The sequence below is a fragment of the Manacus candei genome, unplaced genomic scaffold (assembly GCF_025592945.1).
Source record: "Manacus candei isolate 608988 ecotype Guabito, Panama unplaced genomic scaffold, ASM2559294v1 h1tg000008l, whole genome shotgun sequence".
Taxonomy (NCBI): Eukaryota; Metazoa; Chordata; class Aves; order Passeriformes; family Pipridae; genus Manacus; species Manacus candei.
Genome location: NW_026138056.1, coordinates 20088017 through 20232195, shown reverse-complemented (window position 1 = coordinate 20232195; position 144179 = coordinate 20088017). Strand labels below are relative to the sequence as shown.

Below are 144179 nucleotides of genomic sequence, written 5' to 3'. Positions count from 1 at the left end.
ATCTATTTGAAGTAAACTGCAGGCAGCAGCAAGGTTTTCTGGCAATTTTGCAGAGATTATTGCAAATACTCTTAATGGCAGCCTGATTCTGGGGGATAAGCCTATGTGCTTCTGCCACAGCAAATGGGGAGACAGAGATCAGGGCTCCAACTTTCCTCTTGGACAGAAAACAGTGCACTGAAGTTAAGAAAAATCCCACCCAGCGAGCTGGGGTGTTTGGAAGGGGAGATGCCTGAAAATGCTGGTCCATCTGCTGAAACAGTGCAATGAATATTGGGGCAGGCTTGTGCTAGTGATTTCAGCTCTCTATCTGCATCTGCCTGTCTGGGTCTGACAGTGATTTAGTGAGGGTGACCACATGCTTAATGCTGTCCCATGGAAACCTGCAGATGTGAAATGCTTACCATCACAAGCCAGGACAAAGCTGAGACCTCTCTGCAGTTCTCACAGACGGGAAATTCAGAAAGCGTGCAACCTGAGGAAGGGGAGGGAAAAAATACAGCTGTCCTGGGAGGAGAAGAGAGGATTGTTTATCCTTTTCCAAAAGATAAATAAGCTGTTCCTGCCTGTGATCCTGCTTATCTGTAAAGCAGGACTCCTAGAAGCTTTCAGATCACCACAGATTCATGGAAGTGTAGATTAGAAGGCACCATCTGGTGCTCTCTAGTTCAAACTCCTGCTAAAAGTATGTTTTTCACCAACATTGCATGAATTCATGCCTTTGTCCAGTACTTTTAAATATCAAAAAGCTCAAAGGATGGAGATTCTACAACCTCACTGGACATCGTTCTTTGGTGCTGCACAGTCACCTCCATAAAGATGGCTTGTCTAACTTCTGTCCTGAACCACCCAAAACAGAGCTTGTGCTATTGCTCTCTGTCATATGGTCTGCCACTATGAAGAATTTTTATCAACTTTGCAACACTGGTTCTATTAAATAACCAGTGTTATTTAATATCTTCATTAATGACATTAAGGAATGTAGGGGATTGAGGGCGTCCTCAGAAAGTGTGCAGATGACACCAAGCTGAGTGGTGTGGTTGACACACCTAAAGGATGGGATGCCATCTAGAGGGACCTGGACAAGTTCAAGAAGTAGACCCATGGGAATCTCACAAGACCAAGTGCAAAGTGCAATGCCTGGGTCAGGGCAACCCCTGATATCAACACAGGCTGGGGAATGAACAGATTGAGAGCAGCCCTGCCAAGAAGGACTTGGGGGACCTGGTGGATGAGAGGTTGGACATGGACTGGGAATGTGCACTCAGTGCCCAGAAAGCCAGTGGTATCCTGGGCTGCATCACAAGCAGTGTGGCCAGCAGGTCAAGGGAGGTGATTCTGCCCCTCTACTCCACTCTGGTGAGACTCCATATAGAGTGCTGTATTCAGCTCTGGGGTCCCCCCAACACAAGAAGGACATTGACCTGCTGGAGTGAGTCCAGAGGAGGGCCACTAAGTTGGTTAGAGAGTTGGACACCCTCTCCTATGAGGAAGAGCTGAGAGAATTGGAATTGCTCAGCCTGGAAAAGAGAAGGCTTCAGGGTGACCTAATTGTGGCCTTCTAGTACCTGAAGGAAGCCTTGAAAAAAGATGGAGAGAGACTTTTTACATGAGCATCTAGTGACAGGACAAGGCAGAATGGATTTAAACTGAAAGAGAGTAGGTTTAGATTACATATTAGGAAGAAATTATTTACTGTGAGAGTAGTGAGAAACTGGACTAGGTTGCCCAGAGCAGCTGTAGATGCCCCATCCCTGGAAGCATTCAAGGCCATGTTGGATGGGGCTTTGAGCAACCTAGTCAAGTGGAAGGTGTCCCTGTCCATGGCAGGATGGTTGGAACTACATGATTTTTCCAACCCAAACCATTCCAAGTTTCTGTGATTCTGAGAAGCTGTAGGCTGCTATTGGATTCCCCCTACCCTTCTCTTCGTCAAACTAAAGAAGCCCAATGTTTTCTTACAGGATGCATCCTACTGGCCTCTGACACTCCTGTTAACCTTCCCCTGGATTGCATCCAGTTTCTCCATGAACAAACAACTTAGAAAACCTGAAAGTCCCACAAATGGAGTAAGTCCAGCATTTCTGCATGTCTTAGAATATGGAGCTGAAGCCCTTAGGGTACTCAGGTTTCCCATCACACAGCTAGAACCCTGTGCCATGACTCCACAGGACTGGGGGTTCAGGAGTCTACTTGGGATTCAGGAGTCTGTAGCAGGTAGCCAGATGTACCAACAGGCACTTAGGCAGCTGTACATAGGAGACAGCCTGGGTGCATTGAAACAGAACTCTTTTTTTTCACTGAGCATTTATGTTTTGATACCCTGATGTTCTTCTATTCCAGTAAAACTTCTGAAATCGTTTGGGTAATTTCAGGAGAAAGGTGTTGGCTGGTGGAAGGACTACTTTGAGGGGCTTAACCTGTGCATGCACTCTGAATTGCTCAATAACACTCCCTTGCAAAGCAGAAATGGAAAAAACCAGAGAACAGACTGACCTGAATTCAAAGAGCCTGACAACAAGCCCAGTTATTGAAAGACTGCAACACAGAAACCTCACAGTGGGATCTCTGAAGCAAGGAGACCTAGGATCTTGGGAAAGAAGTGTGGGCATACTGACTCATTGTCCTTAGCAATCTCCCAGGTATTGCTAGGTCCATTATATGTTGTTGAGACCTCAAACTGCCAAATGTAGGAAAAATATTTTCAGTTGTATTTAACAGTTTTTTAATGGCAAGAAAACTCTCTCACCCTTCTGAGTCTTAAGAGAGCTGTTGTGGGGAAACAGCTGAGCTGCTTTCTTTCAAAGTCTGTACTCTCCCTAGATTTATGAATTCAATGACCTTGGCAGATGTACAGAAGAAACCCTTTAACATAGCATGGGACTGTTTTTCATTTATTTCCAAATTAGGCACAAGCATAATTTCTCTCATCAGATATACAGATTTTGAAATTCCACTTTTTTCCTCCCTCCTCAAAATAATGATTTTTAAGTGCAGAGAAAAACCACGCACTCCAGCTGTATGATTTCTTTTGCACTCATACAGCATCCCAAGATAGTAGATAAAAAGGTGCTGTTTTGAATTCTCTTTTCTGAGTCCAGTATTTAAATTGCAAGTGAAATTACTATCTCCATTGGCAATTTTAGCTCTCTAGTGATTGAAACTAATTCTTATTAGCTAAGCATGTAAAGATGTAGCCTGTTTTCCTTCATCTCAGAAGATGCAGGAATGGTATTATGTTACAGAAGATGGGAATTTGGAGGATTCCCAAATTCAACAGAGGATTTGCTATGCTGGATCAAACAGGTTTCCTTTCCCACTCCTCTTCCCTCCAATCAGGACTTCTGCATTTGGTAATGACTGCGATTCATGTGAGAGAAATGACAAAATCTATCCATGACTGATGCTCCACACCAACAGCGCAATACTGTAGGTGGAGAGAAGGCAATTTCCTTTTGACCTTGGAAAAGAGCAGTTTAAGCAATGAAGTTGCTGTTATGCAGACCAACAAGTGCTGTAGTCAATTTTAAAAATCCAACCCTGTTTATGGAAAAAGAAGTTAATACTGGATGTTAAGGCTATAGTACAGTCAAGAAACACCAGACAGTACCATTATTGATAATCAACCATATTTTGTTTAATTAAATGTCTGGACATTTACATATTGTAGAAGCTTTTCTTATAAAATGCAAATCTTTTTCAAAGTTGCTTGACCATCATTCTAGCCCAAGGCCCCCACACATTTCTGACTAGAATTATTCCTTCCTGCTGGGAAGCTGCCTGCAGAATGTACTTTTACAAGCGTAACAAGAGCCATCTCTGGGTACAATGAGTTCTTTCTCTAGTAACTTCCACCCCAGAGTTACTCCAAAAATCTTTGCTGGATTAGCCTGCAGTTATCCAGAAAGATAGAGAACTGCACGTCTTTTCAAAGGAACAGTCATGTAGCTTGCTCTTATCATGATATTAGTGAAAGTGAACAGGTTACCAAATGTCTCCTAATCTTGCACAAGCTGTTATGGTGAATGGCCATATAAATGCATTTTAGGAAGCTGGATTCACTGAATCTGTTAGCCCCACCACTCTTCTTTTTAGTCAAGAATTACAGTTACAGTGTTAGTGATAAAAATACCCGATGAAGCCCTTAGATTAGAAATTAGGTGGCTTTGCTAAGTTGTCTGGTCTGTATTCATCGCCCTGAAAATGACTTAATTCCTTTTGGATAATCCTGAAAGTATGATTACCACACTCTATTGTATGAACAAATACTGTAATGTATGAGTAAAACAAAATATATATGTTACTCCTGACTTGCATGTATGGCTCTTTATAGACAATGGCATCAGCAGTCACTCTGAAAAGGTTGCTCACAGAAACACACGACTGACACCAAATATTTGCCCACTTCCAAAAGATTTCCTTATTTACCTTTTTTTTAAATACCGTTAATGTGATTTTCATTAGCCCCTCTTGAAGGGCTAATCAGCACAATTTACCTGTGCACACATCACTCTGAGAGACTTCTCAGTAGATTAGTGACAGAAAAGTACCAGAGCTACCATTACAACAACACGTATTTACAGAGAAGATGTGGTGTAATACACAAACAGGTCAAAGCCTTTTGAATTATTGTATAGCTTTTCTGGCCCCTGGCTCACCGGCTTTTCCTCAGAAGGGGTTGCTCTTCCTTGCAAATAGTGTAGCAATATGGTGTCAAAATGGAAACAGGTATATTTCCCACAGAGATAAACATCAGTGATCTCCAGCTGTTCAGTGGTGCAGTAGGTCACATGAGTATAGCCCACTGTTTTTCTTCCAGGTCTGGCTCCCCCTTTTACTGTGTCCTGGCTATTGCCACATGTGGGAGAAGGAAAGCAGCCTGTGCTGCCAGCGGCTTCCCCCACCATCCTGTCCTGGACAGGTTCCAGGGGCTTCACATACACCACCACGCCAGCTGGGCTGGCCAGGGTCCAGTCATGGCTGTTTCTCTACCTTTTTTCGTATCTGGTGTCTTCTTGCAAGAATTTCTGGCAGGCAACATGCACTGAGGGTCTAAATTCATCACAGAAATTGTGTTGTATAGGAAGATGCAAATTGCCAGGTTGCTCTCTGCATCTTCCTAAGCAACACAATTGCTGACAAGAAATGCAGACATCCGAGGCAGACCTGGCTTTAGCCTTCTCCCTTTTTCTTGTCTAGTCTTGCATTTTCATTACAAAAATGCTGTCCACCCTCCCACATGGTGAGGAAGAGAGCCATATCAGTGAGTGCAGTGCAAGGATGTGGGCAGAGGTGACACAGCTGGGGAGAGACATCCAGGCTCACCCAGGCATGCTGCTCCCTGAGGCTGTCAGCAGAGCAGAGGGCTGAAGGCAATGGGTCTTGGACATATCTACAGAAAGAGGGAAGACTGTAATTTATAAAGATTGCTACTCTTAATAAGGGGAGTGGGACATTTGGCTTCCACCGACTTTCCCTGGGAAAGTAGTTCACAGGTATATTTATAATATAGAGGAGTATTTGTTTTTAGCTCTCCTGACTGGGCCATGAAATAGAATAAACATAAGATCGACAGAGAGGCAGAGAAACAGGTAGATATTTTGTATGGCAGGCTTTCACTTTACAAGCCATATAGTGGGCTAAGGCAGCTGCTATTCAATTTCAACTCAAAATTCAACTGTAACCCTGTGGTAAGAATCAACCTTTTTAAATTTTGTCTTCTGCAGAGGTATTTTTTTCAGAGGAAAAATATTCTGTAATGCCTTTAAGCCATCCACAGGCAGACAAGAAAGCAAGAGGAAAGATTTCCTCCTGAACTGACTGGAAGCTCTGCTTAGACCTTGAAGTGTGAATGAGATTTGTTCTTCTGAGTTTGCAGAGACACACCATAGTCCACCTCCATTCAAAACCCCCACACAATGTCTATCCAGTATCTCTTAGACAGATACAGATGGTAGTCTGCTAAATCTTCTAAGCACTGGTGCAGTTCTGTCATCCTATGAACACCTCAGCAAATTAATACTACCTCAGCCTCTTACAAGTGAAACATTGTTCTTCTCATTTCAGATGCACAAAGCACAGAGACAATAAATGGCTTTACATCCACAAAATAATGTCTGCAAACTGGGTGCTGTGCCATTAGGTACAGTACATCTCTCACAGGGATGGCAAGGATTGCTGCAAGTGAACACACTGCTTTACTGGGGCTCAGAACAACTGGACTAATGCCTATTATTTGCTACACTAGAGTTGTTCAAGAGTAAGGGACCCAGAGGCTAAATCCATTAAAAACTTGGAAAAAGGACAACAAAGACCAAGGAAGAGCAATTTACATTCATACTAAATATCATCAAGGAATCTTATATTCTTGGGTTACACATGATGAAGAAACTTTGAAGATCTTGCTCCCCTCTCCTCAGCAGAAGCCCAATTTAAAAATGTAATTGAGAGATAAAAGAGACCTCACCTTGAATGTTTTCATATATCTGTGCTAGGGGCTGACTAACTTAAGCTGTCTCTTAACAAATATCCTGTTTCCTCCAGCTGAGCAGAGGCTCTCTGTGAGCACATTGGGCTGGCAGAGCAGTGCTATTTCTTTAGAATGGAAACTTTTCACAGCATGGTGCTGGCTTCTTTGTGAAGTCTTTCAAGCAAATTCACAGCTTTGCCAAGGCATTTCTGTTCTGAGATGTTTATGGTAGATAGCCTGGCCTTGTTTTACAGCAACCTGGTAGGTTCAGTGCCTGTGCTCAAGGCTGACCTCTCTGGGTTTAAGCTGGAACCCACTCCGGCTTCAGCAGCATTGATGGAGGGTCCATAGCCACTTGGATATTTTTCATTTGGGAACAAGGCACTGTGACTTCTTTTGGAAAATAAGAGCTCATCTGCCCTCAGCTTTGGTATCTTAAGTCCTTCATCGACTCCATCCTACTTTCTTCAAAATCACTGGTGTAGATTAAAAGGTGCTTGAAGGAGCATTAGTTCAGCTTCTCTGCTTTCCAGTCTTAGGGAGTCCTGCTTTTATTCTCTAGGACTTAACTATTCATCAATCTATCAGCAAAAAGATGTGAGGATTAATTTAGATGTGTTCTCTTCTACATACCAAAAGCGAAGTTGTGGAGATTTTGTTATTTCACTGTTAGGTTCTGAGACAAAAGTATGATTAAAATGTTTTCGGTTTAATACAGTTATGATAATAATGTAGTCTATTTCTTTAAAAAAATAATTCTTTTAAACAAATATTTTTATGCTAGGACTGTAGTCCAAGAAGTGGTATTACTACTAATCTTATCCTTATTCTGATAAGCTTTGGTTAATTCAAACATCTTTGCTTTAGAAAAGGGGTTTCCTTTGATGAGTCACCATCCCTGGAGGTATTTAAAAGATGTGTAGTTATGGCACTTAGGGACAAGGTTTAATGGTGGACTTGGCAATGCTGGGTTAACGGTTGGACTCAATGATTTTAGAAGTCCTTTCCAATATAAATTATCACATGATTTTATGATTCTATGGTGCTGCTTCATTTCAGCTGCTGCATGGGGTGAGTTACAGTGACCTGAATGTACCTAATGCCCAGAGTTAGCAAGCAGGTTTTCTCAGTGTGTTTCCTTTCCAAGACAGCTTAAAAGTTTAGTTAGGAAGATGTTAGGAGTAAGAAGTGGGTTAAGGGACTGGAAGAGGATAGATCTGAGTTGGCATTGCCTTGTGGCAGAGCTCAGCAGGGGGAGCAAGGCAGAGCACTGCCCTCTTACCATCCATCTTCTACCTTACTGCCTTCACAGCAGTTTTGGGAAACTGCCCTGGAAGAGGTCAGAAAGTTTCTGCAGTAGCAAGAAATGAAAATATTTAGAAATTTTGCTTCAGTCAGATGTACTTTCTTCCTTTCCCTCTCCCTCTTTTTTATTAGTGGAATCTGTTGTCTAAACATTTCTGTGCTTTTGTCTCTAGTTCTATTCTGCTCTTACTTGAAGGTGGCAATTTTGCTCAAGAGATTCAAAGCAAGACAAAATAGAAGACAAAAGTCTCATTGATATTTCAGACAACAAAAGAAAAACTGAACAAGAAGGTAATTAAAGTAAAATCCTGAAAGCTCTTCATTCTACAAGGTAAAAAAGTGTCTCTAAATCCCAGTTTAATTTTTCTTGTCATGTTGACTATCCCACTCCAGTGAATAGACAAAATGTTCTAGTGTATCTCTCTTTGTGTACATATTTTTAATTCTTTTTCCTGCACTTACATTACAAAAGGTTGAGAAGATGGAAGTGGTTTTGTGCACAAAGGAAGAGTATTTGCTCTGCAGTCTGATGCTTATTAGGTTTTAAATCTGTTTGAAATAATGAATTGAAATTGACTGTAATTAAATATAGAACATTAGTTAACTGAGTGTTTTTAACAAAGCAAACTAAGAACAGTTTGTAAAGTTTGTATTTCCTTTTACAGAAATTTCCCTGCATACAAGAACCCTGTATGCTAACCCTTAAAGACTCCATGCCAATCACAAAATACATTTTTCATTTTCAGATGGGAGAATTGCATTTCTTTATTCAATGTAAAATTATATTATTTGAAGTTCAGAATTATTGTATGAAGTGCTTATGCAAGAATTCTACCAGTAAAACCCATATTTCTCTCATTGCAGATATTTTGCTACACATCAGTTGCAGCAGAAAGATGTATATGAGCAGTATCATTAAATTACTGGAATATACAGAATATAATCACTTGATAATTTGGCTCTGAAAACAACACCACAGAATATTATATTGAGCACTCTGGCACTACTAAGATTTTCTTTCTTACAGCAAAATTTTCATCCAGGAGCAAGTAGTTGAATTTATTAAATGTAGCTCAGTTTTTAATTCTTAAGAGTTAATTTTTTCTGTCCCACATGGTACTTTGAAGGGCATTTGATGAAATCACTTTGGGGCAGAAGGTACTTCTCTCTGGGAGACCTTAAAGAACCTAAAGGCTTCTTCATTTTGGAGGAGCACAACATTGCCCAGGATAGGTATGATGGCAGATGATTCCTGAAGCAAAACAACGTTTTTGGTCACGCAGTATTCCGCACCACCTATTTTCTTCTTTACTATCTCCCTGTTGCAAGGAACCTACTCACTCTAATGTATCACTGGGCAACACAATGTACCTTTCAGGATCCAGCACTCAAGGGTACAAACCCAGGTACAATTGCTCTTTCCTCTTTTACTCACACTGAAGGCAGCCAGTTTCCCAGCACCCCAAAGCAAATACAGTAATTCCTTAAAAGTCGGTAGCTGCTGGGCTTTTGAAAGTAAAACACTGAAGGAAGTGTGTTCCGCGAGGCTCTGAGGGGAGAGAGAAGTAAGAATGGCTCCAGTATACAATGAGTATTTGCCTTGAGCAGCATCCAAATGCCTGTATTTCACCAGAAGTGCAAATCCTTTCTGCATCTTGAGTCAAGCCAGACTTTAATTGTTAAAGTAGATATTTGTACTAGGACACATGAGAGCACACCCTGCAAAAGTATATAGGCACTGTGGCCTCCACCTTCCTCAGAGAGCAGCATCAGCAGTACTTTACTAAACTGTCTGCAGAATGATGTCATTCGCTCCCTCCTAAGGAGGGTTTTCACAGGATTTCCTTCCTATGTTAGTGTTAATTCTGTGACATAGATTAGGAGTAAAGCTGAAGCTCTGCAATCCCTTTAGCCCATTACCTCCCAGCTTCTCAAGACCCACTGTCAGTAAAGGATAGATAGGCTCAGGTTTATGTCTTTAGCTCCCTGTCCTCCTAAGTGCATTGGGAGTGTTTGCATGGGTTTTGTGTAGCTATCCTTAACCAAACCCAGTGTTCAACCTGGTTAATCCTCATGACTTCTCTGTGCACACATAATCCAAATAGCCATCTTTCCCAATATTTTACTTTCTTATTTTCTGTTTGTGTAACTCCTGTGAGGTTTGCAGGCTGCATCTAGTTCCCTCAGGGAGGTGGCAAAATCACAGCAAATCAGGCTCTTTGCTCTAAAATTTCCCAAAGATCAAAGTTTAGTTATCATTAGAATGTAAATGTCACAATATTATGAAACTCGTGCGTCAGGAAAGAACATATCTTCCTCTTTGAAAGACTTCATATGTGATCTGACATTTTGGTAACATTTGAGGGAGGACTTTTTTTCCTCTTTAATGGTCTTTCTCTGCTTCTTTTTTCGGCCAGTACAGGTATGCTGCTCCCACTTGCTAAAATAACATTTAAAACGAAGTATTTCACAAATCCGTTTCCTTTTCAAACTGACTCCAACATCCACCTTGCTGTTTTACTTAATCTGTTTCTCAAGGCAAGAAAAAAGGGATTGAGTTCATGAATATTAAGAAAGCATGGCTCCTAATATCTTAATAAATATACTTAAATTATCAATATACCACATCAAGAGATAGGTTGCAGAGTGTTTGGGAACAGGGATCCACATGAGAAAATATTGCTTTTGTGAGATGCTTGAATCCTGACTGGCCTAGAGCACCTCCAATGTGAGATGTAGCATGTTATCAGCTCATGTTTTCTGTTTCTTCTTCAGTAAGTCAATTAAACTAACAGGACAGAGATTCCCAGAGATGTATTACATAAAGCATTGACTGTAGGAAACCCATAGTGATTATATCAGGTAATGTTGGTACATTGGATGATTACTTAAACCCAGCAGCCTGAAAATACTCATCTTCACAGCAGCTAGGTTTAATAAATTATTAATGATGTTAGTCTGTTCAGCTGAAGTGAGTATCTATTCAGGGCCCTGGAGACACTGGGCAGCCAGTGCTGGGCTGCAGATGGGCATCCCACCTGCCAGTCCCTTCATGGTGTCCTGGCTGAGCCTCCAAAGCACAGCCAGCTACCTCTCATTTAACATGGCCTTCATTATGGAGCAAAAGGTGGGCGCAGCTCCTACTGCTTTCTAGTGTTCTCAGACAGACACAACTCTGTGATCTGTTAAACAGAACAGATATATGCTTAAGAGTGTATGTGTAGTTCCTGCAATTATACTTAACTGGAGCACCTCAGCCCTAGAGGACTGTAAAGGAACACATAACTCTGAAATTAAGTATTTTAAAAAGATAAATGATCCCTGCAATCAATTGATGCTCTTTGTTATCAGCCAGTAAAAGGGCAACATACAAAGTACACATCTTATGACAACTGGAAAAAAAAAAACAACAACCAAAAAACCAACCCAAGCAAAAATTCACCACAGCACTGAGTCACTAAATTCTTCCACAAACCTAAATATCTGTTTCCCAAGAAAGTAGGATCATGCTTGGGACTGAAAACTATTCCAAACACCTTTGAAATACATTAAATTTAAGTTCATCATTTTAAACTAGTGCATTCCTCAAGCCATAACAAATATGATGGAGAAGGTCAATGCAGTAAATTACTTGGGTGGCAGGAGTTGAAGGATGATGTTCTCTTTCTATAAGCATTAAAAGCCACCCGTACTTTAAATTATACCTTTTTGAAGATCAGACTTTGCAACTGTTCAATTTTGGCCTGGAAGTTTCAGCGGAGTTATCACTGAAAGATCCTGATTCAGGACAAAACTCCTGAGGAGAAACAGCAAATTTTTTTAACTGTACTGCTCAAAGACTCCTGCAACAGTCTGTACCTGCGAAAACAAAGGATCTGGAAGCTGATAAAAATTAGCAGAAGAATGTTAGTCTGGCTATATAGAAAGAGACCAGGTTTGTAGAGATAGGTAATAACTTTCCTCAGATCAACATCAACATTTTAGTATCTAGTCAAACATCATGTGGGGATAGTGCACCCTAAAGTTTTCTTTTCTCCAGTTGTACTTCCTTACCTAGCACCTATATGCTAGGGAGAAGATAAAAAACGTAAAAATGATGTGAAAGTGTTATAATGTTATAAAATAACATAAGAAGAGTTTTCCCTGCACCTCTGTTGACTATATTACTCCAAACAGACATATTTTTAAAATTAATGAAGATGTGAATGTGGACCACAAAGGGTAGAGTCTAATGACAAGTGAGAACCTAGGGCAGGGACACAAGTTACACAGCCTGGTATAAAAATCAACAATATTAGCAACAAAAAGTAAGGCACTGGCTGTAAAATCATTGAAAACTTAAAACTGACAGACATCCAAGCTCCACTGAAGTCAGTAACAGAACTTCCCTGACTTTAGAAGAACCAATATGTTTCTTGGGATGAGTGGAAGGCACCTCACAATCTGCATTACATTATATTTACTACCCCTTGGAAACAGGCACAGTATTGTTTTGTAGAATAAGCTCCCTATAGCAAATGCAACAGAGGGTGATTTAGAGAGTCACTGACATAAATTTTAAGGCATTGCAGGTTGGTAAATTCTACCCTGTTTTAACACAAAAATCTTTAATTGGAGGGTTAGTGACCATTAAAGAGAAATTTATTACAGAGTGGATCTTGTAACAAAGAAAACAAGTCCAGACTATATTTATTTGCACATATTGGCTTGGACATCTTAAGGAATATTTAGACTCTTAACTAGCTAAGGTGTCTGTTGTTTTTTGTTTTTTTTTTTTTGTTTTATAGTGCAGCCAGAATTATATCCTGTAACAACTGATAAGACTTGCAAAGGAAACCTATATTCAAATACAGTTTTAACTTGGCTTGCTTTATTTTGCCTTATTTTTAATAGAATTTTTTGATTATGCTCGTATGTCATGATTTTTTCCCCTCTGTAGATGGACATGCCAACTTACACCATCATGTCATTGTTACTGTGCAGCAGATTACTTCAGTAAATTCTGTTTTTCAGCCTCTGTTACTATAAACACATTTTTGTTTTAATATGACTAAATTGGTGTGGAAAGGTAAGAATATTGCCTTTTATTGCAATGCTGTAAATACACTGTATGGAAAGAAATACTTGTATGGAAAACCTAAGTGATAAAGAGCTTAATTAACTGTGATTTATATTGATCTGTATGATCATAAAATCACCAGAATTTGGAGCAACCTAATTTGTTTTTAATAAGTGTTGTCTGAAAGACTAGTAATTACAGTCATAAACCAATTACTGAATTAAAGTGTAGTAAATTTAAAAACAGAAGGAGTCACAAGATGTTTCATTAGGAAGCTCGCTAAGTTAAAGAAAGGCTAATTTATGTTTATATGATGCTGAAACTGCAGTAGCACCTGTGACAGGTGAATTTTCAAGTAATTTCCCACTCTAAACTCACATTTTTAAGGTTTCCAGAAATATTTATGTTTTGGTTTAACAGTTGTAAGACAGTCTCAACTGTCTTGTCAATTTAAGCGGACAACGGTAATATCATTTTTGTGCTGTGTGTGGTTAAGAAAGCCTGAGTAGACTCAGAATCTAGCAGGTTGGGGTGAGGTTACAGCAAAGAACTCTGGAGAGCAAGTCTGCAGGTTAAGAGAGCAAGAATCACTTTTGCAAAGCCAACAATTGTTGAGTGTTATACAGACTAGGCAGGTAAGAGACAAAAAAATTAATGTCACCCTTTCAAGTCGTATAGAGTTCAGCAGGAATCAGCTGACATGCAGAGGTCAGGCTGTCTGAGAGATGAATGAGAGCCCCATCCACAGTAACTGGACACTTATACAAATATAGCACTTTGTTTTGTCTCTCTTATGCTGAAAATAACTTTTTTTTTTTTTTTTTTTTTAGTTAAAATACTTCTGAGGAACCTCAGAGGAAGTTTAAAGTGTGATGGCAAAAGGATAATGCAGACACAACTGTGCTAACCTTTTCACCGTGGTGACACTTCATGGTGCCTGTTATAAGAATCAGTTTCTAGAGGGGACCTAAGCTCTTTTGAAAGCTTGTGCTCTGGACACCATGACACTGGGGCTCCATTTCTGAGTGAACTGAAGAGAAAAAGGAGTTATGAGAAAAAAGTAACTACTCCAGGTGGTGAATGGAGACTGATGAACACTGTAGCTGTCTTTAAGTGACCTCTGAAGACAATATTGAGGGTTACAGATGTGGCTGTTCCCACAAGTGTACCAGTAGGGTCCCTCACTAAAATTTGTCAAGGACTTACAAAAATAACTCACTGAAAGAGAAAATTATAAAACATTATTAGTAATAGATCATCAATCTTAAGAATTGCATATGCTTAAGAACTTAGAAGAACTATCGTTTTTTTGAACAGATAAAAGAATTAAGAACATCTGAAGACGGAGAGAAATTATTTTGGTGACACCACAGCAAGCAAAGAGCCTGACAAATGCTGCAGAAAGGTTCATGATCAGAAAGAGGTCTGTTGAGGTTAACTGTCAACTAGTACAAGGAATAGTGCACAGTTGGGTACTATGTTAAGTGTAAATATTCCAGAGAAAGGTGTTCCTAATAAGGACAGTTCAGTGGAAATGTGCTCACTTCACAGGTTTGGAGATAGCAAAGACAAGTTTTCTCTGAGCTCAAACACCATGTCCTAACTATAGGTGACCATGGTAGCTGCTCATGCCACCACTTCCCAACCCCGTTTCTGTCACCAGAATCTGGGTTAGCCTTAACACTTCAAACAATGAGCTGCTTTTTTTCCTGTTGTTTTGTGGGTTGTTTTTTTAACATGGATCATTGTGACTGAAGTGGGTTAGGGAGAAACGGCATCTGGTGTTGTGCTAAAAGATCTGGTGACTTTCTGCCTCGTGTACTGCAGGAAGGGGCAAGAAGGCTCTGGTCGGGCTGTCAGGGATAAGTTATTGCAGACACGGCCTGTGAAGCTCAACCATTGCTCCAATATGTGCAAAGACTGCACAAAGACAAGAGAATATCATCAGCACTACACTGATGGTGCACACAGGGATAACAGACCGTCTTATCTCGGCTATGCTGGTCACTTCTGCTAGGACACCTCGGAGCAGGGAGGATGAACTACTGTTCATCTGAGAGCTGTTTAGTTTGCCCAAGGAAAGGTTAAGGGCAGACACTCACAGCCTCTGCACTTGTGCAGGGCATAGCACAGCAAAACTGTTGTAGTGGGCTCTTCAGCCTGGCAAGAAAATGTACAGAAGAACCTCGAAGCTGCTGTTTGAAGCTGGACAAATTCAGACTGCAAAGGAGATTCCAATTTATCTAAGCAGGGTGTTATTAACCTCTGAAATGATTTAGTAAATGCTGTTGTGGGTCCTCTACCTCTGTTCAAATCAAAATAGGATTTCTCAACTGAAATACAGTGTAATTCGAAGGGGAATTAATTCATGCCTGGATATAATTGGTGCTACAGAGAAAGTCAGGCAAAACAATTACAGTGATCTCATCTGGCCTAAAAAATGATGAGTGTATTTAAAAGGAAAAAAACCCAAATCAAACATAACAAAACTCACTCAGGAGGAATTAATTTCTAGAGATTGCATTACACAGTGGTGTATCACTTTACACTAGCTCAAATCTGTACCTGGGGTGATAGTGATGCATTTCTCAAAAATGCTGTTTAAGGAGACCAGCTACTTTTTAAACGAAGTAGTAATTGTAATTCTTGGGTGAAATCAGCACCTCAGTAACAGAAAGGAGTTCCATTTCTACAGGAGGTCAAAATTTTATCTGTTTTTCCCTCCTTTCACAGCCATAAGTGTGTCTAATTCTGCACAATTTTATAGAAGGATACAGGGGATTTTCTGCTCTGCAAGTTGTGGTATTTCTTTTGGAAATGAAAACCCAGCATACACTGGCAGAGTGGTTGGCTTCAATCTGATGATGTCTTCAAGTAGAGGATTAGATGAACAGAGGAATGTCACTGATATTTTTCAGCTACAGAGGGTTGCAGTTACATCAGTGTGGCATTCTCAGCAATAGTTATTTGGTGTTTTTTATAGTTTATCACTAGGAAGGACTAAAAATCAGAGTGAAATTGCAGAGTACATGCAAAGAATCACTGCAACCAGCCCAGAAATTTAACTACTAATGAAAAGGTATATGATGCATTTTTAATACATTGAAAGAAAACAGATTAAGTGAAAGAGATAATGGATAAAGTTTCTAAAAGCAAAGGAAAGACAATAACCCTATTTATAGCAAGGTCACAGTATGCTTACTAAGCAGAAGAGGTCAGAAAAATGTTGAGTCCTCAGCATAAAGCCTGCTGCATTTTGATACACCAATATGTTATCTCTGTGCACATACTGAATTGTCAGGGACATTTCACTCAGTATCCAAGGATCCCAAAGAAGTTCAAATTCTGACCAGGGCTGACTGCCAAGCTGAAATGCAGCATTTTGATGCTCATGTTCACATTTTGAGGTGGCACTTTGTTTGAGAAGGCAGTCAATCCAATTCCACTCCTCAGTGGTTGCCAACATGCAGCTGCTTTGCACTCTGAAACCTAATCTGTATAAAGAAAAATCCGTGGCCTAGCATTTATTTAAAGTTTTCAGTGACAAATGTACATATTTTGCAATATTTGGTATGAGCATGGACCCTTTTTCTGTAGTATGAGCACTCTTGGACAGCCAAAGAAAAGGAGTTTCTATTCCGACATTTTGCTCCAGAGAACACATCTCTATGTTTTTCAGATTTTTCTTGAAATGAATTGAAAAAAGGAGGGGTTGTAGCTGCTATAAATGCCTGCTTCATCTTACAGACTAGCCAGAAACAACAGCTGGCAGCTGTGCTGACAAAAGCAACCCTATCTCAGGAAAAAGTCCTCTCCAAAAAAGCTTGAGATCTCAAAATTCAATTTCCAGAGAATTTTGAAAGCTCACAAAGAGTAGAAAACACCAATATTTGTGGTGCAGTCTTCAGGGCCTCAGAGTACAGCATTTCCCACCAAGGTGACTTGAGCATGGGACATGTTGATTTTGATGTCTGTGAATTCTCCAGGCTTCAAAGATCCACCCAGTTTATCCATGAGTCACTTCGTGCCAGATGCGAGCTGGTGCATCGGGGGATACCAGTTGCTTCACTGTCCATAACCAATTGTGATATCGTATTGTCAAAATACCTGCACAGTGTGCAAAGTGTATGCTCTTACAGGCCACATAAGTAATTCATGGTGGTGCAGGGGCTGCCTAGATGGAGCAAAACACACATATTCCTGAAGATAATGGGATGCAATCACACACTGCAACACCAGAGGAGACAACCACACGACGACTGCAGTTGCTCTGTTTTCTGAAGGAGACTTGTCTTTGGGAAGCAGGGCAAAGAGAATTTGGTAAAGCAGCAGCCATCTTAGAGCAACAACTTGCACAACAGACCTACTTAGGTTAAACAGGGAACTAGCTCTGCCTGTGAGCAGCTGCCTCTGAGCGGTGGGCTGGGACAGCAGTGGGGTGGGCTGCAGGCGGCGGCAGGGCCCTTCCACCCTGGGCCCCTTAAAGACCACAGATCCCTGGAAGCAGAGATTTACTGCTCTTTTATGACTTGTCAATCAAATTCTTTGCTAGAAATAATGCAGAACTGTTTCAACTGAATTATTTGATTTGAGGTTCCTCTAACTTGAAGCTGGCTTTTTTATTTCCCCTGTTCCACAGAAAATTTTCTCAATGTCAGTTCTATTATGAACTTTTGAAAAATAAGCAGGGCTCGAAATGAGTTATTTCTTATGGGAAAACAGTCTGTCGGGAACACATTACGCATTCCATTTACTAATCAGAGTCTTCTGATAATTTTTACTGTGCATTGCAAATGCAGGCAGCCTGCATTACATCTGTAGTGTTCAGATAGACTGGAACAGCTCCAAACTGCTTCTCAGAAGTTTATTTTTAAAATTTTCCATGCACTTACTGTTCCTTCATCCTGGTCACAAATGCATATTTATCCAATGGACTAACTACATGCATACAATAATTTAGCAGAGTTACATGTACCACAGTGTTAAAAAATATACTGTCTCTCAAAGTATATAGAAACAGTTGCCTAAAGAAATAAATGCTTCAACCCGAGGAAGCTGAAAGACTGAAAATATCAAGCAAGGAAGATAAATGACCTCAGCTTAAAGTAAAAAAAGCAACAGGAAAACTAAGATTTTAGTGATATGCTTCATAAAACAGTTTCATATGGCTGGTCTTAAATAAAGTGGAGACCCAGGTTGTTGTCAGAAAAATTTCAAGGATGAGCCAAACATCTGCAACTCTGGCTTCTGGTTTCACCACTCAACATCAGAATGATGAAATCAAGGAGAAAGGATATTCAGCTTCTGAGTAGCTGATGTGGAAACAGGGATCTGGGAAAGAAATAGCAGTGGTGAAATACAGGGGAGACACGGAGCAAGAAGCATTGCTCCACAGAAGTGTATCTTCCTGCAGCATGGTGGGAACAGACAGCAAGCTCCTGAATGTGCTATTTCCCTCCATACCTACTAAATCACTGTAGACATGCTGCTTATTTGCAGCAGCAAAAACCTTTGAGGTTGTGTGCAGGGCAGGACTGAAAGCAGTGGTAATTTGTTTCCAGCTCTGAGGGAGCCTGGGATTAGCATCTTGTTCAAAGACATGCGTAATTCCTTTCCAAAACCTTTAAAGGATGCAGTTCCCACCTCCACTACTGCACATCAGTAGTTTCTGAGGAAAATTTCCTGGACTCCTGGACCTTTCATATCACTCTCATCCCTGCTGTGTTTCAATGCTGAGAGTACAAAGACCTCCAGTATTCTTATCTTGGCATTCCCCACTTAGGGGAATGAGAGAAGCATTACAAATGAGTCTGTAGGGATGTATCGTGGGAGCAGTAATAAAAACTAAAAAGCCAGCACCAGCAGCCATGGTCAGTCAGGTGCTTCGGGAACACTGGGCGGTGAAACTGTTCCACATCCCTGCTCTGAAATGCTTGGCATATAAACATGGCAAAAAGCTCTGCTCCTGCAGACTGTTCCTGAGGAAGGCCTCATGGTCAGACTGTCAGAGGTAATGTTGTTTTTAGGTCACATTTCTGCTCCCCCTTCTATTCTCCCTGCTGTCCATGTGCTAAAACAGCCCTCTCTCCCCTCACTGTCCCCCGCCACAAACCAGGACATGATCAGGATACACTAACATCAAGGCTGCTCTAAAAATTCATGCTCTGTCTTCTGCTTTGTTGTTTAATGGTTTTAAAAACATCAAGTCTAAAAATATTTTTGGAGCCTAACAACTTACTCGTAGCTGTTGGGAAAGACACGTGTGCAATAGTCAGCATCAAAGCAGGAAAAGCTTCTGTATGTTTTATTTTTAATAATATTTTTCTGAATCTTCTCAGCTATGCACAACCTACTAACAACCTCATATTATTATCTACATGACCGGCTCTCATCTGGCAAGAGAAAAAAAGGTGCTGGGTGTCAGGTACTCATGTTGAACTACTTCTCTAAGTTAATACTGAAAAAATGAAAACAAATCACCACCATTCACAAACACATAAAGCCAATGGATTAGATTTACTGTGCATTATTATGAGGCTATGCATTATTCTTAAAATTATTGTATTAAAATATAATTAATTGCCTAAACCTAGCAAGTGGCATGGCTTTGCAGAGCTAATCCATCCTTCCAGTGCACCCAGCCCTCCCCACGCCTGGCATGTTGTGCTGCATCCCAGATCGGGCTAATGCAGCTGCAGGACTTCATTGCTCCTTCAGTCACATTGGCTCTGTCCTTCAGTAAGCCCATCAGACCGCTGACTTTTGCCCAGTATCTACTGAATCTGAGTGCTCTGCCATGATTTCTTCAACCATGTGAAATACCCTTTTTTGCTCAGTGAAACATGGTCAAGAAGGGTTTACCCTTCCACATGTTTTCAATGCATTCCACAATTTCATGGTGTTACATATCTGTTCACTCAGCAGCCTGCTGAAAACCCAGTGTGACCCTGAGCATCAGTTCTGTGTGGTACTCGTGTGGGAATGAGCCCATCAGAAAAATACTCAATCCCACACCACAGCTGCCTTTGGGTATTAAACCATACATGTTTCTGAGCCCTGACAGCAGAGGAATGTCCTGCACATGGTGGGGGAATTGCCAGAACAGGACCCTGAAAAGCTCCGCTTGCTCCCTCTTCCATAGCAGAGCTGGAAGTAGGACAGCCACAGGAGAAGTGCACACCTTTCAACAGTGACCTCCAAGGAGCAGGGTCTGTCCCAAACATTTCAGAAATTCTCTCTCAAATAAAAAACCTCCCATAAAGATATTTTGATATCAAGTTGGCGACTTCGCCGTTTATTACTTAAATGTGGTTTGAGGTAAGGCAAATTTGTTTTAAAATAGCACTGTTCATACACTGCTCCTGAAACACCTCATTGGTGGTTAGAGATGAGTGAAAGGGGCATACCTGACGCCTGATATAAATATTCCTGATGGTTCATTAGTTCCCAGGTTTTCCATAATCTGGTCATTAGGTGTTCAGTAAAAATTCAGAAAACAAATGATAATGTGTTAACTATGTATAGAGACACACCATGTACTAGGCAGGTAGGCTCTGAACTTCTCGCACCAGTACTAGTGGTTTGTTCTTCACCAAACCTCCTCTTTGCCTCATCTGTGCAAAGTTTCACTGCTCCTGTGGCTCCTACTTGCAGCATCTGGAGAGATTTTCCCCCTTGTACTGCTTGAGTAGACAGAATAATAGGTGAGGAAGTGGTAGAAAACTAGCGCATGATATTTACAACACAGAGAAAAAAGCCATTCCCAAAAACCCATAGGCCCAAACTATTAAGTTCTCACAGTGAGTGAAATGCTCCCTGTCCCACTAAAGATCAGTAGTTAAATTCCCATTGATGTCAATGGGCCCAGAATTTGGGTATCCAAAAATCTGGGCAGATTACTGGAGTTTTTTCATGGTCTTCCCAGATGAAAGCATCCAGGCACGTTTTAATATTTCCATACATCACTGTGGGGAAAACCTAGAATCATAATTGGTGTGGTTAGAAGAGGCCTTTAAAGGTCATCTAGTTCAATCCCCCTGCAACGAGCAGGGACATCTTCAACTCAGTGAGGTTGCTCAGAGCATCATCCAACCTGACCTTGGATGTTTCCAGGGATGGGGCCTCTACCACCTCTGGGCAATGTGCCAGTGCCTCACCATCCTCACTGTAAAACATTTCTTCCAAATATCTAATCTGACTCTACCTTCTTTTAGATTAAAAACATTATGCCTTGTCCTATTGCTACCGGCCCTATTCTATTTGTGTTTATATAGCCATATATGCACACATACACACATTTCATTAGCTTCTTTGGCTCTGTTTGACTGTACAGAATTTGGGATGAATAAAACCCCAAACCTGTAATTTCACTACCAAATTCTCCACATTTGAACACAAACCATGTTCCTGAGTGCCACATCTACGAATCTTTTAAACATCTCCAGGGATGGTGACTGCCAAATCCCTCAGCAGCCTGTTCCAATGCTTCACAACCTTTTTTGGTGAAGATTTTCCTACTATCCAGTCTAAACCTTTCCTGGCACAACTTGAGGCTGTTTCCCCTTGCCCTGTCACTTGCTACCTGGGAGAAGAGACTGACCCCCACCTTGCTACAACATCCTTTCAGGTGATTGTAGAGAATCATCAGGTACCACCTGAGCCTCCTTTTCTTGAGGCTAAGCAGTCCCAGCTCCCTCAGGTGCTCCTCATCAGACTTGTGCTCCTTTACCAGATTTGTTGCCAGATCCTTTACCAGATTCATTGCCCTTCTCTGGACATGCTCCAGCACCTCAATATCTTTCCTGTAGAAAATTCACCAGATGGACACAAAACCATAAGCTTGCAGAAGGCATTTTCAGATGGGATGAGTGAGTTCTGTGCCAGATACGTGTAAGCTGATATGCTCTGAGGTAAGCAAAACAGGGATGAAGAAAATCAAGCCTTTGCCAAAACCTAATACTACAGTTTTCATGCAGACACATTAACCTGTACTTCCCCGTCTTATTTGTAGGCCAAAATTAATAAATAAGACTATGTTAATTTTCTATTGCCCCTCACAATCAATTTAAAATACAGGAAAAAACACCATTGCACAAAATTTTAGTAAAATTAAGTTTATATTCAGCAAAACACCATCCTATCCTAGTATTTAAGTCACTCCAAATCACTGCCTGTACATTTCTAAATGCTGTGTGCTCAGAGTAGCAAAGCTTTTACAGTTCAAAATAGCAAGACAGACTTCATAAAAGATTAATATACTTGAAAAGCAGGTCATTTATTAAAAGATTTTTTGAAAGCTTCCTTTCTTAAAGAGCAAAACTATCTGCCCACCTCCGCATCTCATCTGAAAATATTTGCATACACAGCTGTTCTTCAAATTTCAACCCCGTTTTCTTTCCTTGTTTTCCTGTTTTAAGACACGAGTAGCAAGTATTTACCGAAACAGGAACATGCTTCAGCAAGTGCTGCCTTCTTCCATATAGTGATTTATCCTGTCTCCCAGATGCCTAGATACATGGATATCCTTTTCTCATACACAGGGTTGAACTGTTGGACCTTCAGCCCCAGGGCTGCATGAGATGGCAGTCTGGGGACTTCAGCTTCTAAACCTCCTCTTACCACAGCTGAATAGCAGCTGCTGTAAGCAGCACCTGCTTACAACAGCAGGTGAGGACAGGCTTTGCCTCTCCTGCATTTTCCACTGTACTCTTTTTTTATGAGTCTTTTTAGGCATTTGCTTTTTGACTGACTGCCTGGGAACTGTGCATGCAGTGCAAGTAGTCTGGATGTCACAGGTGCAAGACACACAGGTACCCTGTTAACAAACAGCAGAAGGGAAATCAATAAATATTTCTTGGATAGTGGGCCTGTACCATTCTGTTCAGTGGAAATTATATGACCTTTGCACGCTGAAGTCCTCAAGACAGTATTTTACATGGAGCCAAAAAAATAGCAAGAGATATGGTATAGCAAAAAATACAGACAATTTTGGACCAAGACACTGACATTTCAAGATATGCTTGACACCCTGTTCTTCACAAGTGTTTTCAGTTGCTACATCTGCCTGAAGAACAACATCTATCTCTTTCATCTTGCCTGCAAATAGCATGACACCCTGCAAACTTGAAAAATAAGCCATTAACAAGATTACTATCTATTCAGGACATGGTAGCTCAACTGCAGCCACAGACTTACTCTCTTGGTAACAGGCTGTCATGAATGTGCTGATTATAAAAGACAGAACAAGTTGGGGGAAAGTTGCTTTGGGAGGAGGTTAAGTGAGGAGAATATAACGACCTTGGTAATAAGCTTCAAAGAAAATATGATGAAAAAGCCAGACACCACAAGGGAAGGAACATGCAGAAAGGAAGAAGGAAGCTGGGAAAACTCAGAAAAGGCAAGACACCAAGAAGGTGGAGACGACTTGCTGTGCCAAAAGCAAGAAATAATAGCACAGATACCAGCACTCTAATACTCTTGTCATAAGATCATCATGAAAATTACTTTAAATTTAGAAGAATGACATTTAAGAGACTAGTTTTTTGTTCTATAAATGACTGGTTTTCTTTTTTTTTTTTTTTTTTTAAAGTCACTAATTATTACTCAGTTTTGATGGGCAGCCACAACCAAATTCTTATGTGATCAAATGTAAAATATACTTGAAGGCTGTTCATACCTACCAGGGCAAGACAGATGGTGCAGTGTAGGTGTCTCCACTTCAGATTGCACTGCAGCCCAGGGGAGAACATCTGAGTATTTAACAGTAATGCAATAAGTGTAACAAATGGTAGGCTGCAGCTATTGATCACCATTTGGGCTTCCAGGGAGAAAAATAAAAGGCATTTAGGGGTTAATACTTCTGACTGAAATGTGCTTATTTAGAGGTTCACTTAACAGATGCCATCATCAGGAGATAAAAGTCCTTACACTGAACAGACAATTTTAATGGCCTTTCCATTAAGCTATGGGTGACATATTTCAAAGGGCAGATTATTGGTGTCTTTCTGCTGACAGCAAGGAATGCCAGATGAATTCAGAATATCAGTGACTGTTTAAGCCTTGCTAACAAGGATTTTGATAGAGTTATATTATAATTCAGGACAAAACACCTTGACCAATTTATTCTTCTGTATAGCACATTTATATCTGCATTTATATTCATCGCCAAAATAGGCAATGGACCCTTACTGTTCATAGGAACAAAGCTCCAGATGCTCTTATATTCTAAGCCTAATGTGCTCAGCTACTAGTGTGACACCATTAATCACACAGAACGTGAGTTTTATAGCCTTGGAAAAATGGAACCTCCCAGATTTGTTAGACTACTCCGCTTAATAAAGTTTGTTATGAACAAGTGAGCTCTGAATACAACATACTAAATATTATCATCCCATAATCAAAAGATATCAGAAAGACTTTTTAAGGTTTAGTTCCCTTCCTATTCTCCTATAGACTGGAATTATTCAGCTCTGTACTGCAGAGCCCCATTAAGCACTTTGTTTTACATTGAATGACTGGAATCAAGTGCGTATGGCCTCCACGGATGGATAAGCTGCTGCAAAAAGAGGTAAGTCAGCAATACTGATTGGCTCTGTTGTCTGAGTGTGCCTTTTGATTTTTGAATTACTGCCAAAAGCATCATCATTTTGTGTTTACCCTTCAAAAGCCCTCGGTCACTCAGATGGTGCATACGCTCACAGCAGAACGCACTCCCTTGCAGAAACAGTATTCAGAAAAAAGAGACAATTTCAGTACTTGAATTTGTTGAATGTAAATTTGTGGCACAGATCCTCTATCTCTCATCTTTCATGACATTGTTACTATACAATATGAAGTGATTAAAAGACCAGTTTTACTTTGATGCCCATCTCTTTCACTCAGACAAATGGTTTATCTCTGTGCAAAGCTGTATGTAGCTTTCAAAGTGTACTTGGCCACATCATTTTACTCTCCCTTCCCCTCCCTGGCAAGTCAAAGTAAGAGAACCACCATAAACCTCTGTGGTGGTTTCTTTTGTGTGCGTGAGTGGGAATTCATATTAATCACTGAAGACATACTGCATTTTTCTTCACTGCTGTAGCCAGGACTGCCAGCACCAGGCTCAGTACTGGCTTTCACAGGACACCACAGACTTGAATCTCCCTCCAGAGCTGCAACAAGAGCTGTTGTGTAGCTGTGAACACCTGCTGTGCACTTTGTACCTGAGTAAATGCCTGCTGGACACAGCAGGAACATGACCAGAACAGATCCCTGATGAAGCATTTGAGTTGGTTACAACTCTCCATGAATACAACATTAGCACTTGGGAATCTCCTAAGGCAGATACAAATAACGGACTCTCTCGACACGACAGGATTACCTGTCTGCAAAGGCAAAATAGTTATTCCCATTTGAATACAAAAACAGATCAGACACACCAATGATTTGGGTTTTACACAAATGTACAGGCAATAGCGAGAACATAAATAAATAAATCCTGTCTGCATAAATGGTAACAAAGTGACAAATGAAGGCAATTTTTACCTCCTTGTTCAAAGCCTTGTGAACATTTTGCAATCCTATGATTTCTATTATTGCACTCTCACCGGACTTGCAAGTTCAGCTGACTGTGAAGGTCCTGTAAAGTCTGTAGGTTCTCCGAAGTCTTATTCGTGTGAACATTGTAAAAAGCAGCAATAGCAGAAGCAGAGCTTGTGCTGTTTCAAAGGTGCTGCCTAAGATCTCAGGTGAGGAAATGCTCTCTTACAGACAGCTCACAAGCCTAAACCCTTTGTGGATTAAAAGGAAATTAATTTGATTTCTCAAGAGCCTATGGCTTCCCAACAAACCTTGGGAAACCACTTCAGAATAGTAGGATATGCTCTAATCCATTTTCTAGTTATAAAGGCTTCTTTATTTCTGTTTTTGGCTGATAACACTTGAGATAGCATGTTTCTCATAATTCTTAAAACACTTGAGAGAGGACAATGTGAGTGCATTTTTTATTTTGGTTTTAACTTCTTTATTTCATTGCTGTACAGCTGCATTACACTTGGCTTTAATCCCTTAAGCATTATTTTCCTTGGCAAAATAGTCACTGAACTGAGTAGAACTTACTATTGGAAAAATATGCTTGAAAAACCAGTGTGATGTCAATGCCAACTGAAATCCATGGAGCTTGAAATGTCACAAATGTGCCTGTAGCTGAAATACAGAGCTCCTCATTTTTTTTGTCCAAGCTAGGAATGTTGTAAGTCTTAGGTTGTGAAGTCAACTGTAAAAATCATAGAATGGCCTCCTGAAACTGAATGTGTGCTTCCCCCCTTCATGAACAATCCTTTGGAGAACACTTATTTAAAACTGGATGCGGGATAATTCCATAGGCAACAAACGACTACCTGGCTCCACTTCCAGTCTTGCCTGCATTAACTGTAGCTGTAAGAAGTTGGGCTACAGGCTTCTTAGAGAAAAGATAGAACCCGACTTTGTAAAATATCTTTAATATTCAAATATATAAATAAGCACTACTGAAGAATAATTCAGAAGACTGCAGTGATTCATTATGAACAGATGCTATAAATGGGAACAGTAACATTGCTAGGTAAGGAAGAAGCAAGCTATTTTAGGAGTCTTGAAAACCTCTTCTAGTTCTTCAGACAGATCATGCTGCTATAGTTATTTTATAAAAAATTATATTCTGAAAAGCACTTTAGTAAAAGAAACCTTTTACTGGAACTATTATTTAACCAAGACCTTCTACAGCACTAAAAGACACTGCAATTGAGTTCCTGATATAGTTTTAAGAATGGAAGGGGTCAAAAAAAGAACAAAAAACCTACCATACCTGCACCAGGAGCTATTTATTAGCATAACACTCTTCCTTTTAAAGATTTCGTAACAACTAAAGTATATACAAAGTCTTACAGCATTTACACAATAAAAAAGTTTCCTATTAGCTGATGTAGTATAAGGTAGTGCTGCAATTTACTTCAAAGCATGTATACAATAATAATGAAGCAGACCACTGTACTTTCAACTTCTCGACTACCACACCACCACTGTCAGTTGAAATGACAGTTCATTAAACCACTGGGAAGACACAGATTGTCAAAAGATTTGTAACAGGTTGATCTGCAGCACTAACCATGTTAAAGAGGTAAAAAAAAAAAAAAAAAAAAGAAAAAAGCTACATACTGTCATGTTTCTACACTTTCCTAGAGCTGTAACAAACCCTCACAGCCTTAGATATAACATATGCAAGACAACATAATCACATTTTTTCAGATATAGTTCAGCTACTGAGTGTATTTACTTCTGAATAGGAGGCGTTATATTGATATGGCTGTGTGTTTCCATTTTTGTTCATTAACTGTTCAAATAGGTCTACAAAAAAAATTAAAAGACAGCATGGAGTTTGTAGTCATGATGTGTTTTGACTAATAAAGGCATTCAATATCAGCTATAGGATCTAATTATTCCTGTCAAAAGTTTAAGACCAGGAATCTTTGAGTAAAAATTAAGCCCACAAAATCCCACACCTGCGCCGTCTGTTCACTCTGACCTTCTTTAAGCTTTTCCAACAGGGATAATACAAAATCATTAAAAATGCTTTCACCAACCCAAATGCAAGACTCATTTAGTTTAGGAGAGGTCAAGAAGATTCACTAGACTATTTCTGCTGTAAAACGGAGGGAACTTACCTAGAAAAAAGAAACCTTTACAGAATAGAGCTTTACTACAAGTAGGGATATATAGTTTAACAATGATACATAATTTAAGAACATAGCATTCTTTGCCTTTTAGAAACAGCTTTCATGTGCCAATAATGCACTTTCTACAAGAGATAAGGCCGCTGTGCCTATCGTCATATGCCTAAACCTCTTTTTTCTGGCCAATTTTGCTTTTCTTCCCCCCCCAAAGGGATTCTGTTTCAACTTAGAAACTAGTAACATCAGTTGACAATATCCGTATTAAGACAGAAAGTGACATATATAAAATCCACAAGGAACCACATAAATACCAAAGAAGTCATATAACCTTTCCATGTAAACACTTTGATTATACTGAAGCCCTAATCAGATTCTTGTCTTAAACTTTTGGCAGTTAATGTGTATGCTCAGCCAGGCTTTGTAGTTAGTTATTGTTCAAGTGGAAGCCAGGTCAGCTCACATGTTGACAGGCATGCAACTTGGAAACATTGCACAACAAGCAACACAAAGAGATTTGAGAAGGGTACAAGACTTCAAGTAGACTTCACAACCCTTCACAAACTGAATATTCACAGACAAAGATACAGTCCTTGTTTTTTCTATGGTGGATTTCTCTCTCACACATGGGACACTTTCTGTGACTCTCTAGCTTGCTTGATGCTATATAACCACTTGATGATTCTGGCATTCCTTTCAATGGCTGAAATGCCGTATGGCACACGGTCATTGGCACTGTCATCATTTCTAAGGTCACTGTTGCTGTCCTGAGACTGTTCACAGTCTGAGCTAATCATGCTTGCACTGCGAAAGTTGAGGGATATAATATCAGAGTTAGCCCTTGCAAAGTTTTCCATCCCGAGGTTTTCAAGCTCTTCAGGATCCAGTCCACAGTAGTTAAAGAATCGTTCCACATCTGCGTCGACGCGAAAGTATCGGTCACTTAAGTCTGATTTTGATCGCTGTAGGGAGGGTCTTCTACTAACTCCGCATCCAGACTCGACTGCCTCAATCTCTGGGGATTTCAGGGTGGCAATGGCAGCGATTTTGGGCTTTGGAGGCAGAGGTGGGGCTGAACTACTGCAGGGTATTGCTTTTAAGGGCTTTGCGCTAGTTACTTTCCTAATATCTGAAGAGCTGTGAGAGACATGCAAGAAAGTCTCTGCCGATTGATCTAGGAGCCTTCTGCTGACGTTGGAGCTGCTCTCCTGTGGGCTGCTACGACCCTGCGTGGGGTAAACCTTCAAAGATTCGGCAAATGAGTGTCGGTTCAGCTCTGTTGAATCAGCTCTGTGGGGTGGCCAATTTCGGGGACCGTGCTTGTGCCCTGAACCTGAGCTGGAGCCTTCAGAGCTGTTGATGATGTTCTTCAAAATCTCAAGTTTCAGATTTTCCCTCTGGACGCCACTCTCAGTCTTTGCGTTGTTGCTGAAGACTTTCAAGGTGGGGCTTCCCAGTGCTCTCTTGGCCGCAGGGCAGACCGGTGGCTTCGCCAGCACCGCCGGCTTCACAGGCTCCTGCTTGGCATTGATGACCTCCTGGCTCTTGACATATTTTGCCTTGTCGGCTTCTAGCCTCTCCACTGCGCTCAGTCTTTTTGGATTAGGCTCCGCCTGCCTGCGAAAATAGTCAGGTCCTTTGTTCAGGATGCGGAGAGGAACGGCGGATGTGAAAGTCACGGCAGGGCTGACCGGCTTCACCATGCTACCTGTCGGTAATGTTTCTGTAGGCATGTTTGGTGGTCTTTCCCCCGCAGCCGTTTTGGATTCTTCTCTGGGATCTCCTAAATGCACGGTGCAGAAACATGTACATTAAGCACAATGAATAGCCGATGAATCCTGGGATCTGAGCGTTAGCAGCAGTGCCTCATCTCACAGCTCATTAAATAACACTGCGTTTCTCTTTTAAAGGCAGCCTTTGTAGGGCAAGGGCACCCGACACAAGTCCGTATTAGTCTGCTCCGCTGACTCCTTTCTTCTCGCTGAAAGATGTGGGAGTCTCGCCGTTCCCTCTGTGCTCCGCTACCGGCAGCAATCTGAAATGCAGAATAACCAACCACACGTTAGTGAGAGTGCCTGACATCAGAACGATAGCAACAGCCGCCTCCCGGCCCTCCTCTTCCACCGCTGGATGGGATGTGCTGCTGGCGCACAGCGGAGGCACAGTGCTCAGGGTGCCCATGTCCTGCTCCCCTGAGCATTTTGCAAGACATGTATTGCTTAATGTTTACACTCTGATTTAACAAAATTACATTGTAAAATAATAAAAAAAAAAAAAATAAAAATTAGACCCTACCACAATACAGCCATGCATTTCTAGAGGGAGAAAGGGAAGAAAAATGTGACAATTCGGAGACTTAGACCCATTTATCTCCTGATGATCTGTGAAAGAGCACTTTCAAACTAATATATTCGGCTTTGATAAGTTGGTTTGTGAGCCTATTTTATCTCTAAAACCCAAACATTTTTCTCCTTACAGACAACGTACCCTATAAATCTCAGAAATGAATTGTATTTTCCCTATTCATTAAATGCTTCAGAAAACTGTCTGGTCTAAAATGCAGAGAGCAAACAGAGACACGTAACGTTTTAAGTGCAATGCACACCTTTCATCATTAATCTAATATAAAATCAACAACTAAAAAACAGGACATGCTGCTACAGCCACCAATGCCAGTTCAAAGTCTGTTTGAACATCAGTCCCCATAGCACCAGTGCTCCAGCAATAAAATAAGGCTTTTCAAGTTCTCATGATCACCTTACAGGCTTAACAGAACAACACAAAACTGCTTTGTTTTTCGATGAAAGACTCTGGGAACATGCAAAAACACTCTGTCTGCATTCGAAAAAAAAGAACTTGTCTTCAACATTTAGATTTAATCATTCAAGTTTTCTACCAAGCAGTAAGTACAAATGAAGATTACCTTCATCTAAATTATTTTAAGATTCTATCACTTAGATTGTCACAACAGTCTAAAATCCAACACCATGGATGACATTACAAGTGCTGAAACAATTTTCCCTCCACAAGGCACTGAAGGGCACTTATCACAGAATCTACTTTTCAAGCAGTGATTTCGCTAATGGGTCTCATTTGTTTTATTATTGCCCCATTAATCTATGTTGCCCTTTTTAATATCCCATTTCTATTATCACTATGTTCTTCAGGGAGAGAAAGAAAAGCAGCTGCTACTTCTTTACTCTATCCTAAGGAATGCAGAGCAGCATCCTTACCTGGGATGACTTGCTTTCGTGTGCCCTGCCATCCTGTGTGTGCTCATCCATCAATACCCAACTTACTAATATAGCGTGTACATTGTTTTGACCAAAAGAAAAAAAAACACCAAAAAATTTAAATTCCAGCTAAAGCTACATTAACAGTTAAAAGAAAACAAGTACTGATGCCCAGAAATCTATGATATATACATTGAATATTCTCTCTGTATCATCCAAGGTCAAAGCAAGCAAATAGAATACACAAATGCTATAATGAGATTATAAGAAAAAGCTGAGCTTTCTCCTGAAGGCTCACTGTCACAAACATTCTTCAAATACAAACTAACACATTTAGGTGGGTGATAAACCAGACACGGATTCAGTGCAATTGAAAGGGTAGTGAAATGTTAATTAAGCTTCCCTTTCAATGTCGTTTTATAAATCCTAGTGCTAACTCCTCGGCAGTTTGACTTCCTGAATTTTAACTAAGTCTTTCTGAAAGAGAAAAAGCTTCCTTTCCTCATTTGAATCAACATATTTATTAGTACTGTTTTGAAATTAGGTATGAAATTTCCAAATCCGCTCAAGGCAATTCCAACATGCATCTGCACACACACATTTCTCTTCTGTACACACAAATCAAATCTTTCCATGTCACCAGCTCAGAGCTTGATGGCTAAGTGCCTATATAAATACTCTATTGGTGTGTATATTTAGTATTTCTACACTTGTGTGCAGAAATCAAACCTACATGAGAGCAGGGAGGAAGAAAACCCCATAAACAACCCAATTCTCTGTACTAAACACTGTCACTCAACTGAGTTAATACAACTTGAATAAGTGAGACCACTTTCCTGATGACTGTCATTAAGGGCCACCAAGGTCCTGCCCCAGAGGACAGCTGCCAACTCCATTATTCTCCTGGTGAGCAGCTCCACACACCACTACGGGTCGTAGCTGGGCGAAACCAAGGCACCGGGCCTGGAGCTGCTTTTAGAAGTCTTTTCCCAGCATTTAACAATTTCCTCGCTCTCGATAGCCCTGTTTAATTCCAGCAAGAATTGCTTAGAAGGCTAAGCATCCACGTTGGCTTCAACACCACACTTAAAAGGCAAAAAAAGAAGAAAAACAAACCCCACTGTGCATGCATGTTCATCCAAGAGAACAAGTGTGCTTGTTTGCAAGCACATATGGGGTCAAGTGCCCCGAAGTCAATGGAAATAGGCTGCAACTGGCAATGTGCTCCAGGAATGTCTAGAAAGAAAAGCAAAGACCTGGTGAGGAGCCGGGACAGAAATGTCCACCTGAGCCAGCACAGGGAGCCTGGGGTTACATGGCCAGACATGGAAGCTTTGTACCTGTGGGGTTGGTGGTATAAATGAAAGAACATGCAGCTATGAAAAGGGATTAACTTTTTGTGTATTGTTTAAATTGATCCATTTCACTGAAGTGCTGTATTTGAATGTCACCAGAAAGTTTATTCAGTACTCTAATCTCAGAGAGATAAAGATTATTAATCAGGTACAGTTAGAAAAGGAAGTGGGATGAAAGAGAGGTGGATGAATGCAAATTGCTAATTAAAAAACTTCTCCTGCCTGTGCTGGCTGCAGCATGATTCTGCTGCTAGCTAGGAAAGTCAGTTCAACTCCTACCAGCCTCTTTGCTGTCCATGGGTACCTGAAACACCACAGTGACATTAGAGAGGCTTGTTACTTATTAATTTCATTGGTAAAGATAAAGGCTGAGCAGCAGCAGTACAGTGTAGTCTCAGGAATACAAAACTGTGCCACTTAGTTTCCAGTTGTGAAAATCATCATTGGAGCAAGAGGGGTATAGAAATGGTTTTCTTCTGGCTGAAACACCAAAGAAGCTTATTGCTTAGGCATCTGAATTCCCTGTTGGGTACATCTCTGGTACCAGTATTGCCCTGCAGAAATTCAAAGGCAAATAGGTTTTCTTCACCCACTCCCACTGTGTGAAATATACCTAGGGACCCAAGAAATGTTCCTTTTACTCTGTTTACATCCAAATGTCTGCTCTGTAGCTGTCATCCTTCTATGGACTGAACTGTGTTTTTCAGGATTCACTCTGTATTTCCATTATTGCTCTTCCTTATAGTAACTACTTGACTTAAGAGATTATTTAAAGAAAAACGAAGACAAAAAACTTATGCGCACATTCAAACATAGTTCTTTTTAATACTATGCATACATTAATAAAATCTTTCTGACAGTTCTGAGTAACTGAGCTCCTCTAGCATCCATTGAAGACCTGCCGAGTAGAATAAAAAACAAAGTTTTAGGGTTTTAAAGCTGCATTTTCAGTCAGACAATTCAATTCAGGAATCATTTGCAACAGGGGCAGAGATTCAAAGCACTTAATTTTAGCACATTCTAGGTATTGTGCTCTAATCACTCTTAAGTCCATAATATTTTTGTCAGATATTCATATTTAAATAACCGATGCACTGTCTACATGATTTAGGGGAACATAACAGAGCCTAGAGCAGCAGTAGCTATACGACTAACATTAGCTACAAATAAATCCTCTATAAAATATTCTTTCCTTGATTTAAAGCCATGACAGCAGGAGGAGATAAACTATGCAGAAACTTTGGAATTACAAGTCCATATATTCTAAATATGCAGTTTCTTAAAATGTACAAGAAATTTATGAGCTGACCCCATTCTGGCAAATATTTATTTCTAGCAGTATTATGAATGCAATATTATTGTACAATAACGGAGTTTATTTTTTCTCCCATACCTAAAACTGCATTCTAAACACAGACTGAGTGATGTTAACCCGCTTCCCTCCCCTGTTCTGTGCCCTGTTGCTCCTACACATCGGTCAAGTTTCAGCCAGTCTTTCCCTAAAAGCATCCATAGAAGAGCACTACTGCTATTTCGACAGTATTAAAGTTGCAAAAACAGCAGCAAAAAGCAACATGAAAATGAAACTAGTGAAATTTCTGTCCTTGTCCTCGGTGAGGACATAGCTTCACCTGACAAAGTTACAATGAACCTCGTATTCTTAATTCATCTCTCTGGAACAGCAGATGAAAGAATTGTACAAGAGGTAGGGTGAAGCACACTGGATAAATATAATGAAGGCTGACAGCCTTTACTCTGCTTTCCTTGATATTTAAAGGCCTGTGTCAATTTTATTTTCCAGGTGATAAAATATAACTACCACTACCTCAAGATGCACCATAAACATCACATAAATTCCAGCATAAGCAATCAAGAAGTGATTGCAAAAGGACTCAAAGAGATCACGAAACAAAATTTGCTCAGGAACATGGGACACAGATGGAAAATGTCAGGCTCTCCTAACAACTAGGTGCACTTCAGAGGTGCAGGTCCCATTATGAAGATGCCAGTTTCTTAACAGTCACTGAAAAGCCTCTAAATGAGGGCATCACTGAGCTACTGGTCTAGGCACTAAGTTATACTAATGTATGCCTAAAATTGATACAAGTTCTTCTGTGGATAATTCTCATTGTAAACCTCACATATATATGTTGGTAAGCTTAAAAGTACAGGCAAAGCCCAAGTAAACTTGGCTGAAACTGCTATAAGGTTATCCATATCCAGAATGGCAGCAATATTTCATTTTTGAAGCCAATTTTAGATAAAGATGTGTATAGTGTGTAGACTTGGTCTCACATATTCACTGTCAAGATAAAGCATGAGGAGATGAAATAGCCTTTCAGATCTACAATGACTCAAAATACTAATGAAAGTGCCTATTTTCAACTCTGTTCCCCCCTAAAACATGAAACAGTGAACAGTAAGTGAAGAGCAATATCTATTTGTTCAAGCAGACATTTAGGCCTTCAAAAGGTCATAAATAATGTGAACTACAGTGACCTAAAACCAAGAGTGGCAGAATTATGCAGACAAGGGAAATTTTCACCAAGTGGGAAGGTTAACAACTTTGGCAAAGGTGGCTACTTTTCAGTGCTGATGTATTACTTCCAACCAAAAGACCCCAAACTACAACCAGCATTAACTTTGTATTAACGTGCATAGATGAATCTACAATGGGCTGATATATTTAAACTAATTCTGCTTTGCTCTTACATCACACTCAAAGACTTTTAACACAAAACTCTCCATAAATAAAACAGTGCCACCACTTAGCACTCATTTCTATTTCAATGTGCAGTGAAAATGATGAGGCTTAAAGCAGGATGTTGCCATAACCAGAAATGCTAACACTGTTCAGTTTTACAGAAATAGCTTCTGTAAAATCCATAGAGATACAAACATCTGGAAAGCAGGAAAGCAACCTAGCAGCTATACTTACATACTAGCTCTGTAATGTATGCCACTGGGAGCTGGACAGAGACACTTCTTTGAAAGAAAAACCTTTAGAAAATATTTTGTTTCTTTTTAGTTCTGAAATCCATCACTGTTACATCTCCTACCCAGTAGCAATAATCAGCTCTCAGTGATACTTGCTTCTGGGTTAAATACTGCCCTGTAGATACCTGACACACATGAAAACCGGTTTCCTTCAACAGACACAGACAGCTGCACAAATGCACAAGAAAGCTCAGAAATGAAATTTCCCTTTCTTCCAACTAGACGATAAAAACCAATATAACACATCCTACTATTTAGAGTGCTTATCACAGACTGTGTTTATAAAAGCTGTAGTGGGAATCAATTCTTTTTTCTTTGGACTCCTGTGTGGCTTACACCATATTGTACTCTTCGCAAAAATTTCAGTCACTCATTTAAACAAAAAAATCAGGAAAGGGCCTGAAAAAGTATAATAAGGAATGTAATTTTTTATTAGATTTGTAACTCTAGCCTTATGTGAATACTTTTATTTCAGTGTGCATTTTATGAGAGTGATGCTCCAAACACTTCTCAAAGCTTTAGAGGAAACATCCTTACTCTCTGTTCATCAGCCAGTGTCAATGGTCACAAGTCCAAACCATTTTTATCCTTTTAATTTTGCATCTCTCCATACCAACCATGTTTTAAGTTTATAGTCTCCTACAACAAGACCACAATTCCCAATTTATCCTGTCGTCTCCTGGGCCTACACAATTTTCCCAGGATCTCTTCTGCATTTTTAGAAATCAACACAACCCCCTTCTTCAATACAGGATCCCTGGACCTGGTGCTCTGTCACATTTCAGAGGTTCATCAAACCCTGGGGTTCCTACTGTACCATGTCACAGCTGCTTGGTCCCTCCTCTCTGGAAAAAGGGGGACTTTTACTTCTCTGCTACTTCTCTACCTTCTCTTCAAACTGCTTCCCCATTGCACCATCTCGATTTGTAAGATGCAGTAACTCCTGCTCTGGTCTAGTTGAAGCAGCAGTGCTATCTGCCCTACACTTTTCCTTTCTTCTCTACTGATAGGAAAAGCTAGCACCTCATCTCCTTGTTCCTGGCAGCTGTCCTTCACAGCCATGCTTGGATTTGGCATCGTGGTAAACCACCTTTGTTCCCACTGGTAATGTTTCCAATGTGTGGGGTAAAAAAAATTTAATTAGGGGTCACTGCTGCACACTGGGAGAAAACAGAGGGAGGCAGAACAACAAAATGATTTTAATTATGAAGCTCAGCAAAAGTATTTTAAATGGAACACTACTCATTTTAGTTCCTATCTCAAATCCATGGTAATTCTTAACAAGTCCATTTTAAGAGTGAGACATATTCTAAGCTAACCAAATCTTTGTGGCAATAGGTTCAGTAGAAATCATATGCACTTGTGAAGAAGGAAATAAAAATCTTCTATCTCAAAAATGCAGATACGCCTGCAAAGCACTCTCCTTCTAGTATTACCACAGATACGCTGTCTCATTAGCAGGATTTTCAGATTCCATACATCAGTCACCCACGTGCCCCCCGGAACACTGTGAAGTCTAGTCCTCAACAACAGGAGCATAAGTGTCATCAGTAACGAGGTAGCTGGGAAACAAATTCTGCAGCATCCTCACCAATATAATGATTACCATTAACTCACCTATAGAACATACATCTTGACAGCAACATTTTCAAAATGCCAATTCTGAGCCATTTGACACACTGAGATAAATTAAACACAGTACTAAATCCTTCAAATGAAAACTTGTATGAATGCTAGAGCACTCTACTGCAGCATACTTGTCACCACCGGTGCAGATACAGAATCAGACTTGATCCTACACTATGAAGTAAGCCCTAAAACATTAATCACCTTGGCTTAAAAGAACTTCTGCATGTAAACGTTGAAATATTAAGAAATCAAGCCAGATTTAAATGGATAAAGGGAAAGTATGGATTTTCAAAATGAATGTTTATATTAAATGGTCTGTCTACCAAGACAGACTTGTAGCCAAAGACTTGATGACCCAAAACCAGGAGACTTCTGTAGGTTCACCTCCATAGCTACTGCAGCAAGGCAACATGACCTCCCTTGGATATTTGGCATTTTGCTTCATGCAAACCTATGAAAGCACCCTCAAGCTGAGCACTAAAAACTAATCAGCACTGAAATATGCACACCTAAAATAGAAGAATCTTTGGGAAAACAAAGTCTCTCTGTTCACTATTTAAGTGACAGCAGTGTTCATAAAATCTTGAGTATCTGATATTTAAGCTTGGATCTCACCTTGAAGCATATGTTCCTCTGCCAGTATTTTTTGCTTCAACTAATAAATTGGGAAGCACTTCTGGGCTCTTCTGTCTGCATACAACTCCCCAGTTATGTATGTCCTGAACATCATAGCAAGTCAAAACCTGGACACCTTCCCCATGTCCCATATTTGACTTCTGTGGTTGCCCATCTCCCCTATTTATTTTCTATGGAAAGGAACAGTGAGAAATCTGGAATGAACTTAACCATGTAGGACAGAAGGGATGTTCGGGGAAGAGGCCCATGGCGATGCCCTGCACACCTCTGCCACCCAGCATAGGTGAAGTTCTTATTTCTACTAACAGACATGCACATAACTAAGACTGATAGTCACTCTCATGACGTAGAGGAACCAAGGATTTCCTTGCCCAGCTTACTCATTCACACTATCTTATCCAGCAGGTACCTGCCAGCCCTAAAAATGAAGTCAGTGTTGCTGAGGATAACAAAGGAAACACTCTTCCTCCACTTGATTTTAGAGTGCAGACTAGAACCAGCCCTCCAGGGCAGACACTTGAAGTACTAGGCTATACCTAGTATTATACAAATATCTCAAAGTTAGTGTCAAGAGGACGGTGTCAGACTCTTTTCAGTGGTGCCCAGCAACAGGATGAGGAGCAATGGCCATAATCTAAAACACAAGAAGTTCCACTCAATATGAGAAAGAAATTCTTTACATTGAGGGGGGCAGAGCACCAGAATAGGCTGCCGAGGAAGGTTGTGGAAATCTCCTTCTCTGGAGACATTCAAAATCCACCTGGACACGTTCCTGTGTAATCTGCTCTAGGTGACCTTTCCTTGGCAGAGGGGTTGGACTATATGATCTCCAGAGGTCCCTTCCAACTCTAGCAATTCTGTGATTCAGTATGTAGAGACAGTCCCTTCTCCAGCACGTCCTTTGAAAGGTTTCCACTTTGAAAGAAAAAGTATTTGCAAGCTTTCTTTAAATAAAGGAAAGAGTAAAAAAGACCACATAAGGTACTTGGCAAAGAAATTGGACTACTAACCCTGCTCCGGTGCAATTAAGTAATTTCTAGCAAGTAGGACATTTCAGCTGAAACAGGGAGACCAGTTTGGTTCTTCCTCAGGAGGTGGGAAACTTGCCCCAGCTTGGGGACTAAGTTTCTCATTTATCAGAAGAGTGCAGCAATCTCTAATTTTATGTACACAAATGCCGCTGCCAATTTCTTCTTGTGGGAAAGGAAAAAATTTACCAGACTGTCATAAGAGGCCAAAAGCCCTGAAATCTCAAGTTACCATGTTTAGACTTTTATTTATTGTCAAAACTTCTCTAAAACTGTTTACAATGAGGAATACATTAAAGGAACATAGTATCATAGCTAGGAACAGATTTTGTCTGAGAAATAACCATAAACCCACAAAGAAAACAGCAGTTAGACATTCACTTGCAGTTACTAACCCTGCAAAACTCCAGAAATGTTCAAATAAATGAAGACCCAAAGTAAACACACACAGTCCAGAAAAGAGAAACAATTCCAACAATTTATGCAGTGAAAAAACCAGCAACCATAAAGAGCTATTATAAATGGAAAAAAAAATCATACTTCAATTTTCCTTTCCTTTAGAAATTTAATTAGAAAGAGAATCTTTTGAAAATACTTATTTTCATAGTTTCAAAACAAAGCTTAATAGCACCTTTCTGAAGTTTCTTACATGTTCTGAAAACATATTTGAAAGGAATAGTGCCCAAGTATATGGAATTTTTCTTATATTACTTGCCAAAATTTTACAAGCAAGAAACCAGAAAGCCATCTAGATTATAGATATTTAAATATTTTCTCTCCTAACAGCTTATCTTGTTACACGGAAACTTCTTTTTAATAAACTCTATACAGCAGCAAAACTGTTTCATCTTTAGAAATAAATATTAAAATATAGCCAATTAATGTCTCTTACTGATATTAAGAACCTACAAGGCCACCTTTAATAGGTAGTACAGTAGACACAATTGAAAAATGAGTATGGTAAAACCAGTACCTTTAGAAAAATGATAATGTTCAGCCAGGGCAGTACAATAGAGTGGCCTAATTCTGACAACTGCGGACTTTGAGCTGCTTTTCTGATTAGCTGTGGGATCTTTTTTGCCAAAGCTCTTTGTATTAAAAAGCCTTTTTTGTAACATGAGCTATTACTGCAGTAAGGTCAGCACGGGTGTTTTAAAGTAATTTCTACAATCTAATTGCCCTGAGTTAACCATTTCTAAGCATTGAAACTTTACACATATGAAATATTGCACTTTTTTTTCTTAAATAAGTGTGCTATAAAAATTTTGCCTATGTAAAAACAAATCAAGTCTTTTAAAACTAATAATTGGGAAAAAATCCAACAAAAACAAACCACACATGACTTACAGCAGTGTTCCAGGGCACTGCAACCTTCAGGACAACTCCATGAACGCTCTCTTATTTTTGACTGGTACAGCTATATTTTTCTCTAGAGAAGATGACATTTTCCCATAGCACAGAATAGTTAATTCCCCTTTCCTCCAGCCTCAAGTCTAAAGATACATGGTGTTAGAAGTCAAGAAAGAAAACTGAGGGACTGCAAAGCACTACATCTCGAAGACACGTCTGTATATTTAATACTACTTCAAGCTGATGGTTAAAAATACCAATTTTGGCTCTGAAACACAATGCAATTTAGGTCTTCTATGTTATTATTATGTTGCAATCAATGATATAGCTGTATAACTCAGCGCAAGTGCTACACTGCATGGGCACAGCATGATCACACGCCTGCGTGTGTAACACCTCAGACTACGAGTATTTACTACAGTTGTTGAGGCAGAGATGTTAGAATACACTGACTATATTTCCTTCTTGATTTCCATATGGGAAATATGTGCCCACAGAGCCCACATGTAAAAACTACAGATCTTCACAAACTGTTTGCAACCTATTTAACTGAAGATGAACATTCAGTTAGCTACTTGTTAATGGGCATCCAAACTTCTGTTTAATATCCAAGTTTGACACTCTGAGTGTCTTTTTGTATTACTGTTTAAATTAACGACTCTTCACTAAAACAATGTTCTTAGAAAGTTGCATTTAAGAAATCAGACTCTTGAATAGTTTTTGCATATCTGAGGGGTCTGATGAAGTTACGATGGAATATCTTCCTGACCACAAATTTTAAGAAACCACAAAACCCTCATTATCTTAAAGAAAACAAAAGCTGTATCAAGTCATGACCAGTGTATTTAATTAAATGAAGAGAGGAAGGCAGTGAAAGGAGAGTTAAGGCATCCCAGTGCCAAGAAAACAAACAAACAAACAAACTAAAAACCCCTAAGACTGGAATTTAGAGTGTGTGGACAGACACAAGAAGACCAAGAAATGGCAAGACATGGAGAGGTAGAGGAGAAATGCAATCACCAGGGAAAGATCAGAGAGGAAAAGGTGTTGAGAATAGAGAAAGGAGCACCAAACAGTGGGTTGGCAAGAAGGAGTAGATTACAAGGACAGAGAGGGATTATAGGAAAGTGGAAGAGACACCTCAAGGGCTCTTCCTCCTCTCCTCTCTCACAGCTCATATCACCTGCAGGAGGAACAAAGCTGGCATGAAGATCCTCCTGAAGCAAAGCTCTTGCTAACCCAGACCACTTTAGGGTTGCAGCAAAGAGATACATCTCTCTGCTGCAGCCCCCATGCCTGGGGCAGGCTGTCCACTGAGCCTAGAAGGCTGGTGGCGAAGGAGCTGGTAGTGGGGTGGTTGGCAGGAGGAGATCACAGAAGGATACCCACCTCAGAGCCCTGTGCACTTTCAAGAAGAAAATGAATAGTGGAGTAAATCCAGCAAACTCGGTAAATCCAGTTCTTTTTGGCAATGCTTCAGCTCCCTTTATGTGCTGATTGCATGATGAGATACACAATTGGCTTGTCCCTGGGGAGTCCTGAACTAGAGATGCTCTTGACCGTGTTCTCACAAGTGCCATAGACTACTGCTTAAAAAAACTGTTTTAACTATTCCTCCATTCCTACCCTCCCTTCTAGTATCAGACTACTCCATCATTGCTATATATCCATTCTCCTCTAAGATTTGTGATACACAGCCACATTAACAGATCTCCCCTCTTTGTAAATGAAGATAAATCTCCAAACTGAAAATTAAACACACGACTGAGTAGGACTGCCCAAAGTAACAAAGGAAATTTATTCCAAACCTAGAAATTGGATAGAGATATCCCAAACTTATAGCTACTGCTTTAACTTCTTGAGAGATGAGTATCAGCAAACTTTTTAAGTAGTTAACTGAACTAGAGTATCTCATCTCAGGGTTAAGCTGCCTAAGCCATAAAAATAATATGATGCAGCAACCAAGGTGCCAAGCCTCAAGTGAGGACACCTGATCTCTCTTTTTTCATCTGCTCATGCCTGCTGCATAAAGGCAACCTCTCCTGTCCAGCTGCCCTGCCAGCACACTATCCCCATCACTGCTGGGGAGCCACGTCCCTCCATTGAAGATGTCCCTCACTCACTAGCACCAGCTCATCACTGATCTGGACTGGTTCCGAGACATTCTTTAAAAGCTAATAAAAAGGGCTGTGTCACTGCAGCCAGGACTGAATGCTGCTTTCGTCATAAATCACAAATCCAATCTTTTCTGTTGGCAAACTGAGCAATATATTTCCAACAAAACTACAGACCTCCTGCAGCATCTGTATGAATGCAAAACACTGAATCCCATTTCTAGGATGGCAGAAATAAATCCTATACAGAATGGCATCAGGAAGGTAAAAATATGAAATGTGACTATAAAATTAGTATAGGTTAACTTGTGATCACAAAACGTAACACAAATCGCTTACCAGGCTTTGAATGTTCCTCATGTCAGCCCTTGGCACAGCTAAAATGGTTTTGCTGCCTTTAATTTTGCACTACAACATATCTGGAATTTCAAGTTCCTAATTTTCTCAGCTGACAGAAATGGCTTCTGAGATGATTTCTACATTCTGGGTACAGATTTTTACCCTTAAATTAGCCATGTGTACTCTCAGACTTATTTTTGTCTTTAAATAAAACAGCAGTGATAATTATTAATTTAAGACCCCACACGATGCAAATTTATGTTCTCGAGCCAAATATGGTGATTGGAAACAGATGAACATGAAATGCTTTCTACTGAGTGGAATTAAAACTAAATATTAGTGAAGTGTGTTGGTGATTTGACACATGACACATAAGACATTGATTACTGATTTTTCTCTTTGCTACAGTGAAATATTAGAAGTGTCCTATTGGTCTTTCAAGAATTGTACAACCATTGGTACAATGTGCTACATGTACAGCTGGCATCACCTCCTGCCCTTCTGGGTTTCAGCTGGTTTCCTTGTATTTACCAAGGATGAAGCTACTCTTTCCACTGGATGAGATACTGGATTTCCCCCTTTTCTTTAGGAGCTTTAGCGATGAATAAGATTTTAAGCTGTAATGCTCATCTCCTGCTCAGACTTTGAGATCAAGCTCAGCATGTTCTGGATGGACTTCTACCTGAGGACCGGAAGAAAGCAATCCAGCCTTCAAAAAGGCCAGGAGAGAGGAAGCCAGTCAGCCTCACCTTCATCCCTGGAAAGGTGATGAAGTGCCTCATTCTGGAGGCCATCTCTATCCACATGGATGACAAGAAGGTCATCAGGACTAGTCAGCACAGATTCTCTAAAGGCCCATCGTGGTTCCTTCCAACCTTACCCATTCTGTGATTCTCTGGGATTCCATGTTTTGAATGTAGTAGCAATAACCAAATAAATAACAAAAAGTTCTGAAGCACTAAGGCTACAAGTGCTCGCTTGCAGTGAAGGTCTCCTATACAAAAAGCTAATGCAATCTACTGAATGAAAAATTGTAACCAAATTACAGGTTGGGAATATGGGATGAGAAAAAGCCTGGAACTACTGGAATACTTCCAAAAAGGATTCAGATAAATAACAAGAATAAATAACAGCTCTGGAGGACTAAGGCTAGAAGTGTTCAATTACACTGGAGGTTTCCATTGTAAAAACCTAACACAACCTACTGAATGGTATGGCTGTAACTAAAGTACAGGTTGGGAACAGAGGGTGAGAAAAAGCCTGGAACTACTGAAGTACTTCCAAAAAGGATTCTGCAACATTGACACATAAGTTGCCGTGTGACTGAGGCCAGCAAGAGCAAGCTTCAATCCTTCTGAAACAGTACTGAGCTATATATTTGCAGCTCCCCAGACAGCAGAAGAAGACATGGTAAAGTCCTTCTGGATTTGCCCTCCTTTTATCAACCCCTGGGAAAAAGTGCCCATTTTAATTCAAAAAGGTACCTGCAAAAGCGGAATGCCAAACTCTTGTCCAAGTTCTTAACAGGGGAATGTAATGTTCCAGGGGGTTCTGAAAAAAAGACAAGAAAACAAAATATGAAAAAAGGTCTTAAAAAAAACAGAACACAACATAACAGTAACACTGAAGCTGTGTACAGGTCTGTGTTGCTGTGATGTTGATGGTTATGGAAAACACACACTAAGGTTGGTCCATGTCAGCAGAAGTGAGGGTAAGAAGTGCAAGGCAGCCACAACAGCAATCAGGATTATTTCACGTGAAAGATGAGATAAGTGATGAAATCAACATGGTTGTGCACTGGAAAAAAAATCTATGAGCTGTGTAATAACAACAACTAATTAAAAAGTCATTTGGGAAATCTCAGAACACAAGCTCACATACGACAGCATCTGAGGTACAAGATAAATTGCATCCATGCTGTGGATCAATGTATAAATGTAAAAAGGGCCAAATGTCTAAATGCAATTTTTAATTCACTTATGAAGGACAACATGAAATTCTGCATTTTAAGTTCTTGCTACAGATAAACAATCATTTTGTTTTGTTTTTCACTATTTTCAAATGAAGAAGAGAGAAAATACTGTAAAGAAAAAAACCCACCACTATTTTTATGACACAGCTTTGGTAGGGCATGGAATCAGTGTCAGCTACTTTGCAAGTACTGGAGAGAAAACATTAACACGTAAATGTTAGTGTTATTTCAGGGTAGCTGCTAGTTGATTTTGACATCAAAATATGGAATCTACAGTGATGATCTGTTTTTCCATATTCAGAGTTAAGGTCAAAGAGCAAAATATTTGTGTGCTTAAAAAACCTTCCACACCTGCCTGCTGGGAGAGGCGACAGGATATATTCCAAACTAATGACGACTAATGACCTACTATTTAGTTTTTATAGGTCTACTAGGAATTGCTTATTCACTTTTCAGAGAATTACAGAATCAGCTGAGTTGGAAGGATCAATGAAGATCATGAAGTCCAACCCTTAGCCCTGCACGGGACCATCTATTTTAAGTGATCATTGTATTAATGGGAGAACCATAGTGTTCAACTGGTGGCACAAAACTACAGAAAAAGTATAAATTTTGCTTTCTTTTTTTCTTAGCCCTCTTCCCCTTTCCTAAAGCACTTATTTTAGACAATGCTTTTTTAAACTATAGCAGTATCGTACTCCTTGCCAGTCAATCAATATATCTTTCATTTCATATGCAATACCTTCTTTTTCTCTCCAAAATTATTAGCTCCTTTTTGAGGATTTAAACAAGATATTAAAATACACACAGAAAAAAAAAATCCAAACATTTGTATTTTGTGTCACCTGCTAAAAATAGTTGTAAAAATAAGTCAGTATATTCACTTGGGAGGAAAACAGCTCTGCTGCAGAATGCAGCCTTTCTACACATCTTTTTATGCGCAAAAAGGCAGTGATGGAGTGAGGGAAGAAGCAGTTTTCCCCTCTGCTGTGAGGCTGGTGACAGTCAGCAGAAGGGCAGAAATGCCAAGCTGAGGAAGACTCACCAGCACAATGGTTTTTAAGAGAACTCCAGAACACAGACAACACATAAGGGCACGCACCAGAAAGTTCACTACTTCCCATACCAACAAGTATGCAGTTTTATTTTTTTACTGATACAAGTATACAGACATAAAAACTCACATACATGTGGTTTACTCCAACACTAGTAATTCAAATAGACAGATTTATGATATGACTGTCAGCATATGACTAACAAATAGTTATTGTATAGTGAACACTATACAGTGTATACTATGCTAAAAATGTATAGCCTATTGCATCTTCTAAGTGTTAGAAAGAGGTCATAGTAACAAAAGTGAAAGTATTAATCCTGGAGTAGCTCTTGTACAGCGGGTTGCCACAATCCTCCGGTTCCACAGTAAACATACTGCTTCAGGTCTCAAAGATTTCCTGAGAGAGTATCCATTAAACTGTGAAATCACCAGGAAGGGACACACTACATGGACTTCACTGAACTTGTACCAGGACCCAGGACAGAAATGACTAAAGAAGATATACACACAAAACTCAAACAGATTAACGTTCTGCAGAGCTTTTCAGTGCATGACTGGTTTCAACATTCATGCTATGGAACAAAAAACCAACAATGCCATTTAGCACCTGCAAAAGGAGTGTGCACTGACAACACTGTTAATGGCTTATAGAGTAATGTGGGGTCAGATCAAGTACTACGAAAGTTCTTCAACATGTCAGCACAATATTCCTGGGATTATGCATCTTGTACATGGAACCATGAAGCACCACTGTGGACAACCCTCTGTGAGGACTCATGTCTCCACCAACAGGAGAGAAAATCCTTCCACAGGCAGCACTGGATTTTGTAGCTGCAGGATGAATAGCCCAAGGCAGAACCATATATTAATTGCACTGTTTCAATTGGATGAACTGTTCTGGTAATAAATCTCCAGCAGCACTTTATCAGTCCAAGATAGTGACCTTTAGCAACACATTTCAGAGAAACTTCCTAATCAACCCAACACTTAACACAGTTGAGAGGGACCAAATATATTACAGTGACTATTTTTAAACATAAACATGCAACTGCAAGAAAAAGTAGAGAAAACAAAGAATGTAGCAAAAATTTCAGTGGAAGAACTTATCAGCATAACTAAAGGCACCAAATCCTCCTTTCCCAATTTAATATACTGTTTAGTGTAAGAGGTGTCATATAAATATTTCTCAAGTTCTAATTACTCATGTGAGTATAATTCTAATGTCTTTAGAAAACCTTGTCCCTTTTGCAAGCACCATGCCAGACCCCTGACTCCCCCAGCTATCTACCTGTATGGCCCAGTCCTAACACAGAGCAACCCAGAAAGGCCACCACCAAGTTACACACGTTTGTTTTTCTCCAAGAAAAGACAAAGGAAGATGATAAATAAACAGGCTTTGCTTGTCCCACTCCTTATGTGGAATTTGCAGTACAATATGTGGCCAGCCATGCACTGGAGGAACCAACCTGGTTGGGATAAACCTCTACCAAATGCCTGGCCTCCAAGAAGGCAACAGACCTTATGTCTGACAACTAATATAGTTGAGTTTTTGGTGCTTTTTAATTCTTTCGTGGACTTCTTTCTGGGGGTCCAAGATTTCGTTTCTCCTGTAGATGTATGGTTCAGCTGAAAATACAGCAAGGAATGTTGCCATACAGTTTTATACTGTATGCAGAGTAGAGTTTGAAAATGTTTGCTAGCACATATGACCACTGAGAGCTGTGTTTCTTTTTGGTAATGGACAGACCTGCTTCCTGCAGGCAGGGTACAGTGAAGCACCCCTATCAGCATGGCTGCCATGGTGTGCACTGACAACTGTGCACAGTTACCATTCCACTTATTTCTCATTGCCACTCTTTCTTAGATCTTTTTTTCCATTTAAATAACTTAACAGGACCAGCACCAGCAGATTCATGTCATAGAAACATAGAACAGTTTGGGTTGCAAGGGACCCTTAAGTTCTCTAGTTCCAACCATTGTACCATGGACAGGGACACCTTCTACTAGACCAGGTTACTCAGAGCTCCATCCAACCTGCCTCACTTCTACAGGAAAGACTGGCCTCCACAGTACTTTCTTTTAGGAACAATAAGTGTTCCCACAGTGCTCCTCCTAAAAATCAACAAAAGATATGCTGATATAGTGCCAAAGACCTGGTAGATAAGATCTGTACAAAGAACTGATTGGTCACTGGCTCCTACTAGACAGGCTAGACAGGTGAATGGAATATAGTTGAATTCTGGCCTCAGAATGAATAATTAAAGCAACTGTCCTTACCTTTTCAACCATCTGAGATCTAAACCAGCACAAGGACAGTTGATGTCAGACTTCTCAAAATTACAAAAATTCATGACGCTGAGCAAGTTTACTACCTGAGCTTCAGCTAGAAGCTTTAATCTCCTCTGTAAGGGCAGAAAATACCTAGCACCAGAACAGGAAGTACCCAAACCAAGGTAAGAAACTCAGGACTAGACATATACTAAAAAAAAATATTAACTTCTTCAATATTTTTCAAATTAACCAATTATATGGGTGTGAACTACCACATTCTCCTCTGAACTGACATTTCTCTTTAGCTTTTTTTCTCTACAAAATCCCACACTCATTCAAATTTCTCTCCAAAAAAATCTTTCTGGAATGCCTAGAAAAACACTCCACAATGGCTGGGCAGATGGCATACTGCAGTGGCTCATTATCCTAATTTCAACAGTCTCTCTTTATCTGCTGGTGAAATCAAGGTCAAGTGAAAAACTTTAAAAACCACTATGAGATTTGAGGATCTTAAAATTAGGTTTGTAGCTAGATAAATTCTAAACATTTCTACCATTCTCAGATATGTATTTTTTTTTAAAATTTGGCAAGCAAAAGGATATGCAAATTGTTCAGGAAGGAGTGACGACTCCTTTTCAAGACTGACTGACTTGAGGATATCCACATGCAGACTGGGTGCTGTCAGGACAGTTCTCCTTCCATCTGTGATGCCAGAAGATTCTAGTAACATGACACATTTAGAAGACTCATTAAGTAATATGTTAATATCGGGGTTGAGACCTTTAGAACTAAGAGTCATTGAAATGCAAGTGGAACATGCATAGCTACAGACCAGTAGTCCCTTTAGCTGGTCCCTTGTCATCACAATATCCTTACAACAAAAAGCACCATGCTACAAGAAAACCAAACCTCTGAGTCTTGTGACTGACACTGCATATTCAAAATTTCAAAATCTGAGAGGAAGGTATGACCAATGTGTTTGCCCACGTAAGCAAGATTCCAGTGGGGATTTTAAAATGGAGAATGAGGCCAGTCTAACATCTGGACTTCTTTGAGATACATCTAATGAATGAAAGAGATATCTATCCCTCCTGGATACTATCAGCAGAGGGACATATCTCATAACAAATTCTCAAAGGCATTGTCAAAGACATATCTTCTTAAGCATCTCTTAACTCAGATGCACGGTGTGCCCTGTGCCTGGGGTAAGCACACAGGCACCATGGTGAGGATTTAGGGAGCATAGTTGATTCTTCCTTTTTTTACTTGCTGGAAAACAGGGAGTTTGCTTCCTGAGCCAGAACCTCACTTCTCTTTAGATATTCACAACCTGAGAATTGCCAAAGCTTATCTCAGTTTAAACTCAGAGATATGAATCTTAATGAAGAATAATTAAAGCGAAGACTCTTTCCCCTTGATAATGGAAACTGAAACAAAAGAAAAATGGAACAAAATTATTATAAAACAATTCTCAGGAAGACAACATCATGCCAACTAAAAGCATCTTGCAGTCTGTCCTCCATATGAAATGCTAAAATATTTATACCTAAATATACTTTCCACGGCTGGTCTGCTTTTTGCCTTCATGCATGTTCAGAGAAGTCTTGTCCTTGGAACATTAAAATCATAGAAATACTACAACAGGAAAAGTGACAACCACACATGAAACTTTATTTGAACTATCTGGATGACAACAAATCTTAATTAGGAGACCACACACTGACATGTGCAGACACACAGAGAGGAATGCCGTGTGCCCAAGCTGGCCAACCTCTAAATGAGAGGAGAAGCTCGAAGTTGCTGCTTGTGCTCTGCTGAGGAGTACACAGTGCATGTAATACAGCAGGAGGTTGGAACCACAAGTTGCACAACATAGAATAGGTTACTTACAACATGTTTGCCATAACTGAAAACAAAAATTATGTTAAGTACCTCCCAAGCATCTCTTTCTTCATAAAAATATGAATCTCACTGCTTTTTTGAAAACAAAACCAAAAACCCAATATAATAGATGAGAAAAACAATACAAAACAAAACCCAAGACAGTTACGCAGCCACAGAAGAGAAACAGAAAACGTTTAAGTTAATAAAATTCAATTCATCACTGACATTTGCCTGCATGAAACACAGGAAAATTTTGCTGGCTTTGGTACTGCCAGCATAAGGTGACTTAAAAGGTTTGATGCTTTATATGAAATACTCACATCTGGATGTGTCAGTGTCTTATCTCTCTCAAAATGTGTATCTGGTGTTTCCCACAATGGAATCCTCTACTTCTCCATTTGCATAGCTGTGCTTTTTTGTGGGTTTTTCTTTTTTTTTTTTGGTTTTTTTTGTTTGTTTGTTTGTTTTTTTGTTTGTTTTTTGTTGTTGTTGTGTGTTGGTTTTTGGGGTTTTTTTTTGAGTCTCGCAATTATTACGAGTCACAAAAATTTGCACGTAACCTCTCATTCTGAGAGTTACCATTGAACAGATGTTTGAACACATGTAATTGTATTTATCTTTGCCTAATATACCACAAAAGAAAAGCAATTTTTGAAATAAACAACTTAAGTTGGAGCAGTTAAACTGGAGCACATCTGATGCTTATTACCTTTCCCAACAGTTACCATATATGTTAATATATACAAAAACATTTTTATAAACAGATATACTTTTGCAAAATTTTTACCAAAAAAAGAAAGATGAATTTAGGTATTGAAAAAGTTAGGCTTCAATTTTTCATGGGAATGGTTAATTAAGCCTGAATTCAGAGATTCTGTGCATACTTTCGAGAGCTATTTAGCACCCAGAAGTCAAACTGAGATTTGGTGTCTGTGAAGACCAAATTTAGCAATTCAAACTGGAATGTACAAAGTTAAAGAGTGCCTTTTAAAAAATTAGACTTCATGCACCTTTGCTATATGAAGAAGGCACCATGCAAGATGAAGGAATGCAGTCCATTCCTCCTCATATCCCTGACCCATCACCCCTGGCAGTAGATCATACGTGCCTATTACTAACACCTCTCGGTGAAGAGGAGGAGATGAAAATAGGACTTAGCTACATACGCGCTTCTAGTACCAAAAGGGGATTCTTGCTTCCTTTCTACAAAAGAATCTTTGATTTTTATGCTGTTACCTAATTAAATTTCACTGTGCATACTAAGATTTCTGATGTCTTGCTATTTTATGTTCAGCCCCAAATCAAAAGAGCACACACTCATAAATAACCCTTTCATTAAAAGAAAGCAAACCAAAAATTAAGACAAGGTTTGTTGTATATAAAGATATCTCTCACTCTAGTTGTTTCCTCAGTTCAGCCAAGGAGAAGAGATCATGCACATAACTTCTAACTAGGTCACAAACTCCACCTTTCTAATATTTTATGCGTGCACCTTGTAAAGGGATGCACGTTATGTCAAGTTCCACAAGGAGCATCATGCTATGAGCAACAGCTTTTCAAGAGTGGTTCAATATTGTATTGGGATTACTTTACTTTATGGATGGAGAGACACATCCAATTTCTTCAGTCAGTGAGAAACAACAACATAAAACCAAGCAGTCAATCTCTTGACATACTACTTGCTTTAACTTACAGTCAATAGTTCCTTGATGAGTGTGTGGATTACCCCACAGGAATTCTCAAATATACCTGTACTGTCCAAAGTCTAAATCAGCCACACAAAATTCCTACATACATTAGACAATATTCAATGGTCAGCACATAAAAAAAGAGTTAAAAAACTACTGTTTCACACCCCATATTCTGAAAACCATAATGCTTTTAGAATATCTACACAGAAAAACTGTGTGTGAATTTTCAGCTGGGAGATAATGGATATCTTCAAAAATTACATGAGAATTCATCAAGTGCCATAGCTCTCTGCTCATTAACCTGGATGTTTACAGTATGCCTTATCCTGTTTCTTAGGATCTTTATAATCTGATGTCTTCTTTCAGGCCAGCACTTGTTACATCTGATTCACTAAAATTCAGAAATTCTATCCTGAGATTTTCTTTTTTCTCTCCTGCAAGAAAATGTGAAATATCTATACCACACTCAGCATTGCTGAGAAAGAGAAGGGCCTTTGCAGAGGTTAAAAGCAGGCTCTGGGCACTGAGCCAGTCTCCAACTGTGCTTTGCCCTGCTAAACTGTGTTTGGATTTGCTGTAAGAGCATACAATATCTGTATACAGGCTCTTGAAATACCAGGGGAAACTTATTATTAAAAAATAGGGAAGCAGCAGAAAAAAACTATTTAAAAAAAAGAGCCATTTTTCCACTTCAATTGCTAACAGAATATGATTTACACATAGAACCTTGACCTGGAGTAGCATTCACCTTTTTGGGTTGGATATTTGCATTTGACTGCAAAATATTTAATTTTACTCCAGACAACATATTTTAAGTTCTTCAAGAAAAAAGTCAGATCAAGACTTGCTACATGGGGACAGTTGTAAAAATGAACAGCACAAAAGATGAAAGTAACAAAGTTAAGAATTAACAGTTATTTGTTGTTTTTTTTTCCCATTACCATACATAGATTTTGGTGTGACATCATACTACATGCAAGTGTCGGAAAATGTTACTTTCTTGGAGATGTGGCACAAAAAGGTTGAAAAAGGGAGAGTTTAAGATCAGTTGACATGAAAAGAGGAACCAGTCTCAGGGGTCTATTGAGGATGCAGAACAGGAAAGAGTTATTCCTGCAGACACGCTGCCTGGAGCGCTACAGGCTGCCCAGTGCCAGACTCATGTTGACCCACCAGAACCAGCTGTAGGGCTGGAGCAGAGGAGGAGAGGGTGAGAACACTGTGTTTTTCAACCCTGAAAAGAGAAAGCAACAGGGAGACCTACCCACTGTCTGCTACTGCCTGACAGGAGGGAACATAGACTGTCTGCAAAGGTACACAGAGAGGGAGGGGAGCCATAGGCCAGAGTTGCAACATAGGATATTCAGGCTTATACAGAGAAAAGTCTTTTTATTGTCAGGGAGGTGAACAGTGAAACAGGAGCCCAGAGGGTCTGCTGGACCTTCATCCTTGGAGATCCTCAAACTGTCCTGCACGTGGCCCTGAATAACCCGATCACATGGGACCCAGTCCGGTCAGCAGGTCACCTCTGGAAGTCCCCTCCAACCTGTATGATTTTCTGATCTCATCTTGCTACCTCTGTTTCAATGGTGCCAAAAGACAGTGTCTCTTTGCCTCACACTATCTTCAGCAGCAGATGATCCAGACATGGAAGGCAGAGTAATAAATAAGTACATGTTTAAATTCATCACCATATATATTGACCTCTTTCTATCTCTCCTTTTTTTCCATTCTTGAAAGACTGAGATATTTGCTTCTCAGTATGTACCAGGCATTTCCTCTGCTTTTCTGCTTTTTGCATCTCTCAGTGATTTACTTGTCAACAGCACACAAAACAGGAGGACTTGAGGAAATCAAGAAAACACAAGGAGGAGAACAAGAACCGCCTAGACAAAGAAAAGCATGATCTCTCCTTTTTAGCAGCAGGCATCTCTAACATATTCATCAAGACAGTGAGTTAAGAGGCAGTGCTGTGCAGGACTCCTTTGTGTATACAGCATTACAGAATCAGTTCGAGAAAGGGATGAGAAGGTCAAAAAGCTGCTAATGCCAGCATTTAACTGTCAGTAGGGGCTAAACAAGGGCTGATGGGCTGTGCCATTCTATGCAAGCCTGGCTGGCATGCTGTAATACTGCACACGGGCCCCAAATACACTGTACTTGAGACACAGGTATGCAGGGGCACACAGAGGAGACAGAACCAAGTGATGGGAATAACAAATATTGCTATTTAGAAACAAAGGAGATGTTCTCATGCCACAAAACATATACTAGGGAGGGAAATTGCTGAGGGTACCCCATAAAGTTCTGTGGTGCATATCACATTGACTGAACTAGTCAGTTCAATAACAATGATGTGATCTGCTCCTTGCAGCTCATGGAAGATCACGCTGAGGTAGAACGGTGCAATGATTTCATCAAAAGAAAATAGAGGACATGTAAGCAATCTTGAGTTAGACTAACTGTTTGGCTCTCCCTAACGTTTCTACTGACAGCACAAGCAAGAACACACAAATATTTGCAGTGATACAATTCAGTAGCAGTATTCCCAGCAGACACTGAGCAACAGAGATCACTGAATTAATTTTTTTCTGTTTAGTGAAAACAAATAATAGCATTATTACAAACTGGCAGAGAACAAACAAACTAAAGCAACTCAGCAAACCCACACAGAAACTGGGCAATTAAACGCTTATTTTTCACAGCAAAGATGCCTGGAATCTCAGCACTGTAAAACATGCAACACTCTCCCCCCATTCAGTTTTCCTTAAATCAGATCTTTTTCTTCAGTATCCCAACCAAACACAAACTACATTTTAAAAACATCCATTTTCAGAGATGAGCACAACTCCAAAATGAAATCAGTGCACAACCACAACATGGTACTTTGCCACATGGCTCCTGCAAGTCACTAAAGAAGCAAGACCTCAGGGGCTTTGCATCTTAAAGATGTTCAGAGCAAGATCTCAGTCTGGATTCACAGCTATTTTACCTGCTAATTACCCATGCATAGAAGCAAACTTCGCAATGTTAATGTCAATGTGCTCATCATGGAATCTCCAAATGGCTTCATACTGCAGATGATGTCCACGCTGGAGGTAAGCCATGATACCACAAATGTGGTTTAAAGTTCGGGAGATTTCTAACCAGTGTCTCCACACTGCCAACAATCTCTTCTTTGGTTCATTTTCTCATCATGTTGTCCACACTGTCATTATTCAATGTGACTATTACAGCAGGATACCAGGAACCCGCTGAAAAGGAGTACTTAGGAGGGTGGAAATGTTTTATTTTTAATATTTCCTGTGAAAGAATAAACCAATATAGCTCCCACCATTGCACCTGTTCAGGATCCAAGCATTATTAACAACTGTTTTGATAAGGAACTTAGTATTGTTTTTAGACAGTAAGAGGTAGTGCTAAGGATTAATAACATACATGTAATGTTTATTAATTTCTTGGTGACAATTTATTTGCACTTATAAGCTATACCTCAGCTACAAAGACAGGCATAGCTGCCCTCCACTAGTCACCACAGCCACATTGCTTTCATCCTACAATCCCTCCATGAAAGCTCATGGTAAAGAAACACATGATCAATGTAAAACACTTCACTTCTGAATCGCTGTTTTATAAGTTATTGGAATGCTATGGAATCCACAATGTATTAACTACAAAAGACTACACCTATACTGCATTCTCCTTCAGCCAACTGCATACCTGGTGGGGCCAAACACTATAGCAGTGATAGGTGAGGGGCAGCCAGAAGCAGAACATGCCCTCCCAGCCGTTTTGGCTGGCCAGGATGCTGGTGGATGGCTCACCTGCTGGATGAAAGCAGCTTAGAGTAGGATCACTCTGGGAAGTGGCTGTGTGACAACAGCTCTCAGCACAGCCGACTGCTGGAGCGTTCGCTTTGCAAGGGTGCTCGCTGCTGTGACAAACTGTGGAGCAGGTCCCAGAAAGCAGGAGCAGAGAGGGGCAGGGCACCCCAGCACAGCCCAGCCCAGCCCAGCGGAAGCAGAGGGCACTGTTTGCACTGCAGGTCAGCTCCTGTTCCCCTGTCTGACAATGGCAAATATCTTTGTCACTTTGCAGTTCTGGGAACAGAATATTGTCTTGTGAAATTACAACGCTGTTTCAATACTGCCATTATCAGCATTGTCTTCAGACAATAAAATGTTCTGTTGCAGTCGCTGTAGGCTTGCAGCACTGAATACACACTGAGTCACCCCACTTTAATTTAAATGGCACAACTATGTGAACACATGCTCTTTAGTTAAATCCACACACCCCCAAAAGTAAAAATAAGCAGATCTCCAAGGAAGAATTCACTTTCTACACAATGCAAAAGCAATCCTTGCTGTGTGCTTCTACAACCTCAACAAACATGTGACAAAAGGCTTAGTAAGACTACTCCTGTTTTCTAATCTGGTAGTAGACAAGTACACAAAGCCATCTCAAAAGGGTCATGCCATTAAAAATGTATGTGCCTAAACACGGCTTTACTCAGTGGCCTTCACAACTCAAGCAGAGATGGTACCCACAAGCAGTCATTCTGCATCACAATGCCGACACAGAGAAGTTTCCACTCCCCTCCTTTCCCTTCAAATAAGAACAGCACCTTTCAAGAATAATCACTCAGATGCTTTCTCATCATATGTAATAACGTACCCCCCGAGTTACATTCAGACCCATTAACAGCAGAAGACATCCAGAAGATTTCAAGTTGAAACACGGGGAGAGTCTACTGCCCACACATTCACTCTTATCACAGGATTTGCTGTGCTGCCAAGTCACCATGCACTGCTGATACCAGTGAACATAAAACCAAAGCAAACAACTGATCTGTGTTCAAACTTGTCTGTGCTTCTGCCCCGTAACTAAACCCTCCTAGGAATAGAAACTGCATTAAGAGTTTGCTTACTTTGAAATGAAACTAAAGAGGGCACAGAGGGTTAAAATGAGCAAGCATTTTTTTTGTATTACACCTCTGAAACCATTCTCCACAGTCCTCCTCACACCAAAGCTGCACAGCTGCCTGCAGGCACATTATTTTACAATTCCTAAAACAAAACTTCCTATGTCTAATGTGTCTAACACACAATCAGATATACTCCAACCAGGTGCTATCATTATAAAAGGACTTTGTTGTCATGCATGCTCACAACATTGGCCTCTTGAAGAACTGTCCTGCCTGATAGAGCATGACTTCAGTACAATATGAATTCAAAGGATGCAAATTGAGGCAAATAAAGCATTCACACCACCAAACATACCTTAATGTCTTTCCTTTAGGAGGAGTCCTGATGTGCTCACCTGAAGTTCTTGTCCCTGTCTTCCTTCTTGGGGGAACCTCTCTTCCGGTCCAGTAATTCCTCATATACCAGAGCTAGGGAAAAGAAGTCCCCAGCTGCCCTAGCAGTTTTAAGCTCAAGTTAGAAAACACAAACAATGCAGCATACAAAAGTGCTGAAGTGAAGGTCTAGCTATATGAAGAACTATACTAATAAAAGAGCCTTTGTTTTTTTACCACAGAGGATATCTAAAGGGGACTTAGTTTCAGAAGTCCCCTTAGTTTTCAATTCCTCCCTCCCTACCTTGAAACAACAGCATTTAATGGAAAGAAAAGTCACTTTCTTGCCTAACTGTAAGGAAAGCTGTGGACTATAGCTTCTTAAATAGCCAGAATGAAGGCAATACCTAAAAATCTGAAAAGACACTTTTATGCTCATGTTTGAATCCTTACACAAGTTTCTGCAAGTGCGTATAAAGAACAACAAAAGACGTTAGATAAACAGCCAGCAGTCTTAAACTGTACTTAAGGTCATGTTGGAGGTGGATGGGAGGAGCTGACAGCTGGCCACCTCATCAGGGACAAAGGTCACAGGACATGCTATCCTTTGGAGCTGCTTTTATTCTATGCTGATTTTCCCTTCTTCTCCTGGCAGGTCTCTTGTGCACCTGCGCAATGCAAGCCTGATTGTCAGTCCAAATGAGCCCAGCCCAGCCCACAGGGTCCCTCCCAGTGGCTGAACTAGAGACAAAACAACAGTGTGCCCTTGTCCAAAATGCGCATTGTCTGCCAGGGTTTGTGACTGCTGGGGCTCCCGTGGGTCTGCACGGCATAGTTTATGTGGTGGGCAGAGTCAACCTGTGCATGGAAACGGCACAGAACAGCAATGCTTAGGACACAACCTGGTGAAGGAGGATAGCATGCTACTGCCACCAAGCCCTGACCCTCTGAAAGCTTATTATACTTCACTCAGTAAACTAACGTGATCAAGCCCACAGATTCAGGGGAAGGAGAACAGCTGAGAGAAATTTGCAGGTCTTTGCTCCAGAGTCCCTCCTGCCCTTATGTTTATTGCTCTTGAATGGATTTCCTTTCTGCTGACAAGGCCATTGAAAGCCTTGCAGGTCACAGGTGGGCTGGTGTCACCCTTGTATGTGATATTCCACTCTTTCCAGATTAGACAAGGTAGCCAGAAACAACTACTTGAGTACTGAACACAACTAGCATAAATTACAAAGTAGCATGGGGATTGAGGGAAATGTTAATACAGTATTCCTGAGCCTAAGTTTTCACTGTTCTCACATCACTACCACAAAGAGAAGGGAGCAAGGTTTCTGGGAACGTTATGGCAGCCCTGCACTGCCTTGAACCATGATCACCTACATGGCAAAGTGCAGCACGCTGATTGAGGGCTAAATTCTCCTGTAACTCATCACTGCTTACACAGAATCAAGATGTATTATTTTAGATCACGCTTCCAAATTGTTTGCATTTTCATAGTATGTTGCCAAGCAGGTGAATCCTTCAAACAACACTATGCAAAAACTACGTGAAACCTCAAAATTTCAGGTCAGACAATTTCCTCTCCTGCTTAAACCCAGGCATTTCAAACAAGGAGAGATGTGCAGTGCACAGGGGCAGTCTTCCAGAAAAGCCAACTTTCTGGGGCTTACAGCTTATCCTCTGTAGCTCATGGAAGGCTTATACTTTAACCATGTGAAAACGTTATCACTTATTATTACACTATATTTCATGCTCAATATTTATGCCCTTTTCTCCAGTGCCAAAAGCTCATGTTGATACCTTAAACTTTACTGTGTAGACACAAGACTTCTATATCTGGGATGCCTTATTCTTTTTTTCCTTTTCTTTCTTCCCCCTGTCCCCTCAGACATGAAGGTAAGCTTTAAGATTTATTACAAAATTCAAGAGCAATGCAATTTTGGTGAAAAAAAATCTAAGATGACAAAATACCCTGAGCATTAAAATATATTAAAACCACCAAATTTTTTATTTCATACATTCAAGCCTAGAGTGATTTTTATTAGCCTAAAGAACATTAGAGCCTTGTAAAGTCAGATTTACAACAGAACTTGAAACAGCCCCATCTATAGCCTATGAAGTGCTGTTATAACACAAACTTTAAAAGTGTCAAACTTCAGTGAATTATGAAACTGAGCACTTCGCCTCTTTTTAGCTGTAATCTTACATGAAAAGGGGCTATCGCAAAAACTGCCTGCCCTTGTGCTGTAAATATTTTATTATTTATTTATCTTACAGCTGTTATAAAAGTGACAAACCATACACTAAATTGCTGATTTTGTGAACCTTTTTGAAAGCTTGAATTTCGCTACAAGTTCTGGGTTAAAATATATGGATAAAAGCAAAAGGATAAGACAAAACAGGAATAAGTAGGTACATCAAAAGATCAGGTTTTTAAGCCTCATATTTTAAAATGTACAGGAGGTAACAGCTCACAAGAAAAATCTGTCAGAATCACCAATTTGGGGAGTATTTAAAATAAACAACTGCATATGCTTTTTTATTTTCCTCCTTCCTAGGTTCTCTTAGTTTTCTGTAACTGCTCCAAGACTTCAGCAAACACATAGAGTATTCTGAATTTTGGGCATGGTGTTTGGGTAAATCTTTTGGTTTTCTTCTAGGCAGATAAAAATAAAATTTAACAAGTATGAATATATACCTGTTTTCCACAGAGCACAAAGTTAAACAACTACTGCTATTTCTCAAAAAATTCATGTCAGTAAATGTGCAAGACCTAAATACCTACGTGCATTTCTCTTTAAGTACATAGAAGCACAATAACTTGGGGTAACATCCCCCTAAATTGCTAAATAAATCTCTAAGTGCTACATTTTCACATCACATCAATGTCGCAGACTGCACCTTTCTCACGTGATGTCATGCATGCTTTGGAAGATAAATATATGCCATGCTGCCAGTGAAAACTTCTTTAAAAGTTCACTCATGATCTTTTTTTACTTTACCTTATTAATCCTTATAAAATAGTTTTTTCTCCCTGCTTGAATTCATTTACCTTCTTTCATTCACCATCAGTAGCTATAGTAGAAAATGAGTAACTGAAATGTCAAAATGTTGCCATTAATTTCAGTGTTGTAGGAGAAAGCTTAGAAGTTGAAAAGAGATAATTAGAATCACAGAATCATTAAGGTTAAAAAAAGACCTCTAAGATCATCGAGTCCAACCATTAATGCAGCACCACCATGTTCATCATACTAAGCTGTATCCCCAAGTGCCACATTCAAATGCCACACTTCAGGGATGGCGATTCCATCACTTCTCTGGGCAGCCTGTTCCAATGCTTGACCACCCTTTCAGTGAAGAGATTTTCCTGATACCCAATCTAAACCTTCCCAGGTGCAACTTGAGGCCACTTCTTCTTGTCCTACCGCTTGTTACCTGGGAGAAGAGACTGACCGCCAGTTCACTTTCAGGTAGTTCTAGAGAGCAATAATAAGGTCCCCTTATTGAAGGGAGTCTTCTTTTCTCCAGGATAAACAACCCCAGCTCCCTCAGCCACTGCTCCTAAGACCTGTGATCCAGACTCTTCGCCACATCTGCTTCCCTCCTCCAGACTCACTAATTGGAAATACAAACTTTTTTATATTACATATATGTGTATATGTGTGTGTATGTTTATAGTATTTATTTATATATTTTGTTCTGAATGCCAGAAAAAACACTGCTTTCCTACCTTGCACACTTTTCCAATTCCCACAGAGAAGGATGAAAATCCTAAGCAAATGTCACTGTTTATAATGCAAAATATTTTATACAGAGTAAACACAACCTACCTCATGGCAGGGGGAGATAAGAGTAAGTGGAAAATGTCAGAAACACCGTCAGAGATAGAGAGCAAACCTATTCATTAAAGAAATTATTTAGTTCCTAGATCAAAATACCAAAGAATAAAAATAATAATGATTGCCATCCCCACAGATTACTAGGATTCAGAGAGAAGAAAAAAAAAATCTCTTCTGGACTAACTAAAACTACAGGATATCAAATCTAGTCATCACATTTTGTGAAAACTTTTCAAATTTTCTTCATAATGCAAATTAAATCTCATTCTCCCCATGTAAAGCCTTTCTTTCAAGATGTTTTTCTGGATCAGCTCCAAGGGAAGGGAGAAGTGCAGATGAGCTAAAACAAGAAACCCAACTTATCAAACCCACTGCAAGGCTGGATGCATATGGAAATGAAATGTATTCCCAAGCAGACAGACTAGATATGTCAGTATGTTTTTGCCATCTCTGATATAAAAATAGGTGTCAGCAAAAACCCAGTATAAATTCTTGCAAGCCCCTGCAGGAATGCTGCTGTTTTCCTCTGGATTGTTCAACCAGCACAACCACCCAGAAATTTCTCATAATCAAGGAAAAAAGGTGTGGGAGAGAACCCAACCCAAACCTTCACTTCTATTGTGCTCAAAACCCTATCAAAACCCCCAAAATTCTTCAGATTAGTTAGACAGACCTTGCAAAAAATATTCCTGAGTCTTCACCACTGACCCAGGGTTTGTCCCTCGTCCAAGAGGAAAGGGCAGAATCCCTTCCCTGGGGTACTGGTGCCATCACTGGGCATCAGGAAAGAAGTCGGGAGCATTTTGTGGCCTAGAAGGAAACAAAAAAAAAAAAATGTATCTGCTTTTAACAGCAAAAGCAACGCGGGGCATGCTCCTACAAGCTTCACCTTACTATTCCTCAGGAAAACCTCCCTGGCTTTTTCTGTTCTGTATTTTCCTGTGAGCAGGCATCACATTCGGCATGTGTGGGGGCTGTTACCAAGAGCTCCTAAAACTTGCACTCCCACATCCTGGACGTGTGTGTCCCGGCTCATGCACTCCTAAAAAGACAGCGGTAAACTGTGGCAGCCGTGACCTGAAGGAAGCACCGGGCACAGTCGGCCACCCTCTGAATCAATTTATGCAGACTGCACAGACGCTCTCCTCCAGCATCAGTGTGGGCAACAGCAAAACACACAATAAAAAAGGAGCTTTCTTAAAAAAATGGAACTAAAGAAAACCCCAAACAATTAGAAATGTTTTGCCTTCTGGCAGCTCTTAGTTTCTCCTCCCACCCAAAAAAAGCTAATGGGTTGCTTCTGTAATCTATTATTAATTTTAATATACATAAATATAGCAATTTCATGCCTGTTCTAGAAAATTAACAAATTGAACTGCTGAAACACACTCCAGCATATGACCAAAACACATCTTGTGCTTCACTCAAACTTCTCAATTACAACTTCTCTTTTTCTACATTTCTTTCTCTTGCTTTCACTATCTCCCTCCATTTTGCCCCAGATTTCTAAACTCCAAATTTTAGTAGATTAAATTGGTGGAAATCTTGCTCCTCAACAAAATTTGTTCTTGGTCTGCAACTGCAGCAGACAGACAGGCTGCAGCCTGAGGATGCTGGATCAGCCACGGAGCACAGACCATTTCGAATTTAGGTCGCTCTGACCCCAGTGAACAGCAACGGCGTATTTTTCCACACTTAACTGTTTTCCTGCTGGCCTGCGCCTTGAACAAGACAACAGTCGCAATGCAATTTAAAGAACAAAGTCAGCATAGGTGACATTTTATGACAAATATGTCAGGAAATGGAAAAGTGATTAGGAAGAATTCACTTTCCCAAAGTTTGCTGATGGAGACTGAAGTCCCAAACACTAAGACTGCATGAGGACACATCCTTTGGCCGTGTTTGCTGCCTGCATGACTGGGATACAAAGGGGGAACCGATGGCAGGCAGAAATTGTCACCATGTGAGGAAAAGCGGAGCTGAGCCAGCAGCACACATGATAAGAATTATCTCTGCTGGAGGCTGCTTGCTGCCGTGCCGGCACCTCGACCCAGTGCTGACAAACGCTGGGGGGGAGCCGGCACCGAGGCCAGACCTCCCTGGTGATAAATACAGCACTTGGGGCGCTGAGGCTGTCAAACCAGCAGACTACCCACCTTTCTGCAAAGCCAACCCTCCCACAGTCGAGAGAATAAAACTCTTGAGCAGCTGCAGGAAGGTGAGAAATGTAGTCGGGTCCCATGTTAGTGGAAGGTGGAGGAAGGGAGTGAAAGGGAGGAAGCCCTGACTCTTTTCCCTTGGGGCTCTGCTATTCCCTGAAGGGCTGGAGCTTGAGCTTCCCAGCACCCAGTCTCCTGCAGTGGCTGAAGCTGTCCTAGGCAGGGCAAGCTCCAACAGCTCCTTTGCAACCACACCTACTCAAGCTGATTTCTAGCTGTCGGACTCAACATTTGTATTTTTTCAACTGTAGTTCTTAAAAAAAAAATAAAAAAAAGGATTATACACTTCACACAACACAGTAACTAATCTGTTTATACAAAAGAATGACTCTTGCACAACTGTGTGCACAACTGTTCAATTACACATGAATCCAGAGAGGAAAGGCTTAATGGATAGCAATGTATTTTAGCTTGCCCTATAATTCTTATCCTATTGGCTCAAAACTGCAGTGCTCCCCCATGGACATCCTCAAGCACAGGCAGCATGGGCAGTCCAAAGTAAGGTAACCTGGGAGGATTTTTTCCCACTGGCTATAGGCTTAGCCAAAGATTAACAGAGAGAGAGAGATCACCAGAGAAGCAAAGCCTACTGAATATTCACTAGCAAATAAAGCAGACAAGCTTGCCGTAGACTCATTGCAAATGATTCACGAAGGGGAAAACCAATCTGGACGGGCCCTACTATGAGAAGGAACTTTGTTTTAACGAGTTTTGGATAAATGTTACTAGATGTTTTACCTGGAGCATGACCAGAAATAGCATGGCCAGCAAGATTAGGGTAATGATTGTCCCCCTGTACTTGGAACTGGTGAGGCCGCACCTCGAGTCTTGTGTTCACTTTTGGGCACTTCACTACAAAAGAAGACATTGAGGTGCTGGAGAGTGTCCAGAGAAGGGCAACGAACCTGGTGAAGAGTCTGAAGAAGGTGAAGTCCTGCGAGGAGCAGCTGAAGGAACTGGGGTTATTTAGCCTGGAGAAAGGGAGGCTCAGAAGGGACCTTATTGCTCTCCACAACTGCCTGAAAGGAGATTCTAGAGAGGTAGGGGTTGGTCTCTTTTCCCAGGCAACAAGCAATAGGACAAGAGGAAATGGCCTCAAGTCACACCACAGGTGGTTTAGATTGGATTTTAGGAAAAGTTTTTCCCCAAAAGCACTTGAACAGGCTGCCCAGGGAAATGCTTGAGTCACCATCCCTGAAGATACTTAAAACATGTGGAGATGTGGTCCTTAGGGACACATTAACGGTAGCCTTGGCAGCAGTAGGTTAAGGGTTGGACTTCATGATATTAAATGTCCTTTCCAATCTAAAGGATTATCTGTTCTTCAATTTTAGAAAACAGAATAAGGAGATGTGTCAGAATAGATCCAAGCTGGGGTAAAAAGAGCCCCCACACTTCATGTAAACGGACATTCATTACATGAAAGACCTGAGAATGAAATTATAAAGGGAAGAAAAGCCAGTATCATCTTTGTATCATGCCAACAGAAAGCAGATCTGTCACAGTAAGTAGAGTTCATATTGTCTAATTTAGTTAATAGGTTTCTAGAGAAAGAGGAAAGTTCATTCATAGGACACAATTTTTTTTCACTGATGAGAGATCTGCAGGAAAATCAGAGAGACAGACAGTCTTCCCATAACTTTCATACATATAAAAGTCTAATAAGCAATTGGGAATTACAGACGTTAGGAATTCTCCAGTTGATTACCCAGACAACCGAAGATTATTCTCTACCATCTCTTAGCTAAGGGCTTGTAAGATCTAGTACTAGAGACCAAAAGTGCTAGAGCCTTTTCCCAGCTTCTGTAGCAGACCATTCTCTGGGTTTATGCACTACAAAATGAGTACTTTTATGTTTTTCTCTGTTAACTCATGATTCTTGCTACATCACCTATGCTAAAAATTTCTTTTGTATTTCAATTTTATTTTGCCTTCAATTTTATTTCTCACATTTGTGCTTTTCTTTCCTAAAATCCTTCAAATACTGTTCATCTCCCACAAGGGATAAAGCATCTACAACTGTCTACAAGTCCCCTCTGCAGTATATACAGTTGGGCATCTTTACATAGCCAACAGCTGTAAGGCTCCATCCCATCATATTTCAGACCCTTGATAGTAATATTCCCAAGTATTTTATGAGATTACCCTTTCTGAGGTTTCTCTATAACGTGCAATAGTTTTCTTTGGGATTAACTTTTGTACAGTTAATTACAGTTTTACATTTTGTTTCTGACCTCTTTAGATTCTTTTGAACTTTGAATATTTGTCCAGACATGTATTTTCAGCTCTTCATAATTCAAATGTCATTCAAACAGCATCTGAATCCCCTTCATATCATCAGCTTAGTTTAGAAAGTACAAAAATGAAGCCTTTTGGAGAGACAAAGCAGGACAAAGTTTTTCAAGAAACACGCACAGCTAAATCCTGTTTTATTACACTACTCATCAGATTACTTTTGCTGAAGCAATTTTGACTGAAAGTCGTAAAATACTGGCAGAAATTACATATAACCTATTTTGAAGACAAAAACCCCCGACAACCCAGAATTAAAGTTATATAAGCTTAGGCTGAACTTTAATAAAGTACTGGGAAGCTGCGAACTGAAGACATCACTAACAGATCCATGGATCAGAGATTATATTGCCATATTGGAGAAAAATAGATACAACAGAGATGCCAATCTACTGGGAATACTAAACAACTTTCCTGCTTGAAAAGTAAAAAAATGCAGAAATTGACTCTTTATAGAGTTACAGCTAGGTTATTTTTAGCAGCTGGGGAGTTATTTTTTTATTTGCTAGTCTAAGAACAACAGTGCCTCCTGCAAACAAAGTGCAGGAAGTCGGGGAAGAAAAAGAAACAGTTTGCACTGAAGATTGGAGTTTGGAAATGGAAGACTGTTTTCAATAATTTTTCTGCAGTAGATAAATATAGAAGAGAAAGGTGATGTAGGGACCATATGGCATGTTAATTCCAGTTGTGACAACAGCTCTGTTCTCTGTCTATCCCTTTGCTAGACTGCTAGAAAACACGCAACTTGTGTCACTGACGCCAACTGCAAAACCCAGTCTCATCAGGCATGGCAAATGTTAATGTATAGGTAAATAAAAGCTTGGGGCACCGGAAACAAAAATTGTGAATGACCAGTCCTGCAAGCCATCTTTCTCCTAGTGGGGAGCATTGCTAAATGCACAAAGGACCACAGTAGTGACTCCTTAGGTGTTCAGGGAAGTTAGGGTAAACCTAACAAAAATAACCCTGGAGCGAGGAGAAAACATGCAGCCTTTGAAAAAGAGCATACAAGACAACAACAAAAAAATCATCCAAACAACATGCTTGGAAAAGGAGTCTGGGACATTCTTCTATAAATCCAACCAGTCTGTACTGCACTAGCACAAAAAAACCAAACCTTAAGTATCAAACACGGTGCTGGCACAGGGGCTGTGGGTAAGAGCACCCCACCCTTGTGGGAAGGGACAGCCCCAACAGCCCAGTGATTATACACCCACATCTTCCTTCCAGGTGAAGGGATAAGGAGAGGACAGGGCTGTCTTACACTGGCACTTCACAAACAGGCCCACAAACAGCCTGCATCAGGATGCTGGGAGTGGGCATTTGGATTTGGGGCATGGAAAGAAACAAAACAGCCTCTGTTTTCACATTCTGTACTACAGCATGGCAGAGGGTGGCTGCTTCTGCTGGAGGGAGACCTCGGCTTTGTCTTCATGCCTTAGTCTCCTCAACAGGCAGGCAGGCAGGCAAATACTACACTTAAAGAAAATAAAACAAGACAAACAAACGAAATAACCAACACCCAAAAAACCAAAACCCTCCCAAAACAAAACTACAACCCAAACAAAAAACCCTCTCAAACCACTCAACATATAAATAAAAGAAAAAAGAACCCACCCACCCACCCCCAAACCCTCCAAATTCAATTAGATTATGAGTACCTGTTCCCGGAATCATGTAATCTATTTCAAGCTTGAAAAACTATAGGATACTGATTCTCTAGGAACCACAGATGAGAAGAGCCTCTCAGACATCCAGAAAAAACATTTAGTAGCAAAGAGATGTGGAACTAGTAAAACTGAACAGGATGCTTGGGCAGGACACAAATTCTTCAATTAAGCAACTGGTTGTCAAATTATATTTCAGGCAGGTAAATCCAGACACACTTGGAGGTTTCTTTATCTTTAGGTAATTTCCAAACGTTATTGCTGCCATTACTGAGCTATAAGAAGCAAAGCATGTGAAAAAAGGAAATTGTTCTTGCTAGGTAATGTAATTCAAACTCTAAATATTTATTTACTTTTGCAGGGGAAAGGGAGCAGCAGGCAGCTGAAGCACAGCTGGGATAACTCAGCAGCAGGAGCTCCCCCGCACCATGGCAACTGGGTGGGCCGGCATGCTGCAGGGGAAGGGGGAGCACAGCCAGGCTGGAACACACCACAGCTGCACTCTCGGGGGCTGAGGCTCACTCTTGCCACCAAGCATGAGTGAGCAAACTCAGCCATTAAGACATTGCCCATGTTCCACCCATACTGATGAGATGAGGCAGTGCTCCTCTCTTTGCTACACCCCCCTGGAAGGGTCTCATGGGTGTTTGCCACAACCTTACCCCAAGATTTGGTCAGGAGCCCACCCCAGTCTGAGACCAGCTTCCTAAGGTACTGTTCTGGCATTGATCAGTAACCTCTCTGAATTAAAATGAGGCCATTTTGGCCCAGCAGACATCACCAGCATGCTGTAGCTAGTGTGTCTGGGGCAGGGTAAGGCTGTCAAAAGAAGAGGCATGGTGATGAGGATGGGTGGCTGCAGGCACCCTCCGCACTTGAATAAGCTGTACTCCAGCAGGAACATGGCTTTGCCTGCCTCTCCTGTGGCAGGAAGACCTTTCTCTCTCTTCTGAAAAAGCCCTTAGGTTACATTGGTGCAACTGCTTGTAGGGGTGCAGCAGAATCAAGACAAAGGATTGACACAGGTTAAAAATAATGTCCTTTCCCCAAAAGGAGGTGGGGAAGACATGGAGAAGCACAATTTATAGCCTAGTTCAATTCTGAGTGCATTTAATGGTGAGAAACATGGATGATTAGCTTTGTTCAGTTTTTCTTTAAAAATCGTAAGTTTTACCTACTTTATTTAATACATATGACATGCCCTGCTCACAGCACTGATTACTCCTTGTAAATTCATACCTGCGCAGCATTAATCATGATGGGAAAGCTTGAAATCCTGGCACAAACACAGCATCATGTTGTTTTGGTTTGGGGTGTTTTTCCCCTCAAGCTGCAGAGGAGGACTGCACATGGGAAGACTCACTGCATGTTCAGATGAGAAGATACAGCAGCCTTCAGACACAGGCTGCAGTTGTTCTGCTTCAGAGTCAACACTCTCTGAGGCTGGCATGGGACACAAAGCACACCTGAGAATCTGAGTGCTTCAGCTGCATTCTGCTCACAGGTTTAACAGTAATACTCATGACCAGAAAGCCTTAAAAAGCCCTTTTTATTTTGATTTTTTTTTAATAAAAGCTCAGGATCTAGAATAGCCTCAATTTTGGCCAAATTAGTGTTGTGATCTAATCTTACCTGTTGATTTCCAGATCTGTCAATTTAGTACCACTTAAAAATTAAGATAAAACCCTGCCTCTACTCCCCTCATAAAGATTTAAAAAATTATCAGGGAACAAGAAATATACCAAGTCACTACAAAGCAGACTTGGTTAAATATACTTCTGCAAAGAGGTTACTGTTCGGTCAACTCTGTTTTAACTGTATTTCTTGATATTCCAATCTTTTTGTCACTTATTTTCAGGCAAAACTCTTCTTTAGTTAGACTGCAGAACTAGTTCAACTGAGATCTAATAAATAATGCTTATTTCCCAGGCTAAGATTCTTTTTTCTTAACTTTACTGAGTTAGGTAAAGAAGTGACAAATCCAGTTGTGCACACATAAATATTGATATGCAACAGAAAAACACGGTTATTTTCTACTGTGAGTGAACAATTGCTGCCAAAAATCCCCCAAATGAGATCTGGTGAAAAGCCCATACCTTACCAGCACCCCAGGCATGCACATGCCTTGATAGTCCCACACAACTCCAGTTCTTGCCAACTTTGGATAGAAACAAGGGCTCACAGCAGCCTTTGAGGGTCTTATGAGAACAGGTCCAAGTAACTGAGGCTACAAGTTACCTTACCATATAGGAAGTTAACCATGACAGGAAGTAAAACAGGCATGCTCCCTACTGCTGGCAATTTTTTTGGCTGTTGATTAAGGGAGAAGTAGTACGGCACGAGTTATGTAGCACTTCAACAGACTTATTTTTTTCAAATATGCGAAATTAAATGGCAGTAAAACTCACCAATATAGGTCCAGCTGATACAATTCAATGCCACTGCAAAAAATCTGTGACCGTACACAAGTAAGATGATGCAGAACCTGTCAATATCCAGGACTTGAAGTGTAATATACAGTCCACATATCGAAAGAATGAAGCACCTACCCCTAATAACAGCCCCCTGTAGCTGGGGAACTAAGCAGTTTTATGTAACTTGGCTTTCACAGTGGGACCCCAAAGATCCAATTCTGAAAAGCAAACAATGATTTAATAACAAACTCAGTGCAACCATTAAAACAAATGAATATTAACTTGTTTCTGGTTCAGGTATGTGAATACTAATAGCAATTTTGGGGAAAAAAGTCCTCATGGGCTAATCCTAAACATTTAGCAGTTATTTTGACAATAAGTCTTTTCATATTTTGGTATACTAATGCAATGTCCGTGTTCTCAAAACCAGCCTGAAGGGTTTCTAAATTAGTATGTCAATGTTACCATGGTAACATAATGTACTACCAAAATGCACCACTTTTTATACATCCACTATAATCAAGTTAGTGACCAAGCAAGTTATAAAAATTCTTGCTTTTTCAGTTTTGGGCTTTGGAGTTTTATTGGAATTTTACCTTTGTGTTTTGTTCTTTTAACTATTTATTATTAGTTTTGCTATTCTTACAGATTTTTAAAAATGTTATTAAGAATGTATTTTGTTTATCATGCAGGAACAGATCCTATGTAAACAGAAATAGAATCATCACCACCAGCAACAAAAACTAGTTCTTAGGAACTGGTAAGGGTATCTGTAGTTTGAGTTCCCAGGCACGTAAAGGTTTAACACCCCATCTCCAGTTTTACTTTGGCAGACTGCTCACCAACAGAGACTTTCTTTCCTTGTCACAATACTATTTAAAACACAGTGACACCTCACTCTCAGAACTTCTTACACACCAGGATCCTGCCCATCATGCTGTTTCAACTGCCCTGGGGCATGCTAAATGGCACTGGATACCCTAAAAGTCAACCTGCCATCCTTGATCAGACAATCTTCAAACTGAGAATATTCATGTTAAAAACATTCTCATATAAAGTTCAGTGTTCAAAAGACATCATCTTCACAGTCATCCAAACAGAACAGAGTATCTGTTCTACATTTACACAAATTTGTTAAAAGTATGAGTTCCTTTGTATCTCAAAAAGAAAACCATCACCTGGAGAATAAAGGCTCTCAGTACAGCCGTCCCTCACTAACCAGTGCCTTCGTACAAGGGCTACTATAGGACCCCGTGGGGATAGGGAGCCACATCCATCCCAGCACGTTTTCACACAATGGTCTTTATTCAAATAGCATCAAATATTTGAAATAAGATCTTTAAGGCTTGTATTTGGATATTTTCTATTACAAGATATTTCTATCTCATTGTATATTTTTTTATCATAAGCCTGCTGCAACAACCTCCTTGGGGTATTCCTGGGGTCTTGCTGTTTATAAAAAGAAAAATTATAAAAATATTGAGATTACATGAACTTATATCTGACTCTTGCTGTGTTGAAATAAAAGAGAAAAAAAAGTCATTGGTTCCTCCTGGTTGTGTCAATAAGAGCTTGATGTATTGGTTTATAATATCACCTGCCGATAGCACTAACATTCTAAGTTGATCTCTGAGTTCAATGATTTGTAAAGTTAGATTTTTTTATTATGAAAATTAATAGGAATTTTTGGTCCCTTTATTAGTGGGATAATACCTTTGATCTGGCTGACTAGTTTTTATTCTTCTAGATGATGCAGTCATTTATAGTTGAGAGGTAATGCCAAAGCATTTTTGATTAATCTACTGAAACAACTGGCTATGATTTATATTCCTTTCAGAAAGCTGGAGGGAAAGGAAGAAACAGTGTCCAAAGACACTATGCAAATCCCTCCAAAAACACTTATACAAGCCCAGAGCTGCTTCTTGTCTCCCTTTGCCCCACGAAACAGCAGTAAATGAGCCAGTAACCTGGGATTCCTGTCCCACTCCACCCCCAGCTTTCCAAAAAGTCACATTCGGAAGACATAAAGGAGAACATCAGCCAAAATATACTATATATGTGTGCAGTGGCATATATATATGCACACACACCACACAGAATCTCCCTATGTATGTATATATGGCACTACAGTTTAACTCGTGTGATTTCTAATGTGGATTTCTATTTAGGTATGAGTGACTTCTTGCTGTATGGGTGGAGTTTCGGGAAAGAGTATATTATAATCTTTTTAAAAAACACATATGCATGAATGGGCCACCAAAATTAAATTACACATAAAGCTCAAATGTATCACTGTCCACCTTTAGCCTGCTTGACTTCCTGACTTTAAATGGCTAGTTTAGCAGAACTGTACAGTCTGCAATACACTGCAATAATTTGTGTGCGTGGCTTTGTCTCCTGATGACTACAGTTTATAGGCTATAGCTAAAATAACAGGTGGCTCAGGGATTTTTCATATACACCACTGAACACATACCTGAGCAAAAAAGTAAAAAATCCCACAATCTTATTTTCATTCACTAAAAAGTAAAAAAGCCCTGTATCTGCAAGTGCTCCAAATGTCACAAGAAAACTAAGTTCAAAAGCATTAGCAATTGTACATTCCCCTATTATGTTATAAAAGATGCAGTGTGAAAAATCCTTTAGGATAATCTTCTTCGAATCATTAATTCTCTATCATTTACATGAGAAAAGGAACACCAGATCTTTTTATGCAGTTTGTCACAAAAAAAACAGCCTGGGTACTTCTCACTAAACTTTGAGGTCCCACAACCTGCTCTTTCCCCAGCTTTTCTGAAGGACAGATCCTTACTTTAGGATTATCCTCTTTACATCATTAGGTAAAATAATCCTCTCACACTCCAGAAGTCATAACAGCTGCATCTTAATTGGAAAGAAAAACCGATAAGGACCAGAACCAACAACTGTTACTGCAAACTAGTGGCTTTGAATGCCAAGCAGCTGCCTTTCTGCCAAGAAAACAATACATGAGTTGTAAAAGTAAGGTGCTTGAAAACAAATCAAATACCGAAACTGAAGTACTGCCAACAAGGACATTGTATTCTAATGATAAAAATGCATGAAACATCAGCCAATTTCAAGCTGCAATCATTTGAAAATAATTCTTACATGTAAGACATAATTTATAGGAAATAATTTGAAATACCAACTGTAGAATTTATGACTTAATAGCTGGAATGCCAAATGCTAAAATGGTTCACACACCTTGTTGTTTTTATACTATGTGAATTGCTGTCATGGTGTAAAAATTAAAGTTATTTTCACTGATGATCACACTGAGAGCGTGCCTGCCCTCTGAGGGTGAAGAGCACTTGTGGGTCAGCAGCAGTAGGGCTCTCATTTTATGTCCCTTTGCAGCACAACTGATTGCCTTCCTTAAAATATCTAAGTTTTACTGGAGAATTTTGCTCCTTGTCAGAGGAACATTTAAATTATAGCGTCTTCTCTTGTCGAGGGTAACATTTATGAACACAAAAAAAATGAAATTTATGTGACAGTGTAAAAAAGTTGCTAATTTGCAAGAGGAGATCAGTGCGGGTCTGGGTGCTTCTCCATCACCTTGGCAGTGACACGTGGAAGGAAGGAGAGTGGCTGCTGGGCTGACACCCCCTACTGCACTCCTCGCTCCCCCTCTCCTCTACCTGATGCAAGGACAGTCCGAGGGTAAGGAAGAAAAATACCGTTTTGAAGTGTTTTGCAGTTGCTTAGCAACTGCTATAAAGCCCCAAGAGATTTCAGTGGATGAACTGGCACATACACCTCTCAACATGGTGACAGTTGAATGAAGAACACCACCACATCGCAGACCCAGGATGGCCCCAGCCCCAACAGCAGCGTGTCCCTCCTCACCTTTCAAACCTGCTTCCAGTTTCCTCTTACTCATCCATCCCAAAACTCCCAGAATCACAGAGAGGCTAAGCAAAACACCTGTGTGCTGGTGATGAGATTATTTTTAATTGCAAAGAGGCCAGCTACACCCTTTCCTCGGTTACCGCACACAAACAAACCACAACTGCCTCAAAAAGCAACTGAGCTGGAAAAGCTGTTCCTGAACTTGCCTTCCTGTGCTAGAGACCAGGTTTCTTCCCAAGCCATGCAATGTATAGGCAGTGACCATTACTGGCAATTTTCACACCTGTTACCAGTTTCGCTGGGAAGCGATGGCCAAATTGCACAAAACTTCGCTCTTCGCGATGACACACCTTTGTCATGCCAAGTGTTTTCAGATTTTCAAACTTGATATATATATATATATGTGTGTGTGTGTGTGCATGTGTGTATTCGCAGATTATGATGTGGAACAAAAAGTCTTCCACTGCTCTTCTGTAAACTGCCACTGGGTACATATAATTTATATAAACTTGAAAAGACGATACGAGGACGCTCTGCTCAAAAAAATTTTTTGTTTTACAGATGCTTCACTCCACAGAAGAGTATATATGGAGAGAAAAAAACCCCCCACCACACTGCAGTGCAACAAGTTTGAAGTTATCAGTATAGAATATTATGCTAAGTAAAAGTAAATATTAATGCTGAAAATTAAACCATTTCTAACCACTGTAGCAGTTAGGTTCAGAAACAGCTTTCTAAGGACAGCAGGATAGCCAACTAACTGCAGCCACATATAAGCTGTCTATCCTGTCCCTTCCACAGCTGGCAGAGAAGGACCGCCTCCACCACTCAAGCAGGTTGGAGAAGCCATACCCACACCTGCCTGTTTCTTTTCACTGATGGCAATGGGCACTGTGACAACAAGGGATTCCACCCTGAGGACGAGCTGTCCCAGAGTGTGAGGGGCTGCAGGGGCCATTCGGGGACCCTTCCCTATTCAGCTTCCCACCTGCAGTGCAGGGAAAAGGCCAGAGCTGGGAACCCGTCTGGCCCCAGTGGTTTTGTGTGTTTTCTGTGAACCTTAATAGTACTTGTGCACTTCTCTCATGTGTTACCTTTAAAATAAAATAATTTTAATAAAATGTTGCCCCTAAGGTAAACCCAGAAGAAACATGCCACCATATTTCTAAGAAACAGAAATCAGAGTCCATTTGAATTTCAAGGTGCATCTTGTTTACTTATTGTAAATAAGTAATTTACTTATTTCAATGCTTAAATCAGGAAATTCCTTAATTTTAGTCTTTACCTCCTTTAAACTAGTACCCAGTACTTTTTCAAAACTTATCTGCTCTAAGTTATCACCAGTGAGTTTTATGTCTGACAGTGTGGTGGTACCAAGTAGATCTCTGCGACAGTGTTTCACAAACAATTCACTTGGCACATCTGAGGGACTCACTACATTCTTCATGCTCATAATTCTTAGTATAACAGTAATAAATAATACTTTCTTAATTCTTAAGAAAGGTATTGTTTGCAAATCTTGCCTAAATACCTAGTAGCAGTTAATGTTCAGAAGTTTTCTGATTTCTTTTAACACTGCCCCAGTGATTTTAATAGCCACACACTTCTAAGTGTTTTTACGTGAACACTGGAAATATAGGTAAAGGCCTCAATAAATAGGTTTGGTGGTATTTTTTTTATTTATTTATTTTTTTAACTTTTATTGTTGGTTTTTTTTTTGTTAACAGCATGGCCACACAGAAGCATTGCCAATTGTCTTCACTGGGAGCCAGTGAATGCAGCACAATTTTGAATAATCTGGCAAACAAAACTGGCCTTAAGACTTTCTGGCATCTGTTAAAAAACCCCACCACCAAACCTGAAAGGACAACAACAAAACCCCCTTTGGCTTTCCAGGATGGTATTAAACAGTTACTTAACTAATACTTGGAATCATGACACAGGTTGGACCCATGTCACTCCTGCTTCATTCATGAAGAAAAGTACTCAGTCAGTGGAAGGGAAGTGCAACAATTATTGCAATTCCTGGCTTCTGAAGCTAAGTTGCATTCCCTCTGCCAGGCCATAATGCAATGCTCAAGTCTTCCAAAATGACATGGCTCCCTTTGCTCCCACAGTCACAATTATTTTGTGAAGCTCCAAAAAATACATACTGAGTTTGTTTAGTACCTTCAATACCAAATAGTACCATAACAAGTTGTATTTCATTTCATCATTCTTTAAGCTGCCTTTTATCTTGCTATACTTTTTTTCCTTCCCTGTACAATTTGCTTTTGTAACTGATGATATTTCTTATTGCATTCAAATCCATTCATCTAGAAAAGCCACTGGACTAGACTTGTTCTCTGTTATCAGTGACTCCACAGCAAGTTTCTGTTGCATTACCAGCCTTTCCCTACCACCTGCACGGAAAAGTCTTCCCAGCAGATATGATTCTGCAGATGCCCTGTAAGAAGCACAAATATGAAGGTCCTTCTGAAAAGATCTTCTTCTAGGCCTTGATAGAAATGTTACTAATACTCATTTTGAAAGATTGCCTGGTGATAAAAGGTAAATTAAAAGAAGACCAAAAACACAGTGGAGCACACTCAATTGATTTAAAACAGTATTAGCTCTTCACAGGTGGAAAGGATGTAAAACAAAGCAAAAAGATTACTGTTTGAAAGTGTAATGACAAGGTGACTTCAGATGGCATTATGAAGACAAGAAATCAACATTTTGATAAGAAATAAAAGACGACAGATAATGTTAGGATATCTCACCAAGAGTTTCAATATTGGGTACAACAGAGAAGAAGGAACCAACAAAAATATGTAAAGACGGATGATATGATCAAAGCCACAGGCTTGGGAAATGCTCTTTCAAGCAATATTCAGAATTGATGTAAGTGGGACAAGGCTGCTCTCATCCAGGCTAGAAAGATGACAGCACAGTACTTCAGTAGTAGGATGAGACACATGGATGGCAGATTTCACAGCATGGGCAGATAGAGAAGCCTGCATCTCAGACATGCTACACTGGGAAAATCTTCAAGATATGGGCTTCCCCTGCTTGTGAGGCCCTTGGGAGAAATAAAGCAGGGGCAAGAAGGACTTGTCAGTTTTTATTCCACTGCTATAGTATGTGATGACTGCTTTTTTTTAATATGTTCATTTTTCATTATTATTATAAAAGATTAACAGGTTTAAGGCAGAGAGAAAATGATATTTTCTGATTCAAGTGGATTGCAGAATTTTTACCTTAGGGAGAAATTATGAAACCGGTCTAAGTGCTACTTTGTCTGGAAAGATCATCATGAAGGTTCCCTAAGACACAAGGCTCTCAGTAGACTAACTTGATAGAAATTGCACTAGCTAGATAAGAAAGTGACCTTTATCAATAAGAAATATTGGAACAATTCAGGGGTTTAAAAGGCCCTGAAAGCAAATCAAAGATTCCAGCTGAGCAGAGGATGACTTAGAAGAGAGACTAATGTTAACTCTGTTTTCATGTACTTAAAAATTTTACTGACAAACCCCATATTTATATGGAAATAAAAGTTGTAATCTAACCATACTGAAGGCAACAAAAGCATTAAAAACTTTTGCAGACTATTTAAGGACTTAGTTTCAACAGAGAGTACATTTAAAGAAGCACAAATCACCTCAGGTGACAGCTCATATGAAATAGGGTTGTTAAGAAGATCCCCCTGGACTCCAAAACTATGCTAAAATCATGCTAGGTACAATAGGCAGTGAAACAGAATTACACCTAGTATGGTTTTGCTCTTTGGGAAGGAAAAATGCAATTACTTTTTCGAGGCTGTATCAGTTCTGCATTCATAACTGGGCCACCTGACTTCTCCTGCAAATGTAAAAAATGGAAATGAACCAGTAGTAAAAATTAACCTCACTGGCCTGTTTCTCAGCATTAGCAACTTATTTTCTGAATGCAATAAGCAACTTCATTTTGAAGACAAAATGCAAATGGAGTCCCCAAAGGCATCACTGTAGCTGGGTTTCTGCCCTCTTTACAAAAACACAGAGCTTCCAAATTTTTCCACTGCAGAGCAAGGGCACTGAGGCAGTGGTGCAAGGTATAGAGTCACGCTTTGATTGGTACCCCTGGCTTGAAGAAACCAAACATTGTAACAATCTCAAGCTACAGCAACAATCTCAGGAAGTCACACCTCTGTCACAATGTTCTGCACAAAAGCACCTGGTGCAAGTCAACCTTTGTGGAACTTGCGATTGCTGTTTCATCACCACTGGGCTTGGTGTGACAGCATCCTCCAACTGGCAGACTTCAGGAAGAAAACATCCTAAAAAATTAGCTCATCCAACACCTTCACACTTAATGAAAACTTTCCAGCTGTGAGGAAAAGCAGGAAACTCCTATCCTGGTACATGTTGCTAAATCCATTGTGAAGATGTGACATTAAGTCCCTAAAGAAAACCTAGTACACTGCTAGTATTAAACTCTTCCTTGGGGAACACCATGTAAATACTTCAAGGAGTTGAACAGGAACTTCTGACAATTCCATTGCCTCTTCCCTGTGGAGTTGGGAAGGGCAGAACCATGCCAGAAAGCGATGGCTAAACCAGTGACAGCCCATGCTTGCTCACTGCTGGCCATGCTGAGCCTATTTCTGGCTTGCTGGGCAGCTTCAATTACAGGCAGGTCCTGCTCTTATTGAAGAATTTCACATCAAACATTTGCAGCATTTCCAGATATATCATGAAAAGGAAATGAAATCAAGTTTCACGCTTTAAAATATGAACAGGACTTTTTCTTCTTGTTTCAGATGACCAAACAGTCCTTGAAGTTCAAAATCACAGCACACGTGAGTGTTATAGACTTTGGAAGAAAAAGAGCTGGAGGAAAGACAGAGGAAGGGATGATTTAAAAACACAGAGGCAAGAAGGTAAAGAAGAGCAGGGAAGGGAGAAAGAAGCTGTCAGTACAAACTGATTCGTTCTTCACGCATGTTTGTGATACCTAACAGACAACTTCTTCACTACTACTGGATACTTCTAAATGATTTTCAAGAGACAATTGCAGGGATCCAAGAAAGGAATCTATTCAAGTGTAAAAGGCGTTACCACTAAACTAAAGTGAATGGTACAGTTCATAAGGATTAAAGGATTTACCAGATTAATTTTTGAAAATTCAAAGGCAAAAAAAAGTTTCAAATTTCCTAGTGGCTGCGATTGAAGCTGATGTGTTAAGTGTGGAACTAAACAAGTTCTCAGAAATAGAGAATTGTTTCTTCCATCTTCCAAACAGATTTTATTATTACTATTGTTATTTTTGCAAGTGCATTTCTAAGATGTTATCTCAAGATCTGTGAACAAGCAGGAAAAAGTAAACCCCACAACATATTTGAATATGAAGCAACAGAAGAAAAAACATGGCATTGCCATGTACTTTAACGGTAAAAATCAAAATGCTTATGGGAACAAAGATAACGGGTTTTGCAATTTCATATATAAAATCTCAGGTCTGAATGCTCTGTCACTAATATTGGCCAAGATATAAACGAAGAAAACCTCTTCAACCCCAAAAAATATAATAGTAATGATGGTGATCATTTAAACAAGGGGAAAACTAACTTTAATGGGGGCTATAAGGTAAGATTCATGGCTTTGAAGGGACATGATCAAGAGCTGTTCAAGCGTCCCTTTTTCCCCACAAAGTTATCAAGTTCATGCTACCAAGGATGCTCACAAACAGCTTCCTCCAGCACTACCCCTGAGGATCACCTGGTGCTTCACCTGCATACACCAAGAGACTACACATAATTTTAGCAGCCATCTTTGTCCAGCTTCCTAGTTTTAAAGAACACCATCAGACAGACCCACACAGCTACCGTGGGCTGTAGAATCAGGGCTGAATACCAGCAAAGCAGGAATTATGCTCATACAGGACTCTAAAAAGTATTTGCATAAATACAAAGTATTGAGTCCTCTATACACATACATAAACTCAGGCCAGTTTTTACATGTTTACTGCTTAATTTGGAGCTACCTTTTCAAGAAAGAGGAGTCCAGCTAAGGGTGAACCCTCCCTCTTCTGACCCAGAGCCTTTTGCTCTCTGCTTTCTCTCCTCCAGATCTCCTCCTGGACGATTTGTGCCCACTTAAACATAATGTGCACCGGAACAAAAATGTAATTATGTATAAGCAGCCCCCAAGAGAAATCATCTAATAAAAATAGCTTTATTTAAAGCAATTTTATCCCGTTTTTTTTTTACTATACACAGGTAGCATATTTAAGTGTAAGGGAAAAATATCTCAATGGCTCCATGAAACACAGAAAATCAGTGTGGCCTGTATGAAATGGCATTAGTATATTTAAAAAAAAAAATTACATATAAACATTCTGCTCCTCCCTTTTCCATCTCTGATATTCTCCAGCTTTTCCTAGCCCCCCAGTATGTTTACACAGGAGACAGAAACAGGTAGGTATATACATACCTATACATGTGCACATTCATATCTAGAGATAGGTATAAAATGTTAACTATTTGGATAGCGGAACTTGCCTAGAGTAGCAAGGCCTGTTTGGTCTGCTGTTTGGAGGCTTCTAGTAACAGAATCACAGAACAGCTGAGGCTGAAAGGCACTTCTGGAGATTGTCTAGGCCAAGCCCTTGCTGACAGCAGGGCCACCTATAGTGGGTTGCCCAGAACCATGGCCCAGCTGGGTTTTGAAAATCTCCAGGGATGAACACTCCACAACCTCTCGAGGCAACTTAGGCCAGTGCTCAACCATCCTTAGAGTAAAATTGTTTTCTTACATTTAAATGAAATTGCCACTATTTCAGTTTATGCCTGTTGCCTCTTGTCCTGTCATGGGATACCACTGAGAAGAGCCTGGCTCCATGTTCTTTACTCATCCCCATCAGGTATTTATATACACTGATAATTGCATACTTAATTTAAGTGAAAAGCAGGAGAAGAAAACAAACAAACTCTGTGTAGGATCCTAATGCTTCCAACACTATGGTCCACAAAGCCAGAAGTAAGAATCACTAAAAATGGCAGAAGTACATATTTCCTGGAGACAAGAAAAGCACCAATCCAGTTTCAGCAAGCTTGCAAAAAAAAATTTAAAAATCAATGGTAATTCAACACCAGATGGATTTAGTATCTGTAGATATCTTCTAAGAATGGATGTGTTTTAACAGTTAGTTGCAGACTTGTTTTTGTTGCAAATTTAGGCTTCAGAGTCATGGTGAAGTAACATATGAAAGTATAAGTTGCTTTATAGCATTAAGAAAGACAAAACACTTACAAAAACTCTGGTTCTTTAGACAGCTAAAAATCAGAGTTGATAGTAAAAAAGCATCCCAGGTTTTCTACACATACCATAGAAAAAAAATTCATCAAGCCACGCTAGAGATGAAGAACCCAAATCCTGTACACTTTAGCATGGGATGGGAGCAAAATCTGCTTGGCTCCCAGTGGAGAGCCTGTAGCAGGATCCTTTAGGCACCCAGTGCAGCAAATCTGCCAAGAGCCAGCAAAAAAAAAGAGCAAAATAAATGTGACTTTAAGCAGTAAGCACCTACATGTCTTAGAGCCCTGCAGGCAGCAGTGAAGCTGTCAAGACTTAGGTCAGTAACGTGCCACCACTGCCTGAGACACCTCTGAAGAGCAGAAGAGGCAGAAGCAGCTCCCTAAGTCAAGCTCTTACAGAAGCATGGCTGTTGTGAGGTACCAGCATGGAGATATGACGGAAAGGAGCCCTGTTTGCAGAAAGTGGTCAGCAAAGTTCATAAATCACTTGAGAAATGCCTGATCTAGAAACGACAGAAAGATGAATGGAGATGCTTGCTTTCAGTAAAGAGGTAACAGGCTGAGAGAAAAAAAGCAGATATGTCAAATAGAAAAGGTCAGGGGTAAGATTTATATTTGTCAGAATGAGCTTTCCAAGCAGAAGCCAAGGACATCTTGCTCCAACAAATAAATAAATATTAGCTAAAAAAAAACAATCAAGTATCTTTGCTAAGAGAACTTACATTCTTTACCTGTGTGCCATCCTGGGCACCCCTGCCTAAATGATATTTTTGGACATTGTCATGGTTTAACCCCAGGCAGCCACCAAGCACCACGCAGCTGCTCGCTCACCCTCACCCCCAGCAGGACTGGGGAGAGAAACAGAAGGGTAAAAGCTAGAAAACCTGTGGGTTGAGATAAAGACAGTTTAACAGGGAAAGCAAAAGCCTTGCACAAAAGCAAAACAAAATGAGCAATTAATTCATTGCTTCCCATGGGCAGGCAGGTGTTCAGCCATCTCCAGGAGAGCAGGGCCCCATCACACACAACGGTTACTTGGGAAGACAAAGAGCATCACTCCAAACATACCCCCTTCCTCCTTCCCCCTCCTTTACTGAGCATGATGTCATATGCTATGGAATATCCCTTTGGTCAGTTGGGGTCACCTGTGCCAGCTGTATCTCCTCCCAGTCCCCCATGCACCCTCAGCCTCCTTGCCAGTGTGGCAGTACAGAAAGCAGAAAAGGCCTTGGCTCTGTGTGAGCACTGCTCAGCAATAACTAAAACATCTCTATATTATCAATCCTGTGTTCAGTGCAAATCCAAAACACGGCCCCATACTAGCCACTGTGAAGAAAATTAACTCTACTTCAGGTGTAATCATCATAGCTATGCACCCTCCACAAAGGGAGAGGTGGCTGCAAAGATGTCAAAGAGTACATAGTTGAATGGTGGGTAGAAGCTGAAGGGCAGAGAGACAGATTGGAGAAAGCGTGAAAAAAAAAAAATTATTTGAATGGGAAAATGGAGCAGACAAATTTAGAAAGGTGGTGGCAGCAAGGAGAGGAGAACTGTGGGGAAGAGCAAAGAGGCACCATATCACTGGGGGACGATGACACCATCATATTTTGAGGTCCAATTCTGTTGCACTCTCCATGCTATCTGTCTTTCAAAGAAAATTTACAGCAATTGTACTGCCTCTGCTGGGCTTTACCCAGTCCATGGAGAGGTAGGTCCAAAATATCAACTTCTGCACTCCACAATATGCTAAAGGAAAATAGTGGGCAACACATGGGACAGGACCATGGTTGACGTAAGAGTAATGGAAGAGGGTAATATGTAATTTATCAAGTCCCTCATACATCTTCCGACTAGACTGCTGTTGTAATGTCACAGCAGAAATACAAGCTGCACACTTATTTCCAGATGACTGCAATGTAACTGACCTGCAATGTCCAGATGATAATTATGACACATTGAGACAGAAGGAAAACATCCTTACCCTGGGAAGTTTGTACTGCAAGCGCTTATGCAGACAGGAATAGTTACACTGATCTTATATTTTTCACTCTTTCTAAAGTCATTTGAAGTGGTGGTTTATAATCCTAAAGCAGACTGTTCAGCCTATCTTGCAAGTTGACAGTTTGTGGTCACATAAAAGATAATACATCTTTATTGACTCTGTTTCTCCCTTCCACTCTAGGCTTTTTCTACCTAGATTATACAGGCAGGAAACACTTTGGCACAGGCACTGCATCATATTGTGCATTTGCATTATAGGCCAACATACCACATTGTATTAACATCTCTCATTCAGTAACATTACATGTAAAACCAGTACCAAGATCTTAAAAACAATTATAACCATAGAGCCTAAATAGATTCAAAAGCCAAATATTCACAAACTCATGAAAATGTGAATACCACTGTAAATCTAGATATCCACATTTCTCTCTAGTTAAACAGCCCTAATAACCCATACAAGTTCTATTACACATTGCATTACTTTGCTACAGAATGTGTTTCTACAGCCTTCCTAATCAGGGAGAAGAACAACCTTTGGCCTAGACTACCAGATTTCAAAATGCCAAGCTACCTTAAAAGAAAGACAAGAATTTAATATCTTTATTTGCCATTAATTGGGATTTTTGTAGTATACACACTCAGGAAGGTATGAGTGACATAGTAAAATCACTCTACAATACCCAACAGATATGTTGCCAAATGAATAGATAGCCATAGAATCATCATGAGTATACATAAAACACCTATCACAGAAGTATGAGACAATTGCGTGACAGGGCACAAAACCAAATAACATCTGTTATGGGACGGACAATTCATGCTTAAAAATGACATATTTACAAAGCAAGGATCTGGGTTGGAAGCTTCAGATGTTTCATGGAAAGACTACAGCACATATGTGTGCCTACAGGTGGCTGAAGCACATTCATGAAAGACAATGTGAAATTAAAACAGGAATCCCATTACCAGGATTATGCAGACAACAGCATCCAGGATTATATTTGCTGGTTGTATTCTACATTTAATCTATCAATTCACACTTAATACTGCAGGTAATACATTTAAGAACAATTAAAATTAATCATAACAGGAGATTAAGTGTAAAAAAAATTAATATCCATTTTGTTTTTAATTCACCATAACACTGTAGCTGTGAGAACTGCAAGAAAAAGACACTGCCACTTCCATTGCCTGCTCTATGAAACACAACTTTCCCCTCAACATTGCAAATGTTTTACAATAAGATGCTCAAAGCTAGGCATATTTCATCCACTGTCTAAGTTTCCAAATCCACATGGTTAGTTCCCAGGATAAATGCCAGGTGAGCAGAGCCCTGCAGGAGCGGTGGGCCAGGGCAGACCTTCTCCACCAGTGACCCTTGCCTGTGTCCAGTCCCTGAGCATAGGAGCACATACATCCCTGAACTGGAGCAACAGCCATCTGCATATAGAGAACATGGTCACATTTTTGACCCTCTTGGTTAGTCCTGCTGCATCAGTGTGGGAAGAGTGTCACAACAATAAGGCCTTCCCAAATAACATACACCCTGCCGAGCTCAGAGAGGGAATCTCCACTGAGAGAGCACATCCTGTGCCTCCACACCACACAGCCCCAAAATCTCCAGACTTAGAGAATAAAATGACCTTCGCCTAACAAAATACAGAAAACAGGCTGCTGATTTCCCGTGAACTCTCAAAGTCTTATAATAACCATTTATAGATGGGCTATTGAATGTCTAGACCATTTAAATAGACAGTCATTTTATCAGTAATAACTGGAGTTGGTTCCAAAACCAGAGAAAAAGCAAAAAGGAACTTCAGGACACAATGTCACTTTTCCCATTCTAATGTAAACCTTCATGCATATATCACTTGCTGCTACCCGACTTAAAAACTGTAAGTACAAATCCTGCAAAATAAACACTGTGGTAATACTTTAAATCCCTATGACTTTTTCTGGAGTATCTCTTTCATTGCTAACAGGCTACAAAAAAAAAAGCATTAACCTTAAGTTATCATCTTTCCCCTTTAGACTTGGTATGGGTTTAAGTAATGCAAAATTCACTTATATGCAAAGCAGTAAAAAGACATAATATCTTAATAAGGAAAAGCTAGTGTAGCACTGTTTATTATAGGCACTCAGTTTACCGCATGAATCCATCTCCAGTCAGCAGCCAAATCTAGTGTTTCTGACATTACTCTTCAAGGAGTATTTTTATGATAATGAGAGTATTGGTATGACATTGAAAGTGTTTTCTACACAAACATATATTAGTGTTACATGGCAGAATATATATATATATATTTCATACATATTTTTATAACTATATAAATTAAACACTTGAGACCTTGATTTTCACAACATATTTTTGTGCCCTTCCCATACACAAATATACATACAGTATTCCTTTTCTGAAAGAAAAGTTTCCCTTTCATATAACAAAGGACTTGGAAATTTAACTATTGGACAATATATAAGAAATGAGAAGAGTTCACAAAGGCACACAGCAAACACGGTATGCATACAACTCCTAACAAAGAGTTAAAAAGTTTTACATCAAGAAACTCACTGACAAAGCTTGAATATAAAATCTCATTGAGAATAATCTGAACTCTGTTACATTTCCTGTAGGAATACACTGCTTCTAGCTAAAATATGCTTATATCGACGAAGATGACAACTTCTTTAGAGAGTAATCCACACAAACTGTTGCTTCAAGTTGTTTTCTTAGTTTACCCAGAAGAAAAATGAGGTTGTAACAAAAACAGAAGCAATAATAAAGTAGCTTATTCCTTGCTGTTAAGGTATTGCAAATTTAAATTACACTGTCACCAGTTCTAATTTTACAACTGTCACCTTTTCTGGTGATGCTTGCACAGATCATCACAGTTCTTTCTGGATGCAAAGGCATCCACACCTACATAGCTGCTGGTGCAGCATTTCATTTCCAGTGGGTGGTGACATTACCTGTATCCACCACCAAAAATACACAAACTTTTACAGCATTTTTCCAGACGTGCTTTATGTTACTTACAAATAATAATAGCCCAATACATGGAGTAGAATATATCAGACTCTTGTCTCTTGAAAACACAATCTGGATATGGTAAATATGTAATTCAGCTGAGGATATTACTTTTTACGTTTCATTATTACTAATGTTGTTGTTAGTTACTCCTTCATGGGATGCTATTGCAAAGGTCATAAAAATGTAGATAAATTACTTAAGGTAAGTCTCTGCTAAAAAAGGCAGAAGGCATAAATCAACCCAGAACATCTATAAAACATTTTTGGTTGGTAATTTGAAGCAATGAGAGAATATGAAACAGCCCGAGAAAACAACATGCCTTTACATCCCGAGTCCTCCCTGTTCAGGCTTAACTGTTACAAAGCAAAAATGCCATTTTCCAAGTCTACATAAAAGGAAACAATTTTGAAAAACAACTTTTGGAAAATGGCAAAAAAAATTGCTGTTGACTAAAGTAGACACCAAGGTAACTGTTATTGTCAATAGCAAAAATTCAAAGAAACTGTTAGGTACCAGCTGTGATGAAACCTCCCAAATACCTTTCTGTTTCCATATACTATCACAAATAATAAAGCTCGTGTCTTTGTTGTACCCACAGCCAAATGAAGCTGGTAACTGAATAAATGCTCACATTTAAGGGCACCTACTCAGAAGGTAACACAGTTTCGAACCACATACTTTAAAAGAGAACAACTTAAATTTGGCTTTGGTTTATACAGTAGGAATAACCTCTTCAAGGATAAGTGCAGAGGGAAGAGTGAAGACTAACACCAAAATAGCTCCTGTTCCTAACACCTTTCTGATCCTGGCTGAGACAATCCACTCGTACCTCGGACGCATGGTGGCAGCCAGCCAGCCAGATGACTGGTGACTTAATATACAAGTTCATGTGGGCTCTGGAGTCTGACACAGACAAGGGCATTAACTCTGAAGTCTCACTAGTCAGCCTTAATATTCAAAAGTCATCAAATGAGGCATGACTACATTATGAGACATTTTTGAATACTTTATGCTTGCTTTCTTTTGTTCTGAACAGCTTTCACTGTAGAATGTGCTCATTAAAAATGCATGCTTCTTATAGGAAAAGTTGTGATCAATTGATGTGTAGGTCAAGTATGAAAAGAACTTAAATGAGTATGACGCTATGATAAATACTGAAATAGTCTCAGAATCACAGTTTAAAAGACTGGCATATATATATCTTGTTTGATTCTACTGCTGAAGGCAGTTCTGACAATAAACAAGGCTTTGGGCCAAAATTCAGCCTTTGAGAACAATAAATACATATAAAATACATGTATGTGCAAGCAAAGGATATACTGAAATCTACCAGGCAGAATGGCTTTAGTTTCATTTTGAAAGCCACTTAAAATAAAACCCAGTGGATGAAACAAAGAATCCACCCAAACATGAAGGCTCCAGCATCTTTGTTGAAAGAACAATAGCATATTACTCCTCATCCCTCTACCTTGTTGCAAGAGAACCATCAAGTTATTGCTGTGATCATATTAAAGAACACTTCACAGAATCATTCTTTAAATTAATCACTATTTATACAGATTTATTTTCATATGCCAGTAGTTATAAACGCTCTAATTCAACTGCTCTGCAGAAAACATTCCAATAAAAGAAATATTTCCATTAGCATAACAAAAGGCAACCAGTAAAATCACTCCCATGCACAGGCTCAAAATTTCAAATGAAAGCACTATTCCCATATAAATATACTCTATTTTTGAACTGAATCCCCTCTAATGATATGTTTTGTAATCTGATGGCTCTCCCACCCGAGTATACATGATATTAATGAAAGCAAGATCAAATTAAACAGATGACATGATTAACAGTATTCATTTCATGCATGACTGTTTCACCGGAGAGATATAAAGACCTGAAAGTAATTACCACCAAGTAAAACTCCTTCACTGACCTCTCCGCTCCCGGCTAGCAGTCCTTAAGTACTGATGCTTTGCAACAAAGACCGGTGCCTTTCATCTGTGGGCTCTCCTTTACGCTACAAGCTGAGCACCTCTCCCCTTGCAAGCACACAGTACCTCTGTATCTATGTCTGTAATGCAGCATAAAGATTACTGGGGAAACCTATCAAACCGGCAGGCAGCAACCTCGGCCGCCAATAAGCGCCAGGCACATGCAGAATCCAGCACATGCTCGCTGAGGCTCGCAGGCTGGCACCGCTGCTGAGCAGGCTGCTCAGCTAATTATAGCCCTTCGCCGTAGCACGGGGCTGCTGAGGCACCGCGCGCGGGGGAACGAGAGCCGGGCACATTGCACCTTTCGGCCGAAAGCATCAACATTTGGGACTGTTATTTGTCCGGGCGCGTCAGGGTAAAACTCCCTGTTTGGGATTTTCGCTGCTGTTGTTTTTCCAAATGGTTCGCGTATGAGGGGGTTTGTCTCCATCTCTGGAAAAAAAAGGATATATTTAGGTGTGTTCTTTGAGTAGCTGACCACTTGTAGTTTGCTAGGTCTGTTTCGAGGAGACAATAAGATGCAGCAATTTATTCTGCCAGGAGGACTTCATGTTTTGAATGTACACATTACCAGGATCATACACGCAGTAGATCTGGGATTTATATGCTACTGCACAGACTACAATGTAGACCTCAGATCAGCGAGGCACCACATCAGCGAGGCATGCTTTCAGTGCACAGTAGCCCTACAGAAGCCAACAACACCCCCTGTGTCCTTTATGTTTATCTGTGGGCAGATACTTAGATGATCAGAGAGAGGGCTTCTGTGTGCATTGGCACATAAGGTCCTAACCAAGCTTTCGTGAGGCTATGGTACAAATGCCAAGGAAATTTTTGACATTATGCAAAACAACTTAATTCATTTGGAAAATACTTACAGTGAGCAAAGACTCAGAGGTATGGTGAACTAACACAAGTAAGCCCTACATCCTTACTTATAGCTTATCTTAGAAATATCTAAGTCCTCAAAACTAAGGAATGTTATGATCCAAGAGAACACTGTGTATTTGAAAGATTCTAAGAGCTTCTACAATATCAGGTAAATAATCACAAAAAAAAAAAAAGATACAGGCGCTTGTTGTTTAGTCTGCCTTGACAGTACGTTTCAATTAATCTTCACTCTGACTAGCACAAACAGAAAAACTCTTCTGAAGTTTCCTGTGCTCACATGGTTCATATAATCACCTAAGCTCTACAATGACCAAAAGGCTTTTAAACGTCAAAGATGGAAGTACACAGCCTGATTATCAGAAGTGCCAGTGCCAGTGTCAGTGTCAGCTCTCTCTTGTGAGATACAGTACATTTTTCATGACTGATGTTGCAAAAATACTATAATGCTACAGGATTATGCATATACAAACTACAACACATTTTTAAGATGTTTCAGTAAGTTACACATAAACCATATCCATAAACATTACAATAGCAAGATCCTGAACCCCACTGCAATAATGAGTTCTGATGGGCCCACACTGGCATTTTTCCTAATTCTTTACTCTTATCACCAGCACCATGCAGTATTAGGCACAGTGCAAGTGCATGATATTAAAGGTTGTCTATAATCATTTTTATCTATTGTACTTACTTCAGTACAAAAATTGTATTTTCTACTACATAAAATTTTACTAGTGGAACAAGAATTCAATATGGTAACAGTGCAAGACCATATTTACTGACAATATGTAAATAGCTATGTTAGAGCTTTCTTAATCTGCCAGTGAAAATTGCTCAGAAAGAGTCACTCTGTGCTAGAAGTAGACTTCATCCCGGTAAGAAAAATATTCTCAAAGCTATAAATGACTAGAAATAAAAAACAAATGCAGGAATAGTGACATTTTTGCTCCTTTATTCAATGTTCAGTCAACATTAAGTTTTGTGTTGCAGTAAATGAAGGAAGCTGTTTTATTAAGTCTTCCCTTTTAGATTACATCATCTAAGGAACTAATCAATTTTTATAAACTGTGTTTCTTTAAAATACTGTGGAATATTCCAATTTTCTCAACCATACTACTTGAAATGAAGAAACTATATATTTAATGAAGAAAGGCAAGGGAGGTGGTTATACAGAGGTTAAAAACTTAATTTTAAGTGCTCAAGAGGCATATAAAAAAGAGATGCACAATCATTTGATGATCAGATCCACAGTGATGTTTTTCTAACATTTTGCCAAAGGTAGAAACAGGGGAATAAAACCAATAATAGTCTTTAACCTAGTCCTCTGATCCAGCTATTGGAAATGCTCACATTTGCTAGGCAAAGGAAAAGACATACACACAAACAAAAAATAAAATCAAAGAGACTTAAATCATTCTTTTGATCTGATCCACATTCACAAACCACCAAGACACATATGACAAGTGAAAAAATGACCAAGAAAACTTAAACAGGAATTAAACGGGCTGCAGCTGCTACAAGACTATCAGTTTTGGCTTCCTCCCATGAAACTCTTAAGCCTACATGTCCCCCTGCTCAGCCCAGCAGCTCCCCAAGTCCTCGCTGCTTCATCCTGTTCAGCTCCAGCACCCCTCCACAGCAGCCAGCTTCCCGCCTCCTCCCCACAGAGCTGCTGGCTCCAAGGGCATGTACAGCCCATGTCCCCAGCAAGGGCTGCCCTGGCAGCAGACTCTCAACATACCATTGCAGCAGGGTGTCTATTCCAGAAGTTGCTTTCTTTTTAAAATCTCATGGTAGCAAGCTGTAGTTGAAGGACCCATCAACCGCTGCCACACTGAATTTCAAGAAACACCTACTTGTCTCTGGAACACAATCAATATTCACTAAACCTGCTTAGCTTAGAAGGTCAGTCAGAAGAGTCCCAATGTCTGTCTCAATTTTAACACTCATTTTTAACCATTGCAACGATATGCTGGGTAAGGAAGATGTGAGGAACTACACAGCAGGGCTAATGTTTGGAGCCAGCAGTCGTTCACAAGAGCCCACATTTGGCAATGGCAGACAGCTTAAACTCCAACTGAGAACAATGCAGAGCTCCATCAGCCTGCCCTGCTACCTGTGGTGACAGCACACGAGCATTTGGACCAGAGACAGGATACAGCCATGTATAGGTGTGCCAGCAAAAGAAGCCAAGAGAGGTTTCATAAGGACACAGTCACAAGGGACTCCTCAAGTCCCAGAGAGGGAACACAGGTTTCATGAGGACACAGTCACAAGAGACTCTAGCAGGTCTCTGTTGGAAATGAACAAATCGTGAAAGGTACACAAGTTGGCCAATATTCGGCAGACTTTCATTGAAAGCAAAAGCCTGTCTCTGGCACGAGTTACCCGCCTGTGCTCAGCTTCAAGTTCCAGCTCCTCCACATAGAAACAGAAGGTCTCTTACAACATTTTTAGAAATTATAAGCAAGTTACGCTTTCTCTAGCCCAATTCCTTGACAGGAGAATTTCAATTAAAATTTTCCAAACCCATATGGTCTGAGGCAGATGCCCATCACAGAGGGGAGGAGAGAGGAAAACCTATGAGGGTATAATGAATTCATCATATGACACCAAACCCAGCATCTTACAGTGAAAACTGCCTAGCTAGCACATTAATGAATGTTACACTTCATTTAGGCATATCTAAGTGAATTAAAAAACAGATGACTATTTTGGGAACAAGTAACTTTTCACTATGTTATGATCACTTGTGTAAGTACTTACGTATGCAATGATTTTAATACAAGAATATTTTAAAAATTTCTGATGTGTCTCCTGTGTTTTGCAACTGAACACCTTTCAGTCTGGATACCACTTAACCTTTGACTTAAAAATATACCAAATATTCCTTGCAATCTGCCACTTCAGTTACTTAATTAGATTTTGCAAAGTATAGTAAACATATGGAATGAAAATGAGTTGAGCAAAATGGCTGGTGAAACAATGTGCTGCATTTCTAAAGGCAATATAGTGTATATGTAGTATAGGGTATATATTTCCAAGCTGTAACCTTGAGAGGTTGAATTGAACCAATTACTCTAATGAATATTTTACTTGGCTTGATGCATTCATTAGACTTTCAGAAGTAAGCTAAACTATCCCATGGTTATGTTTACATAATAACAACAAAATCTTAAGATTTTTGGGTGGTACTTCTGACATTTGCCCAAGTTAAAAGATGAGGGGACAATTTTCTCTTCCACAGATTTTTCTAGATTTCAAGTTTCCTTCCCAAAGAAATTTATCTAGCATTATTTTTTTTTCTTCTGAAAGCTACCTTTGACTTCACAATAGCTATTTGCTGGACTCTTTTTTTTCTTAGGAAGTATTTGGTGGTGTTTGGGAAGTCTGCCAACTGTTGTCAAACTCATCACTAGACCCATCATCATTTGTGGAGGAAAATGTGCTTGCTATATTATAAACTAGTGTTTGCTATATAAACTTTTCTCTGGAAGTCACAAATGCCAGGTCTGACTCAAGGTCGGCACTCAGCATGAACAAACCTATTTTCATGTTGTGGAACACAGGAACATTTCTTGGATTGATCCCAATTCCGATTGGTAAGCAAGCGGTTACCTGTCCATGTGTGCATAAATGTCAATGCTGTTGATCATGTTTTGAAGTTGGACAGCTAACTGGGAAATTCAGGTTGTTTTTTTTCAAAGATGCTCATTATATCCCTAAACACCCCAGACAGAACTCTTCTGGATGCTTAATAACAGGCAGAGATGTCTCTATTTGAATGCCAGAGATTTGCTGCAGGATGACACTACGATTGATTCCAACGGACTATTTTTTATAGCATTCATATTTACTTTTATCTCAGAATCATAAAAAACCCAAGCAAAAACAAAAACAAAAACAAAACCAAAAAAAACAACCCCACACCCACATCCCTCAACTCCACAGACCTACACACTGGCAGTATCTTCACTGAAGACCAAACTGACTGAAATGATGGTCCATCATTGCCACCTTGGAAAATGAGGTGAAGAGCAGTTAAGTTGTCAGTGAGGTATGTTTCATCCTACTGCTGATAGATGTGGCAAAGGAGAATCTGAAGTAAAGCCTCCAAGAGGTTTACTATACTGAACACTCTCACTTTGAACACTTCCACACATGGAAGAACACAGTGTTAGTCTGTTGGTACTTGTAAGAAAACACAAATCCCAAATGAAAGGTCATTTTAAAGATTTCACATAACCCTGAAACTTGCTTCCCTTCACATACCACTCCAACACATCTCCATACCAATGTCAACCTTCCATTTCTCCTCAAGTTCCTTCTACTTTTCCTTCAGCACAATGTTTTCTTCCACCCCTTATACCATGTTTCAGCAATCACGTCAAACTATACAAATGTGCTCTTGTCTTTCCATCCTACTTATTTTCCCTCCACTTCCTTTCCTCACAGCTACCAGCAGAGATGCAGTATGAGCTGTCCATTTCAGAAGGCAACACACCTGTCAGCACAACCAAGAACTTCTCAAGATCAAAACATGTCTTGAGTGTCTCCTAGCCACCACTTCATGGCCTCTGGCTGACCAGATTGATGGCCACAAAGTTGATGAACCACAGAGAGGGACAGCACTGTTTACAGCAGGCACAGAAATAGCCTTAAACAGCACATTCAGGACATGGACCCCATATAATGCATGACTGACTCACATAAAATCAATGATCATGACCCTAGCGAGTCAGAGACTGTAAAACATATTATAGAAAAAAAAGCCTCTGCTTCCAGCCAGTCAAGGGAGAAAGACACATTTGCAGACCATAACAAACAGGTTTAAAAAGAGAGTGCAATAAAAAAAAAAAGCCAAAACATGACTGATGTAAGATGCTGAAATCCTAACACAAAGTATAATGGTGGCAAAATTCAACTGCTCAGGAGGACATGGAGAGTAAAAACTACATTGGAACAAACCATAAAAGGGCTTTGTAAGTGAAGACACATTTTTTATACTTGCTGTGGTGGAAAATAGGGACCCTGAGAGCATCACTTAAGTCAGAAAGCTGACAGACAAGTAGAGATTTCCCTCAGTAGAAGAGCAGAAAAAAGAGTTTACACTATAATAAGTATACTTCCAGCACCTCCACATTATTAATCTTCCTCACCACTGCTGGCATTTTCTTCTACTCTATTTAGTATCATATTTATTATGACCAACTTACTGAAATGGGTGACACAATCTGATGCTGAGTATACCTAACTGATATGTCTATAAGATTGGCCTAGTAAAACTTTAAATAGAAGTCTTCCATTAGAGGACAGGTGTAATTTTTAAAAAATGCTATGCTGCAAAGAGTGCAAAGTCTGAAGGATGAAGCGTAGCATTCCTCCCTTTGAAGGAAAAACTCTGTCAGACTTACTCACTTCTGTAATTAAGAATGTTATTTCCAATTCTGAGTAGAAAGTGCAGCTCCAAGGTTTTCTTTGATCTTGCGTGATGAGAATGAAGACCCATCAAGCACTCTAAACCCCATTGTGTTTTTATTCTTCAAAGACTGTTTTCTACTCTCTTATGTCTCTCTATGTGAGAAGGTGTTTATGTTGAGCTGAAAGATGCAACTAGAAAGCAAGTCAAGGTGCGACTGTTGGAACATGATGTGGTTCTTTGCAGACGCTAATGCATAAAGGCACTTGCACAAAACACTCCCCACTGCCAGCCAGCTCTCTGGGAGCTCAGAGACTGCAAACCTTTGAGACTTCAAGTCTCCAGTCCACACCCATAATTCAGGGTTTCAGAGCAACTCTCAGATCTTATTACTTTACACTAGAACTGAAGATATTCAGTACAATGAATCCCAGAAGAGAACTAGCTTTGAATGCAGTGGCTTTGGTTACCACAGAAATCAAGGCTAATGAGTTTGAAGACAGCCTACTGAATGTCAAGCCCTTTCAGCTAAAAGTAAAATAAATTTAGATTTTAATCTTAGAAATACTGTAATTAAATGACTAGAAACTGTGTCCATATAAAACCAGCAACCATGACTCGCCATACCGGAACGCAGTCTCACGGTCTTCTTACAAGAAACCAGAAGCATTTTGCTGGCACAGATGAAAAGCCTCTCCAGGAAGAGAGGCTTAATTATTTAATAGAGCAAGCCAAAAGCCCTTTTATGAAAGAGCCATCAGGACTCTTATTCCATATAATGTTCCTGAAGAAGAGCATATTTGTATCTCAGGTACCCTGTAGACCCAGCAAGTTAAATTTTTCAGGGCTGATAAGATACCAGACCCTTCTTCCAAGAACTGCTTGTTGTTTTTGCCAAATCCTCTAACACAAAATAAGCACAAAAATCACATAACAAGGGTTATGAAAAATTAGCATAAATGGGGACAGACGAGTGCTCACCCCTCAAGCCTAGAGACTACCACTCCTTGTTTTCCACCCTTTTCTGAACATTTGAGCAGACACTCCCCTCCCTGCACCGAGCTCCAACTAAGGTGAGCGGGAGAGTGATGATCCTACTAACACTAGCATGAAAGCTAAGGAGTGCTATGGAGAAGATGGGAAACATGCAGCAGGGGAATTCTGTCACATTGTGGGGACAAATTACTTACTGATCTGCGTTCTCAAACATTTCCTGGACAAAGCAGCAGGCATTTTCTTCATCTTCCTTTCCTAGGCCTGGGGGCAAAAAAAAGATGCCCAATTTCTCCGCAGCACGTCTTCATGGCATAGTAGCTTCACATAAGTCACCACTTATAATACTATTGCTGTCAATAACCAAAATTTCTTTAGGTGGCCATTCTCATGAAATGCCCGAACTAGATGGAACCTTTCAGACCTTTGTCCTAGCTGCAACTCTGCAGCACTTCCAGAACAGGTTTCTAAAAGCACAAGCATCAGAATTTTTAGTTTTAAACTAAGCAAAATACAAGTACATAACAACCTTTGTCTCACAGGCACTGTAATTCAACACTGCTTACACACACATCATTTTTGGTGGGTATTTATTATTTTGTCCAGAATTTATATCAACATAAGATTAGGAATAAAGAAGGGTAATGGTTACAGGTCTGAACCTAGTCTTCACTGTGAACTCGGATACAGTTTGTGAGCACCAATATACAGCAAGTATAGCTCAACTTTTCTAATAAGGCACTCAGTGAAGGACAGTAGATTTTTAAGATCATTTGTTTCCCATTACATCAAGTGGGTGATAGGTCAGCAGTGAGTCTTCAAGTCCCAAACATGTCAGAGGTGAAAAGGGAAATCAGTAATCCCATGCAATGCAACCTTAATAGCATAACAGTAATCCTTTTTGTCCTTACAGAAACTAGGTACGAACATAGGAAAATAAGGTCAAAAGGTGAGCACGCAAAATTAAGTGAAGTCAGAACTGGACCTTTCAATCAGTCTCAAACATGTATGTATCTCCTGCATGTTCTACAATAATGCAGTCTTTACCAGTCTGAACCAAGAAAGTCTCTTCTTGCTCCTGAAACGTCTGCCTTAATCAGAATCTAAAGAAAAGGCTGCTCCAAAACTAATCTGCAAATAAAACAGACACTGATATTTTCAAAGCAAATTCCAACAGTCTGTAGTCAAAACATAAGTAGCATTACCACAGTAAAAGGGCTGCTAGAGAAGGGAAATATGAGCAAGTTTCAAAGTTGCCTGAGTGTTTAACACTGACTTCACTGTCCATATTATTTTATAACAGAAAATGCATAACTATGAAAACATTGCGTTACTTGAAAAAGTCATAATTTCTATATTCAGTTGGACTGCTGCAGGCAATCCCACCATATCCCACCCACTAGCATAAATATTCCTATTTGGAAGGACTGAGGTAATGTAAATAACACACTGATCAGTTCAGCATATAGGCTGCAGCATGTGCATGGCTAACCCGCAGAATCTAACCATTTATCTCACTTAAAGTATTCAAGCTGTTCTGAATACTTACAACTTCCCCATTTATATAATTCTGTATCCGTTTCATTTAAAACAAATTGAAATAGCTTTGAAATATTGATGTTGGGAAGAATTTAGAAGGCTCGTTTTCTCTTTGAGTACTTGGAATATAATAATCTTTTGTGGTAAACTAGTACACTACATCAGGTAAAAGTATCTTCTACTATTGTTTTGCATCACATCAATAAAATGAGAGCAAACCCCAACAAAATTAGATTTACGATTTCTTTTTAAAAATTCTACTTTATAAGTTAGAGCAAAGAACTCTGTTCAGAAGTCTGTATTCATTCAGAACTTGGGATTTAAGACCAACTTTCACAGATCTAAGAGTACATGTTTTGCAGTAGTCACATAATTTTTTTATTTTTTAGGTCTCTGTGTACATATTATTTCCACTCCCAAAAGTAGTAAAGGAAGAAATTTGGAGTAAAACCAGAGACTCCTTAAAGTCTTCCCAGTTATGTTATATATACTAGAATATTTCATGTCTCCCAACCCATGGCATTCCTCCAGTCTTACTGCAGCTAAGTCTGAGTTAATGCTTGGCAGAACTTACAGGTAACTTCCTCAAGTAAATAAAAATACAAGAGGAAAAAGTACTAAACTAAACTAACTGGGGATATATGAGATGGTCAGGAGATTAAAAAAAACCAAAACACTAAAATCTGTAGAAGCTGCTGGCAGTGAATGAGATGCACGTCTGCACTTGAGAAATTCACTGTCAGAAAAAAGCCTGAACAGAAAACCAAAGGGAAATTAAAAAAGCACGTGTCTAAAAGAAAGTGGCAACAAAATCTACACCTAACAGGTATTAATAGGCAGAGAAATCTAGAAAACAAAGGATGCCTCCCAGGTGGCAGTACATCTTCACTCACCTCATCAGCTTTCAAAGCCTGCTGGAGGCAGATCTACAGAACTTGTGAGGAAAACAGTAAAATTGTCATTGTATACATTATTTGCATCTCACTACTACAAATCTCAGGGGAACATACCTGTAACTGCTTTGAAAACAAAATCATCCAGGCAAGATCCTTCCCAGCAGCAACACAAGCAGCAGCTCATACTTGCCACTGATATTTCTTGCAGTGTGGACCTAACTGTTTTTACAGATAGATTTAATTTACATAGTCTTCAAGGCAGTCAGATGGAAAAACAGTATTGATTTCTCGTCTGAACCCCTGCAATTCAGCACATTGATATAGTGAGCTAAAAAGGCAGACACCCCCACCCGTGGTTACCTACTGCAGTCTCTAGCACCCAGCAGATCCTTGGCAGAGAAGGAGAAATGCAGTTAAGGCCAGGGTCAGGCCTTGGCAAAGACCAGCCGCCAAAACAAAGGCACCACTGGAGGTAGCAGAGAGAAGAATCTCTTCTTAAAAATAGTATCAACTCCAACTGAAAAGTGCAGCCTGTTGGCAGGTGGAATTAAGTATGCTGTGTTTGAAGGTACTGTGAAAGAAGACAGAGAACTTATCCTCCATATGCCTTGACCATCCCAAGAATAAGCCTGCAGAGGCTGTATTCGTGAGAACACTTGGGTACGCTTCCCACATTGTTTTGGGTGTTTGTTTTTCTAAATATTAATTAAACTCCCTGTTTAATTAACTGAGAAAATGAAGCTAGAAACAAGGATAAGAAGATAGAACAAAGCTAAATATAGGTATAGTTACCTGATGCTTTAGATAACCAGTGAGTCATTTCAGTAGAATTAAAGTCATTGCACTGGAATTAAAGCATCTAAAAATTAAAGGCTGTTGCTGCACAATCTATAAAAGAATAGAAGACTACATTATGTGTGTATCCAGGTTACATCTCACAGATCCTTTTTTTCCTCCCTCCTTCCCAAGATCACCTGTATGTTATGTTACAAGATGAATCATTTTGTTCTTTATACACAAGGAGTACTATTAATTTGAAGAGACTCAAAATATTAAGCTAACAAGATATGAAGCTATCATCATTCAGGACTCTTCTCTTGCTTCCCTTAACACTGGTATTTAAAATGTTGACTGTAACTAAAATAGGTGAGTGCAGCAACTTAGTATAATCATGAGCAATCGCTCAAGGAAATGTGATCTAATACTTGTAATTTAAAATTATCTTGCAATCTGACTTACAGAATAAAGAAAACAAAGATATCATTCAGCTGAGTCAACATTCTCATTACAGGCTGCCTATCATGGTGAAAACTCAAGTGAATGAGCATTGCAAAAGAAAATGTTCCTATAGAAGTTATTAAGATGTAACTTGAAACAGTCACAAAGTAAGCATGGTGTATATAGATTTATTAATTTCTTCGAACCTGTTCTTGAGAGTAAAACAGAGAAAGGGAAGACAGACAACAAATAGAAAGCTCTACAGAAGACAAAACCCTACTGGTATAATCCACAGGTAAGAGAAAACTTCATTTAGAACTGAAGCAAATACATCAAGCTTGTAAATCAGACTGATTACATTCTAATGCCAAACAATTCCAGATAAAGATAATTCAAATCACACTGAAATTACTGATTTTTTGCTGAGGTTATGTATCTTAGTCTTTATTTGAGCAGCTCACTGTAGAGTGCTTCTGATCACATATTGTTTATCTGACACAAGAAAAAACACTTCACTCCTCTGAAAGTCTGGAGCACCTAACCTAGTAAAAATTACAAATTGTGGCTGCAACAGGTAGCAGCAACAGAAGAGACAAAAAAATTTTTTTTTTTTTTTGTTAAACAATATTAAACAGATCTATGCAGAAACATGTCTCTAAATACATTATAGATCAGAAAGCTACTTTGAAGATGTTGACACATACATGTCAGAGAATGTTAATTTAGGTTCCAGACTGTGCATTTATCTAGCACAAATATTTATACTTAAGTGTATTAAGAACTCTATTATTAAGAAGCTTGCTATTGTTGGGAGTAACAAGCTCTTCTTATTTCATGCTGCCATTGTAGGAGGATTCAGGGACAATAGTGAAAAAATAGAATCAGCTATCAAAGAGTACACTGAGAATTTATTTTCTATTCCTTATACTCATCAGACTCCAAGATATCACAGAGTCTAGTACTAGTTCCTCTGGAAAAATTAAATAAGGATTCTTTTCATTCAACATACCTTCTAAGAAACAGGCCTGAATGGAAGCATTTAATTTTATTGCATAGCAGGTAATTCTGAATCACCCACCATGACATTAGCTACCCTTATGGAAGACTAGCTACATTTGGTGGCATGATGCAGCTTCTGATAAACTAGGAGACAACTCCAGAACTGGCAATGACAGTGGCAAAATTTCAGGACTGAAGTCCTCCACTGGAAGTTAATTTAAGTCTCACCATGTTGCATATAAAGCGAGCTGCTTCCCTTCACAAAGAGCTTTTCTTTGTGCAGAAAACATGCAGCCACTGCCTTCTACATAGCTCAATGCCCCGTATCACTACTGGTCAGTGCTAACCAGGGGTAAGTGAAAAATCCACAGTAGGCATTTAACACTTGAGATTAGCAGTCAATTGATTAATGTGATCTACTGGCCCCGTTTCGTACATCGAGTCCCTTATGCAATCATATCTGGTAGGTGTAACAGGAGGGCTCTCCCACCAAATGCCTTAATTCTGTAAACTGTCTCACTCCGACGGGGCCCTAAAAACCTTTGTCTTAAGCAAAAAATTAGACTGACCACAGGAGTAAAATTTCTTTACAATAGAGGGAAGATTCAAGGTAATCAGAACAGAGAAAACAATCTCCTTCCTATATTACATGTTTTTGGAATATCCTTCTTCATAAATTTAAGTTAATCTTCCTTTTAAAAATTTTACAAACTCCAAAATTTAGTTGTTTTTAGGTTTTATGGCTCATTCTAGGAAGTAATAAAATCACATACCTAATATTTTGACAGTGCACCTCTGGCAATTAGTGTATCTGAAAATGTTAGCGTCTCTGAAAATGTATCCACCAAAGAAACAGCAGGAACACCTAGTTTGTTTAATTATTAGGGAGGGGGGTGGAAGATCTGTGGATCTTCTAGGAGAAAAAACTTTACGATTGTCACACCTGAAAGAAAAGCTTCCAAAAGAACAAAGCTTGCAGCTCATACTGAGTCATTTCTGCACGTCAACATTGACTAGTAGCTTGGAGCTTACCAAACTGTTGGTTGTTGTTTTGTTTGTTTTTTAAAGCGCTTAACTATAAAAAATAATCAGAAAAAAAAGTTGAGGCAATCCACACACTTCTGCTCCTCAAGTTGCCCCCTCTAGAGAAACTGATGGCAGAAATTCCAGTTGACATGACAGGATGTAAAAGCCACAAAACTCCTTTATATATCTGTGTGGCCAGAGCCCAGTGCCACCTGGGAGACAAGGGACATTTCCAAGAAAGGACCACAGGAATTGTGACAATGAGTACTTCACTGGACACTGTACTCCAGTGTGAATGCATCTCTCTCCTTCAGTGAACAGCCACACAGAACATTAATTCTGATCCCTGGACACTCACATGTGCTCAAGGATTCTTCTTCACCATACTGGTTTGGAGAGGACTACTGAAAGGTGGGACCTGACTCCTTTTTTATCTCCGTGAATGCTCATCTGCCTTTTACTAGTCAGAACTTCAACATTACATGATGGAAAGGGCTAAGACCACACTCCTCGGAGTTTGGGGCACCTTAAGGCTTGAAGGTCACATACAATGCAGGCAAAACAGTGCTGGAAAAGACAATTTATTTCTCTTTCTGCAACTGATGACCTTCCCTTGACTAATTCTCTGAGAAAATGCAGGAACTCCAGCAAGGACCTAACTAAAGCCCAGAAATATCTGAAGAAGCAGCAAGAAACAGTGAATTGATGTTTTCAAAAATTTGTGTAAACTGAATAGAAGTGTGTAAGACTTAAGAATGACAGTTCCCTAGGTATGACTTCATGGCAAAGAGACTGTCTTATAGTCCTTGGAGTGCAGTTGTGTATAGCTATACAAAGAGATGTGATTGTCATTCACTGACTTCTCTGAGGATCACAGCAAGCTTTGGGGTCCTTTTTTTCCCCCATCATCAGTTTCAGATACAGTTCACCAATATCACAGTAACATGGCTGGGTTTGAAATTCTCTGAGAAGTGTGAAATGAGGAGGCACCAAACAAAAAAAGGAAGGAGATCACTCTAGCAGTGAAAAAACGATTCATCTTACAAGATCTTGTCCCTCTTCTCTGCCTCTTGCAACTTTCTTCACTTGCTGGCCCGCCCACTGTCAGGGGGGATCACCAATTTGGGCACTCTGTCAGAACTACCCTGCCAGACTCTCTCGTCTCACCACTTCTAGTAAAAGCATTCTGCACACCCACATCCCGCTTCTTTTCTGGCCTTTCTGCAACACGAACCACACTTCAAAGACACAGCTCAGAGAGTCCTATCTCCCTCAACCACTTCACATCCACATGCTGTCCACGCCAGGCCCTCTTTCTCTACTTTTGCCTCTCCACCAGTGTGTCTGCAGTGCTTTCTCCTGAGCAAGCTTTGTTGTCCCTCCTTTGTTTTTGTGGTCCTACTCAACCTTATGGTGATCTGCTCCCTCCCCTCCTGCCCTATGCCTGTTCCTCCTTCCCCAAGACTTCCTGTGTACACCAACCCATGTGCCCCAGCCTCTCTTTAACACAAATCTCTTCATGAAGCAGCTTCCAAAGATGGTTCAGTAGTGCTGCTGAGCAGCACAGCAACTTCAGTCTCACCATCAGTCATCTTCTACCTCCACTGAGCCTGATTTTTCTAGATAGTGGCAGTGCATATATTTAATTTCTAAACTCTGCTACTCTAATTATTATCAACTAGAGTAGCAGAAGTGGAAGGAGTAGTAGCAGAATAAAGTGCAAGTCCAATAATACAAAACTGCTAAAAATGGCAATCATCATCTGGAAACAAGAAAAGAATAAAGACCATCATCTCAATTATGAGCTGCTGTTATGAAACCACCTGTGAGGGGGTTCTCGAGCAAAAGGTATCACCATAAGAGAAAAACATACCATAAATTATGAACTTCCAGTAAACTGGAGAAGCACAACCTTTTCCTCTAAGAAACTGAGCTAAAAGAACAGCAGGACATTTAAACCAGTTGAAGAAAGTAAACCACGTTTTCAATTACTTCAGCAGGCAATCAGAATGAGACTTTGCACCTTTCAGAGATGTGCACTGAGTGAAAACCATATTGTCAAGAAAATTTAGTTTATTCACCAATATTTTTCCTTCAAATCACCAGGGACATAACTGTTCAAAATACAAATTGAAGGAAACAGCTCTTCATTTAGAGGAACGAGATTTCTACAGCTTGTAGAAAACAGACATCAAGCCTATCACATGTAACACATGATGTGGCATGTACTACCTGCGGCATAATCAGTAAGATGAGTATACACTAACAAATTCATGCATCACTATTCTTTGCATAGGAGTACAGTCGTGTTTTTATATCATGCAGCAGAGCTGCAGCACAGCGTAAGAAAAGTTGGTGCCAGCAGAGGGAGGTAGTTGCTCTCCAGGACATGCATCTTCAGATTCCCCGATGCACAGTAGGAAGCCAACAAGTTTGTTTTTCTGGAAGTGAACTCACCCCTCAGCCATTGTGTAAATGTGGCTTTAAATCAAGCTGTAATTAGATTTTGCTGTATTTAACAAAACCCCTCTTGTGCTCCTCTTTTCCAGCTCTAGACAGGAAATAAATGTATTTGTGAAAGAAAAAAGGAAAAAAAAACATTTATGCTTCTTCCCAGAGCATGCCCTGGCATGCATGCAAAAGTAAGTACCAAACACAAAACAATAAGCTTACGGGGCACTCAATCTTCACAATATGTAGGAACACAAGGATCTCTCAGCTGGTCCACTGTTAAACATCAACTCATTATTATCAATATTTTGCTTCACCATATTAACCTTGTTAAAAGATACTAACAGTCCAACACTTGGAGTTTAGCTTTTCTCCATAAATTCAATTTACTTGGCAGAAAACAGAAGTGGAAAATCTCTGCTAAAGACTCAGGCAAATTAAGACTGCCACGTATTCCTTCTAAGACAGATATTTTCTTCCCCTCTTATTTTAACTCTTATAGTCACAGTTTTCCCAATTTTAAGCAAATAGTTTTATCCCCCACTTGCAGTCTTTGTACAGACTGGTAGCCCTAAAATAAAACTGTGTGTGTTTTCTTCAGATCCACTTTACTGTAATACATGTTGCACAAGGTGGTTTTATCTTGTTTAAATTCTTTATGGACTAAACTGCATAATTCCACTGCACTTTACACTGTCATGAGGAACTGCATAGCAAATGAAGTTGAGTACACTCAGAAAAATAAACAGCTTCAATTGCATTTTGATTACAAGGCTTACAAAGAATTTATGGTGGTGGCAACAACAGTGGGTACAATGGTAAACGGGTGCAAGAAAGTGAGGAGGACATGCCCAAGGCCACACAGCCAGTCAGCTGCTGATAAAAGAACAAAAAGTTTCTGCTCTTTATCTAGATCTTCCCGGTGAGTCAAAACTTGGGATAACTATCTGGTCAGTCTCAGATTCTTTAGAAGAAAGAAAAAGAGACAACTGCTAATTACTTACAGACATGCACCACTTCTTAGGATTAAGTGATTTACAAAGTTACTAATTTTTAGGAGAGTCTGAAAAGCACGCCTTTTCAAAATCAACTTATTTCAAGAACATACACTCTTAAGACCCTAACTCTCTAGAAATTTTCTATTATCCTGCAAGTTTTAAGAAATCTAGGGCTGGTTTAGACTACTCAAAAGATAACCATGTTGTCAAGTCAGTTTGCAGTTTTATCTCTAAACAGAAAAGATCAAGGCAAAAAACAAATATTGGGAGTAGATTATCTTCCTACACCTGTAGGAGAATAAATTTGGTTGCTGTTGGTTGGTTGTTTGGGTTTTTTTTAACAACCGATACCAGCTCTTTCTGAAGCAGGATGATGAAGTTTTGCTCAGTACCAATCCAAAATGACAGTTCAAAAATTCTTATTATGTGCAAAGATTTTCTGCTTTTGAAATATATAAATCATCTGAGCAAAAGCTCAAAGGTATTCAGTGTCCTAATCCTTACTCTATCTCTACTGATAAATAAATTAAAAAAATAAACATCCGACATAAAAGAAACCTAAATTTTCCATAATCAAAGAGTCTACACATACATTAATTTTTTCTCATCTTCTTTGACTCAGAAAAAAAAAGAGCTGGAAGTCTGGAAATTGGCACAATATAGTGCCATCCACAACTGTGTGAAACATTTTGAAAATTAATGTCTAGCTAAGCCAGCAATTGAGAAAAAAAAAAGAAGGGACAGAAATCCCATAAAGCAGGTAGCCAATGGTATGGTGCTATAACTAGGAAAGGCAAATGTCTACATTACCTCCGAAAGTAGTGGCATACAATAGGATTAGCCTTATCTTATTTAAGTTTCTTAACAGCAAGACTGCATCTTCCTGACAACATTCTGTTTCCAGCAGGACTCAAATTCCAAGTAATTCTTAAAATAAAGTAGCAATAGCTATGCCTGGCAGAGCTGGAACCATAAGGACAACATGAACACCCAAAACAGTTTATTCAGGTTTGACTCAAGTGGAAAAACTACATTTCAGACCCAACATACCTAAAGAAGCTTCCAGACTACCATTTTTAGGTCATGCCCTGTACTTCCTGCTTTTCAAATCATATTTAGGAAAGTCAGATCATAAAGTGGATCACATTGTGGCATTTCAAGTGAGGTTATTCTCTACATAATAATTAGTGCCTTTATTCTCATCACTTGCATACTGTTTTGCTACTCTGAGAATGTTATTTTTGTTTATTTCTGAGAAGCTTTTTTTAATCCCTTCCAAGTACCAGCATCCTCAGCGCAGCTATCTCATGCTCCATGAACTTTAGTGCAAATGCTGTAAGTGTTTCTTCTTAACAACTTCATTACAGTGCTTACACAGGAACACAGTGCTTGTACTGTAACCATGCAAAGCAAATATTCTGTAGTAAATGTAAGCTTTATTCAAAGTGTAGCTTTAAAAGTCTTTATGGCATACGCCAGCCTGGATTGCCAGTGCTAGTATAGAGAAAATGGCAAAAGGAAAGCTAAATGACAGACCTTTCACACTAACAAGAATTTTGGAACAGTCAAACAGAAAACCTATGGGCTAAACATATTGCCAAAATGTGTCAGCCTGTTTGTTGAATTTAACTGCATTTCTGTTTCACTTAGATAGTCTGAGTAGAAATGGTTGAATGTCTCTTCTTCTAAAGATTTATGTGTTGTTCCTTATAACACCATTCCTTTGAAAGATGCCCTTGTTGGGCAGTATCTCTGGTAATTTGATATGCTGCAACACAAGACATTATTTCCCAAATAGCAGCCAGGGAGACATTTATGATTGTACAAACACCAAAGATCCAGATTTGCCACCCCAATTAAATGAGGCATTTTGTCCATCTTCAGGAAGCATTTCAGAGAATAAACTTAAGCTGTTGAAGATTGTTGGGCAATATCTAATAGCTGAAATCTTTATTATGTCTAAGTTAGAAGCAACTGGATATATGTTGTCCTTATATTTAATAGAAAACGTGATAATCACACTGTCACCATATGTTCTCCAACTCTATGCATCTTTAAAAATCAGAATTTATACCATGAGTAAAACCATTCAGTAGTTTGAAAATTTACAAAATTGTATTAAAGAATGTTTGAAACTGCACTGAAATTTGGTACAAATCTCTGTTTCCACTTTTTTCCTCCAAATAAATCAAACCATTAATATTTGTAATTTGGATTCTATGTACTTCTCTATCAAGTCTCATATGGTAGCCTTTTCGAAGAAAATAATGCAGCTATCAGCAACATTGTTTCTCATCTTCACTGTATTCATCTCAAGAAAAAAAAAACTCCAAAAAACCTCCAACCCCAGACTCCCACACAACTCAAATCCCCATCTTCCTCTTCGCTAACCCACAACATCCCAAGCTGTCCCTACAAAAAGGATCTCAATTCGTCAACATTATCTTCTCAGGCTCTTTCTTCACCGTGAGATTGTTACATATAAGAAAGAGAAAAATGAATGGAGGATTAAAAAAAAAAAAAGAATCAAATTTACGTGAGAAACGGAAGTAGAACTTTTCTTTTTTTAAAAAAAAATGAAATATACTTCTGGCAAGCTAGCAGGCAAGTATCAAGTCATGATTTTCCTTCTGGTAGAAGTAAGCATGATCAGCACACAGGCCATCAGTGACAGACTTCCCAAAGAAATACATCTAGGGAGCAAGGTAGCATCCGGGATCCCATTCTAAGGGTTATTTTAGAAAAGATGAAATCCCATTAAGGTAAAAAATAAGGAGAGAAACACCAACAGCCTCTTACAGCAGAGAGTTTAAATAAAGTCAAAACCATTAGTGGAGGCAGTGAGGAATCAGAAGGGAAACAAAGGTATAAAAGTTTGTGCACTATGAAAATCTGCACTGTTGGTTTCACTTATTAAATAAACTCCATAGTTTTGTTTTAAAAACTATTTTGGACTCAGCTAAAGAACACTGTTCCATTTTGCCTCTTCTAGCGGGAGAAAAATCAAACAACATTTGATGCTCAGAGCTTAGTCTGTACAAAGTGGAAAACGATTATGTTAGCCCTTAATGCTCACACTGAGTGGAGGCCTGTTTTTTTGGTGGTGTTATTTTTTTGTTTAAGGGAAAAAAGACTCCACTGAAAGGCACACATGGCCATGTACATAGATCTGCTTCTGCTGATATCACTACCACAGACCTAAGTACTTTAATTCAGGAAATGTAGAAAATCACTGAATGATTTAAAAAAAAAAAAAATCACAAACCCACTGAACTACCTATTTTGAAATTCAACCTAACATTAATGGCAATAAAACAAAGAATAAAATCCAACACCATAATATCTCAAAGACAGAGTGATGCCTGAATAAATCAAAATCACCAGTTTTGGTTTGCGGTACAGAAGTTTACATTTGAATGCAGCTGGATCGCAGTCAACTAGCCAGCTCCCATAGCAGCACTTCCAAGCTGTATTGATTTCCAGGGAAGAAAAGGCACTGTAAATCTGCTTGAGCAGCATTGCGTCATACTTTTGGTTGGCTTGAAGAAGTAAATTAAATGTTTTCCATTAGTATGGTAAAGAAGCTATACAATTTTGTTTTTATTTCAAATAGAGGCTCAAGTTACAGAACACTTTAGCTAAGTCTGTGGCAAGGACTACATGCTTCGTGTTTGTAAAGCCAGCAATTCATGCTTATGTGAAAACAGATGTGCGCACTGCACAGTTCCCAGGGTTGTGGAGGGTTTTTTTAAATGTGTTGCTGTTGATTAAAAAAGATCTCGCTTTTCAGTCAAATCATGGAATAAACTGAAGCAGAAACAACATGTTCTTGCCAGGAAGGGGGAAGAGGGGAAGAGCAAAGGGTCGGGAGCAGAAGAAAATTTTAAGGGAATAAAACACACACACACAGAGCAGGGTATGAGCTATGCTGTAGTACTACAAAGAGCAGCACAGTTATGAGAAGCAATAAGCATAACATTATTTAAGGTAACAAGAACTCCTTGATCAATTATTTATATAATTTACAACAACAGTTACAGCTGCATCAATGAAAAAAAAAAGAATCTAGGGCAAATATAAAATCTTCATGGCTATGAACTGTTCTTGATTTTCACCAGAACTTTTGGCTGTCTCATATAATGTGTTTCTGGTTAGCAACAAACCCTTCCAACAAAGGGAAACAAGAGACAGAAAGGCAAAGAACAAACTGCCTTGCTGGAAGCAGTGACAGCATTCAAGGTTGCATTTTAATCCTGGATGCTGTGCACTGACAGTACACTAACACTGTTGTACATGAAACCTAACCACCACCACCCCACTTAAGATACATCCATGCAGCCCATGGGATTATAAGGATACTTTCTAGGAAGTCTTTACTCTCTCAATGCATAAAACTGGACTTTTAAAATAAATAAACGTTTAAATAACTTTCAGAAGAAATACTATATTTTTTTAGTCCATGGTTATCTCAACTTGCATTGTCTCTTGTACTCCTAAAGCAGATGTAACAAAAGGAAACATTATGGAGATAAGTATTTCTGGATTGGTTTTTTTCCTTCAGTTTGAAATCAGTGTATAATCATCATCATCAGTTTTGCTGTTCTGTGAAGGTTTGAATACTCAGTTGAATAATGAGCATCCTCAGTTGTTCAAGATGACCTTGCCAGTAGACTGGAGAAACACAGTTGCAACTGAAATCAAAGAACTGAGAAGCAGAAAGATAGGGCATGGTGTAACAAAGGGATGAGGGGGCCTAAATGTGCTTGGTGGTCTGACTCCCAGGCATGTACAGCAGATCAGAAGGGAAGGTTATGAGCTGAAAAACTGATTGTGCTGATCGCAAAACTCTTGATTTACTCTACGGATGGTAGGACAATGAACTTTGTTCTAGTTCAGAGCTCTAATTCCAGCCTAAATTAGAAAGATCAATAAAGGATTAACTACAAAAATCTGCAATTCTTTTTGGATGAATCAAGAAATATTTATTTAAGAAGCTTTCCAACAGTGAAATTAACACCTTGCAACAGCTATTTTCAAAAAATAGAGAAGTTGGCAGACCTTTAGAAGTACCTACGTTTAATCTTGAAGAAATACATAGAAAACATTTCCACTACTACTCACTTTTTTCAGCCAACTCTCTACACAAAGTTCAATTAATCTTGTCAGTATAAAGGGAAGATTCTGCATATATCATCACTACATTCAAAATCCTGGCAAGCTAACAAAGCCATAGCATAGTCAAATCTCCCAGAGTGCCTGGGACTGTAGCATTTATAGGTTCAAAAAAGTTTCTTCCATCAGCATTTGTCCTTTACAAGCAAGAATGGGTTCTGGATGACCACACTAAGAAATAACTACAGTGCTGATAAACAGAAATTCATGATATGCAAACCTTGTCCTTCTCCCATTGCTGAAGATATCAGAGTGTGTTTTCATATTTTTGTGGCCAAAGTGAGCTCTGAATACGACAATTAAAGTGGGATATGTTTCTAAAAACAGAGCGTGCTGTAGAGCTCAGAAACAGCCTGTTCCATTGTGAACAAAGAACTGCAAATATATCTTCTTACTAATAATATAAGGAGTTACTTCTGGCTCTAATCAACAATGCAGTATGTTGTCTCCCACTCACCCCACTCCAGCATTTGCTACTACAACATTTGTAGCAGGTAGCAAGGAGGAATACACATAAAAGGAGAAAGCTCAGAGATGTATTTCTGTGTTTATTTAGCAAGAAAAAAAAATCCTTATTTTGAAAATTGTATCAGCCAATTCAATTTGCTTGAAAAATGAATTGTTTTACCTTGATGTATGATTTCTGAGTCCTGCTAAGGTTGTCTGGCCTGTTAGGAGGTCTTCACCTTTAGCAGAGGTCTCCAGATGAAGAAGATCTCTTCACCCTGGAACTCCCAGAGGCTCCCTGTAACAATGCCTGGAGACACAGCAACAGAGAAGGCATTTAGCTTCATCATTGTGCATCATCAAAGCCACAGTTTGAAAATGGACAAGGGTCCTGAAAGGCTGAACTTTGGCTTAGACAATGTAAATTTCAGAAATCAGAACCCTTCATCTTCATTTGGAGACTGAAAGCCTGCAAACAGGTAGTCAGCAGTACCGGACAGCTGTACATCCAGTCAGTTGTAGATGGTCTCTAGCATTTATATTGCCAGTCCTAGCAGCATAATCTCCAAGCTCTGAAGTTTCACAGGTGACCTATAGGTATCAATCCTAAATTTCTCTCATGTCATTATTTTCCCCATGTTGTCAGAGATATGCATTGGGAATGCTTCAGAGCAAAGAGCACAAATGTGACATATCACATCTTCTCAGGGAAGTCGCAGAGTGCTGTGCCACGACAGGCAAGAAACACAGACTGTAAACCTCCCTGCACATGACTTCCATCCAGCTGACAAAACAGTCCTTGTTAAATATCCACTCCAGAACACTGTCTTATGCTCAGAAGAATTAAAAGTAAAAATCCTTAAATTTCTCCATCAGAAGGGAAGGATAACAAGAATGCCTTCCTGAAATTAATGTTTCACCACTGCTTTTCACATGCAAACCAACCGTACAGAATTTGGTAGGTTACAAGACATGACCTAAATCCCTGTTTATGTTCTTTTTCTCAAAATGCCACCTGAGGTAAGATCAGCTCTAATCATACAGAAAAGTAGGGTACATGAGATTTCTAGGGTTTGCTTTTATTTGACAGTATGTGATCAAGCACCCTTAGTGGCACAAGCAGATGGCACAGCAGCTTCTTTCAAGCAAACCATTCTGAGCAGTTTCAGTTGTTCAATTATTTTAGTTTTCTAATCAGCTATTCACTCTAGAAACAGCACTGCAATCAGGTCACAGACCATGTGATGAAACACGGGGTTCCTTTAACAAAAATCTCAAAAATATGTGCGAAAACTGTTTAAGCACGAATTCAAGAAAACAGGTGTCTCATACAGTTAACACACCAAACAGGCAGCAGTTTTTGTCAGGTATCAATTACTTTGGGCTTCCTCCCTCACAGTCTTTAGGGAACTTGACTGAGTTTGGGTCTTGACATGAGTACAACTGGATTTGTTTGTGTTGGGTGGGTGGATGAAGTCTCACCTTGGGACACTGGCTGCCTTTGAAACTGGTACAACAGAAATGGGCAACAATGGAGGGATTTCAGAGAGACGGGTATCTTCATGTAAATGCTTGTAAATTAGAAATAATAACAAGAGAAAAATGAAGGCATAAACATATTCAGAGTGACGTAGCATTACAGCTACTCCGTTATTACAGGCCTGCTGTAGTATTGTTATTCTGGTATTCAGTAAAGGAAAAAAAAACTTAAAACATGGTAAGAAAAAAAAGATTTTTCCAACCTTGCCTTGTTTCATACAACAAAGTACAACAAGAGACTACCAATCAGAAACACACTCTTGTATTATTACAATTTTTTCTGATATTCCAAATTACTGTACTTTACTCAGTAATTCTGAACAACAGCCTAAAAACGAAAGCAACTTTGCAAGGAAAAGGATGTAGCAACTTGTAGTTTGAGATCCCTGAAAGTTCATATTTGACAAGTCAGAGGGGAAAAAAGTGAATGTGGTCATTAATTGCAGCAAGTAAATCTGTTCCAGACGTATTTCTTGGCCAACAGTTTCAGCAAGTTCAAGTACAAACACTTTTATTTCCAAATTGAGTGAAAATTTCAACAACTATCAACTGGTCAGGATAGAAGACATCCCAAAAATTCCCAGAAGGCTGTTAGGTGTAATGCTTAAAAAGAAAAACTTGCGACAAAATACTGTGGAAAAAGAAGTTCACAACTTTTTGTGTAGGCAAATATTCAGCTTCACAAATTCTTTCCCTTCTGCTTGTTGAAATTGGACTCCCTTCCTTTTTATTTCTCCACTAAGTTGCTGGTTTAGAATCTGCAAAGAATATGGTCTGTAGCTCCCAAATTTACATCTAGTGCTCGTAATGTTACCAGTCTCCCTTGGGAAATACTTATCACTGAGTTGACTATATTCATGTTTACAGATGAAAGTATGTTATGAATGTATATGTGTGCATGCATCTGTACAATTATATATATTAAAGTAGCTGAACAGTTATCAGTCAGCTTCTCTTCTCTAAAGTGCTCAGAACTGCATTTTAAAAATATTTTTATGAAACTGTTTTGTATTTATAGACTACATCCTGAGTTTCAGCCTTTATCCAACAAGCTGGAGCCTTTTATGACACGTGTAGTTTCCTGCTTTGCTGTCCAGTATCAACAAGTCTTTGGGCTTTTTTTCTGAAAAGACTTTTCATCCTCACTTGCTATGTTCTTCCTCTCTTTCATTCTCTTGCTCAGTATGAAATCAAAGTTTTAATACTTAAAAAAATACACAGACCCTCACAGAAGAGAAGCCAAACCTGATTTAGAAGGATTCGTGAATGAACAAATGAATGGGCTCCTTATTCTAATAATCCCAAAGGCATCAATCTAAACCTTCAAAAACCTCACTCAAGTCTACCGTGAGTTCTACCGTGAGTTTTCCATTATCCAAACTAAAGTCTTTAAAAATGCAGGATTTATTTACAAAGAAATAAGCTGCTATAGATGCACAGCAGCAGACAATTAAGCATTTGATAACTCGATGCTTTGATAAGGCATTACCTTCATCACTGTCACTGGAGGAAAACTGAAGTAAGGAAACTGAAACTAGAAGACAGTGGAAGAATCTAGCTATTCAAATAAATAAGATATACTCTCTGTGTCAAAAGAGATATGAAAGCTCTCTTCAGCCAAACATCTGTGAGAGAATAAAGTTATTTAACAAAGCAGAACAGGTATAGAAGATCTCAGCCTTCAACTAGAAACAAGGGAATATTTACCAATGCATATTGTGCCAAAACTATTCAACCTGTTTAATGAAGACCTAAATTTTCACAGGCAGGAGGTATAGACTCACTACTCTCACATCTCCATAACTTTCAGGTAAAAAAGCTCACATCAAACATGAATTGAAATGTGTCAATTTAGAGACCACAATTTTCAGAAACATTAATTCATGGAGTTTTGTTAGGAAGGGGCCATATCCACTAAATCCAGCGATTTCTATACCCGTAGACAGATTCGTTTTCATTAACAACAACAATAAAACTAAACTGTAATCTGTTTGCGTGGTCAGGATTAAGCCACTGAAAAGCTGAAGGGATCAAATTAAAGATAAACAGAAAAATCATAAGTTGGGCAGTCCCCACAATTAACATTAATATGTTTGCAATTTGCACAGCATTACATTAGTTATTACTCTATATTACTTTTGCTGGCTAATAAAAGCATAAGTATCTTCAGTATTGGAGGTTTTACTTCTGAGATGGAACAACATTCGTTTTTTCTGACTTTATACACAGTTATTAAAAATACTGACCCCGACACAGATCAATAGTAATAAATTTCATTGCAAAGTAAAACACCTATAAGGAACTAAGAGGAGCCTTATTCACCACAAAGCTTGATGAAAATATTGCTAATTTTCTCAAGCAAGAGTTACATCAACTGGACAACTGAAAGGTAGTAACATTGTTAAAGGTCTCATGGTTTCACTACCACTATTATTGCAGCTGTGAGTATTTCACTAGGAGACTCTGGATCGGCACAACTATCCATCCACTATATATTATAAGGGAGAGTTACTGTACATTTACAGAAGCATAGAGTGCACTAATCTGCTAAATGTTAATTATATTGGCACAAAGCTTCAATTAGAAGTAGATTACCAAGTCCAACACACTAATATTTTTGTTTGCTGGTGTGTAAGTACACACGTCTGAGAATCATAGCTACAAGAAGAGACAAAAAGCAGTTTATCTTCATTAGTTTTCTCCCCACATTGTCAAATACTTTCTTTTCTAGTCTTCAAGGCCAAGGGTTTCATTAAAAGTTTGTATCAGTTATAATAATATAAAAGGAAAAAAAAGGAACACAAAAAAAACCAGGTTTTCTGGTCAGCATGGTACCTGATTCTGCAGGAGAGGTTTTGTCTTCTAGAGTTAAAAAATAAATTAAAATATGTATAGACATCACAACAGAAAAATTAGAGTGGGCAACCCGGTAAAACAGGACTCCAAAGATGAGTAAAAAGAGATGGTTGTTCTCTTGACAAAGAAACGGTCTTAGAGGAAAATGAAGGGCAGGAAAATTAAAGTACTTGAACAAAGCAGTAGCTTTTGTTCTGTCTGATGGGTTTCCATCCTGTCACTTTCTTTGTGCACCCGAGGAATGCCAAACAAATTAATGACAACAAAAAAGCAATCAGAATTAGGTCTGCTAAGACAGGTGGTTATCAAAGAGGATAAACACAACTGTTACTGAAAACTATTCCCTCAAGAAACTCCACTGAAAAGCAGCAGATGATTGAAAGCACTCCCCAGCTGAAAGCACAAACAAAAGTTTGTGGGTTCAAGGGGTACCAACTAAAAACTGAAACTGGGAATTTATGAACTGAGTTTATATACTAATGTACAATCTCCTACCCTCTTCAGTCTCTGTGAATATACATCTCTTGCCAAGGGACTTGAAAGAAGAAAGACTGTACGCTTGTGAGCATTCCTGGGTTCAGTGACAACAGCCAACTTAAGAGTTCAAAGACAGACCACAAACGGTAAGGAAAACAAGGTATATGACAAAAAGTAAAATTATTCCAGTGTGGGGTGGTGTGAGAAGCAGAAAAGGCCCTGACACCATGCAAGCACTGCTCAGCAATAAGAAAAACATGACTGCATTATCAACACTGGTTTCAGCACAAATCCAAAACATGTCTCCATACCAGCTACTATGAAGAAAATTAACTCCATCCCAGCCAAAACCAGCACAAAGTGACAGGAGAAGATGGATTTAAGAAGGGGCCTGTTACCATGATTCAGTTTAAGTAAATAAGACTCAGAAATTTAATCAGAACAATCAAGTTTCTTAAGTTTTCCCTGTGAAAGAGAATAGAAAAATACCGTACCACCTTATTGCTATAAACATTGCAGAGAACCATAAAACAGGGAATGGAAGTTGAAACTAAAGCAAAATAAGAGACCCTTTGTATGAGTTTTTGGTGACTTCTGTATCAGTTAAAAAAAGTCAATTAAATGTCCTAAAAATGACATCATTAAAGCAGTTAATTTTCAAATTTTAAAAAAACACAGTGTACTCTCTGAGTTGCTACTGATGATCCAGGGAAGATGTCAGCATATGCTATCTCAAAGAGTTATTCCCAAATATAAAGGCTTCTGAATGTCAGCCAGGGTACAACCCTAGAAGTAAACCAAATTCTGAACTGTCCTCCTTTTGAGTTTGCAATTTAGCTTTTTTAATTTTTCATAGTCCCCACAAAAGATAACCACTTTGTTGTTCATAAGATGCAAGCTAAGTAATTGGTTTGACTTTAGAACAGACAATAGGAGCAACCATATGCTATAACCATCTTTGACTGCTATTTGGGAGAAATCTTAAGACATCGATGCAAATATACATGAGAGCAATTAATTATATGCAGCTGAAGAGGGAATCATTTATATTACACTACCCTGCCTGCATTCTCACAACAAACTTCCCAGAAATCAGCCATACTGATCTGCTGGGTAGATTTGAACTCTACTAAGCATAAGAAAAGCATGGAAATACAAGCAAAACTATGCATGAGACAGATTTTAGACCTGACAAGGTCTCTCTGGCTTTTAATAGCGACACCATTATCATTTTAAGAATGGTACTCTGGAACGCACAGACGCTTCCAAAACCCTTTCTTTGCAACATCAAAGTTACACAAATGTACCTTAATGCCTTCAACAGACTTGGACTCATGACTGTTTTTGTAGCGAATCAAGCCACAATAAGAGAAGTAGATTTTTACGCAAATTATAAAACAACTTTGCTGTAGCCTCTAATCTTTCTGTCATCTTGGCAGATCTGCATACGACAAGCTGTGCAAGAGACACGAGAGTCCTAACCCTTCCATCCTGATAGTGAACCCCCACATGAGATGTGTTACTTCGCCCTTGGATGTGACCAACGGACAATGACCCACATCAGAAACAATAAAAGTGACATCCAATCTGATTAAATGATCAGATCAAAACAGCTCTCAGGTTTTCAGGACACATTTTGATGCTGAAGTAAAACCTGCCCAAATAATTTTGCCACAGAATGATGCCATGGAACTGCAGAGTGGTTCTCCAAAGTACCTGAACGACTAGAGGCAGTATGGCACTTTCATCAGACCTACAGGAAATCGAGAAGTAGGAAAGTTATTGAATACCAAGCATGCACACATTTTGGAGAAGTTTTAGGTCACTTTTGTTTGCTCACTGGCCAACTTAACAAGAACCAAATTTACAATATAAGCCTGAGAACTAGAACAAGCACAAATTATTAATAATGAGACATTTGCAAATGCAGAGGACAAAAACACCCACCCCACCCCAAAAAAATCCCACCAAAAAAAAAACAAAAAACCAACAACCACACACACCCCAAACAAAAAAAAAAAACCAACCCAAACCAAACAAAAAAAATCCAACAACAACAAAAAAATCAAACAACAAAACAAACAAACAAAAGCCAAAAAAATTCCCCCACAAAAACAAAACCCAAACAAAAAACCAGATCCTTCAGAAAAAATAAGAAACAAGTAGCAGGACGAATCAGTTGAGGCAAATAGTCATTGACTTATTGATTCATTATGCATGACCAAAAAACAGATGGACATTACAGCCTATAAAAGCAAACTTTCCTCTGGCCTGAAAGACTCTCCAGCCTACACTTCTACATGCAAGTTTCCAGGTAAAGACTGTTCATCAGCAAGTTCTTACAATCCCAAAGTAGCAAGAATTCATTTTAATCTCTATTCATTTGAGGACAACCACTTGCTTACCCTGCTTCATACCCAGACTGTCATTTCTCTCTTCACAACCCAGTGTAACCAGGAAGACTAACTTGGTTCCTGATTATTCAACTGTAATTGTTTGCCTTCAGATGTTTTACAACTGGAGGAGAAAATATACAAACAGGTGAACCCAGTTTTGACTTTAAATCAGTCAACAAATGAAACGTTAGTAATAAGAGACATGAAACGGATACATTATCCATGACAGGAAATACTAAGTCTACAGTTTGGCTTCAAAACAAAACCCCACAGTCCACTTTGCTGGGAATAAGAAGATATACAAACCTTTGACTTGGGGTCAGGCCAGGGGGGTCAAACATACAAAGAGGATATAAATGAGAGATTATTTCTAAAACTTACTTTGCAAAGCAGAAGACAGTGAGTACTAAAGTATTTATAAAAACATATCAACACTGAAAAAAAAGGCAAGTACAAGGGCGTATAGATGTCAGCCAGGCACAGATGTGCTGCCTGCTTCAGCAGTCAGTCGAATCCCTGTCACCAGCCAAGCCTGGGGACCTGGCTCTCACATCCAGGTTTTGTCTGCATCAGACCTAAAGCAGGGGAGCTTCCCAAGACCTCACACTACCGACCAAGATGGGGACTTGGGAAGGCTTAAGTCAACACACTAAAATCTTTTCCTATAAACTACATTAAAGCATGACTGCTGTTTATTAAATATGCCTAACATTGGACTGCAAGAAATTACAAGGAGTTTAAAGCTTCCCCTTTGTGACCTGTTTCAATATTTCACTATCATCATTGATAGGAACAATAAAACAGTATCACACTTGCAGGGAAAAAGAGTGCTGGGTATAGGATATCGATGATTTAACTTTAATGAGGTGGCAGAAGGAGTTCTTGCATCATGCCCAGCGAAGCATGGAAATGGGATGTCTTACCAAAAGCCTTCCTCCCTGGACTACAAGAAGTGGAGTCCACCTCCAGGCCATGGGCTCAGTGCTTCGGACAACAGCAGATGGTTATAAAAGTAGGAATTAAGCATAATATGCCAGCTCTGCAAAAGTCTGCCTTCATCAGAGGCATTTAATAATAACTTTTCATGCTGCACACCACAATTTTGAGAAGCAGAGAAGGAAACAGCTTTGTATATTGATGCAATTCCAGCTTAGAAACAGGCCATTTGAGGCAATTCTGTACAGAAGTAAAAAATACATAAGATGCGATGATTGCTTACTTTTCTTTGTTTACAGCTAATTATAAAAAAATGTTCACTGGTTAAAAGATTTTAATGAAAATTATAGACAGAATTTCAGTGCAATGGTACAGCACTTCCATACCCCAGAAGTAGCAAATCCAGGACCCTGTTCACCTCCAAGTAGCAGGAAGCTGGCAAACAGGCAAGGGGCAAGCAGCCAAACCAACCACTACTGCTAAGAGCAGTATAAATCAACAGTTTGAATCAAAAGGCTTTACACTTCTCTTCTGAGGACATTGCCACTTATTGCTCCTTTTATAAACATTTATCAACCTTGTATTGGGCCACTGTGGTAAGGCCTGAAAGGGGCACCAGTTGCAGAATACTTCCATGGGTTTGACCTTGATTTGGGCCACTTGACTGTCAAATGTCAAACCTCAGGAGTAACCTACATTCTCACTCTGTTCTAACATAAACATAACTTAGCATAACATAATGTAACATTTTGAAACTTTTCTTACACCTTATAAATAAAAATATCAAGCAGGCACATCATGTCACTAGATGCAGGGCAAAAAGCCACAGACAGGAGATAGGGCATTTCCATGGGTTGCCACGTTCATAGTCTTCCTTTGATAACTCTTATCCTCACTTAACAGCACTGAGGCCAGGGAAGAAGGAAAGAACAGACAGTATTTCTAAAAAAGCTTTCAAAGCAGGAACAGAATTCACAAAGCAGATAGTTATTTCAAAGCACCAGTCATAAATGAAAAGATGTACAGGAACTTTCAACTAGTCAGTCACACATCACCAGTCCATAAAGCGAGGACTCTCTTCTACCCTGAAGCCAAAGGGTAACTGAGAGAGATCATCCTATCCTGTCACTGATTCTGAAACCACCTAGCAATTCTTTTTAAATAATGGAGATGGACCTCTAACACACTGCTTAACCTTCAGAATTTTAAAAGAATCCACAGCTAGGAAAATTATACCGGTCATTTTGGTGACAAAAAAAAAATCTTCAAAAACACAAGCAACATTTTTCTATATCAAAATATGTATTTTTCACTGGAGGCAATCACATATTCCTAAAGATGTGCATTTTGATGATTCCATCAGATTAATAAAATATTATATGGCATTCCTCCTTGCAAAAGTTGACAACATGATGTTCCCGCAGAAAATTTTGTGCAAGTTCTCTACAAAGATAGGCACCCAAACAAGTACTAAACCCCAAACATTGAATTTGAACAGTCTGAAGCTTAATATATGAGGCATCTAAGGAGATGCCTGTGTAACATACAAAATTTAGTAATAAAAGCACTACGGACAGAAGGAACAAACTTTTGAATTAAGTCCAACATCGAAAGAGGTATCTATCTTAATTTTTATTGTAATGCTATAATGTCTACTGCTACATTTGCATACTGTACAAACAATGCATTTAAATTTCCAGTTATCCTCACAGGATCATAGAATAGTTTGCATTGGAAGGGACCTTTGAAGGTCATCTAGTCCAAGCCCCCTGCAGTGAGCAGGGACATCTTTAACTAGATCAGGTTGCTCAGAGCTCTGTTCAACCTAACCTTTAACATTTCCAGGGATGTGGCATCTACCACCTCTCTATGATAATAAAAAAGGGGATAAATTTTCAGAAGCATGTTTTCTCAGTCCCTGCTGAGAAAGTGTTTCATATAATGCAATTCAAGCAGAATATGTTTCAATTTGCTTAACACAAACCAGAAAAGAATAATTTTATTACACTTTAAAGAAAAAGTAGTATACCAAAAGTCACCATTTGGTCACTAACTAAAAAAATTAAGATAAAATATGTGGGATGTGAACAAAATTCAATAGGTATTCCTAAAGTACATTTGACATTATTCTCTCATGTTTTATGCTTTTAATGATCTTGATTATCTTTCCTCATTTCACAGGCAAATAACCTAACTATGCAAGTTAACTTTTTAATCCAGCAAATTTCAAGTGATTTTCAACATTCAAAGAATTGTTGGGAACAGACTTTCTCTGTATTGACAATACTTCAGCACTTAGACAGCATAGCAATTTAATAAGGATGTTATAATTTAGTCCTGTGTAGGTGTCAACTGATTTGCTTCAAAGTCTGCTTCACATCTACAGAAGTTATTCACTAAGAAGATGCAATTATATTAGTCACATGGGCTGACTACAATGTCTAAAGCTTCTGCACATCTCCCTTTGGGAAGTTACGACCTGCAACTCCACACATTGGAAGACTTTTCCTAAAAGTGATAAATATATATGTTGATTTTTGTCAGCTCGAACCCAAATTTTCCTGGGCAGGTAGGTTTAATTTGACAGGACCTGTAGCAGCAGACAGACAGGGTTTCCAAACTGCCACATCCACAAGATATTGGGCAGGAATAGGAGAAAAGGAAAGTGTTGATACAGGAGTCCTGAACACAAACTTTTTAATTAAAATGACCTTTTCTGCCTCAAGGTTGTGCTCCTTGATACATTGTTAGACATAGAAATACAAACTAAAGTTCTAAACCCTCACATTTGAAGGAACTACTCCAGAAACAACTTCAAGATGCTAACGCGGATGGCATCTAATTTAACCTAATTTTTTTTTGTCAAGTACAACATCCATGGATTACAAACAGCATTTTCTAAGAGAAGACTCTTACTTGATTTACAGAACTTGCAAATTGATGGAAAATTCATTATATCCCTCTGTGTAAGTTGTTCCATGATTAATTATCCTAATTTAACTACCTTTGCTTTCAGTTCTACAGTGACACAGAAGCTTAAGCTAAAATTAAAAGCTTCATACAACTATTTTCCCTAAGTTTGTTTAAATCTCTAATACAGTAGATTACTGTAGCTGGAAGAGCCAAGAATTTCCCTATAATTCCAGTTTCCTTATTTAACAGCACTCGTCCCAGTGTTTCCAGTATAGATATTTAACACCAGGCCAAGGCACTGGTGCTGTGTAGCTAAACACGCAGGGCAGTGGCTGCTGAGGAGGAGAAGCAGGAAAGCTACACAAGGCCAAGTGAGGGATTTCACATTTTAGTATCTCCCAATGAATTAAAACAAGAATTGTCAAGCTTCCATATTTATTTATTTTGCTGACAGGGATGTTTTCAGGAAAACAAAAAATTGAATCCCGTGGCCAAATGTTGTTATATTGACACCACAAGACTTCTTCTGGGTGGAACATGGTCACACACGGGTCAGAAGGCAGAGGCAGCAAGGCTGGGGCCATGGCATGGGACTGAATAGCAGGCACACATGGCCAGGGGGAATGCCCAGGATCCCCAGCCCCAAGCAGGGCCTCGCACTGAGAAACACACAAAGAACGTGCTCCTGTGAGTTTTTATGATGGTGATCAAAAATACACGGGGGAAGAAAGACATTGGGGTGCTGGAGTGTGTCCAGAGTCTCTTCTAACCAAGTAACAAGTGAGTTATGTGAAGGAAGGTTTAGATTATATATTAGAAAAATTTCTTCATCGAAAGAGCTGTCAAGCATTGGAACAGGCTGCCCAGGGAAGTGATGAAGTCAGGGACATGTTTTAGTGCTAGACCTGGCAGTGTTAGGTTAATAGTTGGACTCAATAATTTTAGAGGTCTTTTCAAACCTCAATGACTCTGTTTTAAGGTGAACATGTTAACACCCTGATGGAAAGGGAACTGTTCCCATCCATGTTTCAGAGCAGCAGGCTCTTTCCTCACCAGCGCTTCCCCAGTGAGGAAGCTTTCTAGTCATGGAGGATAATTTTTGTCGAATAAAGCCTTAAGTTATTAATAAGAATAAAATCTCTTGACCTAGATTTTCTCCAGCTTTAAAAAAACCAGCATATACACACACAACACAGCCTTCCTCTACAAACACAAACATATTATACTCAACATACAGCAGAGCACTTCAAAACAGATATTTCACAATGAAAACAGAAAAAAGCTTTTCGCGCCCCTCCCTTACCCAGCTTTGTCTAAGAACATGAATACAGATGATGTTTGATTAAAACAGAAACCTGAACCCCAAGTTGAACGTATTTACTTTTCAAAAGCAATTTACAATTTTATTTTCTTCTTGCCTGCTGTGATAATTGATGAAAACTACACAGGGATTAAAATGAGCACAGGTGCATGTCTACACAGTTCAAAGAGATTTGATCTCAAATGAAAATAATAATAATAAAAAAAGCTTGAGTATTTTTAGGAGTGGATTTAACACAGCCTAACCAAATAAGCCTAGATTAAAAGTAGGATTTTACAGTCCAGACTTCATGTTACTGACATTATGAAACACAAATTTTAAATTTATCAAAACCTTTTGTGAGCAATAACTGATTTACTGGTGTTAAGAGACCTCCATATCATAAGTGTCAGAGTGGATCCAGATTAAAAAATAAAGGCACAATAAACAGTAAAGAGTACTAAAATACAAGGGCATGTGTCACAACAGACACTTGGCAGTAAATCAACACTATTTTTAAATTTGTGAGAGGTAAAAGGAAAGTCTATGAGCTGAGAATATCTTTCTGCCAATATACAAATCAGCACAAAAACTGTGTTTATTTTCTTTGCCAAATTTATACTGCTACAGCTGGATCACAACTTCCTTGCACCCATGAGGTCAGGAACTGTTTGAAAAGAAACGCATAATACAGCTAATCTTTGTGTCAGCTCATCATACCTAATGCAAAAAACGTGAATTTCCCCATTTTTCTGTCCCAGCCTCCTCCAGCAAAGCTAACAAGCACATTGTTAATCCCAAATTTGTTGAACTACTTTGTTAAATAGATTTAAAAGACAAATACACACAAATCACACAGGATAAAGAATTTATTCTGTGCTCAAGGCTTATTGCTGAGCTTCTATTAGAATTGAAAACAAACAAACAAACAAAACCAACAAAAAAAAACCAGAAACAACAGCACTCAATTGTACAGAAAACAAATTTATTTGTCTCAAAGGCATGCCAAAGGAAGACTCTACACTTATTTAGGTATTTTTATACAAGAGATGCTTTCCTGCCTAAACTACCTAAAACACTGTTCCTCCACTAACATATATTCAATCTTCTTCTTGAAGCAGAATCCAATATATTTTTAGGCCTCTGAATAATAACAATAGGAGATTACAAATATATGGATCAGAAATGGAAGAACTCCCTTTTCTCCTTTCCCTCCCCATATGGGGGGAAGCTCACAACTCCCTCATAAGGGACACAAGAGCTAACCACCGGTTCCTCCAGATAGGCTTAATTTTCACTTAAGTACCCTTTTGTGTAGTGAGAATGAGAAAATGCTGGCAATCATTTTGCAGAAACACATCAGTGAAATTGTTGACATCTGAAGTTTTTTCTCAAGAGCCTTGTAACTACATTTACCTCTACACATTCTCCTGTAAGTCTTACCATGGATTTTTACTTTTGTAGGATCCACATATACATTAACACCATCTACACATCAAAAATCTTATTGACTTAGAGGTTTTGAAAACCCTGAAGTTTTGACTAGATTTTCACACAAGCCATGGAGGATTCACTAGGGCACCAAGCCCAGTCCTTCAATAGACTGGTAAAGAAACTGAAATTAAGACATGAAAATCTTAAAAAAAATTAACACACCACAAACATATGCTTCTAGCACTTTTTCTTTAATCAAAAATCTAATCATGTGCCATCATTACACAATTCAAAAATATTTCCTTTAAATTTGTTACAGCACCAAGAAACTAATCTTCCTGTTGCTTAAACCAGCTTGTATGCTAGCTATTGTTTTAACTAATGCTGACAGATGATTTAAACTGCTCCCTAAATACAAAATTTTCAAGGATAAGCAAAAGAAACTGCATAAGGAGAAAACAGTCTTTTACCAACTTCTTGATCCATTATATTGCTGAACAAATTTAGTTGTAGGATATTTTCCCGGCCAATATTAAATTTTAGATGCAGTTCAATTTGCACAAACCACATTTAAAACTGCAGGGATCATAAAAGTACAAAAAGCAAGACCACTGAAATAGTGAACAAATGATTTTTCACATTTCACAAAATCCTGAAGGTCAGTTCAAGCCCTCAGGAAGACAAAACCTGTTATTTTTAATTATAGCATACAATTCTGTACATAAAAAACATATATATTTACTGTAAAGTTTAAAAGTAACAAAGAGGAGACTAAGGCATTCATTGAAAAAAATTAAGACTTCATATCCTAAATAATTTAGATACTCTAAAATAATCTAAACATAAAACTGCTGTCATTTAGTTTTAATTAACAGATAACCAATTCATTTTTCTGCACAAACTTGCATAGCACATGGCTAATTACTACTCTGTGAAGAGTCTGGGAAAAAAGAAGGCATAACATTTTACATAGTTCATCAAGAATAAAAATCAAAATACCACTCAGTGCCTTTTTTTGGGGAGCAAGCAAGTATAAATAAAAACATGCACTTTAACACACAGGCTACTAAACAGGAATAAGACTGGGAAGTGAATCTGCACAGGAAACCCAGGATTAAGGCTGAAACTCTATTCTAATCCTTCTGTTCACAGAAGCAGCAGTCACCAGGCAGCATGTGGTCTGGGCACGCACCTGCAATACACAGGCAGGATTTAAAAGTGCTTACAAAGAGATCAAGCTTTGCCTGAGAAAAGTTTCTTTTTGGCTTAGGAAGTAGAGTATCTGCCTTCTTCAAAAAACAAACAATAACCACACACCATCAGCTTGTCAGTGATTTTGCCAGAATGATACCTGGACGTGACACACGCAAAACTCACCATTTCTGGGAATTGACTTGACAGTGAGGAAAAAGCTCAAGAAAAGAGAAAAAACTCCCTCTTCTTGTGAACATACTAAACAGTTCAAGTCGACACAGTCATACCACACCTGTGAACTTTGCATTACCTTTATGTAAATTCCTGGATGAACCAATGAAGTCTACGCACTTGGTAAAGGTCTTCACAAACTGAAGAGTGGAGGAGAAATCCTTCACACACAATGAATTCCCCTAACAATTAAATAATAATATCATTTATCTGGTGCTTCAAAATGACTAGTAAAAGAACAAGGTTCATCTTTAAATTTCATTTCCTTTTGCTTCACACAGTCTTTTCTGATACTTTTGTACTACAACATGGCATTAGGAGTTACAGTGGGAAACTTCCAGCTGGGCTTGGGACCTCAGAAATTCCTGCTCTTTATCTGGGAGCTCTTCTGGTGCACCTGGGAGCTAAATGAACATCCAGAAGTCCACAGACCCATTTTGTTTCATGGAAAGACTAGGTCATTACTAAAAAGTGCATGGGGAGGGGTTTTCTAAATCCCGTGATTATAGGTTTAGCATAGAGTGCAATAAAAAGAGAACCACAGAGACCAATATACTTTCCAGTGCAGTAGCTTTGAGAAATCTCTGTTGTCCTCTGAAACCAAAACTACTGCTTTCAGTTCTAAGTCATTTTGTCATAAAAGTTTAAATTCCAAAGGAGTAAGAGACATTTTGCCTACATTTGGTACTGTTTCTCTTGAAGTTTAGTAGAACTGAATTTGAGGAGATATACACATAAACTGGGTGCATCTCTTATCCCACTAGTAGCCAAATACTGACAATAACAAAACCACAATTTAACAATGGGAAGTGGAAACGTTTGCAGGCTATTTTCTGACCCTTCCCCTCAAGCATATATGACAAGCTGATTGCTATCTGGAGTAGTATAATACCACTTCATATTCTACCACTAGGTTTCTTTATTGCCTGAAGAGTCAGCTGCAGTCCAACAACAGTTATCACAGAGCAAGGGAGAACTTACTTCTTCCCATACACTATATGCATGCTTGCTAATTTAAAATGAAGGTACAGGATGATACCACTAAGTATAAAAGGAATTTTAGGGTAATCATTATTATTTTAAAGCAGTCTGGCATCAGCTCCCATATTTGACTATGCGGAAACTGTCAGGCAAGTTAACAAGCTCCTAAAAACTGGCACTCACTGAGCTGATAGTGAAAGATACTTGGAGAAATAAAAGAGCATTTCAGCTTCCAAACTAAGATGTTTACGTAATTAAGATATGCAAATAAGGATAAACAAGGGGAAAAAAAATCTTAAAAAGCTCTGACTGTATCTGCAACCATTTTCCTATATATAAAGCCAAAGCCTTGATATCCAGCTTAGTAAGAGCAAAGGCTCAGATAGTTATTCTGTATCTGCTAATTTCTGAATATTATTACATCATGCTGTTACTGACAATCAAGTACTAATACTAATGGTTATTTAAAAGTTCATGGTAATTATAAAACTTATCCTTTTAAACAGTTTACTGTATTAAATACTAAACAGCTTTATCCTGCATAAAAATCAAGCCAAAATACAACAGAGCCTCTTCACTGTAATTCTCAGTTTTCTATTGAAAAGCAAACTCATTATGTTCTATAAAGAGAATAAAGTCTCGAAAAGAAGACTAAATTTGTTCTTTCTCAAAGGCAGGCTCTGAAGAGATTGCATAAAAAGATTTTATTCTTGGCTCAAACAGGAACATTTGGGAATCACTGCTTTTGAGCAAGGACTCGCCCTTTTAAAGGCAGGAGAATTTATTTGGAAAAGCAGTGTGAAATTTCAAGGAAAAAAAAAAAGCACATGTATTTTGCACTTCCCAGCTTTTGGTACTTTTCCAATTAAGACAAAAATCTCAAAATAACCTCTTCCCCATATAACCACTTTCTCATAGATGTTGCCAAGTTATCTTACACCACCAGCAAGAACTTCTACGAGAAAGTAACTATTTCCAGACAATGCAACTCAGAGGATTGACAGTAAGATAAAAGTAAGAGCATTGAGATATTTTAGAGAAAAACTCGGGAGAAGGGCCTGGGGAATACATTTCACTGGGTGCCCACCTCATTCTGCCTTGTCACCAGCCTTCAGAACATTCGCGGGAGCAATGCTGTACCTCAGGACTCGCGGACAACCTTTCCAAGCGCAGGGCAAGACGTGAGTCTGAGCCCAGCCCTCCCACTAAGGACTACGTTCCTACCATAGCTAACGGTCCTCAGAGGAGCAACACTTCTCCTTTGGATGCAGAACATGTACTGTAACTGTTCCCCCAGATTCAGTTCAAACCAGCTGCAGAAAGGGAAAGCTCATCTAGAAGATTAGATCAGGTCCCTACAGAAACATTTAGGATTTTTAAGCAAAGAATATTATTTGTGTGTGTACACATGTGGACGCCATCATGTTACAGAAAAAAATACCAAGGGATAGAGAGGAAGATTCAGCCTTTTGTCTCCGAGATGACTCAAGATTACCTGCAGACACTGTTGAGGAATGCTGCAGATCCCACAGTCAGTGGTGAAAATCATAAACCAGAGCTCCTCTGTCAACTCCTTTTCCCCATCTCATGCATGCACTTTTTCCTGGGAACACTGTTTTGCATATTCTGATAGTGTTTTATGTGAAGGAACTGCTATTTCTCTCTACTGAAAATGCAAAACCTTGACTATGACCTACAAGTGCACTGCACAGTTGGACTCCGGGCACATCAGCCCTTGAAGTGAGCTGTGGTTCTCCTAGCAAGTACCCCTCACAGAACCAGAGGTACGAGACACCAATGGATTCAGGAGGGATGGCTACGTAGATCCTATGGTCCAACCCAGAGGCCAGCCATGCCCCATTTCCAGGGGAGAGGCAGGCCAGGCCATGTACTGTGGGCTACTGCAAGAAGCCTGAACTTGGGGCACAGCAGGGACATTCTGTGCTTTCCAGGGGCTGCCTCTTTTCAAGAATATTGGGGAGCATGGCCATGAGGTGCACCCTACTGCCAGGAAAAGCCCAACACATGCAGCCTGCCTTCAAGACAGAATGGAAGGCTGAGGAAACACTCTGTCCCAAGCAGGTTCTTGGGCTCCATCCTACTGCAGGTGTGTCTCCACAAGCTGCCCTTACAGTAAGGATGGGGAAAAACCAGCATCAGATGAAGGCTATTTTCGTAGCTGCCCTCCTTTCACAAGTATCAGTCTCCAGATACAATTACTATACCAGGCACCAGCTCATCTGTTCTTTTCCCTTTTTATTTAAATACCCACATGCTGGCATGTACATAGAAGTAAATTAAGGCACTTTTATTATATAAGTCAAGTCCTGACCTGTTCATCTACATACATTAGTATAAAGGTAAAAAGTACTACAGACATCAAAAATTAAGAATTTAATGGTTAGCTCAAATACACATCCTAGAGATTGTTAGAAGGGGGAAAAAATGTAACTGAAAAGAATTTAAGAAAAGTAACAACAGAGACATTAAGGCGTTACTTAATTTGATTTTTTTTCCTGAAGAATATTTTCCCTTGTGAATAGTTAGATATATTTTATAAGCAGACAACATAATAAACCAGACATCTCAATTTTATGTCGCTTTACATTTTGTACTTATTCAAGCTGAAGACCAACTATATAAATCAAGATAATTTAGATGCTTAGAAATGTGTTTTTAAAAAATCTGAAAAAGTTGTATAATACAGCCCTTTTCATGAAGAACAAATCCCTTTTCTTCCCAAGTCAGAAAAGAATTGGTTAAAACCAAAACCATCACGTAATTGAGAACAATTAAGCAGGTATGTACTGTAATTTCCCACCAGGGAAAAGAAGTTTTCCTATACTTTAAACTGCCAAAGGCTGTGAAGCTGTGATCAGAGACATCATTATATTTAAAAAAAAAAAAGAGAGACACTGGACAGTAACCCAGTGGCACACTCCCTTCTTTCTCAGGAGCCTTCAGAGGTACAAAGCACAACAGCCACAACTAACCCAACCATACTCTAGCACTGTAATTCCCTCCTCCATATCCAGCCTCTGCCTCTTCCTTATCTTTGGAGAACACTTACTAGAGGTGTCAGTGAAGTTTAGAGAGTGGTGACCACAGAGTTTCTGACATTCTCATTTACACTTTTATTAATTGTTATGCCAATGAGCTAGTTGATCATGGATAAAAATTATAAGAGCTGTTTGACTTGGTGAACAAGATAAACAGAACTGAAGTGAGGTATATTTCATTGTCAGAGACCACGATCTTCGCAAGTATGAAAAAGTGAGTTCTGACATTGACTTCAGAAAAATCCCATCCTAGGAATATCTGTGCAGCAGTGTGTAACTCTGCAAAACAACTTCAAAGAAAGAAGAAAAAAAAACCAACAGTGTCCATGTGACTGTTCTACAGAAGAACAAGAGGCTATTTTCTCCACTCCAACATATCAGTTATTCTCAGAACACTTTAAGTGGATTTTAGAAGTTTGGTGTTCTATATATTGCCTAACAAGAAGGGAAAGTATTAAGGAAACAATGGGAAATCCACTGTTGCAGCTCCAGAAATGCAACATAAAAAGGACTAAGTGCAGAACTATTTTATTGCTCCTTTAAGCACAGTATATTATGGTACCAAATTACACTTCATTGTAGAAGGACTTCTTGGGGATTGACAGCATTCTTCAGTCTAGTTCAATGTCAAAAACAGCTGATTTAATTTGCACAATTTAATTCACAATTTGCACTAAGTTGAATGAAATATTCCATGAAAGCAAATCACACTGATTAAGGAACAGGTTTTGTTTCTCATTAGAAATTCAGCTTTAAATTAGTGGAATTTCTAGGCATGGGAAAGACGTAGGAGAAAGACTGGAACCTCACAGCAGTCAGCTTTGCATCAGACAGTATCTGCACAGTATTCAGCTTCTATCTCCCCAAAGCCTATAATTCTCTGGTCTAGTCTTCCTGAAGAGCACTTAAAAATGTTTCAAATATAAGGTGAATGTGCATATAATCATCTCTGCACATGCCTGTTTATGAGTGGTATGGATGCTACTCCAGAAGGCTTTTCAGAGTGCCCAGTTCTCTTCCCAGGCACTGGAAAGACAAGAAGGTGTACCTACAAGGTTAGGATATTAAAAAGTAAGTCCAGGAAACAACATGCAGGTTTCACCATCACATTATGGACAAGCCAGTCACAAAGACACAGCTGTTTCATGGCTGCACACTATCAAAATTACCTTGATTGCAAAGGTTCCACACAGAATGGCAATGCAGGGCACCAACAGAGGGAATGTCAAGCAAAGTTCAAGAGCTGCCCAAGATGTGAGATGCCATGGGATCCCAGGGAGGCCACCATATTCCAAATTATCCATAAAATGCTTACAAGGATGTCCTCTAGGACAGTCCTATATCATTCTTTTAGTCCAGCGTCTGATTTCCTACTCTACAGAGCCCTTACCTCCTGGTGTTAAGGGAGGCCTCCTTATTTTTTCATTCACATTCAGCATTTACTCAAAATTTTCCTTCATCCTTGATCCCTTCAGCCTGTATACAGGTGATTGAGAACAGTAGGCCACTGACTCGATTTTGCGTTTTTATTACATTTGGGAGAAAGTCAGCTGCAATAATCTTGTTCTAGCTCATCAGCACTCCTGTTTTTTGGTACAGTTTCTGGATAAAGCCCATGCAAACAAATTAGCAGGGTGGTATTTCATGTAATTATTTGTATTTCTGGTTCAGCCTCTCACTTAAGTCATGTTTCCTGTCAGTTGCCAGGTTCCTAGACCAGGAGAGGGTTATTCACACATCTGCCTAGCATACCAGGATGGATGGCTTCACAACTGGAGCCACAGTATCAGAACAGCACAAAGATGTAAAACCAAGACACTTTCAGGAATATATGGTAACAAAAAAGAAAACAAAATCAGAAAGGCCAAAGAGCATTTGATTCACCTCTCAGGGCTGCGAAATATCCCATTGAAAATTCCACTCCCACCAACAGTCCAAAGAAGCTTCAAGAAAGGTATGCAGCAAATTTTTGCCCTGAATGCCACCAATTCTACATTTGTGGAGTGAAAACCGTATGTCTATTTGTGTGCATTTCTGCAATTGCACTTTTCATTCATTAAGATGAGAAATTGCTTCTTTTATGCAATCTGCTACTATTCAGATAGCAAAACAAAGTAATGTCTGGTAGCAGACTTGCTGTTTTTGGCTTTAGGAGGGTGGTTTTTTTTTTCTCTCTCTTCCTGTGAGAGGAAAGCTTTTCTCAAAGGATTCAAGCAATTTCATAAAACAAATGTAAAAACAAAGACACTTTTGTTTGAGGACTGAAGGTTTTGTTTTGTTTTAAGGGGGATTGAGAGGGAAGGAAGAGAGAAATGACACTGATCATCTTTCAATTAAACAGGAAAAAAAGGTTATCTCTTTCCTAAAAGAGAAACTTTATAATAGCACAAACTTGCTATAATAAACAGGCCATCAAAAAAAAAAAAAATCAAGATTTTTTTTTCTAAATACTTTGTTTATTACCATCACAAGGGAATACCTGAAATGACTACAGCAAAGATCAGAGGAGAACAACATTTTCTCTCCAAATTCAAGAGATAACACTGTGCATTCCTATACACTGTGCTTCATTAGAGTCAGTTTCTCCTCTTCCCCACAGTCTATCAAACAGAAAGAAAGGGGGGCTAGGGGAAAAGACCTGAAATGTGTGGTTTAAAATACACAAAGATTTGGGAGATTCACCTCAGCTATAAGCATTATTTCATTTGCATGAAATAGGACACAGTACTACAATGGGCATAAACCTCAAACTTGCAGAGCAAACAGTACAAGCTGCAGACAGCACAGTAACAATAAATACAGACAAAATTCGTTGAAACATCTGAAATCCTTTAGCAAAGCATTTATGGAGGTCTTGCAGGAAATCTCAGCGAGCAGACCTTCACATCCGCAAATATTCCACAACCATTTGTACAAACACATTGCAGAAATCTCACCTTGAGGAACTGGGATTCTAGTTTCTGATTAGCAGACACTAATTAATGAAATTAAGTGACTTATCGGCAAGTACCTACATATTGTATCACGTTTTACTACATAGAGAGAAGATCAACAGCCGCAAGTGATCTTCAGGGACAGAATAACATCCATTCAAATAGAGCAAAAGCTACCCATGAAATCCCATTCACATTGCCTACCATTTGAGTTCATTCAGGACTGACACTCACTTGCAATTATTCAACACCCAGAACTAACACACTGGGAGAACTCAACAGCAATATAATTCAGTAATATTGCGGCTCAGAAAGGCAAAACAACAGATAAGAATCTTGCAATTAAATACAACATGCACGTGAAATCTATCACATTACCTACTTGTACTTACATGAGTAATTTAAAAATGTTAGTAATAAATGTGAATTGTTCAAAATGTAGTCTTGAAGTACGTGATTGCATGAGCAGTGACGAGATATGCTTAAGTAACAGATTTAAAAAAATGGTCTAAAACCACTGGAGGTAGACAAGAAGAGAAATAAGTCTGTCAAACAGATCACAGCAATATGAATTTTTATATACATGAAATAAATTACAAATAAAATGTATGTTATCATCATCATCATCATCTCAAAAGTGCTCTACCCAACCATTACTTAAATGATTCTCCTCCATCCTAATTTAAACTACATATATCTGTATACGCACGCACACACATGGGAAACAGTTTAGTTTCTCATGGCCACCTGATCTCCCAGGTAGTAGCACACACAGATTAACTTGTCACATAAAGAAAGACAACATACAAAGGTCATTACAAATCCAAAGGTCTGGGTCCACTCATGAATTTGGGTAGTTACTTAAAATAGACTTGTTTAATACTGTGTAGAGGTACTGGATGAAGAAGATGACTGATACCAATGATCCCTTCACAACAGAAGTGCTCCTATTTGCACAAAAAACCCACCATGTGGAAATCTGAAAGTTAAACACTGCAAGGCTGTAGAATTTTCTTTACCCATTCTTCGACCTGCAACTCTTCTTTTTCTTTCTTTTGGTTTTGAACTGTGCAAGACACCATGTAATTTACAGATACATCTAAAAAGTTCTCCAGAACCTTTATTCTAAGGTTCTGCTTGGCTTTTCTAAACAGTGCAACCCAAGCAGTTAATAGATAACCCGCTGTTACATCACAGAGATTAATAAAACATGAGGTTTCCATTTAATTTGGATACAAGTTAATGTGCATACTACATTCATATGGAATACTGAGTTCATGTGCAACACATAAGCTTTTCTGCTTCATTCTCCTCTTCAACATTTTGTTCATTCACAGTCTTTCCATACTTCTTGCTTTCTCAATCACATTGCCTCTATTGTACCCTTTCACATGTGCATGTTTAAGGTTTTACCTCCATCTCTTATACCACTTGCTCCTTGCTCCAATCCATTTCTTTGCTTCCCAGTCTGATCATGCTCATCACAAACAGTTCCTTGAACTATTAACAAGGATATTCCTTTCCAGTTCCTTGAGGTGCAGACAATACTGATTCTACTGTTATCTTCCCTGTCCAATAAAGTCTTAAAACATTTCCTCCCATTTCTTAATGCAGACTTTTCCAAGACCTCAAATTGTAATAGGAAATTATTTGAGTGATTTTGTTTTTAAAGAACACAGCAAAGCATCAGAAGACAAGTGCTCTACTCTCTGATTTGCTAGACTGTTTGAATTTAGGTTTAATCTCTCCCTTGTAAATATGAAATGACTTTTCCACCTCATCCATTAATATCTGGAACTTGAAGGCTGTCAAGTGTAAGATGTTATACAAATGCAAAGCATAGGCCTAGTCTCATCTTTTTTAATGATACACCCAACACTCGTATAAAAGAGCAATAGGAGTACGTGAAAAATCACAGTAAGTGAATAGCCTAATAATGCATGCTAAAAGCTACCAGGACAATAAATTCAATTTTCCCTGGGATTGTTAAATTATTCTTCTGATGGCTCAACACAATCTCTTCACAATTACTTCCTATGTAGGATCCTGACACATTGAGCTCATTACACAGCTCCTCTTTAAAAAAAAAAAAACCACACATGCATTTAAAGCAAACACCTAAAATTCAATAGTTCAGATTTTTAATAAACTATGCTGCAAAGGAGTTTGCAACTGGATTATTTCTAAGGAAGTAAGACACCTGCCTTATAAATTTGAAATAAACAGACATAAAGCAGTATCAAGACACTGATATTTCTCTGCTGTACAAACACACTCAAAGCACCTTATTTTTTTCAATGGTTCTTCTCAAAATACATCCATACAGATATCATATATTCTTCTTTGTTTTTGAAGAGTCATCTCGAAACTTCTAGAAGTTTCACTGGGCATACAAAGATCTGCTACAGGAGAACTTACAAATAGTCTCTGATGCTGTAGCAAAGGTCAAACTAAGTCAACATGGCGTAGCCTTCAAAACACATATGGCATCTTTACACTTTCTATGGGGCACATGACTCTTTGCTGTGTACCAGTCACATCTTCAAGAGCAATGCTAAAGAAAGTGTCTCAACTGGAGCAGCTCATACTTCAATTTCTTCCCAACAGTTAGATTGTGTTGGCCTTTGTATAGCTCAGCCCCAGCACCTGGGTCAGGTACTCACCTGCAAAATGAAGCCACAGGGAAGCACACACACTTCCAGCTGGGAGCCCCCACCTCGGGTGTTCAACAGCCCTGCACTTCCTCTACTGAACAAGGCTCTGCCCAAGTCCCCCCTGCAGGAAACGCCTCCCTACTCCTACTCCCAGGAGCACAGTCCTCAACAAGAGGATGCAGCCGGTGCCATGAAACACTCCTAAGACCAGGGAGCATGAAATCAGACAGAGGATAAATACGGGCACACACTCAACAGGAGAGCTCAATCCTTTTATTTATTTATAGGTTCAAGTCAGCCAACCTGACCCCCAGCCTGCACATCCACTTATGCATTTTCTGTCCCACACATATTAATTTGTGGTCATCTTTAATATTTTATGAGTTAAGCTTGATTCTACTCCATTATACACTAAAAGGAGAAGAAAAAGCAGCAGCTACTACTGTCATAGATGAGTGTTTTCACTTGTTATAAATTCCATTCACCATGAAGTGACTGGACAACACACACTTCCCAAAAATAAGTGCTTCTGCTCATCGCACTTCCTTTACTGAAGTGATTTCTATTTCTTTTGATTACACGTGAACACCAAAGCATAAAATATGGTAGCTTCAGTAACTTGAACTGCTCAATTCATTAACAGTCACATGCAAACTTCAACACTTAGCTGGTACTTAGGAGACCTACAGCTAGCAGGGCATCTAAAATCTGACAGTTAGGAAATTCCTTTTGAATTCCTCATGTACATTATTCTAACATTCATTCAGCAAGCCATCACATCATCCTTCTGTACATCAAGTTTTTAATCCAAAGTCACAGAACAAACCTTCAGTTTATGACCCTTCCTCTTCTCCAGAAATCTGGCCCAGGGAATTTATAAGCAGTTGCTATCTCCCATCTCTGCCATTATAAAGCCACAAAAGCCAGAGTACCTTAAGTCTTGGTCTCTCATGTAACTCCAGACTCTTCATACGGCATCATCTTTGTAGTCTGGATGTTCCTGTACACATTGCACTAGAATTTAATATTTTCTGTACATAAGTGCCCAGAACTATGTACAGTATTTGTCATGAAGTCTCCCTAATACCTTGTCTATCTCCACTGAAGAGCTCTCACTGAGGATCACATTTGCTTCCATTTCACACACAGTATATCACATAAGAGTACCCCTGTCTGACTGTGGCAGTCAGGCCTTTTCCTCCACTCCTGTTTTAAGGGATGACCTGCCATCTGATAGCAGATTTGTTGTTAATAATCATTCAGTAGATAACTTTGCTTTTAGAGTTATTTAACTTCCTGTCATTCCTATTGCTTCAGTCATCACAGACATTCAGTTCTTCCTGTGCAGTAATCCAACTAACCTCAGTGCTGACTAGGTTTCCTAACTTATCCTCATCAGCTAAGTTAGCTAATTATCCTTTTCATACAGTTATCTCAGCCAGTATGGCAAAGCAAAGAGACCAGCTCCCCACTCATACTGATCTAGATCAGTAATTCCTTTATTCACGCAGAGTCACAATTTCTCCTTCAGGAGACACCTCACCATTCTTCAGCCAAGCCTCGCATTTCCACTTTAGTTATTTTCAGTGTCACGCCCGCCATGGTGTGTACACATAGAACTGAAGCCTCCTGCTCCTTTTGTCTACAACATTCAGTATTTAACCAGTAATAATAAGATTTTAGTCTTCCATGACCTAATTGTGGCAAATCCATGATGCATTTTATCCTGTTTTCCACTTATCTTTGTATACTTAAATACTTCTTCTGTTCCAAATTTGTTCTAAATCCTTGAATACTATTGAGACCAGAGTAAAAGGTGTAAAGATTTTGTTCTCTTCTCCTTTTAAAATAAACAGAACTATGTCTTTTGCTATCTTACTATCTCAACTGCTACATTCAACCTGACAGACAACAACCAATCCTGAGGGTTTTTTTAACCTGGCTCCAGTGTTCTGTGCCAACACTTGCAGACTCCCAAAACAGAGACCATTTGCTGACTTAGTCTGGATTCTGGAAGCAGGCGTAAGATGTTTATTCTGGTCATTTCCATGGATTTTTTATTTCTACCCTATCTTTCTTCTCTGTTCAAATCTTTATCCTTATCTAAAACTGGTTACAGTTGCTAATTTTAGAGGCAGCAGATACATTTTTCAACTATAGCCTGGTCCTCACAACAACAACATAGCCAAGTTCTCTTTTCCTCCTCCTTTTATAATTTTTCCCCTCTTCATCCTAAATTTCTTCATCCTCTAGCTTTTGGCAATTCAGATGCTATTCCTGCAGTTTCTGCTCTCCAACAGTCAATCTACTCCTTCACTTCATTCCTTTTAGGTTTTCTGGTAACTTGCAGTATCTTACTCTCACAGCAAGGTCCACAGCCCCTCTTGGCAAACTTTCTCTCCTCCTTAAAATGCAGTTTCCAAGCAGCAGTTGTACCTTCCATTTAAGACAGTCCAAGCCTTTTCTTTTTTCTTTTTTTTTTTTTTTTTTTTTAATTTTATTTAAACCTCCAACTCCTAGAGGTCTTCAACCCTGTGGACAAATCAAACAAACTAGTTCTTTTAACTTCTCAGAACGTGCCCTGCTAAAATGAAACTTCCTTGAAATAAAAACACTTTGTAGCTGACATATACTTACCCTTCAGTTTAATTCAAAATTAGGAGCTCTAATCTAGCAGTGGAAAGCAAGAAACATTGTCAGCCAGTGAGAGACCAGAGATGTTCCAGAATTTAAAGATACACTCTCTGGTTCTGGGGAGGCTGTAAACATGACCCTTTGTTTACTCTGCGTTCCATCACAATTAATGGCCAAAATCTACCCTATGATAATGCAGTGTACTGACTTCCAACTTAGTCAGCACTGGGAAATGTACTTACAAAAGCACATTTGAGAAACACCTCCCCTTTATACACTAGCACAGTATCTAAAAGCTGCTCTGTAGCTCCGAGCAACTCTAACAGGTTTGCAAGGCTACATTCTACAATTTGACTGAGTTTTGCCTCACTAAATCAAACTTAGCCCTCCAGATTTTGAAGCACAGCATGAAACTTTAACAGAAAACCATCTCCTTTCCAGTGGAAGACTGCACCTATATTAAGTGCCTCCAGTAACAATTCGAGATCTCCAGCATGCCTACTACAAGCCCATGAGGAGAAGGAAAGGAGGGTGCTTTTGGCCAAGTGCTACAGCAGGACACGTGAACTACTCTAGCAAAGTGACAGTGAATGGTCTCCACATGAATCTGGGAAACACTGCTGCCCTCTTAACTTCAGCTTGCGACATGATTTTCTTAACATGGATGCACTGGCATGAAGGCAGTCTGGGCCTTCTGTGCAACAGAGTGAACTTGCTGGCACAGGCAAGTGCAAGGCATCGAGGCAGTAAATCACACAAACCACCACATTCCTTCTATGCCTGCATCTCCACCGCGGTGCACAGGCACCTGCCTGCTGCCTCCTGAAACCCAGAGGGGAAACTCAGTGCCGCAGCATGAAATATCAACTGACGTGCTAAGTTACTAACCCACATAAAATGAGGGCCCTGAAAGGGCACACAGCTCGTCAACTCCAACAGCCCCACACCATGGCAAGGGCTGCCCGCCGTCCCTGATGGTGGTCTCTGCACCCAGTTCCCTTGGCCACCGTCACCATTGTGTTCATCTCTCCAGGGAGCATCTTCACGCTGCTGGTGCCTTCTGCTCTCATGACCCGTCTCACTAGCTGAAGCCAAGCTTTGCAGCAGCGGGGTAGGTGTTTTGCCACTCTTTAAATTGGGGAGCATAGCACTGGATGCTTTGAAAAACCAATCCGTTGTTAGCACGAGAACGTAACACCCTACTTTTACTTCAGAAACGCTTAAAAGTGCTTTATCTTGTTAATTCTAGGTCAGTTGAGCGCACGTGTGGTATGAATTACACTGACCTTTTTAGAGCTCCCAACATTTTTAAATAAGTAGGACACTTAACATCAGACACAAGCCAAGCTGCACACCTCCTGTACACCATGCACCGAGATCTGCCAGTAGGCTTTACACGCAGAACCAATGGCTAATAGGGCACATTAGTACAAATGTGAAATAAATTATAAATGCCAAGTTTGACCCAGTACCCTATTAAATCAATACAGGTATTTTCCAAAAAAAATGCCTGTATTTGATGAACTAAAGTGACCTCTGCAAAGCCAACCAACAAATCAGTGGCAGATTTACAAACAGAGCAAGTATTTACAGCTGAGTGATAAAATGGTCTACATTAAAGATAAAAGCTGTCTTGCTGCTTACAAAACACAATAGCATTGTCATTTCAAACACAACTGAGACATTTCATCCTTAAATATCTGAACACAGCATCTGCAGACTTCAAACACAAGCAAGGATCAACACGCAAATGACCATAAAATTCAAGTTTAAAGAAATTAATGCTATGATTCACTGGAGATGTTAATTTGCCAATGACAGGTCTTTGAAAGTTTTAACCTTCCTCTCTGCACTACGAGCTGCCATATACACTGGACCCTTGGACACAATTCCATTCTTTTCCTCCTTTTCACAAACGCCTTGTCTGAGAGAGGGAAGGAAGAAGAGAAGGAAAAAAAACCCAACATGTTTAAGTATATTACCTTTGGATCAGCCTCCTCCCCTCTCCCAGTTAAAGTTTTCTTGAGGTCAGATTAGCACTCTGAAAGGAGAGCAGGCGCCGGCAGGCCCCGTGGCAGGCGGTGCTGTGACAGATGCGGGGCAGACCCAGGGGAGGCAGCCATGTGCTCAGCCCCGCATCCCCCGAAAGGGCATCCCGGGAGGAAGTTCTCACTTCGCACCGACCCGGGCAAATAACTCGGAGGAGTTCAACGGCTATCGCTTCCAGCAGCTTTCTCCTGGGCCATATGTTTTCCCCTGACATTATCGAGGCATTTCAGAAGAGCCAAACCGCTCTACCGGCTCTGCCGCGGACCCGCTCGCCAGCTGGGGGTCGGAGCCGCCTCTCCCGGAGGCAGGGGAGAAGCCGGCCCGGCCGGCGAGGCACCCACCCGCGACACCCACCCCACGGGGCTGCTCTCAGTCCCCGGAGGGAGCTGCCCGCCCGCCGACCCCCGGCGGCGAGGCAGGGCTGGGCAGGGCTGGGCTGGGCTGGGCGGCTCCTGCCGCAGCGCCCGGAGGGGGCGAGCCCCCGCCCGTCCCCGGGGCAGCGCGGCGCCGCCAGCACCGCACCCCCGCCCGCGCTGCAGCCCCTTCGCCAGCCGCCCGCCGGGGGTGGTAGTGGGGTCCCGCCCGCCCCCGCTCCCCGGGGCCGCCCCCGGCCAGCGGGGGCACCGCTGCGGGACGGCGCCGCGCTCAGCCCCGAGACGACGCCGCACTCACCGTCCTGGCCAGCGCGGCGCGGGAGCCTCCCGGAGAGGAGCGAGGCGAAGCCGCGGAGAAGCGCGAGGAGCCCGAGCCGAGAAAGCCGCCGCCGCCGCCGCCGCGAGGAGGAGGCGGAGGGGGCGGGGGATCGGCGGTGGAGGGGCGGGAACGGGGCGCGGAGGCCGGACCGAGCTGTTCGCGGCCGCCCGCCCGCCGCGCTGCCGGCGCTTCCTCTCGGCCGCCGCCGGGCCGGGCTGGCGGGGCGGGGAGCCCGGGGCGGGGAGCTCCGAGCGGGCGGGATCGCCCCTTCTCCTGCCCGCGCCGCACAAAGGGGACCCGCCGCTGCCGCCTTTGTTCGGCCGAGCGGCGCCGGCAAGGGAGGGCGGCGGGTGGCAGGCTGGACGTTTCTCCCATACGAAGGTTGTTCCTCCGCCACGGGCAGACACGGAGTAACTTCACCGAAGTTAATTTAGGTCTGTGATGAAAACCTCTTCACCTGTGCCAAGCGCTGCTCGGCATCCAGCACTGAAGTCAGCCTACGCGCCGTGCTTCAGCTGCCTGTTTATGCCTCAGGAGCTGACTCCTGTTAAATTAAGGGTGGGTGTTTTATTGCTCAGGGTAGATGGGATCGCGAAGACTGGTTTCTTAGCATTCTGTCCTTGGCAGCCACCAAGAACTACTGAAAAACGAGTTTCAGATGCACCTTTACCCCGTTATCTGTGGTAGGTCACAGATCTTCTTTCAAACGTTGCTACTCATTTGCCTATTGTTCTACGTGTCCAGTTGCTCACTGACCATTGAGGTACCTTTAAAAGCACTTTTTTTTTTTTTTTGGTCATAGTGCTCTAATGCTCATTCTATAAACTTCTCCCAACCTTATCGATTTCAGGCCTTCAGTTCAGGTACTTGAGGTCAACACATGCAGCCCTGTCATGCCAGTTAAAAGGATAGAGGGAGGAGAATTTCCCCTCATTCACTTAAAGAGACTGAGAGACTTAAAAACGGTAAGTATGATGCCTTCTCTGAAGGGTAGTTAGATTTCAGCCATTTGCATAGAGGTGGAATGAGCAAAACGACTCATTACTGTATGTTAACAAAGGACATTTTAAGAAGGCAGTAACAAAACTAGACTACTCTAGGGTTGTTAAGACCAGGTATAAACTTGATAAGCTCTCTAACTGAGCAGCCCTCCTTAAAAGCTCTTTCCCTGTCACGTTCATTAAGCCCCAGCAGTTAAAAGATCCCACCCTGGACCCCTTACTGTTTGCCCAGAGCTCAGCTTCCCAGACAGAGCGGTAGTGTAGCACTGATCCTTTGGTGCTAAGCCAGCTCCTCAAGTGTAGTACTAGACCAAGTTGCTTTTTTGTGCTCCAAAGAAGCAGTTTGTCAGTTCCCCTACCTATTGCCTAGAAATTTTCTGTGTGGTCCATGAGATGCCCGTGGAAAGATACAGGTAACGTGAGGAAGGAGGGGAATGTGCAGCATGTGAGCTGTTCCACATCATCAAGGACCTGCTTCCTAGACATGGTAACATGGCAGCTTTAGAGAAAGAGAATCAAAAGTATGTGACTTTAAACCTTTATTCCTGTAGCTGGGGGAGGGGGAGGAAATAAATTTTTTGTTTTGCCTTAAAATTAAAAAAGGATATGGTTTGGGGTAAAAAGTCTGAAAATATAAAACAATGTAATAACCATGGAGAAGCCATCAGGCAGCCTTAAGTAAAGCCAGTGTGCTAGAGCTACATCATACATGCGAGGTACTATTGAGATCTACTTGCTGCATTATGCACTAGGGACAGAAGCCAACCATCAGCCCTGTAGCTTCTGCTGAACAAACGCCCTGCCCACACGAAAGGTACTTAATTTGTTCAATACACAGGCACCCCACCTCATGTGACCAACTTTTACTGGGCATGCATTCTTTATTCTTTAGGCTGGATGTCTGTAGTAGGGAAGGAGTAGGCAAATGCATTTGTAATGTAAAACTAGATAACTTGTTCTGGCCAGAAAATTTCTCAATTCCTAGCCAAAAGAGAGGCTTGTCAATATTTTAACTTTAGATCAATGTACAAACGTTTGCTAAAGCCTAGGTATAATTATAGTGGTTCTGTTGTACCTTTAGTGACAAAACAAGGACTATGGAGTTGTGTCTTACAGTACTACCTGGTAAGTTTTTCACATCCAGGCATCACATGATGGATAGCTTTATTAAATTATGCCACACTGTGCAGCTGCTCCCTCTGGGAAGAAGTATGGAATAATACAATTAAAGTCTCACCTTTTAATTTTAATATAAGTACTAAAATATGATCTTTGCTCTCACCATCAAGACAAGTGACAGCCCAGCCTCTGCCTCAGACAGAAGACCAACCCATTGAAGCAGTGGTGAGAGATCTTCCCACTGCAAGACAAGTTACAACCAAGAGCTCATCATACACATCCATGGACTTCATCGTGTTCCATATCCCTCTAATGTAACCAGCACCCTGGCCTTAGGATGACATTTAGGGGTACCTTGCATGATTATCCTTGTACACAAATATATGCATTTTGAGATACTGATTTCTAAATAAATAAGCATATAAACTCCTGATTTATAAATAATATCTAAAGTAAGAAACTAATTTTATAAACATGGTTATACCTGATTAAAGTCCTCTGACTCAATAAGACTGCTCAATGGGAGTAAAAAATGTGCATAAGAAATTGTGTTGTCTGGAACTAGGTTAAGAACTTCTGGAAATGAATATAAAACTATTGCATTCAAGACTGATTTCTTCTTTATGCTTTCCAAAAAACATTATTATCAAATGCATTAATCTTGTCAGTCCATTAAAATATTTCACAACTTTTAAAAGGTTTTGAGATTAAAAAAATTAACCCCCCACCTATTGATAATAACTGTCTTTCTAAATCCATATTCTTATAAGACCTAATCAATAGGTTTACTCAGAAACAGCTGACACCACTTAAAACTGTGTTAATTAACACAGATTCTCAAGGTCCAGTTCGAATGGAGACAAGCTCTGTCCGCCTTTGACAGAGCCTCATTATTGTTCACGCTACTCGAATCTGCCATTAACAGTAAGTCTCCATCTCACAGCTGCTGCTAAACCTGTGGTCTGCTTGCATTCAAAGAGGATTTCAGTTGTATTTTGGCATGGCATATGCTATTCAGAATATCACCTGTAACTGTGAGTAAGAATGACTGAGCTGGTTAGCTCTAAAATCCTGTCTGTGGAAAGTTTGGGCTTTGCATACGTTCTCCTTATGTAAACTTATGTGTAAGGATTTAAAAATGCAGACCGTTGCCTGTATTACTGTGGCACTCAGATTGAATTAGGCACAGCAACTCAAATGCTAAGTGGTGTAGCCTTTGTCCCTGCCCCTACACCTTAGGATGTATTTAGTTCTGAGGCCCTCCAGTCAGCTGACCAGGAGGTGTGAACTGGGATCAACAACAAGCTCAACAGACCAAGCTGTAACCTGCACCATCACCTACATCTGGTAGTGTACTCAACCTTGGTTAAATCCATTAGTGAGGCATGTGCATCATTTCGGATGGTCAACCTGGTCTGCCTGCTCAGCCTATCCAGCCATCACCTCAGCTATGCCTGCCGAGGTGGAGATGAGATGGCTGGAAGTAAGTACCACTTTAGCCATCAGCTGGATCAGTCCGTACCTGCACATTACTGAGCTGCATGAACACCCTGAACAAAGCTCAGTGAGCAGTATTTCACCAAAAACTGGCTGAGTTCTCCATTCCTACCCTTCATGTATATCCATCTGCTTGCACAAGCTCTGTAGTCTTTGTGCACTGGACAGTATTATGTAAGTTTGGGGTTTTTTTTTACTTTAATCATAAGCTTTGTAGAAAACGTGTAAGCAGTGTGTTAGTAGAGGCTGTAAATGGTGCAGGTATTTAGAAATGCTGGGAAAAGTACTTTCTCAGTATTGTTTGAAGCAGGGGACTGATGACAAAGGAGAAGGTTAGTCATTCTAACCCATTCTTCTGGTGGTCAATAGTGTGGTGAAAAAAACCAGAAACACCCTTCTCAGCTCCCTGAAGGTCTCGGCACTACTTAGAATGGTTTGTGCAAGAGACCCTTGTGCAAGAGACCCTTAAGATAATCTAGTTCCAGTCACCCTGCCATTACCAGGGACACCTTCTACTAGAGCAGGTTGTTCAGAGCCCAGTCCAATCTGGTCTTGAAACTTCAAGGGATGTTCCAGTGCCTCACCACGCTCATAGTGAAGAATTTCTTTCTTATCTAATCTAAACCTACCCTCTTTCAGTTTAAAGCCATTACTCTTGTCCTATCTTTAGGTCTTAGGAGGCCTTACTTATGAGATTGTTACAGCTGTTTATTTTCCAGTTTCGGAAGGCGTGTGGAGGAAATCCTAGCCAAAATTAAGGAACTGAAAGGTGTGAGGCCACAACTACATCACTTGACATCTTGCCTCAACCCATGCAGTAAGAGAAATAAAGACCGGTCTGCCCTTTTTTCCTACATACACCTACTTAGAGAACACAAACCCATTAAAGCTGAGCCAGACAGTTATCAGTTCTTTAATTAGCTTGTCCTTTTAAGTGTCCCAGGAAGATTATTATAAGAAATACCATATGATTGCCCAAGAACAAACGAGATATGCTTTTAAACACCCTTTATTACTAACATTGCATAAGCATTCCAACAATCAAATCTAACAGTTTGTTATCATAGTTCCAATCCCTTTGGCTTAGCAGCAGCAAAATGAATACCATGTCATATCTCTTCTCAGCAAATAGCTGCCTGCCTTTGTAAACAAAACTGTCAAGACTGATTCTCCATACACATTTGCAAATTATACCCATTGGTTATGTGTCTTGCGGCATATTTAGTGTGCTGCCAAGGGAATGCTACCCTCAC

At 39.7% G+C, this 144179-nt stretch overlaps 2 protein-coding genes across 11 annotated transcripts; one reads left to right on the top strand and one right to left on the bottom strand.

Moving 5' to 3' along the window:
* Positions 1-26048: 26048 nt before the first annotated feature.
* Positions 26049-139380, bottom strand: FAM110B (family with sequence similarity 110 member B). Of its 10 annotated transcripts, none has more exons than XM_051772045.1 (5): positions 139289-139380; positions 109212-109340; positions 94482-94548; positions 43683-43749; positions 26049-29552 (listed from the first exon to the last, which is right to left on the bottom strand). In XM_051772045.1, the coding sequence occupies exon 5, from the start codon at positions 29248-29250 to the stop codon at positions 28138-28140; it is 1113 nt and encodes a 370-aa protein (XP_051628005.1). In that variant the 5' UTR covers positions 29251-29552; positions 43683-43749; positions 94482-94548; positions 109212-109340; positions 139289-139380; the 3' UTR covers positions 26049-28137. The 10 variants fall into 10 exon arrangements, with proteins under 10 accessions (XP_051628005.1, XP_051627983.1, XP_051627970.1 ...); XM_051772023.1 differs by lacking the exon at positions 94482-94548 and adding an exon at positions 60885-61021; XM_051772010.1 differs by lacking the exon at positions 94482-94548.
* Positions 138661-142346, top strand: LOC127465452 (translation initiation factor IF-2-like). Its single transcript, XM_051775968.1, has 5 exons — positions 138661-139191; positions 139266-139743; positions 139893-139992; positions 140160-140274; positions 141600-142346. Exons 1-5 carry the CDS (start codon positions 138661-138663, stop codon positions 141645-141647), a joined length of 1272 nt encoding a protein of 423 aa, XP_051631928.1. The 3' UTR covers positions 141648-142346.
* Positions 142347-144179: the final 1833 nt, after the last annotated feature.

Excerpts from the sequence above, each read along its gene's own strand:
- LOC127465452 (XM_051775968.1), top strand. The coding sequence starts at position 138,661 with ATGCGGGGCAGACCCAGGGGAGGCAGCCATGTGCTCAGCCCCGCATCC. Across the intron at positions 139,192-139,265 it reads CCGCCGGGGGTGGTAGTGGG|CCCCGAGACGACGCCGCACT; the intron begins GTCCCGCCCGCC and ends CGCCGCGCTCAG. Across the intron at positions 140,275-141,599 it reads GACTGAGAGACTTAAAAACG|ACAAGTGACAGCCCAGCCTC; the intron begins GTAAGTATGATG and ends CTCACCATCAAG.
- FAM110B (XM_051772045.1), bottom strand. The coding sequence starts at position 29,250 with ATGCCTACAGAAACATTACCGACAGGTAGCATGGTGAAGCCGGTCAGC.